We start from the raw sequence: 144,179 nt of genomic DNA, 5'->3' as shown, positions 1-144,179 counted from the left end.
TTCTTATGCAATCCACTAATGGATGTTCGCGATCACGTTTGACCATTTTTCTCTATCCCTTGCAGTATGTATTAGGTCTCCTATGTTTTTTAGTCCTGTCCATTGTTTGACATTACGGAGCCATGACATTTTCTTCCTGCCCACTCCCCTTCTTCCTTCGATCTTTCCTTCAATTAAGGTTTGCAGAAACTGATATCTTTCATTTCTAATTATGTGTCCCAGGTATGCCGTTTTTCTCTGTTTAATTGTGCACATCAGTTGTCGTTCTGTACCAATTCTTCTCAGGATTTCTTCATTTGTTATTCTTGCGGTCCAGGGAACTTTAAGGATTCGTCGATAGATCCACATCTCAAATGCCTCTAGCTTATTCATTGTGTTTATTTTTAAAGTCCATCCTTCCATGCCATATAGGAGCACCGACCATATATAGCATTTTGTGAATCTTAATCTTAGGTTTAGGTCAAAGTCAGAGTTCGTAAAGAGTTTCTGAATTTCATGAATGCACTTCTGGCTCTTTCTATCCGACATTTAATTTCCATATCCGACATCCAGTCTTCACATAGCCAGGTTCCCAGGTACTTAAACTTTCTTACGCGCTCTACATCTTGGTTGTTATATGCTAGTCTTGCTTTTGATGTTGACATAATTGACGGCTGATCTAGTTATAGAAATTTGAAATTGAAATTGAAATTAACACTGAATCAAATTATTGAAACATAGTACAATGAAAAAATTATAATTTATTTTAATAAACCTTCAAGTGAAAATGTTTATTGTATCGCTTGTGTGTATGTATGTAAGTTTATCCTATTGCTTAGGAAATCGGCAAAGAAAATAATTAGACCGTCTTAAAATATTAACGAACTTGTTTGTTAGGTAATCAAATTAGATCCCCAGAAATACAGCCATTATGTCCCACCTCTACTTGCGGTCTCTTCCTTGTTTATTGCGGGCCGCTGTCTATCCAACCTCCTTGACTACATGAGCACTCTTTCAGGCTAAATACATTACGGGGGTGTCGTACGGGCTATATTTTAAGGGAGCAGCAGACGGAGAAATGCGCGCCGACCTCGCTTCACGATATACACACTTACCGGGTGTTATGTGGTATGTAGTGTAGCCACTAATGAGGTTATTACTTGGAAATTGAAAGAGCAAGATGATTAAAATAAGATGGGAGAAAATCTGACAAAGATTAAGTTAAAGTTAGCTTTTGCCAGGTCGAGAAAGAGACTATTATTGCGAGTCTGGTTTTGTAGAAACACCTGTGACCGTTCGTCTAATTTTTTATCATACACAATATTTTTCGTTTTTTTTTCTATGCTACATTTTTCCTAAGAATATTTTTTTCGATAAAATGCTTACTTTTGAGAGATTTGTGAAAAACCACCTGAGAACGTGTTTTGTTTGTCGAAAAATAAACATTTTCAGTCACAAATAACTCGAAAGGTGATGATATAAAAAAAACTCTATAGAACAAAATTTGCTTAAAATTAGTCAGTTTATCCATTTCCGTATTTATTTTAAACACGGCTTTTTTCGCTACCTGGAGGGGGTGACTATCACCCCCCAAATAAAAGCAACCAACGGCACAAGTTCAACTTTGCATTGAAATGTAAGTAGTACCTAAATCCCAATTTTTTTGCAATTCGAAGTTGACCCTGAAAATTACACGGTATCGCCCTATTTCCCGTTCATTTACTGGGTTATAAGTTTTTATTTATTTACTAGCTTTATTTTAATTAAAAATACTTAATTTATTAGTCTTTATTGAATTACTTACACGCATTTATTATTTAATTTGTTAAATTTACTATTTATAATACTTTATAACACACACCAAAACATAATTTACCATTACCATTTATGTTTGACGTATATAATACGCGACATTCAGATAACGACTAAGTCCGGCTCATAAAAGTTCTCTTATTTGTATTACTCCTACTCTGTTCTAAAAATTGTAGATAATTCAGTTAGTCGTTCCACCCGCCCTCCGAAGAATCCGGAGAAGTTCTAGCTCCTTCTATTGCTACACAGGTACAAACTTCGAGAATGGAGTAGCGCCAATCCGCTACGTAATATTGGCCCCTCCTTAAGAGACAGTTCTTCCTGGAACCTGGTCGGAAATTATACTGGGTGCTGGCATTAGCAACTGGACTCTCTTCCACAACTCCCAGTTGTATAAAAGTGGCAATGGACGGTCTTCGTTCTGCACCAGTAACCATGCGAATTGCAACAGACTTCGGTATATTTAAAGAGTTCCTCCACCCTATTTCAGACAAACCTTCAATAACATTGGCGACATTCTAGCGTTGGCATGGTTAACTTTTGCACGTTGGAGTCCAACATGTGTTTGCTCAATTGAAATAATTACGGGGGTATCGTGTGGGCTATATTTTAAAGGAGCAGCAGACGGAGAAATGCGCGGCGACCTCGCTTCATGATACACACACCTACCGGGTGGTATGTGGCATGTAGTGTAGCCACTAATGAGGTTATTACTTGGAAATTGAAAGAGCAAGATGATTAAAATAAGATGGGAGGAAATCTGGCAAAGATTAAGTTAAAGTTAACTTTTGCCAGGTCGAGAAAAAGTCTATTATTGCGAGTCTGGTTTTGTAGAAACGCATGTGACCGTTCTCCTAATTTGGCCCATCTTGGCTCCTAATTTGTTCATTTATAATAGTATATTTTTAGAGAATGTTTATATAAAACGTATGTATATTTGTATATATTATATGTTGTCTATTATAATAAATTTTAATATTTTTTAGTTACCAGCGAACTAGAGATGCACCAAGTCAAACTATTTGATTTTATTCAACAAACTTGACTTGACTTGAAAACCAAACTTTTTTTGTAAAAAAGTTTGACTTGACTTGATTTCAATATCTTTAGGTTTGACTTGAAATCAAACTTCTTCAAACAGTTTGAAGTTTGAATATCGCAAAAAATTCATTAAACCTATCAAAAATATAATATTTTGTTGTTTCTTCATAAATTTTTCTTAAAGGGGGCGTTCAAGTATTACGAAACGTAATTTTTGAAGCTCTTACAACCTCTTTATCCCATCTGTATCTTTTCATCTTTTGTTGTGAAGAAAGGTCCAGATATTTATTGCAAACACGTGTTACTGTGCTTGATCTGGTTAATACAAACTTTAAGATTTTTCCACTTGAATACTATTGTCCTATTGTAACATGAGCGGAGCGTGAGGGGGCAATATAATACAATCCAGGGTTCTATGTAAAATATAAATGAAAGTTGAAAAGTTGGTAGATTGTGATTCCGTAGTTTTTTTATTTAAGTTAAAAAACAATGTTACTTGTCCTCTTTGAACTTGCTGTTCAACCCCCCCTCCCGTATAACGCGCCGTAACGTTTTACATGGTCCCCCTCCCCCTAACTTGCGTTACGTAATACTTGATTAAAACTATGATCCAAGGTAGATTAAATTACACTTGGTATGATAAAAAAACTATCCAACGAATTCTTTGTTTTAATCTAGTAACACTCAAACATAAAAAAGTTATATCGATAAAATGAAACTTGCCAGCAAGCAATTCTAACCATACAGGAATCATTTTCAAAAAATTTACTCTATTTTGATTATAATCGCCTCCTGTATCAAGATACTTTTATGTGGCACTCTTTCTATTATTAATTTTCTTATCTTAATTGGCAACTAACATGTCAATCTCGACAAAAAAGTATATTTACTAAATAAATTATTTTTCAAACTCTTTCAAACTAGTTTGACAAACAGTTTGAATTTTCAAACCTGTACGATTGACCAGTTTGACTTGACTTGAGTTATTTGTCAGAAGGATTGACTTGAGTTTGACTTGAAATTAAGTCAAACTCAAGTCAAGTTCAAACATTCAAGTCAAACTTATGCAACTCTACAGCGAACACCTAACCATCCAAAATCAAGTCGTCGAATTGACAGAAAAGTACATATATCTCGGTCATGAAAGCAGAATAAGCAAGGATAAATCAGACTTGGGAATTTCAACGACGAATAACACTTGCTTGGGCGGCGTATGGTACTTCTTTCTCATAAATGGCACAGTAAAATACATCACTTGAGAAAGACACTCTGCCGAAACAGCTTTAGTGACATTAATTTATAATACATTTTGTGAAAGTATAAGTATTGAAAACAAAAGTTGTTATATTATAGAAATATATTCTTTGTACAACTGCTGTCTTCTTTAGGAGTATACAGGGTGAGTCATGAGTAACTGTACATACTCCTACCTCGTATAGAGGCTCCTATGGGGAATAACAAATGACCATTAAAAAGTGTCTGCTCCCATTGTTTAATAATATACAGGGCGAGTTTCGCATTTTGACGGAAATTTTTATTCGTCATAATTTTTGAACGGTCAGATCGATGTGTCTCTTATTTTGGCCAATCGTTACACTATTACCACCTAATCAACTAATTTATTCAAACTAAAAAAAATCAGATCCGGCTTTAAAAAAATTAGTTCGTATTGGTCTTAGAAAAAATTTCACCCTGTATACGCTTTTTGAAAACTCTAATATGAATTTTACAAATTAGACAAATAGGCAATTAAAATGGCATATTTATTTTTTTCCGCACACGATTACTTAATTTTTTATAAAAAAATCAAATTTCACTATGAATTAAAAGTTTGGTAAAGTGAACCATAGATTTAAAAAAAATAACTTTTATTACAAAAATTATTTTTTTTTTGCACAAATAAATAATTTATCTTACCATCCAAACAACTGATTTATTCAAACTAGAGAAAAATCAGGTCCGGATTTAAAAAATTAATTCGTTTTGGTCTTAGAAAAAATTTCACCATGTATACGCTTTTTGAAAACTCTAACATGAATTTTACAAATAAGACAAATAGGCAATTAAGATGGCATATTTATTTTTTCCCCACACGATTACTTAATTTTTTATTAAAAAATCAAATTTGTCAAAATCGGAATTTTAACCTAAAAATGAAAAAAAAATGAACTCACTGTTTAACTCGCTACAACTCTGTTCCATTTTAATATTTTTTTTTCTGAAATATTTAGAGCACATACCTCTTACCATTGTGAAGACTATGAAAGTTGTTGTAGACTTTCAGTCTTCTTCTTGTAAAAGTTGCAAACTTGTAAATCGCAAAAATTAGGTGGAAAAATTTAAAATTTATCAATTTGATCACATCTATGTTAAACTATAGAGTCCAAAAGAAGTGTTATGGGAAGTTTTAGATCTAGACGTGTTATAGAAAAAAAAAATGGTAAAACTTTTAATTTTAAGAAAAACGTTGTTTTTGTAAATTAATTTTTGTAAAAAAAGTTAATTTTTTTAAACCTATGCAAAAACTTTGCCAAACTTTTTAGGCATAGTCAAATTTGATTTTTTTAATAAAAAAATAAGTAATCGTGTGGGGAAAAATAAATATGCCGTTTTAATTGCCTACTTGTCTTATTTGTAAAATTCATATTAGAGTTTTCAAAAAACGTATACAAGGTGAAATTTTTTTCTAAGACCCAAACAAACTAATTTTTAAAATCCGGGACTGATTTTTTTCTAGTTTGAATAAATCAGTTGATTGGGTGATAACATAAATTAAATATTTGTTCAAAAAAAAAATTAATTTTGGTAATAAAAGTTAATTTTGTTAAATCTATGGTTCACTTTACCAAACTTTTAATTCATAATCAAATTTGATTTTTTTATAAAAAATGAAGCAATCGTATGCGGAAAAAAATAAATATGTTATTTTTTTGCCTATTTGTCTAATTTGTAAAATTCATATTAGAGTTTTCAAGAAGCTTATACAGGGTGAAATTTTTTCTAAGACTCAAACGAACTAATTTTTTTAAAGCCGGACCTGATTTTTTTCTAGTTTGAATAAATCAGTTGATTAGGTGGCAATAGTGTAACGATTTACCAAAATAAGAGACACATCGATCTGACCGTTCAAAAATTATGACGAATACAAATTTCTGTCAAAATGCGAAACTCGCCCTGTATATTATTAAACAATGGGAGCAGACACTTTTTAATGGTCATTTGTTATTCCCCATAGGGCCTCAATACGAGGTAGGAGTATGTACAGTTCCTCATGACTCACCCTGTATTAGAGACATGAAAATATTAAATTATCCATACATACGAATACGGAGACATATTTCAGAACAATACATCAACAAAATGTGATTAAGCTAAACAGATTTGTCTCTTTTATTAACGGTTTCATGCTGGCATATAATCATATCTTCCGCTAGCGAAAATAAAAGCCCTAGTATCGGGAGATAATTCCATTGGAATCAATCAATTTATATCCAATGTGGAGGCAATTTGCCAACTAACAATAGCATACAACCGGAGAGAAAAAAGTCGAAAATCTGGGTCTTTATAATAATTTGAAAATGTTGGAATTGTCCTCGAATTTACCAATCTTGTCAGGTTTCTTCGAAATAAGAATTTTTCTCATAAATGGCATTTTCCTGTTACGCGTTGAATAAAAAATAAGCAGAACACTATAATTTTGAATCGGGCAAGACGCCATGGATGTGCAAAGGGGGTTTCTAGGCTGATGTTATGACTCCTAATTTCTGTGTTTCTATTTTTGCGTTCACGTTTTCTTGAAGGAAGATAATACTTTACGATACTCTCAAATACAGGGTGTCCCGGAAAATAGTGCGTTCCTTAAAGGTATAGGTAGAAGGCACCATGTAGAACAAAAACTCTTATAACATTTTTTTCTAAATGCAACCGTTTGACCAAAAATTAAAATGTTTTTTGGTAGGCAAATTTAAATCTGACAACTATGTGCGGTACGCAAATTTAAGCATAGACAGTCCCATGTAAATAAATAGATAGAAGATAGATAGTAAACAGATAGTTTTAAAGAATCCTGTTTATAGTGTCAATGCCGAAAATGTTTTCGAATAGTGAGTGTGTTACCTATTATGTTATTACCTATGAATGGTGTTTGTGAAAGGTTACTTGAAAGATCTATTCGGTATAATAATTATTTTCAAATAAGTACAACTTAGTTATTTCAGTTCACAAGTAAACAAATTACTGAGACATGATCTGGTGTATTTAAGTTCCACTGTAAACTATTAAAACTATGTAATTCAGTTAAAGCCCTCAGCAATACTCAGCATTCAACCCATTTAAACCTTACTAAATACATAATACTAGTTCAGTTACAAGATGTGTTTTTATGTTAAAAGATGTGTAATTCGTTTAAAATTATGCAATAGGTATTTCAATACATTTCAAAAGAAAATAATTTTAGTAACCAAATAGTAAATACATAAAGTATTACCTACTATTAGGTTGGATTATTTTAAATACGGTTAATCACAATCACAAACGAGTTCTTATTATGTTATTATTCCGTAGTGCGTACGATGTTGCCAGTTTATTAAAATTTCCAAACATTAAAATACAGGTATATGGAAAACAATGTTAACTTTTTTTTGGAAACGGTTAACTTTAGAAAAAAATGGTATAGGACTTTTTTGTTCCAAATTGTGTATTCTCTCCATACCTTAAAGGAACGCACTATTTTCCGGGACACCCTGTATATTGAACTATATTTACTAAAGTTCATATAAGTATGGCCTACTTTATTATAATTTAATGAAAATTTTAAACATAAAACTCAATATAAAACATAAAAACGTAACAAAAAAGTGTTTAATAGTCTCCGTTTCCTCCAGCTGCATTAATAACAGCCTGATACTCAGTGGCGTAGCGTGAGTGTCGGCTGCCCAGGGCGGAAGACAATTTTGCCGCCCCCTTATTTAGGTATTTTAATTTAATGTATACTATACATTACATACATTAAATATAGAGAATTTTTCGGCGAGAACAGTCATCATTATTTTGCATTATACAGGTTAGATTTTAAATAAAAAAGTTTATTCACGTTTTAAAATCACGTTTATTAATACAAAAATTCTTTTATTTGAACCAATTAGATACATAGGGCTTTTTATTCACAGTCATTTGTTTCGAGCTTCTGTCATGTGTCACATAATATTAATATATCTACGTCATACGTTATTGGTATATACCAATGATACAAACCAAAGACGTATGACGGAGATATATTAATATTATGTGACACATGACAGAAGCTCGAAACAAATGACAATCAATGAAAAACTCTATTGATATAACGTAGGTACCTATCACTTAAGATTAGGTACAGCTTGACGATCTATAATATTAAATAAAATCAATTTTTAATTAGAACTAGAACGATACTATGTTATATTTTTATTTTTATTGAAAATTTATATGAGTATTTGTTAGAGTTATAAACAACATTACGTCTTCAATTAAAAATTTATATCTACGTCTACTTTTTTAAGAGCAAAGTCTTTTATGCACCCTTAATGTCTATCGCATCACACACCTCTTGCTCAATAGACAAAATAGCCAAATTGAATCGTTTGTTCTTGAAAGGGGGTAAGCGCCATTTTTTACTTTTCGAGTTCTAGTAAAAAAGTCTTCTCTCTTTCTATATCCGCGTCATTTGGTGTTAAGTGCAGTTTCGCAGTATAAACTATATCCATGCAAGGCTTTAGTGTTAGCTTCTTTTCAAGACCAAATGACGCGGATATAGAAAGAGAGAAGGTTTTTTTACAATAACTCGAAAAGTAGAAAATGGCGCTTACCCCCTTTCAACAAAAACCATTCAATTAGGTTAGTCTTAGAGTACTCATTGTCGATCTGACATAATTTTTAATCAATTTCAATTTTGAAAAACTTTTCTGTTGGCATTGCTTATAGAAACTGTGAAAAATATTCGGAACATTATTAAAATATTGGGCAGAATATCTTTCATCGTGGATTTAACAACCAATTTAAATAATTCAAGTCAGTCTGCATTAATCAATTTATTTTCTTTGCGTGTAGCAGCAACGAAAGTCCTCAGTGGAAGTCTTTCCAGCTTGAAATCCTGCTCGTCAATTTTGTCAGATGCGTAGTCTAGAATCGATTACATTCGGTGTTATCTGGATCTAATAATATAGCTGGCGTTAGATAAGAAAATGTATCCTTTAAATTCTGTAGCTGTTGAAAACGTTCACGAATTTCTACAATAACTCTATCTAACGAAGAAAACAGCTTTTGTCTCAACTCATTTTCACAAGACAAGTTAGCTTCCCCAGTTCCGTCATCAACAATATGCTTTCTTGTTATGTGCCTGCGAGGTTTTATGGAAATTCCAAGTTCTTCACACATATTTTTTGCATAACCTACAGCGCCATTTACCCATTCTTCTTTTTTCTCTGCCAATATCATCTGCAAAGCATTTACCTTCTGAGCGCACAATCTTATGTCAAGTTCCCTTGTTTGTAAATATTTTTGTGCATCATTCACTTTATGTAGCACCGGTTGCCACAGGCCCAAAAAAGAAAGAAAGAAAAATGATTGCATCGAAACTAGTAAAGCACCTGAATCTGTCCTAGTGTTTAAGCTTTCACCTGCCTCTGTCAGTTTTTCCAAAGTGACGAGAATGCCATGTCACATTTACGGCATCGCCACTTTGCACTCCACAACGTGTCTTGAACCCTCTTTTGCCTGTAGCTGCTATCAGAACTTCCCAACGATGTGTCGATGAGGAAAAAAAAAGAATAGCAACGTTCTAAAGTGCCGAAACAGTTACTGAATTTACCTGAACTGAGGCAGCGTGTAAACAAATTAGGTTTAACGAATTATTTGAGCAGCTTTAGGGTTTATTTCTTGAGTTCTTTCAATCGGTCCGAATTTGTAGTTGCGATAAAAATATAAAATGGTTCAAATATTTACAAAATATTTTTATTATTTACTGTTAAATTTTGCCGCCTCCTAAAAAGTGCCGCCCGGAGCGGGCCGCCCCTGCCGCCCCCACTACGCTACGCCACTACTGATACTGCCTTGCCATGCTTAAAATTAAATTATCAATTTTGTTTTAAAGCAATGGGATCCATTCCTGTGTAAAATGATCTTGAAGACCTTGTTTAATATGAATGTTATGAAGATGGGAAGCAATCAGTTACTGAAGCATCTCCCCTTCATGGTCGATGTGATTAAGGTCTGTTGATTCAGCTGGCCACTGTAAAAGTATAATATACTCATTATGAAACAAATATCTTACTGTTGCTACAGTATGTGATCCTGTATTATCTTCCATATAACACAGATCATGACCTGCAGCAGTGGCAAATGTAAGGTTCTAAGATACAATCAATACAGTAAGGTCTCTTTTTATGCGGATTTTTTTATGCGATTTTGAAGTTATGCTGTTTGTATTTCATCCAAAAATTTCTATTATTAATAACTAGTATAATTAGTATTAACTATCCCCATCCAAATGTCATTACTCTGAGGGTTTGCAATTCGGGTATTCCCCTTGTTCCATGATGTAGCATGTAGCTATTACATCAATCTGAGTTTCGCATTGAAAGGTATAATCTGTAATTCTTTTGAAATTAAATTTAAATGTTTAAGTATTTAAGAGTTTAACGCTCGGTTTCATAATCAGTTAAAGTGGACTTTAAATTTTAAGTTGGTGCCTTTATCAATGCAATTCATATGGGTAAATGTCAACGTTAAAGTAAACTTTAGTTAATGTTCACTTTAAGTTGATTATGAAACCGGGCGTAAATGTTGCTGATTTCAAGTTGCAGTATAATAAACAGCACATTTTGATTTCTGGATTGAAACATTTAATTAAGTGTCATAAAGTTTTATGTTTTATTAGAAGAGATTTTTGCAATTTCAATATCGTTAGTTTGCGTTTTTAATTCCTTCTTTAAGATTTTATTTGGCCTAATGGAGAAAAAAACTTCAAAACACATACAATTTTTGGTGGACAAACGTCCACCATTTTATGTGATTTTAGAAAACTACGGAACGTATCCCTACTTTTTCAATGCAAGTAAAGTCTTTTTTATGCGATTTTTTTTATGCGCTTTTCTGTAGAACAGCGGTTCTCAAACTTTTTTAGTCGCGGCACCCTTGTAGGGCTAAAAATATTTCGAGGCACACCAACCCTTGAAGCGATTTGGGAAACGACAAAGAATGTAAAAAATACAATTCTGAGGCTCATTTGATTTCAATATAAACTTTATTTCAGATCAATAAAATATAGTACATTTGATATTCAAATATCCTTACTTAATGTGATGAATGAAACTGTTTCGATGATGTTTTCATTATATCCTTTCTAATTATGGGAATCTTTGTAAGGTTGGCCCTCAAATCCATTGATGCTTGAAGTTTGCTTCTGTATTTGTTTTTAATGCAAGCATATACGGAGAAAGAAGACTCACAGCGATAAGTCGATATGAAACACACAAGTTTTTCCACTGCAACCTTGCAAACATTATTTTCTGAATATACCTGCATCCAGAACTCTTCTTGGCTTCCTTCACGGTATTTGAGTTTTAAACTGCTATCTTCGCTGATCTCAAGTAGATTTTGAAAAACTTCATTTGTCATTCCGACATTTTTTGGGTCGCACGAAAACGGGTCCATCATCCAGCTATATAAGTCACCTAAAGTCAATGTCAGGAAAATAGTTTACACTACTTTCTTCCAAACTTTGCAAATGAGCAACAACAATTTCAAAGAAGTTCGTTTTAAGATTGATTTCATTTGTTATAACAAATTTCTGTAATCGAGAGAACTTTGTGAACACATGCTTTGAAAAATGTAACTTTTTTACGCAAGGCTTTGATTTTATCTTATTGTGCTCCTTCTTTGCCTTGAAGAGAAGTGGTGGTTTTATTTATTATTTCGAAGATGTCTGAAAGGTATCCCAATTTTAGTTGCTAATTGACATCTTTTAATTCTTGGATGAAAGACTCCTCTGTAAATGTGACAAAATGTCCCGAAAAATCCAAAATCCGTTATCAAAATACCTACCAAAGTTTTAAAAAATGGTGCGAAGGCAAGAATTTAAGAATCGAAGAAAATTCAATATTAATAAATAATTCGTTAGTTTTCTTTATTCTTTCAAAAAATAAATTAAAATTAAGAGATTTTTTAACTCGACGGTAAGTGAATTACTTACCGTCGAGTTGGAGTACTTACCGTCGAGTTGGATTACTTACCGTCGAGTTGCTAGTAAATGTCACCTACTGACGTAAAATCTGTCACGGTAAACAGTCAAAAATGATCAATCGCGCAAAAAAGTATTTAACAAACAAATTGAAAGTAGTTGTTTTAAAGTCAATAGCATACAAAATTTCAATGTAAAACGAATAGTGTTTAAATTGTTTTTATTTTTATTTTGTTTTTTGTGGTAGTCAGTGTTATCACCTCTGCTCCTTATGCAAACTTCAGTTTGCGTGGGCACGCTCCTAATCCAATTATCAACATTTTGTTGTGGTAGGTTGCTCCATCCTTTAAGAGCAGCTTGTACTAGCCGTGCGATGTTTTGTGGATTATCTCGGAGAGCTCTAATTTTTCTTTTAAGCATATCCCACAAATGTCCTATAGGATTAAGCTCGGGTGAGCAAGCAGGCCACTCCAAACAAGGGACACCATCTGCTTCAATGGTGTCTGTAGTCATTCTAATGGTATGTAAAGGTCCATTATCCTGCAATAAAATTAAAATTTTCTCCTGTTGCACCTCTTCAGAGCCTGACTACAGGTTATCAACATACCTGTGAGCAGTTAAAGTTAGTTGAATGAAAATTAAAGGAGTTTTTTTACGGATCAAAATTCCTCTCCAGAACATTACACTTCCCCTTGTATATTTGTGAACAGATCTGACAGTTTTCATTCTTGCTTGTCTTCCTCGACCTCTAAGTACACGATTTCATGGGTCATCTGATTTTACACAAATCCTGACTTTTTTTGAAAATAGCACATTTTGTCAATTCCCAATGTTCCAGTTTTGGTGGTGAAGGCACCAATTTAGGCGATCAATATTGTGATGCCTGATTAACTCGGGAACCCATAACTGTCTCCTGCTGTATAATTCTTGGTACTAACTCTTCTTCTTATCGTTTCAACTGAAACAGTTACACCTGTAGCTTCCAAAAGCTGCCTTTGGAGCTGCAGGTGAAAAATGGTTGGGTGTCTTCCAGTTGATTGGACAATTAAACGATCTTGGAGAGCCGTTATTACTTTTGCCGACTTTCCGTTGCTTTATTTTTGAGCTTTACTAGTTCCTGTTATCTAGCATCGGTTTTGGACAGAACGCCCTGTATTACGCCTAGCTCTACAGCTATGTCCCTCTGAAAACATTACTTTCTCCACAAGATCAATAATCTTTCTTCGTTGTAAGTTTTATAACCCCACATCAGGCATAGTTTCGTTTTTGGACGCAAAAGTTAGTTATTTATTTTCGTTCAATTCGCAACTCAAGCAAATAACCTATACCGTACCGAGCTGTACTATCCGAGTGTCTTATATATTTGTTTATTTTCAATAACAACCTTTATTCTCCGCAACAGTAACAAGTTTTTTCAAAAGAAATAAATATATATATAACACCGGTTTATAGCGTCCTGCGCCTTCCAGTTCCTATTCTCCAGCCGCGTCGATCTGTCCAATCTCCTGGTCGGAGATCTCTCTCAGACATGGCTTTCTGGATTCCACTTATCCAGGTTGTTTTCGGTCTGCCCCTTTTCCTTCTTTCCGGGGGTTGCTATTCCATTATTAGCTTTGGGAGTCGATGTTCCTCCATTCCTTGTACATGGCCATACCAACAAAGTTGTTTTTGTTGGACTTCTTCAATTATGTTTGTTTTTCTATTCATAACATCTCGTACCCGTTCATTCGTTATATGTGAGACTCTGGAGATGCAGGCCGATCTTCGCCGGAAGTCCATTTCCAGTGCAAGCAACTTCTGTTCTGTTCGCTTATTCAGTTGCCAGGTTTCACATCCATACAGTACCACGCTTTTAAAGATGCTATTATAAAGCTGTGTTTTCTTTTCTTTTGATATGGTTTTTGACCAAAGTAGCGAGTTCAAAGCTCCTATTACCTTCTTTCCTTTCATAATTCTTTCCTCTATTTCGAATTCTGTCCTTCCACTTTGTTGGATTCTCGTTCCAAGGTATACATAATCAGAGCTTGGCTCGATAACCATATCATCCTCTAGATGTAACTCACTTTTCTGTCCTCCTATACACATATATTTGGTTTTCTTCATATTAACGTATAGGCCCCATTTTTTGTATTCTCGAAACAGCCGGTTTGTCATAAATATTAGATCATCTTTATCCTGGGCAATCACCACCTGATCGTCAGCAAAATGCAGTGTGTATAATGTTGAGTCGTCGTTTAGCTGTATCCCCATTCCAGAACACGATTTGCGCCACTTATGCAAGACCTCATTTATATAGATTTTAAACAGTGTTGGCGATAAGCTGCATCCCTGTCGTAGTCCCTTATTCACCATGAAGCTATTGGATAATCTGCTGTTGATTTTTATGTTTGCTTGGATATTGTTATAGAATTGTTGCACTGCTTTTATTAAAGTTATATTAATAGGGGATTTTTCCAGGACTTGCCATAATTTACAAAGTGGTACGGTATCATATGCCTTAGTTAGATCAACGAATAGTAGATGTATTTCTCTGTCTCTGGCTACTTTTTTTTCATTGAGTTGGTTGAGCGTGAAAATGTGGTCGATACAGGATCTTCCTGTTCGGAATCCTGCTTGTTGTTCGATCTCTATAGGTGCATATTCATTTTCTATTTGAGCTTTTAAAGTTTTCCCATATAATCTGCTAAAGGTGCTGGTTACAGTAATACAGCGATAGTTCTTGCAGTCTTCCTTGTTACCCTTTTTGTGTATTGGGGTTATCCATCCTGTTTTCCAATTTTCTGGTATGTTTTCTCCATTTGTGTAGTTGTTGAAAATTAAGGTTATTAGTTTGATCAATTTTGCAGTTCCATTTTTTATAAGTTCCGCTGGTATTCCTTCTGGACCACATGCTTTTTTATTTTTTAGTGATTTAATCATTCTCTCAACGAATTCGTCATTTAATTCTACGACTTGACCATTTAAATTGTAGTGCTTTGGTGATGTATTTATGTATTCCTGTCTATTTTCTTGAAGTTCTTCTTTGTAGTGGGTTTTCCATTTTTTTAAATCAATCATTTGAAGGTTTGTATTATTTCTGTTTTCATTTCTTAGATTTCGAATGAACCTCCAAGCTTCTGAGGACTGCTTCCACCTAGATGGCATTCCACTTCCCTACATCTCTGTTCCCAGGTATTGTTCTCATTTTTTGTTAACATTTTTTTATATTTGATTAATTCTTGGCGGTATTGGGTTTTATCATATGCGTTTTGTGATTTTAACCATTTATGATATTTCTGTTGTTTTATTTGTTTCTGTTGTTCAAGTTCATTGCTCCAGACTATGCTGTTATTTTTCCTGGTATTTGTTATCTCCTCCATGCCTAATGCTTCACTGGCTGCTTCCTTAATCGCAAGTGTTATTTTGTCGTAAATTATATTGGTGCTACATGTCAGGTCAATTTGATCAAGTTTTTGATCCAGTCTGTTCTGGTATAGGAACCTGGTGCTGTCGTCATATAGCCCAGTTAGTTTGTATTTGGGTTCTTTGATTATTTCTACTCTTTCTTCTTTCGATGTTTCATTTATTGCATATTTGAAGAGGATTTTGATTCGAGATATTAGTAGGTAATGGTCAGATCCGCATTCTACACCTCTATATACTCTTGTGTCTTGGATTTTCCATTCTGATTTTTGTTTTATTATAATGTAGTCTATAATCGATCGTAGTTGTCTTGTCTCTTGATGCCAAGTGAACTTATGTATGTCCTTGTGGGGATAGAAGCCGTTTAAAATTTTTAGGTTAAATTGTTGGCATAGACTAATGAGCCTTTCTCCATTATCATTGGTTACTTCTTCCCCGTAGTTTCCTACAATTAGGTGGTCCTTCTGTCTTCCTGTTCTTGCATTCAGGTCGCCCATCATTAATATCTCCCGTTGATCTCCGATTTTAGAAATCGTGTCTTCAAGCTCTTGTTGGAATGCGTCTTTTTCGTTTATTATTGTATCTTCGGTAGGGGCATATATACCTATTACTGTGGTTCTGTGTCCATGGATGTTTAAGTTGACAGTCAGAATTCTCTCGTTTATTGCTTCCCAATTTGTTATTTTATTTTTATATCTCTTATCGATAAGGATTGATACTCCTTTGGCAGCTCTTTGATGTTTTTGTACGCCACTGAAGATGTGGATAAAATTATCAATTTCTTCTATACCTTTACCTTTTCTTTTTGTTTCAGTAAGAACGGATACTGATATCTTGTGTTGTCTCATTCCTTTGATTACGTCTTCAATTTTTCCTTTTAAGCCTTGGACGTTCCATGTACCATAATTCATTGTCCATTTTCGTTGCGGATGTCGTCGTGGTTTTTTCAGGTCCGGGTTCCGAGGCTGGGTTTTCGGATTTTTAGCAGTTCCTTTTTTACGAATGTAGAGTCGCTAGCCCTACGATCCAACCCCCAACATGGAGGGCCAGAGTTTAATTTTGAAGTTTGCTTTCTTCTAGATGGACTGTCTTCTCTACGACTCTAGAGCTCCATCTGCCCATGTGTATTTGATTTTATACCATCCCTAAAATCGGGGGTCGCCACTTCCGCCATACACACCGTACCGAAGATTTTCTTCTCCGCCGTGGATACCATTGTGGTCTTCATCCGTCACCCTGGACAAGGGACCCTAAGCAGGTACTAGTTTCCCGGGTCAGGAAACTCCTGGAATCTGCGGAAGGCAGGGATTGATTCGCTTTCCCTGGTAGGACTGTCCAAAGGAGTTCCTACCCGCTACCGGTAAGAAATAAATATTACTTGGTGATTTCTTATAAGTTTGGTTGTGTGTACTTCTAGTTTTTATCTAGCTTCCGGTTAAAAAGTTGTATTGTACGCCCAGGTGTGTAGTATATAGTATACAGTATACATTATACAAAATGTATATACACATCGACGTTCGTTTCACTTTATGTTTTGACTTAATTTGTTTGAAAATGAATCGTGACGCTTGTTGAAAAGTCGAACTCAAATATTTAGTTCCGGTTTTGATGTCCGGTTTTGATGAGTTAAAAGGTTTTTACCAGAAGTTTGGCAAAAATGATTCAAATATAATGGAATCATATATCAATCGACGCAAAGTTATACGGTGTGTTGAAATATAGACTTCCGTTTCTACTTCCTGTTACTTTGGGTGAAAACATTGGACTTACGAAGCCAACTTACTTGTTTTAAAGTAAAATGGTGGATTGTTCCCAACAAAATTGAAATATATTACGTTTTATAAACTGGACTGATATAAGAAGATGTATATTAAAATATATTCTTTAAATTAAGAAAAATACATTAAAATCATATTACACGTTAAAATTAAGTATATCTCATCAAAGCTTTAAATATCTATTGTTTCGGAATTAACTGATATTGGAGGAATATTATGCATACCTGGCAAATATATTTCGTGTCCAGTTTCCATAGAAACGGGTGTTCAGCAATAACTAGCGCGTCAGGATTCACCCGCCAATACCTCAATTAACTAAATTGACATATTGTTTACCAATAAAATTTGCCTGCGAATAATTAACTTACATAGACCAGTGCATCCGGGAAAACTCAATATATGTACATACAATATTTTACAGGGATTATAGATCATACACTAATTTCATATATTAATATATGTATTTACCGAATAATCTTATTATACTTATCCTGTATAATCCTAAAGAGATGTTTTCTCGTTGCATTTACTCAAATGATTGATTATTGTTGTTTTCATCCATTTTACAAAAATGTAAAAACATTGAATTATCCATGTAGGGCAGTCAATGAGGTTATTTGGCTCCGAATTCCACCTACTACATTGATTTACTTGATATTTTCACAATAAGTAGAGAATAGCTCAGGAAACAAAGTCTACCCTATTTCGATGTGTGCTTTTATCTTAGGGGTGGTTCCCACCCCTAAAATTTTTTTGTTAAAATAACCACGGAAGTGGCTAGAGAACCTAATTCTAAGCAAAAACTGTTCAATATTTTTTTTTTGAAAACTCGATAATTTTTGAGTTATTCGTGGTTGAAAATTGGCCGTTTTCATTGAAAAATGACACCTTTTCGGGCGGTTTTTTGCGAATACTTTAAAATCTATGTACCTAACGCAAAAAACTATACAAAACATTTTTTAACTGATAAAAAACAAAGAGATTCGTTACTTCGTATATAGTTATATTACAAAAAGAGATATGGTAGGTGAGAAGGGTTTGTTTTTTTGGTGCATGCTGAAGTACCGAAGTATTCTGACTTATCCATATTTATTACTAATTCTGCCTGTTGGTAATCTTCATTTAGCTTCCGTATTATATAGCTTAAGGCATCTAGATTTTGGGCTATAAAAACTTGGTCGTCCGCAAAGTATTATGTAAATAGGGAGTCGTTTCCCACTTTCAGTCCGATCGGTTTTACTGCTTTTGTCCACCTCTGTAAGGATTGGTCAAGGTATATTTTAAAGAGAGTGGGAGATAGACAACATCCTTGTCGGAGGCCTTTTGAAGTATTAAATGCCTCAGTGAAATTTTTGCCGTTTTTGATTTTGGTGTTAGCGATCTCGTTTAACATTTTAGCTGCTTGTATGAGTTTTCCATCGATACCGATGTCTTTCATTGACTTACATAGTTCTATTATGGAAACACTATCATAGGCTTTTTCTAGGTCGTTAAGAGCGACGTGGATTTCTCTGTATTCTTTTTTCTAGTGTTATTTTTAAAGTGCAGAGATTGTCTACCATTGAACGTCCCGCACGAAAGCCAGCTTGTTCTTCAGCTTGCTTTGCTTGAATTTCTTGTTCTATTTCATTTCTTAATATCCTGGAGTATAATCTTCCAATCGTGCTGATGACTGCGATTCTCCTATAGTTTTTAAGGTTATTTTTAGGCCCCCTCTTATGTATGGGAGTAATATGTGATGTTAGCCATTCATCTGGTACTTTTTCTCCATTCATAAATTTTTCGAAAAGTTTTTTAAACATAATATCCCATAGTTTGAGTGGTCCATATTTTATTAATTCTGGATTAGTTCCTTCAGCTCCGGCTGCTTTCCTAGATTTCATAGTTTTAATAGCTTCTTCAGCTTTGCTTTTATCTAGTTCTATTTCGTGTTCTCTCTGTAAATTATTCTCTTTTTCTTGCATTCTTGTTATGTATTGTGGTCGATTTTCTACTAATAATTTCTTAAAATGTTGTTCCCACTCGGTATCAGATATACTCTTAATTGTGTGTCCACCTTTATGTAATGTTCTGACATTCTTTATCATTTTTCCTGCTTCTGAACTCCTAGTTTCTGCTAATTCTTAATCTATGTCTTCACATTTTTTTATCCATGTTGCGTTTTTTCTTTTAATCACTTCTCTTTTTACTTCTCTATTTAGGTTCCTGTATTGTTGTTGAATTTCTGTTGTATGTTGTTTTCCTGATTTTGTAAACGTTGTAGATGAAATTGATTTTTCTTCTCTATCTTTTTCTCGATATCTTTATCTCACCAATTTGATTTCTTTCCGTTTTCTAGGTTTCCCAGTGCTTCTTGTGCTGCTTATTTTATGCATGTTTTTGTGTGGTTATATTCTTCTTCGATTGTTATTTTTTCTTGATTTAGTTTATGTTCCAGTCTGTTAAAGTACAGATATGGTGTACTTTCATGTTGTACTGAATATTGTACAGAATAAGTTGTACAGAATAACTGTTAATATTATATTTTTCTATTTCTGAATCATATGGATTCCATTTGTATTCTCTTTTTTCGGAGTTATTTTGTTTCGGTATAAATGGAATATAAATTTTACCGATTACTAAGCAGTTGTCTGATCCGCAATCAGCCCATCTGAAAGCTCTCACATCCTGGACGCTAAATTTTGCATTTTGTCTCGAGATTAGGTAGTCAATGATTGACTTAAGTCCACGTGTATGTTGGTACCAGGTAAATTTTGTTTATGTTGTATGTACCATACTTTATGTTCAAAGAATGTGTTGTATATTTTAAGTTCAAACTCCTCCGCATAAGTTAATCAACCGTATTCCATTGTCGTTAATTCTCTCTTCACCATATTTTCCCACCACATTGCTATAATCTTGTTTGCCTACTCTGGTATTTAAATCCCCTACTATAATCAATTTGTGCATATTTGGAACCTGTTCTATTTAACCTTTCAATATTTTCACAAGGAAAAAATTTCCTGTAGTTGGCTGTATACCATTTATTACAAAAAACCATGAAATCCTTTATAAAAGGTATATATGTTAAAATCCCTATACAGGGCTACATCATAAAACAAACAGAACTAGTTTTCAATCGGTTGACCGATCATCATCAGTGTTTCCTAAAATGTGTATAACCTGATAAAATGATGCAAAGTATTTAAAATTTTGACTATGATTTTAAGAAGTTATAGGTTATACTAACTTGAATCAAATATGCTAACCACAAAAGTAAGAATATTAGGGTAAAAACCCTTTAAAATTAATCCGTCATAGGAACATATAAAATTGATGTGACTTTACATATGGATGTACAAAATATCCAATGTTTCACGCTCGAGGTACCATTGAGCTAAATTTGACTTGTTCACATCATGGTTGTGTAGAAGCAAGTGACTTTGATAGCGGAAATCGTGAATGGTGACATGACAGAACTGCCCAAGTAGCGACCTGCAACCAATTTTGCCCTAATGGGACGTTAAATTTAAGGACAAAATTAGTTCACAATAAGCCTTAACCAAGGACAACGTCTGTTTTTCCTATGGACCAACGTTGCTGCTAATAAGTAATATAATCTGATGACCAACCGACATCGGGAATAACGACGTCAATTATTAGGATAAGGTTTGACGTTAAGCTGACGTCGGTCTTAACGTATCTGTAGTATAAGTGCAATTAAGTGGCATACATCAACGAGTACCCAACGTCGGAAATTACAACGTATTTTTTAGGATAGATGCCAACGTTCAGAGGACGTTGAAGTTTTATCAAGTATGGTAGACGTATTTTTCGGGAAGACGACAACGACAATCCAACGTTGAGAATAACAACGTTAATTATTAGGTTAAGGTTTAACGTTAAGCTGACGTCGGGTATAACCTCTATACTACAATGTAATTTACTGGAAGACATTTAACGACTGCTCAACGTCGGGGATTACAGAGTATTTATTAGTATCGAACCCAACGTTCAGGAGACGTCGGGTGTTTTCTCAGTAGGTATATGGTAGATTGCTGCGTGTACTTGCGGGAAGGTAAGAACGACAATACAACGTAGGTAATAACAACGTAGTACTTAAGTAAAGTTGTATACGTTAACCTGACGTCAAAGTTTTTTTATAAGATACCTGTAATTTACTAAAAAACGTCGACCAGATTAAGGCGTGTTCACGACGATGACCGGTCGTCGGGAGTCTGTCGTCAAGACCAGGTTGTTTGTGCTTACTTTAGGACGTATTAGGTATACCAATAGGTAAATTCGAGGTGTGCAAGGTAAAAATAGGTTATACTAAAGGTCGGCAGGGGGTGTCCTTGTCCAAATCAGTTAAAATGTAGTGCAATTTAGGTCGCGAGTCAAATCCGCCATTAATGAAAGATCGCCATGGTTCAGCCATTTTTTGAAACATAATGTTTGGCAATTTTTTTGCTAGATTTTAATGAATATTTGATTTTAATTAACGAATTTTGTTATAAATCAAGAATAATTTTGTATGGGTCTAGACATAGTAATATGTTTTTTTAATTACGATGGTTATTTCTATTTTTACCGTTTTGTTCGATTTAACGTGTAAATTTCTGAGGCGCTTTCAGTTTTTAGCAATTTTTATACCTAGTTTAACAGTACACTTCCTTGCGTTTGTAAATTTTCGACCGCATTATGCAATGAGGCAGATGATTAATAAAATAATTATACAAGTCACTTAGGTTATATTCTGAATAGAGTAGGAACCTACTAAAATAAGTATCAACAGGCCGTCATGCATCTTAGTTTCTGTTGATTTAATATCCTCCAAGATTATTAACCTATTTGGTAAAAATGAAGTGTGTCGGTCGTACTTCTGTGGTACCTAGAGAATTTTATACTATTACTTCACAAGACCAAAGTCCTAAAAACTAATGTAATTTGACGATAAAATATCTCGAGCTGAGAAGTCGAGAGGGGAACGTCGAGGCAACCCGTATTTCTATTCCCCACTTAGGTGCAAATAGCGGTTTTCTGACCGTCGTCGCAACGTCGCGTATTAACGTTGGGGCATTTAATCCAACGTTAAGACGTCGTAATATTACGTCCAATTTCTTCTTGGGGGGTGACAGTTCCACAAGAAGTTAAAATTTACCTGTTGGTTTTGTGATTGTAAAGTTTGTTAAATTATTAACAATAAAAACAATCGCTCCCACTATGGAAAATAATACTCTGTTAAAATGAAAATGAACTTGATGTAAAAGTTAGAATATTTGTAATGAAAGACATAGGCAAACCACATTACGCGTTGGAATGAAAACTTAATAAACGTTATCAAGCCCTCTTATGTCGACATCAGCATAGGAGCAATTTTATGTTGATATCAAGTTATCGATATTATTCAAATGGTTGGAAGTTGCCGTAGTATTTGGAAGTGCCATAAAAGATCACAATGGGATAGACACAGATGTAGAAATGTCTCAAAATCAGGGAGGGATGTATAAGACAAGCTCAGATTCATGCGACCATTTCCCAAGGTCCCTGCAGGCTACCCAATCAGAACTCTAAGGATTCGACAAAACAGACCGTCATATTATATAGTCAACCATAGGGGAGAGGGTTGAGTGTTAGAGGTTTATGAGATTATAATGGAAATGTGACATGAACGGGACCTAGAAAGAGTAGTGAGACTGTTAAATTTAGTTATAATGTGAGTAAATGGGGTGAAGATAGTCATAGAAAATTATGGATGAAAGTTTAGAGATGGAGATGTATTTGGGTGATGATAGAAGACGTTAGTTTTTATATATGTATCATTGGATAGATGATAATGGTTAATGGGTAGAGATGAATAAGAAAGAAAATCATTATGGATTGTGCCAAATCGACTGTAGATGTAACTGTAGGAAAGTGATGGGAGTAATAAACAGGTGGAAGTGATATTGTAATTAAGACGAAGTTAAGAAAAGAGTTGTCGATGAAGAGGGTGGAAGTCCCGGTTAAACGAAACATGGCGGTTTACACAATTTGGACTTTTTTGTTTTTCTTTAACTATTTCCAGGTCCTCATACAAGTCTCTCTTCTACACAACATCCCACAGAGAGACTTCTTAAAGTTGGACTTGTACGAGGACCTGAAAATAGTTAAAGAAAAACAAAAAAGTCCAAATTGTGTAAACCGCCATGTTTCGTTCAACCGGGCCTTCCACCCACTTCATCGACATTTTTTTTTTAACTTCTTCTTAATTACAATGTCACTTCCACCTCTTTATTACTCCCATCACTTTCCTAAAGTTACATCTACAGTCGATTTGGCACAATCCATAATGATTTTCTTTCTTATTCATCTGTACCCATTAACCATTATCATCAATCCAATGATACATATACAAACTAACATCTTCTATCATCACCCACATACATTTCCATCTCTAAACTTTCATTCATAATTTTCTATGACTATCTTCACCCCATCTATTCACATTATAACCAAATTTAACAGTCTCACTACTCTTTCTAGGTCCCGTTCATGTCACATTTCCATTATAATCTCATAAACCTCTAACACTCAACCCTCTCTCCTATGGTTGACTATATCATATGACGGTCTGTTTTGTCGAACCCTTAGAGTTCTGATTGGGTAGCCTGCAGGGACCTCGGGAAATGGTCGCATGAATCTGAGCTTGTCTTATACATCCCTCCCTGATTTTGAGACATTTCTACATCTGTGTCTCCCCCATTGTGATCTTTTATGGTACTTCCACATACTACGGAAACTTCCAACTATTCGAATAATATCGATAACTTGATATCAACATAAAATTGCTTTTCTAATCCCTAGATGTCCACATAAGAGGGCTTGATAACGTTTATTAAGTTTTGATTCCAACGCGTAATGTGGTTAGCCTATCTCTTTCATTAAAATATTCTAACTTTTACATCAAGTTCATTTTCATTTTAACAGAGTATTATTTACCAAAGTGGGAGCGACTGTTTTTATTGTTAATAATTTAACAAACTTTACAATCACAAAACCAACAGGTAAATTTTAACTTCCTGTGGAACTGTCATTTCTGTTAAGTCACCATTCAGGATTTCCGCTATCAAAGTCACTTGCTTCTACAGAGCCATGATGTGAACAAGTCAAATTTAGCTCAATGGTACCTCGAGCGTGAAACATTGGATAATTTGTACATCCATATCTAAATTCACATCAATTTTCTATGTTCCTATGACGGATTAATTTTAAAGGGTTTTACCCTAATATTCTTACTTTGGTGGTTAGCATGTTTGATTCAGGTGAGTATAACCTATAACTTTTTAAACTCATAGTCAAAATTTTAAATGCTTTGCATCATTTTATCAGGTTATACACATTTTAGAAAACACTGATGATGATCGGTCAACCGATTGAAAACTAGTTCTGTTTGCTTTATGATGTAGCCCTGTATAGGGATTTTAACAAATATATCTTTTATAAAGGATTTCATGGTTTTTTTTCTTTCAATATTTCTTCAAAATTGTCTTTTACTGCTATCTGGGTATCGTCATTGAGAGCATATACTCCTAGAATTGTATTCGTTCTTCCTCTAATTGAGATGGTCAGTTTTATTATTCTTTCGTTTATGGCGTCCCATGATTTTACCTAGTTTTTTTATCGTTTGTTAATCATTACTGATATCCCTGCTTTCGCTCTTTCACTTTTTGATACTCCCGTGTAGCAGTGTATATAGTTATTAAGATCTTCACAGGCGTTTCTCTTCTTCTTTGTTTCCGAGAGGATAATCAAGTCCAAGTTTCTCTTTTCTACTTCCATAAGAATTTCTCTTTGTTTATTTCTAATTCCTTGTATATTCCAAAACCAATATTCAATGTCCATTTTCGTTTCCGTGTTCATTTTGGTTAAAACAGTCCGGTTTCCGAAGCCAATTTCTGGGCGTTTTAGCTTTTGTTTATTTTTTACGGGTGTAGGGTTGCTGACCCTACGATCTAACCCTCCTCATTTTACCGGACTTGGGATCGGCAAGAATGACCGTCAGGCTACTCGATCCACCCAACAGTCATCCCATGTGTCGTTTTATTCAGGTCTTAAATAATTTGCAACACACATATTATTTTAGAAATTCCAGAAAAACACCAAAAAACAGTATCTAATCCAGGTGGCGTAGCGTTGGTTCTGATAAATAGAAATGTCTATACGAAGTGAAAGAATCTAATGAAAGAAAGAAAATTAGAAAGTTTTTCAAATCCTGGCCTATAAAAAAGGATATCGCGTAGTTTTGGTTTATCACCGAAATTCCTGATTATTACTGATTTGGGAAATAGACCACAAGTTGTAAATTATTTAAAACATGACGCTAATCGAAAGTCAAATTAACGAAAATAATTTGAACAGTACGGATATTGGAGACGGGCCGTTTGGAAATATATGTCCAATGCCAACCACCGTCACATATCGCGCACTGCGGAAATTTTAGATTATGTTGCAGTATAGTATATTATGCAACGAGCATTTAATGACGGTCATTATGATGCGAATATTATGATGGATATGATCACGAGCCGCGAATCGGCGAGTGTCGTATGGAAGACGAGCATCATAATGACAATTAAATGTAAGTTGTATACCAACATGATTTTTTCTATGATCATCCACAGCAAATAGAATATACCTATTCAAATTTATTTATTTTGTAACACAAAATTAAGTACCTATATGATTAAGGGCCGGTTTCACCAACAACAAATAAATAGGTGAATAGGTAGGCATTGATCGAATAAAATTTATTAGTTAATATTTGTAGTCCACAGTTAGTTATTCGTCGAATAAATTCTATAAACTGTACTCGTTGGCACAAGCGCCTTGCATTTATTTACCACTGTAAACATAACCTACAGTCCTAGTAATAATTGTATAATATTTGTTATTGTGTGATTTGTTTATTGTAAATGAACGGAAAACGTGAAAGGATAATTAATTATTATGTTCATATACACTCACCGGCACAAAATTCCGTCACCCAAAATTTTTGATTAAATTTGACAATCTATAACTTTATTATTTGTTCTCCGATTTTCAAGATTCTTGCATCAGTTTGTAGGTACATGTATTGATGTCGTTTTTTATGATTCCGGTAACAAATTTTTTTTGCTTAGATGGCATTATACGGGGTGAATGGAAGCGTTGTATTTTCTCTTAACTTTAAAAAATTCTGTGGACAAATTTTGAGGGCTGATTTTGTTTCATACTCCTTTTGTTTTATCCTGGAAGTATCACTAAGGTTTTGTTTTTCGAATTTTCCAAATATCACTTTTCTTGTAAGAGATGTAAATAAAAACACTGCTCCGAAGGATTTTTTAATTAAAAATATCAAACTCGCTAAAATTAACAAAACAAAACAAAATTAACAACAAATCCAAACAATTCAATAGCGCGTATGTCCACCTCTTGCAGCAATGACTGCTCGCAATTTGTTTGGCATCGATTAAAGATGTGTTATCCTTGCCTCGGGAATAGCCCGATATTCCTCTACTAGGGCCATAACTGTAACAACTTTTCTGGAGGCCTAGGACCTATTTTACAAAAAATTGTAGAGCTCTTACAAGAAAAGAGATATTCGGATAATTCAAAAAACAAAATTTTAGTGGTGCCTTCGGGATAATATGACAGGACTATGAAACAAAAGGAGGATTGTTCTGAAGAAGGCTTTGGCTCATAAAAAGCTGTAACGCCACTGATGATGATGATGAAACAAAACCAGCCCTTCCATTTTTCTACAGATTGTTTTAAAGTTAGGAGGAAATACTGCACTTCCATTCACCCCCGTATAGTGAGAACCGATACTAAAGAGATATTGAGAGTGGATAACTGGAGGAGAGCAGCCGTAGACATAGATATTTGAAGGCAGATGCTGTGAGTGACCAAGGCCCGACTTAGGCTTTAGCGCCATAGGAGGGAGAGAGTATATTTTATATCCGAAATAACCTTAGATCTGAAACTTACTTTTTTTAGTTAACTTGTATAACGACCTGTGAGAAAAGATAAAAGTGATAGGTAAAAACGATCTGAGTCAAATTTGGTTCGTTTTAAAAATTAAATATTTAAAACAATTTTTTACATCAATATCTTCTTGATGTTCCTATACGTGACGAATGTTGGCAATCATCATGGCAATCCTTATCTTATCTGCAGTTGATGTTCGTCTTCTTCCTGAACCTCGCTTTCCAGATGTTTTGTTGAACCAGATTCTGAGGTTCTTTAATCATAAGGTTCTTTAATCATGATATTCTTCCTGGACTTCGCTTACCAAATGTTTTTTTTTGGAAAATGAGTTGTGGGAGTTCATACCTAGATTCATTTAGCATAATGTGTCCGAAGTAGAGTAACTTCGAATTATTCCGAGATCTGATGGTGGTCAGTATCTCTCGGTTCTTCTTCATTCTTCTGAGGACCTCTTCATTTGTGACTCGGTCAGTCGACGGGATTTACCGATACAGCTACATCTCAAAATGCTTTAAATTTTATGTACATATCTTCGTTCAAGGTCCACGATTTAACACCATAAAAATACAGAAACATCTAAAACATCTATCAGAACAACACAATAAAAGTAAAAGTGGAAGATGAACTAACTGACCCAATTGAAGCCGACAATGGGCTAAGACAGGGGGATTCCTAGAGTCCTTTATTGTTCTACCTGATCATGGACGAAATAATAAAAAAAAGTAAGAACTAAAAAAGGAAAACAAATGGTAGAAAAAGAACTTAAAATAATCTGCTATGCGGACGATGCAATACTAATTTCTCAAAGTGAAGATGATTTACAACGTATGCTGCACCAATTCAACATAACCGCCAGAAAATTGAACATGTTAATTTCCTCAAAAAAGACAAAATGCATGGTTATAATAGCAGATCCAATAAGATGTAAATTGGAGCTGGAAGGTCAGATAATAGAACAAGTGATGGAGTTTAAATACCTAGGCATCACACTATCTAGCTACGGAAGGCTCGAAACAGAAGTGGAAGATCAAGTGAATAGAGTAAACAGAGCCGCAGGTTGCCTGAATGACACAATATGGAAAAATAAAAATATCGGAAAAGAAATGAAAGGCAGAATTTACAAAACAGTCATCAGACCAATAATGACATACGCTGCAGAAACACAACCTGACACAGAGAGGACAAAAAGATTGCTCGAAACAGCGGAGATGAAAACCCTTCGAAAAATCGATGGTAAGACTCTATGGGACAGAGCTAAAAGTACAGATATACGACGGAGAGGTAAGGTGGATAACAATAATAACTGGGTAAGAAACAGAAGAATAGAATGGAATGACCACATAAGCCGAATGACAACCAATAAGGTAGTCAGGACAGCAAGAGACGGTTCCCCAATAGGAAGACGATCAGTGTGAAGACCACGAAAACGATGGAACGACAACTTACTAGAGGCACATTGAAAAAACAGAGTCATGTCTATACAAGAAGAAGAAGAAGAAGAAGAAGAAGAAGAAGAAGAAGAAGAAGAAGAAGAAGAAGAAGAAGAAGAAGAAGAAGAAGAAGAAGAAGGAGAAGAAGAAGAAGAAGAAGAAGAAGAAGAAGAAGAAGAAGAAGAAAGGACAGAAAAGTTGTGGCTCTTGAAAACAGACCATCCGGTTGAAGATAATAATAATAATAATGTTTATTTACTTTCAAAATAACACAATGGAAATACACTTAACAGTTCAATACATATAAATAAACATAAATATAGATATAAATATAAATAATATGAGTAAAATATAAATAATATATGAATTTATCATGAATATACTGTACAAGTTATAAGCAAATAAATAAACACAAAAGAAATTCCCTGAAGGACCAAAGGTTGTGCACAGGGATTATTCACATTTATTTAGCTCTAATTAAGTGTTCACAATACTTTATGACATAGACCAATCAACAAAGTAAAAATAAAAACCCACAAAAAGTTTTGCTTGATTTGAATAATCATAATAATTACAAAAATATTGCATCCAGAGTTTCAGTTTCCTCATACTTAAGAAATCTGCTAAAAATTGTTTTGACAAAACTAAAAGAGTTTATTTTTCTGATATAGGTTTTATACATGTCTGGTAAACAATTAAATATTTTGGGTACGAAGTATCTATAATTATGTTTCCCAATAGATTTTTGTGCATTAGAAATTTTAACATAGTCTTGATGTTTCCTTCTAGTGTTATAAGAATGATCCAAGGATTTTAATGTATGTTTATTCTTGTATGTAAATAAAATTATGTTTAATTGATACAACTTTCTAATACTCAATACGCCGGGTTCTCGGTAAAGTAGTTCTGACGGGTATAGATTTGACTTATTTAGCATTATTTTCAGAAATCTCCGTTGCAGTATTTCAAGTTTCGTTAAATGCGAAGCATGTGTACCACCCCATGCCAAAATGGCATATCTAATACGAGAATTAATCAATGAATAATAAACAGTTTTTAAGTAAGACAAATTTAGAATATTGCTGAGATAACGAAATTTATATAATAACATTCTTAAAGTTCTGCACACCATATCTATGTGGACATCCCATCTTAAGTGGCAGTCAATATACACACCTAAATATTTTATGTTGTTTTTTCTACTTATTTTTATATGTGTATTATTATTTCTTATATCTAATTCCGTGAAAGCAGGTAAATTATTTTTATAAATTGAAAACGGTATGAAATAAGTTTTGTCAAAATTAACAGTAAGCAATCTTTCATTCAGCCGTTCTAGTACCCTAACAGTTTCTCTTTCTGCTAAAATTTTTAGTTCGTTCCAAGAATTACTGGTGTAGAGAATAACTGTATCGTCAGCAAAACAAATAATCTTGCCATTTACTTCCATTCCTGCCAAGGCATTTATATAAATAGTAAACAATAAGGGACCTAATATAGTACCCTGAGGTACACCATATTGTACGTTTTTTTCGGCGCTTAGTTTGTCATTTATTTTGACCAATTGTGTTCTATTATTTAAATAACTTTGTAATAGTATGTGAGGTGCACCTCTGATTCCAAGATCCTCCAAAGTTTCCAATAGCTGTTGATGACTGACAGTGTCAAATGCCTTGGCTAAATCCAGAAAAATAGCTAATGTAGGAGAACTTTTATCAAGCATTTTGTATAAATAATCAGTAACAGACGTAATCGCATCGGTAGTAGAATATCCCTTCCTAAAACCATATTGGTTTCCTGATAGCAGATTAAATTTTATGAGATATTTATTTAATCTCTCTGACAAGGCTTTTTCAAATATCTTAGCAAGGCTGGTAATAAGAGATATAGGCCGATAATTTTGTACCAAATTTTTGTCACCCTTTTTGAATATGGGTATAATTATTTATTAATACAGTTATAGGATCTACAATGATATTTGCAACTATCTTTAGTATATCTGCAGAAATGTTATCTATGCCAGGAGATTTATTAGGTTTTAGGGAATGAATAATATTATGGATTTCTGAGTTAGTTACAGGTTCCAAAAAGAATGTACGATTGCATGTAAATTTTGGAGAAACGGGAGATTAGTCCTGTCGCCTTTGTATTTTTTGGGTCATTTTAAGCAAAAAATATTCCTACAAGTTTTTTCGTAGAATGCATAGTTTTCGAGATAACCGCGGTTGAACTTTCAAAAAATCGAAAAATTGCAATTTTTGAACCAGAATAACTTTTGATTAAAAAAATAAAGTAGCAATTCTGCTAACCGCATTTGAAAGTTTAAGTCAAGTTATATCGGTTTTGATTATTTTCATTGCTAAAAATTAATTTTTTTATTGTTAAACTAATCTATAAACACATTGTGTTTCCCGTGCCTAATACATGCGTTTTAACGCATGCTACGTAGAAAATGCCTCGCTTGCACTTGTAGCTACTCTACCTACTCGTTCGATTTTAAATGAGAAATCATAGAAAACATCACTCACATACTAGGTGTTTATAGCTTTGTTTAACAATAAAGTAATAAATTTTTAGCAATGCAAATAATCAAAACCGATATAATTTGACTTAAACTTTCAAATGCGGTAAGCAGAATTGCTACTTTATTTTTTAATCAAAAGTTATTCGGGTTCAAAAATTACAATTTTTCGATTTTTTGAAAGTTCAACGGCGGTTATTTCGAAAACTATGCATTCTACGAAAAAACTTGTAGGAATATTTTTTGCTTAAAATGACCCAAAAAATTCAAAAAGATGTTTTGTTTTGCGAGGAATCGCTGTTATGTAATTCCTCAAGTTCTTATTCTATAACAATCTTATCGACATCCGGATCAACTGTTACCCAAAAAATTCGTATTCTGCGGGTCAAAATATATAAAAAAAACTTGGGTAAGTCCATCTGAATTAAGGAAGCCGTTGTACCCCCTCTGGCGACAGGACTAGATTGTTGTATTTTAATCTTTTCAGCGAGCTCATTTCCTACATTGGAAAAATATTCATTAAAAATATTGCTAATGTCAGATCTATCAGTAACTAACTCATTGTTTCTATTTAAGATACTTTTTATTTCATTTGATTTTGAATTATTATTATCTAACTTTTTGATTGTATTCCACAGACCTTTGGAACTATTTTCATATTTTTTTATTTCCGAGTGAAAGTACGTTTTTTTCGTTTCAATAATTAGTTTATTTAATTTATTTTTGTATACTGTATATTCCTTTTTAAATATTTGATTATCTGGATTATTTATATGTTTTCTGTAAAGTTCATTTTTTTATTAACTGATTTTATTAAACCGTCCGTCATCCAACTATTCCTTTTAACTTCACATCTTTTTTTCTTTACTTCCTTAGTATTTTTATTAATTACTGAAATGAGCGTATTGGTAATACTATCTACCATATCATTAACATTATCCGTATTTAAAACTTGCTCCCAATTCTGCAAACTGAGATCTCTTTTTATATTATCATAATTTATTATTTTGATGACATTCTTCTTAAAACCCATTTTATCAGTTATTAGAAGATCCAAAACAGCTGATAAAGTATTATTTACCATTTGCGAGTTGCTTTTTACAAAAATATGATCAATACAGCTATGAGAATCTCCTTGAATTCTAGTATTTTTATTTATCACAGATACAAAATTATGTTCACTTAGCATACTTAAATATTCAGAAGACTCAGGAGACATGTTTTTAATGTTAATGTTAATATCTCCCAAAAGTACATGGTATTTACAGGCAAAACTTTTAGTATTATTTAAATAATCATTCAGACAAACACAAAAGTCATTTTCATTAGTTGATGGTCTATAGATTACAGTTATTATTGAGATTTTATTATTTTGACCAATTACAGTTATCTCTAATGCTTTACATACAGAAACACTTACAATTCTAGAGGTATATCTTAAATTATTTCTTAAATATACGATGACACCGTCATTTTGATTTATGTCTACTTCATTATATAAGATATTGAAATTTTCCATATTAAATACTGATATATCAGGGATCACCCATGTTTCAGTCAGACATATACAATCAAAATCCAGTGTCATCTGATCTAGATTTCTATTTAGGCTTCTGATATTTTGATGCAAAATTGAAAAATTTTTATCATCAGTACCTTTATAAAAATCCTCGGTCAGCTGATTAAACGCTTCTAAATTTGTAGGTTTATGCGTAACTACAGGGATGTAGTCTATATCCCGTATATATGGATCCATCAAAGAAAATAGAAAATTTATTTATCGATGTTACTCGAACCAGCGCGGGATCTCGTGTTTCTATTTTGTAGGGGTGGTGGGACTTTTTGTGGCTTTGTTCTTTTGATTGGAGTGTTTGTTATGTTGTTCGATTTTATTAAATTGTCTAGTTCAGGCCGAGTTATTGTTTTGGGTTGTTTGTCGATTTGGTTTGAACACGGAGTTGCTGGATCACTACTACTTTGCTGAATGGAATTGCTTGAATTTTCTATTTCAAGTATTTCACTGGCTGTGTAGACAGAGTTGTTTACGTATAATTTATCACCTCTAATGTAACACTTGTTGTTTGGTGTCCTAACTTTGTTCATATATCTTCTTAAAATTGCTGTTGTTTCCCGTTGCTTTGTTGTCATATCGTGGGATATATGTATATTCGTTCCTTTAAGTTTGTTGCTGTTTTTTAGAATCGCGAATTTTGCTGGATATGAAACGAATTCTACTTTTACTGGAGCGTTATTATTTGTCCCCAAGGAATAAATATTATTTATTTTTTCTTCTTCAATTTTAATGTCTTAGAATGCCGAAAACCTTGTATAAAAAGATTTGGGAGTAATATCTGCTTTTTGTTGGTTTAATCCAAAAATTAAAATATTATTTTTTTTGTAGCTCTTTCCAAAGTTTCTACTTTTTCTCTTAACTCAGAGTTTTCTGCTTCTAAGCTTCGAATTTTCTCGTTTAATGATTCTATTTTCAACAGTACATTAACTTCTGATGCTTCTATAGCTCTTCTTAGCTCTTGTTTACTATTTTTAGTTTCCTCTAAGATTATATTCTCATTCTGTTTAGCCATTTTATGTGTGCATAAGTCAAAAATATAAATGTGGATTTAAAACTATTTTATTTGTTGGTTGTGGTGGAATTATTTAGGCTGTACGTAAATAAACAATGTTTTTTAAAATGGCTTTTACTCACCGCCTGTAGTTTAGTTACGATTTTGGCACATTAAGAGCAATTTAACAAGCACTAACGCTCACACTACTAAAACAGACACTTGTGAACACTATGCACTAGGTGAAGCTAATTTTTGTTGCACAAATCTGGTATTTGATGTTATTCTACAAGACAAAATCTAGAGCTGTTATCTATTCAACACATTCCACCAATGAATGATAGATGGATCTAGCTTTTCCAATGCGCGCTCTTATCTCTTGGTTGTTGGTCCATTCTTCATTTATTATGGAGGCGAGGTAGTTGTAGTGCCTCACGCTTGCTACAGGGGTTTGAATGCCGCATACTGTCGATACTATTTGGTTGATGCATACGGTCAATATAAAACATTTGAATTCAAAAATGAAAGAAAAACCTTGACTAATTATATAAATTCTTGAAATCTTCTAATAGTGCAGTCACTGAAGGTTTTCACCTCCGATTTCGTTGAACCATCATTGATTTTCATGAAAATTGGTGAGTAGTTAGAGGATACCTCAAGGAACATAGGTGATATGATGCCAACTTGCGCTTTTACCCTGGGGGTGGATGCCACGCCTTCTCAATGTTTGGAGCATCAATTTGAATGCTATCAACTTGTTCGGGAGCTCATTTGATACATACTTCTAAGTACTTTAACAAATGTTTAATAAGTTTATGTTATAAAATGTATAATTTTCCCATGATTTAAGCTTGAATACTTAGATTTGGGTACTAGCCGAAAGAAATATACATTCAGTTACCTATAACTCACTTTTAGTTAACATTAGAATATTTTTCAAGTAGAGTTTATTTCATTTTTTATTAGTTTCAATTTTGGTAATAATACCTTTCGTGTAAAAACTTGCAGTTTTTGAGTTATTTATTAAAAATCTGTTAAAAACATGGAGTTTTCTCACGAAAAATTAAAATTTTTGATCTATAATAACTCAAAAAGTTTTGATTTATTATAATAACTTTATATAACAAATTTTGCTTAGAGTTTGTCCCTCTATCAAATTATGGGGTTATTTTTAATATAATAATTTTTACCCCCTAGAAGGGGTGACATCCACCCCCAGGGTAAAAGCGCAAGTTGGCACCATGTCACCTTTGTTCCTTGAGATACCCTCTAACCACTCACCAATTTTAATACAATTAGATGGAGGTTCAAAGAAATCGGAGGTAATAGTTCCTATCCACCTTCAGTGACTGCACTATAATTATTATCTAAAAATATCTAAAATGTATCATTTTACGGATCTATTATACAGTGAGCACGTAAAGGTTGTAATAAATTAAGTTTTTCGTAAATGGGAGATTTTGGGAAAAGATCCCGTAACAAGTCGATTTTTATTTGGTTTTTTGGCATAGATATATCTTATGATATAATCTACGATTTTTTAAATAAGAATAGTAGTCGTGTGATAGCTCATTTATAAGTAGGGTTACCATAATTTATTAGGGCCAAATCCAGACAGGGTAGTCCAAGGGGTTGTAGAAAATGTAAAATGTGAATTTGACTGTGTTGCTATGCAACTAACATCGAAAATCTCTGCCAGTTTAAAATACATATCCACCTATGTTTTAACATACTTTAGACCTAAGGTTCTGCGCAGAATGAAATTTCCCACCGTTGGGCCTAGTATTTTCCATTTTTTAGTAAAGAAAAAAATCCGGACATTTCTCATATCCGGACGCCAAACCGGACATGTCTTTCAAATCCGGACTGTCCGGACGAAATCCGGACGTATGGTAACCCTATTTATAAGGCTATTCAATTCTCTTTTTTTTTTAATGGCTTGGATTTTATGTCAATCAGCCAGTCACAACATGACTACTATATCAATAAGAATACATATTTAAAGACCATAAGTCCATAAAATATCAATAACGAAGAAAAATTAGTTCAGTAACTGTTGAGACGTAATTTAAGTACTGAAATAAAAAGATGGTACTAAGCTAAGGTAATCTAATTATATCTTCCTTTCAATATTAGGTGTGTTCAAAAACGATCTACAAAAATTTAATAACAATAACAATAAAATAAGTATAATAATATAAGAATAATAATAAACAAGACGTTGAAGTCCTCAAAGTTCCATAGCAAGTTTTTTTCTTTGGTTTTATCTTCCGCGGCTCCCTACTCAAGTCGAAAGCTGCCTTGCTATATACTGTCCAAGATGCTCACCACATTTTCTCTATATACACACATATACATACATACACATGTACACACTTACACTTTTAATACTTGACACTACGAAACTATTATAGCAAAATAATAAATCACCGGCCGCAAGTAGCAGTTCCAAACGGTTCCATCTCCAGAACATTCTGGCGGAAGCACGATATTCGTGGAATCGGTGGAGAAAGACGTGCGGTATGTGGAAGGTCACACAATAGCTAGAGGTGACGAATCCTGGAATGATCGAGAATAACGTTATTTGCTATTTAAGTGGAGCGCGTTTTTAGTTGAGTTTAATTTAAGCTAGAGAAGCTAGAGTAGAAGTAGAGTAGAAGCTAGAGAGAGCTAGAGTAAAGAAACTTGTATAAACAAATTAATAAAGTCGTATATAAATACGAACGCTCGTTTGAATGTTACACTATTTTGGTACTTGACAGAAACATCACCAATGCATTATACATACTCTCTTATCCATTAGCTAAGATACTAAGGATATTAAACAGAGCTGTTATCTTAAGTCCATGTAGTCCTGTCGCCAGTGGGGGTACAACGGCCTCCTTAATTCAGATGGACTTACCCAAGTTTTTTTATGTATTTTGACCCGTAGAACAAGAATTTTTTGGGTAACAGTCGATCCGGATGTCGATAAGATTGTTATAAACAAAGAACTTGAGGAATCACATAACAGCGATTTTTCGCAAAACAGAACATTGTTTTGTATTTTTTGGGTCATTCTAAGCAAAAAATGTTTTTACAAGTTTTTTCGTAGGATGCATAGTTTTCGACGTAAACGCGGTTGAACTTTCAAAAAATCGAAAAATTGCAATTTTTGAACCCGAATAACTTTTCATTGAAAAATAAAATAGCAATTCTGCTGACCGCATTTGAAAGTTCAAGTCAAATTCTATCGGTTTTGATTACTTTCATTGCTCAAAATTAATTTTTTTATTGTTAAACAAAGCTATAAACACATAGTGATTGAATGATGTTTTCAATGCATTTCCCATTTGAAATCGAACGAGTGGGCGCCATACAGACAATTTCTACGAAGATAGTACATTAAAACGCATGCATTGGGCACGGGAAACACTATGTGTTTATGGCTTTGTTTAACAAATAAAAACTTAATTTTTAGCAATGCAAATAATCAAAACCGATAGAATTTGACTTGAACTTTCAAATGCAGTAAGCAGAATTGCTATTTTATTTTTTAATCAAAAGTTATTCGGGTTCAAAATTGCACTTTTTCGATTTTTTGAAAGTTCAACCGCGTTTATCTCTAAAACTATGCATCTTACGAAAAAACTTGTAGGACCATTTTTTGCTGATAATCACCCAAAAAATACAAAACAATGTTCTGTTTTGCGATAAATCGCTATTATGTAATTCCTCAAGTTCTTTGTTTATAACAATCTTATCGACATCCGGATCGACTGTTACCCAAAAAATTAGTGTTCTACGGGTCAAAATACATAAAAAAAAACTTGGGTAAGTCCATCTGAATTAAGGAGGCCGTTGTACCCCCCCTGGCGACAGAACTAATGTAGCTGCTGAAAAAAATCGATCTGTTTCATTCTTTTATTTTTGGCATTCAAAAAGAATATGATCTAAATCACCTGTTTTATCACAATTTGGACATCGATCATTTTCGAGAACACGAATTCAATTTTCTATTCAGTAATATAAACATTAACATAATTATTTGTACAGAGTGATCAAAAAAAAATTTTAATTAAATTAATTGAGACAATAAGAAGAATGTATGTAATTTATTTAATTAAGAATACATTTTACTGCTGTCAGCAAACAGAAAAAAATGTTTATTTCACAAAAATAAACATTGATTTTCGTTTAAATTAAATGTTTAAATGCCAAGAGGCATGTAGCTGGCAGTTTTAATATTAAATTTAAGCGAAAAACAATATTTACTTGTTAAATAAATATTTTTTCCATTTTCTAACAGCAGTAAAATATATTTTGAATTAAAAAAATTACATACGCTCTTCTTTTTGTCTCAATTAATTTAATTAAAATAAATTTTTTTGGACACCCCGTATAAATAATTATGTTTGTTTATATTACTGAATAGAGAATTGAATAGCCTTCCAAATGAGTTAGCACACGACCCCTACTATCATTTAAAAGAATTGTCGATTACGTCATCACTCCCAGATGGATGACGTCACTAGTATGATATATATGCCAAAATGTCAGAATTTAAAAATCGATCTGTTCCGGGATTTTTTTTCCAAAATCTCCCATTTACGAAAAAATGAATTTATTCCAACCTTTACGTGCTCACTGTATACTATTTTAGAGTACTATTTTACAGGGGCTATAATGAAACAGGGAGCCAGGGAGTAGGAGTACTAGGATGTTCTGAGCGTGGTGACTTTGCTGCCCAGGATATTCAGCATAATCTGTAGATGATGTTATTTCAAGTGTTTATTTTGTCGGCAGTGTTTTTAGTTATTTTTTGAACAACAGTATTCTGTCCAAGGTTATTCCTAAATAAAAAAAAAATCAATAAAATTAAACGATATTACGGGTATGGGTTAAAAGAAAGCATAGGCGTAACCAGGGGGCGGTTTTGGGGGTTAACCCCCCCTCCCCATTTGGATTGTACTTTAAGCTCTAAACGCTTAACACCATTACTATTCCATACCCTTCAGAGACCATAAAGTAGTTGTAACCTCCCTCCCCCCTTAGGATCATCCTGGTTACACCTCTGAAAGAAAGTAACATATTAAAATATACTTCAGGCTCAATATTTTCTTGCTTGTTATTCAAATGATCTTGGAAAGCTATGAAAGACTACTCAATGATACTATTTATATTTTATTAAAACATACGAAACAATATTTTACAAAATCGGTAAGCAGAAACAAATTTATAACAAATCAATGACTAGCATCATATTTATACAGTGCGGACGTTTGAGTTGGAATAAATTAAGTATCTCGAGAATGGGTGAATTTGGAGAAACACCCTGAGACAGGTCAATTTTTATTTTTAAATTATGACTTTTTGGCATATATATCATACTAGTGACGTCTTCCATCCGAGCGTGATGACGTAATCGATAATTTTTTTAAATGAGAATAGGGGTCGTATGATAGCTCATTTGAAAGGTTATATTAATTTTCTATTCAGTATTATAATTATTAACATAATTATTTATATAGGGTGGCCAAAAAATAATTTTTAAATTAAATAAACTGATGTAAAAAGAAGAATATACAGTCGAACCCGCTTATTAGAGTACCGGTTATAGGAATATCCCGGTTTATGTAATATAAATTCGAGGTCCCAAAACGTTTCCATTTACCCTTTAATAAATTTATCCGTTTATTGTAATATGGTTTAGTAACCTAATACCGCTTTTTCGAATAAATGTTTCAAGTCAACAAATAACTTTTTATGTACAATTTCCTTCTTCTTCTTCTTAAGGTGCCGAGACCGCTTGTCGATCGTTGGCTCTCATGTTGCGCAGCATATTAACAATCATTGTCTTATTTACAGCCGCACGAAATAGTTCAGTGCTAGTTTTCCCAAACCATTGGCGTAGGTTTTTAAGCCAAGAAGTTGTACGGCGGCCCACACTTCTTTTTCCCATTATTTTACCTTGCATGACAAGGTGAAGTATGTCATATTTTTCTGGGTGACGCATTATATGACCAAATTATTCCAATTTGCGCCTTTTAACCGTGTTCACTACTTCGCAACTTTTATTCAAACGTTGCAAAACCCTTTCGTTTGTGACTCTTTCTACCCAACTGATCTTCAGAATACGGCGGTAGACCCACATTTCAAATGCTTCTAGGTTTTTTTAAAAGCGATTCTGTCAGTGTCCATGCTTCAACCCCGTAAAGTAGTACTGGGAATATATAACATCGGACCATTCTTATGCGAAGTTCCAAATTTAGATCATGACTGCACAGGATTTTCTTAAATTTCATAAAACTTGTTCTTGCTTTGGCAATTCTACTTTTTATTTCTGTACTAGGGTTCCAGCTTTCATTAATATGAGTACCCAGATATACAAGATTACTTACTCGTTCAATTGAGTCATTACCGATTGTTACGTTATAGTTATTATTATTTACGGCCGCCTGTTTACTAATAACCATAAACTTTGTTTTTCTTGCGTTGAGTTTGAGTCCATATATCGCGCAGAATGCCACCATTCGATTTAATAACGCTTGAAGATGTTCAATTGATCCAGTCAGCAACAAGGTGTCATCTGCGTATCTGATATTGTTCATAAGCATACCATTAATGAGTATTCCCTCTTTTGCGTTTTCCAAGACTTCATTTAAGATTGTTTCAGCGTAAAGATTAAACAACATTGGTGACAATATACAGCCTTGTCGAACTCCGCGCTTGATTTTTACTTCTTCAGAGCACTGATTCGCAACCCTAATACATGCAGCCTGGCCCCAATACAAATTTGCGATTATTCTAATGTCCCTACCGTCCAGACCGGTAGTTTTGAGAATATGTAGCATTTTTTCATGGCGAACTTTATCAAAGGCCTTTTCAAAATCAATCGCGCACATGAAAACGTCATGATTTACATCTCTGCATCTTTGAATTAAAACTTGGGTTGCGAATAGTGCATCACGCGTTCCAAGGCCACAGCGAAAACCGAATTGAGTACTTGAGATTCTTTCCTCAATTTTTCTATATGTTCTTTGATGAATGATTCTAAGAAACGTTTTCAATACATGACTCATTAGGCTGATGGTGCGATAGTCGCTGCATTTTGTGGCTCTGTGTTTTTTTGGTAGTACAACAAATGAGGATTTAAGCCAATATTTAGGAATTTTTCCGCTTTCATAGATTAAGTTGAACAATTTCGTAAGTATCTTAATGCCCTCGACACCTAAAAGCTTTAGTGTTTCTACGTAAATCCCATCTGGTCCGATCGCCTTCCCGTTTTTTGCGTTCTTTATAGCGTATTGCACTTCTTCCTTAGTTATTGGAGGACCGCTTATGTCATTTAGCGTTTCTAGTTCGCTTCTTTCATCATCGAATAATTCCTTTATATATTCTGTCCATCGTATTAGTTGACCTTCGATATCTATTATAATTTTTCCGTTTTTATCTTCGATTAGTGGAGGATTACATTTTTTATTCAGTCCTGCAACTTCTTTCAGTTTTTTGTGCATATTGAATGCGTCATAGATACGCTCGTAGTTCTCAATTTCTTTACATTGTTGTTTATGCCACTCTGATTTAGCTGATCTTATTTTTCTTCGAATCATACTGTTTAGCTTTTTGTATTCTGTCAGATTAGCATTCTTATATTTTCTTCTTGCATCCATTACATTCAATATCTCTTCTGTCATCCACTGTTGCTTATTCCTACGCTGATTTTCCATTAGATGGTCTTCTTGGACTTTTTCCAATGTTTCTTTGCATGACTCCCATAATTGTTCTTCTGAATTTTTATTTCCCAATTTCTGAAACTGATCTTCTAATTTATCGGTTACTATTTCTTTCACTTCCGCATTTGAAAGTTTATCTTTGCTGATCCTAGGAGATATTTTGGGTTTTTTAATCTTTTTAAATTTAAGTAATATTTTAGCTGCTAGTAAGTTGTGGTTGGAGGGTACATCCGCTCCTGGATAGGTTTTGGAGGACAAGATAGCATTTCTATATCTTTTTGATATACAGATATAATCAATTTGATTTCTTACTATTCTTCCATAAGGGTCGATTTCTCATACCTGCGGTAATCTATGGTTCAGTTGAACCCGGTTCACTGGTGAACTACCGTTTTGTTTGAAATGCATTTCTCATTGCGCGTTCATGTCAGTGCACGTTGTACTGCTTTCGAGAAATGCCAATAGATGGCAAAAGGTAAAAAACTGTCGCCATTTTGAACTACCGTTTTTATGCTGTTTTTGAATAAAGTTAAATTTAAGTATTTATAGTCAAATAGTAATTTTAGTAATTATAAATAAATGTTATAATAACAAAAATAATGTTATCGTTTATCGTTAGGCTTAATATAATAAAATAGGATATATTTATATTATGACAGCGTTTCGTGTTAATACAACGCATGCGTAATCCATGAAATCATCTGAACTGGGTTCAGAAATCTTTGAACGGCCGAATTCCACCGTTCAAGCATCGTTCAAGTTTAAACTGCCATCGGTTGAACGTGAATTGAGAAAGACGATTTTGACTTTAAACTGACGTTCACTAAAAGTTCAGGTTAAACTGGAGTTGAACTCGATATGAGAAATCGGCCCTAAAGTGTCCATAGGAGATTTCCAGGTGTAAAGTCTGTAAAGTCAATTTCCTAGAAATTTTAAATTTGCCTGATCTAATGGTTTGTCGTTTCGTATATTATTACGGTTTCTCAGGTACCTACCTAATAAACACTTTATTACTGTGTTATGATGAGTAAACGCTTATCTCCCACAGAAAATTCAATCGTATGCCGACAAGGTCATAAAATAATTTCATTTGTTTACAAATTTCTATAGGTACATTGCCACACACTTGGATGTTTTTAGAAACAGCATTTTTCTATAAGATTATTTATTACCAATAGTTGATTGTTTGTTTGGGGGTCTTTTCTAAAACCCAATTCCAATTTATTAGGTCTGGATCCCGCGTATGAAAAAAAAGTTGATTAATAGCAAGCTGAAAATTTGTTAATAGGTTAAGGGTGTCTAGTCGGATAAACTTTGATATATGGGAACACTGGAACAGGGGCAGTTTTAATTGTAGAAGAGGTTAAAAATTTGGAATGGTCAGACCACGAAAACGGCACATTTATTTTGTCCGACAGAACAGACTTAAACTCTCCGAACAGAGATTAAACTCTCATGCAAAACTCAGACTGCTATTTATCACCTGTCATAATTCCTGTCATTTGACATGTTCTACATGTTCCACTCATTAAAACGCCCATTTGGTGATAAATAGCAGTCTGATTTTTGCATGAGAGTTCAATCTCTGTTCGGAGAGTTTAAGTCTGTTCTGTAGGAAAAATATATGTGCCGTTTTTGTGGTCTGACCGTTCCAAATTTTTAACCTGTTCCACAATTAAAACTTCCCCTGTTCCAGTGTTCCCATATATCAAAGTTTGTCCGACTAGACACCCTTAAGCTATTAACAAATTTTCAGCTTTCTATTAATCAACTTTTTTCATACGCGGGATCCTTATATATTGTCTAATCGTTTCGTAATGATTTTTGTAAATAAATTATAAATTTTTATTGATATAAATAGACCTAAAACCATATGCATATACATATTGACATAGTATGTACTATTATAACGTATATTTGGTAGGTACATTTATTTCACCATCCGCCAATGATCGGTTATTAGAATATCCCGCTTATAAGAATAATTTTTGCTTGGCACGAAGGCTATTCTAATAAGCGGGTTCGACTGTATTGTAATTTATTTAATTCATAATACAATTTAACTGCTGTCAGAAAACAGAAAAAATGTTTATTTGACAAATAAACATTGCTTTCCGCTTAAATCAAATGCTCAAACTGGTAAGAAGCAGATGGGGGTGATGAAGAAGCTTTAACATCACCTTTAGGAGGAAAGAATTGTTTATTTGTGAAATAAATATTTTTCTGCCAGCAGTAAAATGTATTTTGAATTAAATAAATTACAAAATATTCTTCTCTCTGCATCGATTTATTTAATTCAAAAATTATTTTTTTGGCCACCCTGTATAAATAATTGTGTGAATCATTATATTACTGGATAGAGAATTAAATAACCTTTCAAGTGAGCTATCACACGATTCCTAATCTCATTTAAAAAAATCATCGATTACGTCATCACGCCCAGATGGATGACGTCACTAGTATAATAGATATGCCAAAAAATCATAATTTAAAAATAAAAATCGACCTGTTTTGCGATTTCTCTTCAAAATTGCTCATTCTCGAGAAAATGAATATATTCCAACTCAAACGTCCTCACTGTATGTACCTACATAATTGTGACATAACAGTTTATAACAATATTTGTTACCTAAAAAATTTTCTAACTACTCACATATAAAGTCTGCAAACAAATCAATAATTTCTTTGTTTTATTTTATTAACCGGTAAGAGCAGGGTAGTCGAATTACAATATAATTAAAAGTGTATAACCAAAGTGGTCTCGCCAAAACTTTGGAATTTAAAAAAAAATTAAAAAAGCAAAATTTTACAAAATATATCGAATTAAAGGAATAAGTATTAAAAATGTGATCATCGTATTCTACGCAAAGGTATGTATATGTTATAGTCAAAGCCCGAATTTCAGGCACTCCTAGGTTTGACTAGGCAATCCTCAGGTCTGACTGACGATCTTAGTCAAAGCCCGAAATAAAGTTACTGTTTCGGCCTTTGACTAGTCAAACCTAGGAAAGACTAAGTTGGTCAGGCAAAGGTCGAAATTTAATTTTATGAAATCGGGGTTTGACTAGTCAAACCCCGATCAGCTATTAAAATGTCGTAATTTGTTAGATTAGGATTAATAAAACGTCATTTTTTAATTTTAATGTTTAATATTTTTTTATTATTGTAATTAAAATAAAAAATAGTGTTTATCTACTCTATGTCATATTATGTATAAGTTTTTAGTTTGTGAAAACTGACATTATAGATAGCAGTGCGTGAAGGGTTTAAAGTGTGCGTGAAGTAACAATGTATTTTAAATGGGATTTACTTTTTCGCACTGTTTTTGACACACTTTCATTAATCAAATATCCTTAACTTTCGCGTTGTCATCGCGATGACATAATGATCAATAAATTACAACAAAAATTTTGACATTTTTGTGGTTTGAAAGAAATTAGAATTTTTAAATGTCAAAGTTCTAAAAATTGTAGAATAGAAATGAATTCCAGTGACGAAGAGTTACAGTTTTTTTTATGTTTATCGTAGATAAAATATTGTATGAAACTGTGCGTGAAGTACTTTTTGCGAACTTACTCGATGTATAGCACTCGCTCCGTTGTCGCTCGTGCTCTAAACATCGCGTGCGTTCGCAAAAAGCATACATCACGAACTGTTTCATAAATAACTGTTATTCTCACATGTTGAGGCATTATGGCATTTTGAGTTGCACAATACGTTAGACATTTTACACTTTTGAAGGGCATTTCTTATTGCAGTAGCATTTTATAAAGCTTTGTCCTCCAAATTTAGAATCTTTTGTACTCATTTCTCTTAGATACAGCTTAATGTCTGGAACATCTTCGAAATTAAGAAAATTCTCTTTGCATTCTCTTATTTGATTTCTTGAATCAAGTTTTATTTTGTGTGATATTCAAAATATTTCGAGCATCTCCTTTCGCTCTTTCAAAGCTGGGGAAAGGTATTGTTACAGTTTTCCGATCGAATTTGGAAGAATTTTTTTCACTTAATTGTTTCATAGCAATAGCCTGGCCATGAAGACCTTTAGTCGCCTTTCCTATATTTATTTTAATCTTTTCTGTCTGTGTAAAAATACCTATCCCCAACTTTGATATTGCCAAAGGAGATGCTCTAAATATTTTGGGTATCATAACAGCTAAAACAATTGGCGGTGTTTATAGAGGTGGTACGAAATACGGAACCATAAACATTCTTTGTTCAAAAAATCAAATAAGAGAATGCAAAGAGAACTTTCTTAATTTCGAAGATGTTTCGAAGAAAATAACGTACAAAAGATTCTAAATTTGGAGGACATGGCTTTATAAAATGCTACTGCAATAAGAAATGCTCTTCAAAATTATGTAAGTGTAAAAAGGTTCTAATGTGTTGTGCAACTCTAAATGCCATATAGCCTCAACATGTGAAAATAAACATTATTTATTTTATTTAAATTACGAAAATATAAAAATAATAAACAGTAAAATTGAAAAATGACGTTTTATTAAACATAATCTAACAAATTACGACATTCTAATAGCTGATCGGGGTCTGACTAGTCAAACCCCGATTTCATAAAACTAAATTTCGACCTTTGCCTGACCAACTTAGTCTCTCCTAGGTTTGACTAGTCAAAGGCCGAAACCGTAATTTATTTCGGGCTTTGACTAAGACCGTCAGTCAGACCTGAGGATTGCCTAGTCAAACCTAGGAGTGCCTGAAATTCGGGCTTTGACTATAACACATATACTTAATTTCACAAAACTTTGTATATCGAGAAACAGCCGGTTTCAGCAGAGGAGAGAAAAATGAGTTATAACTAGTTAGAAGATGATATGGTTATCGAACCAAGCTCTGATTGGAACGATACCTTGGAACGAGACCTTGGAACGATAATCCAACAAAGTTAACAGAATTCGAAATAGAGAAAAGAATTATGAAACGGAAACGAAAGAAAGTAATAGGACCTTTGAACTCACTACTTTGGTCAAAAACCATATCAAAAGAAAATAAAACACAGCTAAATAATAGCATATTTAAAAGCGTGGTACTGTATGGATGTGTACTGGCGTGGTACTGGCAACTGAATAAGCAATAAATAGAAGTTGCTCACCCTGGAAATGGACTTCTGGCGAAGATCGGTCTGCTTCTTTAGAGTCTCACACATAAAGAATGAATGAGTTCGAGATATCATGAATAGGAAAACAAACATAATTGAAGAAATGCAGGAAAAAAACCTTTGTTGGTGTGGCAATGCAAAAAAATGTAGGTACCTATACATCGACTCCCAAAGCTGATAATGAATGGCAACCCCCGGAAAGAAGGAAAAGAGGCAGACCGAAAACTACCTATATAAGTAGAATTCAAAAAGCAAAGCCTGAGAGAGATCTTTGACCAGAAGATTGGACAGATCTGGAAGGTTATATACAGGGTGTTTCATTAATCATTGTCCATATAGTAACTGGAGAAACCTTTGCACAAAATACGAATATTTAAATTAAAAGACTTAAATAAAATGTGGTTCCTTACTGAGTTACAGGGTGTTTTATCTAAAAATTTAAAAACTATTTTGCTTAGCATTTTAAAACTATTCGACGTATCCTTTTCATACTTAGCAGGAAGTATAGGTAGGTACTGCACAAAATACTAAATTATGTTAAACAAACGTTTCTGGCTATCACTAGAGGCGTGCGACGGGGTAAAGTGACTGGTTGACCCTTTCCAAATTCTACGCCACTAACGGAATTGCTATTTTAGTCCAATATTTAAATTTTCCAATACATTCTATGAAAATAATGTACTATTCATTCGTAACGATAAAGTCATTAGTTTTCGAGATATTTGAAGTTTAAAATGCAACGGCACAGCTATTTTGGTTAATGTATTGTGTCTCTTTATTTTTAACTTTAAATATCTCGAAAACTAATGATTTTATCGGTACGAATGAAGAGTATGTTATTTACATAAAAATTATTGGAAAATCGAAAAATTGCACTAAAATAGTAATTCCGCCAGTGGCGTAGAACGTGGGAAGGGTTAACCATCCACTTCCCTCTGTCGTACGCCTCTGGTAGTAGCCAGAAAGGTTTATTTAACATATTTTAGTATGGTGTACAGTACCTACACCTCTTACCAAGTATGATAAGGATACGTCGAATACTTTTAAAGTACTGGATACAAATAGTTAATATTTATGTAATAGGTATGTTTGATATAGAATTTAAAAAATTCTATATTCTAAAAAATTCTGTACCCAGTACTTTAACAGTATTTCAAATATCCTTATCATACTTGTCAAAAAGTGTAGATACTGTACACCCTACTATTGGATGTTAAATAAACGTGTCTGGCTACTACCAGATGAGTACAGGGAAAAGTGAATGGTTGACCCTTTTCAAATTCGACTCCACTGATGGAATTGCTATTTTAGCGTAACTTTTAGATTCTCCAATACTTTCTATGTAAATAATATACTCTTCATGCATAACGATAAAATCATTATATTTCGAGATATTTGATGTTAAAAATGAAGGGGCACAATAAATAAACCAAAATAGCTGTGCCGTTGAATTTTCAACTTCAAATATCTCGAAAAGTAATGACTTTATGGTTACGAATGTAGAGTACATTATTTTCATATAAAGTATTGGAGAATCCAAATATTTTACTAAAATAGCAATTCCGCCAGTAGCGTATAATTTGGAAAGTGTCAACCATTCACTTTCCCCCGTCGTACGCCTCTAGTAAGAGCCAGAAACGTTTGTTTAACATAATTTAGTAGATTGTACACAGTACCTTACCTATACTTACTGCTAAGTATAAAAAGGATACGTCAAATAGTTTTAAAATGCTGAGCAAAAATAATTTTTAAATTTTTAGATAAAACACCCTGTAACTCAGTAAGGAACTACATTTTATTTAAGTGTTTTAGGTTAAATCTTCGTATTGTGCTAAGATTTCTCCAGTTACTATATGGACAATTATTAATGAAACACCCTGTATACAATTCAGAAAATAGAAGCATGTGGAAAATGTACGGTTTTGGCTTACTTCTCTAATGTTAATTACAGCTCCACCAAAAAAATTAATGAAGAGGCGCCAGAAGAATTTAAATTAATATAAAAAATTGTAATCTAGAAACCTCTCTGATATATTTGTTTACAGACTTTTTACAGACGAACATTTTTTGGTGTGTATCACTTCTACAATGCTAAAACTTCACACGAATCTATATTTGAGCCTTCCATGCGGCTAAAATCAGTAATAATGCCCATATTTGTACCGAACGCTGCTATGCATCCTTCGAAGTTATGTTGAAATATCTCATTGGTCTCCATCACCAAACCGGTCGTATTAGGAATCCCTCCAATGTAAAAGTTTCCAGTCGGGTAAAATTTTGCGTTTTTATCTACCTTTTTCTGGATTTGAAAAAGTTTTTCGTCAATTTTTAAGGTAAGCAGCTCAAGGTTGAGGTCTAGTTTATGCCAAAGACCATCAGAAAGTTGACTGTAGGCAGGAACTTCTAAAATATTTTGTTTGTTCTTTTCGAAGCCTATCCATACCTTTAAAAAACCATTTTCTAGGCCTATTCCAAGATTATTTCCTCCCTGAAAATTAAAAAAAAATCACACTATAATTATCAAGTCATTAGTGATAGATTATATTATAGAAACCAAATAAATGGCTCAAGAGCACAATTCGTTAAACCTTTTGTATATGTATCGGTATCCATACGATCTTATATATTTCGGTATGCCCTACCTCATCAGAGATCCGGGTATATTCGAATTCATAGCAAGAAAAATAAACGAATGTGTCTTGGAACTTCACACTTCAAGTGAATAGCTACAAAAGTGCCATCTACTCTGATGGCTATGAACGCAAACACAACTCAAATCAAGTCGGTTTCTATCTTTTGTGCTGTATGAAATGCTGCGTAACATTTAAATGCTCGTCAAAATGGATTCATACCAAACAAAATCACTACCTACATAATATAATATATTCGTACTAAGGACTATTAAAGAAAAAGCTTATAAATATAATGCCTTCAAATATCTGATCACAAAAATCAACCAAAAAGTTCCGTAAGTAGCGAAATTAATGCTAGTATTTCCTGTGAAATTCGTACATACTATGCTAATAAAAGATTGATGTCATCAAAATTATTAGACAAAATAACCAAAATGACTATCTACAGAACATTAATTAGACAGATTAATCATGACTCACGACATTCGAGAGAAAGAGAGTGAGAAAAGTATACGGCCAGGGTGTAAGAAGAAGATGGCACATAGAGAATCAGGTTAGAAGACAAGATTAATAAATTAAATGAAGGGTATCTACGACATTTTAAGATCTGTTAAAAGTCAAAGACTGTCATGGCTGGGACATATCCAGAGACATGAAGTTGAAAAACAACAAGAAAATGTTACAATGGAAGCCGATGATAGGAAGATGTTAGAAGATGTGGAAGAAGACCTGAAAACTATTAATATAAGACAATAAAGGAGAGTGCACAAGAGAGGTCTGAATGGAAGGATATAGCCAGACAGGTAAAGACTCATCCAGAGTTATGATGGCAAAAGAAGAATTTCTTAAAACAATTTTTGCTAAAAACTAACTAACGACTCACCTTTCTGTTCCAAAATAGAAGACCGTTGGGTTCCACCGTAGTAAAATTTAGAAATATACTCTTCACACCTTCTCTTAATTCTCTCTTCTTATCACCAACCTTGCTCATAATTAAGTAACTGTCCCCACTGAACTTGGGATTGTTAACAGCAATTTCAAATTCGCAAAAAGCACCCGTCCATCCCACCTGGCAGGTACATTTGTTGTTTAAGCACATTCCTCTGTTTCTGCAAGTTCTCTCATCACATAGCATAGTATTTTCACATGTGTCGCCAAAATACGGTGCTGGACATGAACAATGCGGCTTCATAAAGGAATCTAGCCAACAAGTTCCGCCATTTTTGCACGCTTCTCCACCACATGGGGTTCCATCACAATCAATAAGATTCCTGGACTCTTTAATGTTTTCTTTAGTTAGTGGTATCTCTTTGTCGTTAATAGATAGGTGACGGAGACAGCCTTTCAAATGATCAGGCAAACTAGAGCCAACGAATAAAGGTAGTCGCGACATATCTGGAAGGCCTCCCAAGTAAACGGTTTCTTTATCTAAATTTGTTGTATGGCTCAAGTCTAATATACCTGTGTTTATAATATTATCTACAGAGAGGTATACTTTTTTGCCGAAACGTCCGAACTGGATTTTGTGCCAAACGCCTTTGACAAGGAGTTTAGAACTTCGAATTACTAGACCGGAAGAGACAACTTTACTGCTACCTATAACATGAATATAAAAATATTATTTCAATAATTATATCAAATTTAACAACAACAAAAACACGGAAAGACAAGAAGATCAAAGAAAAAGGTTAGATTACTTAATAGTAGACTTAGTTAACCTAACATTTTCATTAATTCCATTAAAGAAAGTATAAAAACTACATTTTTTTAATTGGTATATTAGTATGATATAATTGATCCAAATAATGGCATAACCCAGATTTACAAAGTGAAAGTTATCCTCCAACACCAAATTGTTAAACTAAAAAGGGGTAGTTCCCTGGATTGGCTGTATACCTTATAGTTAAACAAACTGGAACATGAAGTAAAAACCACTTCTATGTAAAAGGTATATTTACTAAAAATTTTTAGAATCCCAATGGATTCAATAAAATGAGTTCATCAGAACGTTTTCAAACCTATCGGTCCATCATCAGTGATTTGAATACTTGCAAAATAGCCCCAGAACCAAACAATGGTTGTGATTATAAATAAATCTACATTATGTTGAAATAAATTTAAAATGGCTAAACGCCGATGTTAAAGGATTAAACCTCTGGGAACATGGTGAAACTCTACCCGAGGACCCAATCAACCATCTTCGGTCAAGGATGACTACTAAGTCTTACTTAGTAGTCATCCTTGACCGAAGATGGTTGATTGGGTCCTCGGGTAGAGTTTCACCATGTTCCCAGAGGTTTAATCCTTTAACATCGGCGTTTAGCCATTTTAAATTTATTTCAACATAATGTAGATTTATTTATAATCACAACCATTGTTTGGTTCTGGGGCTATTTTGCAAGTATTCAAATCACTGATGATGGACCGATAGGTTTGAAAACGTTCTGATGAACTCATTTTATTGAATCCATTGGGATTCTAAAAATTTTTAGTAAATATACCTTTTACATAGAAGTGGTTTTTACTTCATGTTCCAGTTTGACCAAATTGTTCTGTATGGTCCACATAATGTTCAGAAAAAAGTCACACCATTTTGAGCGTCGGGTTTGGGAGTAGAGGGGGGAGAAATCGGTAAATTCGTAGTTTTTTTAGGTTTTTCGTCAATATTTCTAAAACTATGCGGTTTAGCATGAACAACCTTCTATACAAAAATGGTCTACATTAAATTTGCAATAAAAAAGGTCCTATGCATAATCCTTCTAAAATGAACGGTTCAAAAGTTATGGAGGTAGTATATTATAATTGGTCCAAAAAGGCCTAACCCAGACATCTAAAGTAAAAAGTTTTTCTCCAACACCAAATTGTTCTATATGGTCCACATATTCTTCAGTAAAAAGTTACACCATTTTGAGCGTCCGGTTTGGGGGGAGATGGGGGAGAAGTCGGTAAATTAGTAGTTTTTTTACGTTTTTCGTCAATGTTTCTAAAACTATCCTTTAGCGTAAACAATGGTCTATACAAAAATGTTCTACATAAAATTTAAAACAAAAAAATTCCTATACATAATTATAATTGTTATAAAATCAACGGTTCCAGAGTTAAGGAGGGTGAAAAGTGGAGGTTTTCGATACTTTTTATATTATCTGGGCAATTGATGATGATTTTGGGTGGTGAGGATGACGTTTCTTCAAGGGCTTATCACTAACATATCATCGGCCACTGAAATAGCAATTTTTATGTACAAAACACAATCTTGTTAAAGAAAATTTCCATAAATTGCCCAAAGAATATAAAAAGTATCGAAAACCTCCACTTTTTACCCTCCGTAACTCTGGAACCGTTGATTTTATTATGTATAGGACCTTTTTTGCTTTAAATTTCACGTAGAACATTGTTTTTGCTAAAGCATAGTTTTAGAAATATTGACGAAAAACGTAAAAGAACTACTAATTTACCGACTTTTCCCATATCTCCCCCCAAACCGGACGCTCAAAATGGTGTAACTTTTTACTGAACAATATATGGACCATATAGAACAATTTGGTGTTGAAGGAGAACTTTTACTTTGGATGTCTGGGTTAGACCTTTTTTTGGACCAATTATACTATACTACCTCCGTAACTTTTGAACCGTTCATTTTAGAAGGATTATACATACGACCTTTTTAATTTCAAATTTAATGTAGAACATTTTTGTATAGAAGGTTATTCATGCTAAACCGCACAGTTTTAGAAATATTGACGAAAATCTACGAATTTACCGATTTCTCCCCCCTCTCCCCCCAAACCCGACGCTCCAAATGGTGTGACTTTTTTCTGAACATTATTATGTGGACCATATAGAACAATTTGGTGTTGGAGGATAACTTTCTTTTTGGATGTTTGGGTTTGGGTCTAGTTATACCATACTATATGTATTTAAATGTTTTAATAAAATTATCGAAAAGGATGTCAACTGTGATAAACACCAACAATACTAATTTATTAAAGCCTCGAAATTGTTATTCTAACAGTCATAGTCATAGCTATATAAATGTATTATTTTAACTTCGAAGATAATGTAACTGTAGCAATAACTCCGACGTTAGGTATAGGGAACATTACATTAAAAGTAATCAATATTTCTTAAGGACTTCAAAAGACAAAAAATATATAGGTTGATCCATTTGACATAAGAAAAGGTAATTAGATTTCCAGAAAAACGGAAGATCTGACAACAATGTAAATACCACCATAATATCGGCAGCATCACAGGATCCACATCAAAATTTATGAAAACCGCTCAAGCGTTTTCGGAGATAATTTCTAGACTCGGCGGTCACAAGCACTTAAGTCATTTTTTTATGAAAAATACATAATCTCGCAAACTAACCAAATTTGTGTAATACACCAACTGGAATAAACACCTAAGTCATATACCGCTTATATATCAAAGTATTTGATCGTGCTTTTTATAACTCTTTATTTTTATTTCATAAAGGTGGGTAATAAACACTTAACTCGACTTAAGTACTTTTACTCAGTCATACCAAATATAGCGAGTTCGATGTGAAACGGCGTTCTAAACCACTTATGTAGATATAGGTATTCATGCTCGTCAAATTTGTTTCTAAAATATTATATTGTTAGTGACATAAGTATTAAATACATGCAGAGTCAGTGTATTTCGTGATGATATTGATATCCACAGTCGGTTCTTCCTCTTTTGTTTATACAAGACACTTGAGTTTTGGGGTGAATCTTCGTTTTAAAACCATTTTCAATTATTAGTTCCGATAAAGTTGACGGCCTGATCTGGTGATAGTTTTATTAGTCTGAAATTTATTTCTGTTAAATAATGAAATGGATTTAAATAGTAAGTTTACAAGTCTTAGAGGTAGACAGATATTGGAGGTAGTTTCACAAACACTAGTTTCGGATACACCTGAACCTGGTATGTATTATTTTTGTTGACAATATTTTTTTCATCTATGGTAAGTAAATAGTGTGCAGTAAAAAAATTGAAAACTTCTAGATGTGTTCCATTGGTTTAGAAATGTTAAAGTAAAGGGAAAACGATGTACCTATAATTAAAAACCGTTTAAAGGATGAAGTTGATTTTGATTACAATAATATTAATTTAATTGGATTACGGACATTATTCTTAGAATTTACGTACCAAAGATCAGAGGGGTGCTTTTACGCTTCTACCAATTTCTATCATTTGAATGTATGACTTGCATTTAAATAAATGGTTGTGAAATGTTTTAAAAAATTCAGTAGATGATTTTATAAAGAAAAATATTATAAATCCTTTAAATCTACTATCAGATTTAAAAAAATGTATCTAACTATTGACTGGTGAATGCCCTTGTATTCTCAATATTTCTATACGGAGCAGAGACTTGGACTCTTCGCGCATGCGAGCGCCAAAAAATTGATGCCTTTGAGATGTGACTGGACAGCTCATAGGACAAACGTTTCCATTCTAAAGCAACTCAATATTAAAAAAGGCTGTTCACAATATGTCTGCAACGAATTCTGCAATTCTTTGGTCACGTGGTTCGAAGAGGTAACGACAGTTTGGAGAGATTAATTGTTTCTGGAAACGTTCCGGGGAGAAGATCAAGAGGACGATCACCAACTAGATGGTCTGACCAAATAAATCATTCAGCTGGAAACTCATTCTGCGAAGCTCGTAGAGCAGATGAAGATAGAGACCAATGGAGAAACATTGTTAGGAATATTGGAAGAAATCACGATCCTCATAAATGGGGAAACGACAGGAGAGAGAGAGAGAGAGAGAGAGAGAGAGAGAGAGAGAGAGAGAGAGAGAGAGATCTAACTATTAGAAAATCCCTGGTGCAAGCGTAAAGGACACATATTTTAATTTGTTTTTGATACCTACTTAATTGAGTTTTCGTTTCTTATAGTTAATCAGAAAGACTTAGTAGCAGAACCTGAGCCAAGTACATCGGGTATCCAGAAATCGTATATTCCAGAAAAAAACTTGAAATAAGTGATTACTCAAGTGACGATTCTTTTATTGACCCTATATTTGTACCTGAAAGTTCTAATGATGTCGTAGGGCATACACAATTGGAAGTTAATGACGTGCATAATCCTCCTGAGATTCTTTCTTCTTCCGATGATATTACACAACCAGTTACAGTTACAGAAAACAGAAAGAGAAAACGGGAAAGAAACACTAAATACGGCTATACAAGTTTATCATTCACATGACTGGATGCAACTGATTCGTACAAGCAGTAATAAATTTAAGGTTGTTGAAATGCAACAGGCTGATTTCTTTGATTTTGCTGCTTTGCTTAAAGGTCCTCTTATTATGCGAAAAAGAGATTGCGGTGGTAATAATTTTAAGTGGTTTGACGTTAAATGGCTTTCAGCAAAATGAGCCGTTCAAAACTATTTCTTTCAAAAGAACCAAAAGACAAACAAGAAATTTTATATTGCAGCCGATTACGGACCAACAGTTGGCAATAAGTGAAGAGAAAAAGCGAGATTTAATTTCTTTGCTAACTTTAATACCGGAATAGTTTCATCACTTTTACGAAAATCTAAAAATTGCTGCCGATGTTAGAGACGTAGATCCGGACTTGGACAGAGAGTGACTTATAATAATGTTTATTTAATAAATATTGATTTTGTATATTGAAGACTTAATAAAAATTGTTACTCATAGTACCTTTCTCGAATTGTAAGTATTTAGGTTCCCTAAATAGTATCTGCCTTAACCACTTAAGTCAAATTTTCCAGTTGAACATAATAACTTAAGTCAGTTATTTTATTGTTTAATGATAATGCATTAATATGGATAGCACAGTTGAAAGGCTCATAAATAATATCATGCAAATACATTATAAAAGATAATATGTGCCTTTAAACTTTTTCACCAGACACTTTAAACCTTCCCCTGTAAAATTTTTCTTATTTTCAATTTAAGACTTAAGTGTTTATTCCTTCCGGGTCTAGATTTAAGATGTTCCATACTTAAAGCTTGTTCGCTGTAATATTTAATGAAATGTCCTGAGACGGCCCTGCCTGCGTGCAAATATGGCTTATTAGCGACAGGATCATTTTTGAGTTAGTCCATTTGTTGTCTTCAAAGAGTTCACATGTCTCAGTAATAAAAATATAGGTATACATAATACAGTCCATTAATTAGCATTCATTTCGGAACAAATGTTGCGTGGGCAGCCTAACAAAGCTCACTCTGTATATCTGATAACTAGACCTAAATATTAGGAAAAAAAATATGGCACGGAATCAAGAAATTCATATGTTGTTCGTCGACTTTCGTAAAGTCTACGATAGCGTTCCACTGAAGAAGCTTTTGCAAGCAGTAGAAAGTACACATATTAATAATAATATACAGTGCTAGTCAAAAGTCCGTACCCCACCTCGTATCTTTTGAACGGTTATACCTATAATAGTGAAATTTGGAAGGAGGAAATAAACGAACGTAAGCTTCTTAACTAGTTATGACAGGTGACGTAATAGTGACAGATGACGTTACGGAGCCACTGTGACCAATAATTTTAACCCTTAACTGGTCCGGTACTGTATCAGTAGCGTAACTGGTCCGGCGTCGTCTGCGAAACTACTGTTTTCAAGAAAGCAAAACAACACTCAAAATTAATTTTTTTATTAAGAATAAATGCTACAAAAATACACTGATATATTTATATAAAAGCGAACGTATTAGATTTGGGCGTTATTTGGGTTAAGAAAAAAATATTAAAATAAAACTGAAATCCGTACAAATATTTGTAAAAAAGTACATGATTTGGTAAAGTAAATAAAAAAAAATATAAAAAACAACATGAAGAAAAAATGTATTGCTAGGATAAAAGTTGAAACTGCAAACTAAACAAAAAACTAGGTAAAACAAAATTCGATAAAAAATGTTTGTTTCCAGCATCAGTCAAACTTTACCAATTTTATATGCAATTTTTACATAGGTAGTGGTTTTGTTAATCCCAAAAAACAGGCTTTTTGCAACGCAAGCACAGGTATTTTGTCATCCTGCGCTTTCTACTCGGACATAAACTGCAATTTTTGCGTTTTTCTAAAATAAGAACAACCGTCTGATTGTCCTCTTGTTCTTTTTGAACAAGAAAAAAGTAACACAAACGGTCCGGCGTCGTCTGAGAAACTACCCTCGACCTAATTGTTGAGATAACTTTTTAGGAACTGAGAGAAACTTGTCTCAAATACACCCACTTGTCAATCTCCAATAGTTTAAGCATTAGATATAACGACTTGCCTGTGGGCGGTGCCAATTTGCAATAAAAAATAATTAAAAATATTGAATCGTCTGTCTGACGACGCCGGACCAGTTAAGGGTTAAATAGGACCTTACGGCAAGTGATACCTCGTTTGAAAGGTATTTAAAATATCTATTCAGTTATACTAATTTTTTTGGGTTTAGGTTGATTTTTATTTTGGTGAATAAATTAAATAAATATAATATTGTAGTTTCGAATTTAATTAATAAATATTGAAATGTCCGCCTATGGATTTCTTGTCAAAAAAGTTGACGTTTTTTAATTCTCTAGTAGTTTTTACGTCAACGTCAACCTGTTTGACAAGTAATCATAGGCGGAATTTTAAATTTTTATTAATTAAATGCGAAACTACGATTTTATATTTATTTCATTTATTCATCAAAATTAGCTTAAACTCAAACAAAATTAGTACGACTGAATAGGTATTTTCAATACCTTTCAAACGAGGTATCACTTGCCATAAGGTCCCATTTAAAATTATCGGTCACAGTGGCTCTTTAACGTCATCTGTCACTATTATGTCACCTGTCATGACTAGTTAAGAAGCTTACATCCGTTTATTTCCTCCCTCCAAATTTCACTATTATCGGTATAACCGTTCAAAAGATACGAGGGGGGTACGGACTTTTGACTAGCACTGTAGAATTAATAAAAGCTGTCAACCCCTAAAATCACGTTATACCGACCACGAACATCAACTTTCAGGTGAATGACCAATTTTGATCATTCTTTATGCTTTTGAGGTAGCTGAATCTGAATATAAAGCTTATTTTTATCTAAAATTGGTGGAACATGTTCAAAAATCAAATTTTGTGCAAAAATGAGAAAAATCAATTTAGATGATTTTTCAAATTTAACTCGCTGTATCTTTGGTTGCTGTAAATATTTCCTTTCGAAAATTTTACTGTATCATCTATGATGTATTTAGATAACAATGAGATTTGTCTGAGATGTTTAAACAAATTAGAAGAGGAGTTGTTAATTTTTAAACATTTTGTCGTCAGATTTCGTTAGTTCATGTTTACTTAAAAAAGTTGAGTGACAAACTTTTTAGATTATAATTTTAACCAACACAAGATTAAAACATGAGTCATGACGAAGTCAAAATATGCAATCGGAAAAAAGTTATGTGACTTTATAGAGGAGTGGCACTCCCCCAAAAAAATGCTTATTTCTCGAGATGTTGACCACGAGTGGTGAATGGCTAATTTTGGTCATACCTTATGTTTTTGATGGTGCTGAAAACGAAAATGAGGTTTATTTTGAATTTTAAGTGGGTAACATGGTCAAAATCGCAATTCTACCCTAACAATGAAAAAAAAATTAAATCATGTTTTTCTTAAAATTAAAAGTAGCACAACTTTTTTCGATAAAACATTTTGTTCTTTGTACTCTATATTTTAACATAAACTTGATTAAAAAGCTAAATTTCAAATTTTGCTACTCAACTTTTGCGATTAAACTTTGCAATTCAGGAATCTGCACCTTTTATTTAAAAAATTCATAACTTTTATTGTAATAAGACTGAAATATTGAAACAGGTACCATTGTTTTCAGAAAGGTAAGAAATATGTACTTTAAAAATTTCAGAAAAAAATATTAAAATGGAACAGAGTTGTAGTGAGTTAAACGCCAAAAAATCTTGATTTCTTTTTTTTTTATTATTTTTAGGGTAAAATTGCGATTTTGACAATGCTCCCTCACATAAATTTCAAAATAAACCTCATTTTCGGTTTCAGTACCATCAAAAACATAAAGTACGACCAAAATTAGCCATTCTCCACATCGTGGTTAGTATCTCTAGAAATAAGCGTTTTTTTGGGAAGAGTGTCACTCGTCTATAATGTCACATAACTTTTTTCCTATTGCATATTTTGACTTGAAATTTCCACAAAACTTCTTCATTCATGACTCATGTTTTAGTCTTGTGTTGGTTAAAATTATAATCTAAAAAGTTTGTCACTCAACTTTTTTAAGTAAACATGAAACTAACGAAATCTGACGACAAAATGTTTAAAAATTAACAACTCCTCTTCTAATTTGTTTGAACATCTCAGCTCATTGTTATCTAAATAGATCATAGATGATACAGTAAAATTTTCGAAAAGAAATATTTACAGCAATTAAAGATTCATCATTCAATAAAAATTCATCTAAATTGATGTTCCGCATTTTTGCATAAAATTTGATTTTTGAACATGTTGCACCAATTTTAGATAAAAATAAACTTCACATTCGTATTCAGCGACCTCGAAAAGATAAAGAATGACCAACATTTTCCTATCACCTATCATGGTCGCTTTTTCGATTTCTAAGCCTCAAATTAGGGGTGTGCCGCTCACCTACAACCCATAACAACATAACAAAATAAAAACAGGGCTCAAATAACAACAGGATCAAAACGATTAAAGGAAAATTGTTGCCTGTCCCCCACTTTATTTAAAATGTACCACTGTTCACAACAGTTGCTAACCACCGTTCAACATGTGAACAACTCAATTTGTGGTCAGATGGTACCCTGGGCATAATACATGTGATGTTTTGTGCATCCATGTTTAATTTCATAATAATTATAGTCAATGTTTCCTTGACTGATTAAGTTTAAAGGGTTTTTAGCCTAATATTTTCATTTTGTTGGTTAGCATGTCAGCATCTTGTCAGCAGATGATGATCTGTTATGGTCCTTCTCAGAGGCATTTTTCAATGCGTCACAAGTGACAGAAAAAAGGTAAGTCCGTGATAATACACATTTTTATAACAAAAAAATCCACAAGGAAAAAGTTTTCCTGTAGTTGGCTGTATACCATGTAATACAAAAAACAATAAAATCCTTTATAAAAGGTATATTTAAAATCCCTCGAAAGGGCTACATCAAAATCACAACATAACTAGTTTTCGACTGGTTTACCAGTCATCATCAGTGCTTACGTGCAATGTACATGCTAACCACCAAGATATTATTTAACAAAAATATGTGGGTCAAAGCCCAGTAAAAGTAGTCCGTCAAGGAAACATTGGTTTAAAATGCTACATTAAACGTGGATGTTTAAAATATTTTGCTAATCTGCCCCAGGTAACATCTGAGCTGTGGATTTGACTTGTTCACATGGTAAAAGTATGGGAGCAAGTCAGACAGCGAGACTTGCTGCCATACTTTTACCATGTGAACAAGTCAAATCCACAGCTCAGATGTTACCTGGGGCAGATTAGCAAAATATTTTAAACATCCACGCTTAATGTAACATTTTAAACCAATGTTTCCTTGACGGACTACTTTTACTGGGCTTTGACCCACATATTTTTGTTAAATAATATCTTGGTGGTTAGCATGTACATTGCACGTAAGCACTGATGATGACTGGTAAACCAGTCGAAAACTAGTGTTTTTGTGATTTTGATGTAGCCCTTTTGAGGGATTTTAAATATACCTTTTATAAAGGATTTTACTGTTTTTATTGCATTGTGTTTATTGCATTTATAAAATAGTATCTTCTTTGATTTGTATAGTCTTATGAATTGTACAGATTATAGTCGTATATAAAATTCGTAAATCATTTTTTGTTCGATTAAAGCGCCCTATCAACAACTAGAATAAATGTTATAAATGACTGTAATCACAGACGTACCTTTTTTTCTGTCACTTCCAACTTAATGCGTTAGAAAGAAATCTAAAAACTGTGACGCACTAAAAGATGCCTCTGAGAAAGAGATTATCAGATTGAAAACTAGTTCTGCTTGTGATGTAGCCATTTTTAGTGAATTTTAATAAATATACCTTTTATAAAGGATTTTACTTGTTTTTTGTAATATATGGTATACAGCCAGATACTGGAAAACCTTTTTCCTTCTGGATCTTTAAAAAGATGGAACCAAAAATTTAGAACAATGGGGAGACCACTCACCAACACTATGGTATATACACCCAACTTTGCAGACGATCAAGTAATAATGGCTCAGGTTTATAAAGATTTAAACTATATCGATGAGTATGGCCCGAAAATAATTGAAGAGATGATATATGGGGCCTAGAAGTGAATAAAAAGAAAACTGAACAGGTACACAGTACAAAAGTACAAAACAGTACAACAGTACAAAACTGAACAGACACATGATCATAAACGATAAAGCACTGCCAAGACTGCAAATATCTAGGTATCAATATTTCACACGATGGAACATTAGACAAAAGCCATAAGAGAAAGAAATACGTCAGGTAGAAAAGCCATCACAATGTTAAACAGTATTTTATGGGACCAATCCATCAGCAAAGAAAATAAAAAGAGATATATGAGACTAGAGTGAAAAGTATCACTCTATAAAGCTGTAAGGTATGGCCACTGAAAGAAAGAACACTGGCAACTCTAAGAGCAAAGGAAATGGATTTTTGGAGAAGAGCGGCGGGAAGATTTAGATCTAGAAGAGAAAGGATTAAAAACGAACGTATTAGAGAAATAATGGGAATCCAACGAACAATCACGGATGATTTAACAACAAAACAACTTATCTGGTTTGGACATATACAAAGAATTGATGAACAACTAATACCAAAGGAAATACTAAAATGGCAACCAGGAGGAAAGGGTAGACCGAGAAAAGGTTAGAGCGAAGAAGGACAAAGAGTCGAGAGAAAGAAACATAGAAGAGGACCTATGGAACAACCGGGCGAAGTTGCGATTGGAATTCGGAAAACAGCTGAGAACGTTAGAAACCGACATGTAGTAGTAATGAATTACGAAAATTATAATCACACTCAAAGTAGAAAGATGATGAACATATAATCTGTAATGAGCAGCTTAACTTACCACCTTAATTATTGAAAATAAAAAAATGTCTTCTTTTTCTTTTTGTATAGACATTACTCTGTCTGTCTTCCCAATGTGCCTTCAGTAAGTTGTCATTCCATATTTTTCGTGGTCTTCCCACTGATCGTCTTCCTATTTGGAAACCGTCTCTCGCCGTCCTTATTCTTTTTCTCATGATCATCTTTCAGTGCGTCACAGTTTTTCGATTTCTCTCTAACGCATTAAATTGTACGTGACAGAAAAAAAGGCACGTCTTTGAATACTTTGGTAATTATTCTAGTTCGGTGATTATTCTAGATGTCGATAGATGGCGCCATAATCAAAAAAGAATTATTTATTAAATAAAATAATAATATTATCAATATAATCTGTACAATTTATAAGACTATACAAATGAAAGAAAATACCATTTTATAAATGCAATAGAGACAATTGATTTGGTTTTATTCCAAATTGAAAATAAAATTTGACAACTGTCAGATTTAACAAAAATGTCACGTTAGAATAAATGTCATAAATGTGTATTATCACGGACTTACCTTTTTTTCTATAATTTGTGACGCACTGAAAAATGTTCATGAAAAGGAGAATACTACGCAATTTGTTGTCATTCGGCTTATGTGTTCGTTCCATTCTAGTCTTCTGCTTTTCACCCAGTTATTAATGTTGTCCACCATGCATCTCTTTCGTATATCTGCACTTCTAGCTCTATCCCACAGCATCTTACCATCGATTTTTCGCAATGTTTTCATCTCTGCTGTTTCTAGCATTCTTTTTGTCCTTTCTGTATCAGGTCGTGTTTCTGCCGCGTATGCCATTATTGGTCTGATGACTGTTTTGTAAATTCTGCCTTTCACTTCTTTTCCGATGTTTTTATTTCCCCATATTGTTTCATTCAGGCAACCTGCGGCTCTGTTTGCTTTATTCACCTGATCTTCCACTTCTGTTTCGAGCATTCCGTAGCTACATAGTGTGATGCCTAGATATTTAAACTCCATGACTTGTTCTAGTATTTGACCCTCCAGCTCTAATTTACACCTTATTAGATCTGCTGTTATAACCATGCATTCAGTCATTTTTTTTGGAAATTGACATGTTAAATTTTCTAGCGGTTATATTAAATCCGTGCAGCATACGTTGTAAATCATCTTCACTTTGAGAGATTAGTATTGCGTAGTCTGCATAGCAGATTATAAGTTGTTTTTCTCCCATTTGGTATCCTTTTTTTGTTCTTACTTTTTTTATTATTTCGTCCATGATCAGGTTGAACAACAGAGGACTCAGGGAATCTCCCTGTCTTATCCCATTACCAGCTTCAATTGGGTCAGTTAGTTCTTCATCTACTTTTGCTTTTATTGTGTTGTTCTGGTAGATATTTTCGATCGTTTTAATTATTCCTAGAGGTACCTCTCTTGCGTACAATAAATGGATAACATCCTTTAATTTGACCCTGTCAAATGCCTTCTTAAGGTCCACGAAACATAAGTATGCCGGTTTGTTGTATTCTAACGATTTTTCTTGAATTTGCCTCATTATAAATATAGCGTCGGTGCATGATCTTCCCGACCTAAAACCTTGTTGTTCTTCTGCTAATGTTATAATTTTATCCAGTTTGTTTGTTATCACTTTGGTCGTTAATTTTAGTGTTGTGTTTAATAAATTAATTCCTTTGTAATTCTCCGGGTCCGATTTTTCTCCCTTTTTGAAGAGAGGTATTAGGATGCTTGATCTCCATTCTTGTGGTATTCTGTTTTGTTCCATTATTTTTTGGATTAGTTTTAATAATTGTTTGGTCAGGTCTTGTTCTCCATACTTTAGGAGTTCATTAGATATTCTGTCCTCTTCTGGTGATTTTCTATTTTTTAATTTCCTTAATGCTTCCGTTACCTCTGCTTCTTCAATATTTATTTCTTCGTTTATTGTCACTACAGCTGTTGGTGGTTCGTTATCGTTAGCTTTAGCAAACAGAGATCGAAAATAGTCTGCCCAAGTTTCCTTCTGAATGTGTTTCGTTTTTATTAGTTCGTTCATCTCTTTTCTTTGTCCTCTGATCATTCTCCATATTTCCTTTTGTGTTCCGTAGAAGTCGTGTTCCATCTGTTTTGAGAAACTCTCCCAGTGTTCTCTTTTTATTTGTCTGACTGAAGTGTTTGTTTCGTTTCTAATTCTTTTATAATGGTTGTATGCCTGTTGTATTTGTTGTGTTCTGTATTGTAAAAAGGCTTTCTTCTTTTCTTCACATTTTATCTTACTCCACATTTTATCTATACTTCCTCTCGAAACCATGCGGTTTACTTTTTTGATATATTGGTAAAAAATATTTAGGCATAAAAAAATGTTTGGGCAAATAATAATAAAGATAACATACGTTGTATTTACCTGACTGTATTTTAAGTTCTAAGACGCCATTTTGGACGGACAAACAAATAAATCTTAGATCTTTCTTTCCCATATATAGGACAACACCATGATCCTTCAAAATCCTTATCTCAAATTCTATGTGAAATTTAGTGCCTTCGAGTTCAACTGGATTCAGAGTTATGAAGGATCTCACTCCAGTTAAACTCACATCTGTAATTTGTTCATCTAAAAGTAAAATAAATATTAAATTCATAATATTATATTCTACATTATTGTGTAATCAGTAATGTGGCCAGGTGGTCCATTCACTCACGGTAAAATATTGAAAAACCTCCGGATTTTAAAGGACCGCTTGGATTGAAATGAAATTTGGCATACTACACATAGATAACATGCCAAAGAAGAAAAGTAATATTGTGCCGATGTATGACCTAGGGGTGAGTATCACCCCTTCTCGGGGGTAAACTTACGTTCAAAATAAGTCCGGAAGTAAGTAAACTGACTAATTCTAAGCAACTTTTGTCCTTAAGAGTTTTTTTACTAAGTCAATACTTTTCGAGTTATTGGCAAGTAAATACGTTCATTTTTCAACAACAAAAAAACACGTTTTAGACGGTTTTTCAGAAATAACTCAAAAAATATGTATTTTATCGAAAAAAATATTCTTAGCAAAAATATAGGTAGATTATAAAAAAGTGAAAAAAAATGGTGTGTGTATGAAGTCGATAGAAGCAGTAGAAGAAAAGTTGTAGCTAATAAAAAGTAGGTTCTTATTTAAGGCGTGTAGAAGCCAAGGGATACAAGTGCATTTTTGGTAGTTTCGAGAAAATCAAGTTTGAAGCTTAACCTTTCCTAAATTCTACAGCTTATTTTTCAAAATAGTTAGTGACGGGCTGGTCTTTTTAACTTTAAAAACTTTTGTAAAATAGTACAATTATTCAGATTTAAAAAAGTTAGCATTTTATAAGACAGTTTAGAGTTTAGAATAAGAAACAGCACTTATACCCACTGTCTTCCAATGAAATACCTACTGGACTCTACTTGTATATTTATTCTTTTAAATATAATATTTTAACAAAACAAAGAATTCTTGTAAAAAAAAGTAAAAAATTGGCATATAAAATGAAAAAAGTAGGAAACACATTAAAAGTAAACTTAACTAGTCATCATCGCTTTCGAAGCAGCTGTCTGGTTAGTCGGTATGACTTATACAAAACTACTAATTACTAATATTAATTTTTTATTATTTTTATACCGACAAATTTTAGGTAGGTACCTAGATCATTACAAATCTGCTTTACTAGTTCACGAAGAGGGTATACTCACTTTTCTCGCAATATTGTCCAACTTTGCCGAAAGGGCAATCGCATTCGGCGTGTGAAAGTAAAGGAACACACCTTGAATTTTCTGCACACGTGGTATAATTACTATTACATAAATTATGCTTAGATGAACATAATGGTCCAAACCAATCATCTTGACATAGACACCTACAAAAAGACAAGCGTGTTATGTTATTTTATGACTTTTATGTTAATTATGTGGAACCACAAACGAAAAAGGGGAAGGCCACAAATGCGATGGTCAGATGACCTGAAGAAGCACGCTGGGTCAAGATGGATGCAAATTGCCCAAGATAGAGAGGCATGGAAGAAGGAAGAGGAGGCCTATATCCAAGGATGGATGTTTAGGGCTGATTAGATAGATAGATAGATGTTAATTATATATGAGAGGAATACTCAAAATATCATGGACCAGCAGAAACAGAAACAAAGAAGTTCTATGACACCAACGAACTGTACTAAATATCATTAAGAGACGTATACTAAAATATTTTGGACACGGGTACATAGAGGGTCCAAATACTAGTTCCTTCGGCTAATTGTCAACGGTAAAATTGAAGAAAAGGAATGAATAGGGCGAAAGAAACTCTCTGCTTAAAAAAATTGCAACAGTGAACAGAGATATGGCTTGTTGCAATCATTCTTCAGGACAAAGTACTTGGAAAGAGATGATCAGGGAGAAGAAGAATATCTTGGCCTCAAAACCTGAGAAAGGGGTTCAATAAGTCTACAAGCGGATTAATCCGAATAGCTGTAAGCAAAGTTAGGACAGCCATGCTGATCGCCAACATCCGAAACTGATAGGCACTGAAACAAGACTTTGGAAACCATTGAGTCTGACAACAGTCTCATCCTTTAAGAACGTTGGCGATCATCAAGGTCCATTTTAATCTGTCTGCAGCGGTTCTAAAGAACTATATTGTTGGTTTTCCACTCCACTTCTTTAAATTATTCAACGAGCACGTCGTGTACCTGGTCCTCGTTTTCCTTTCAATTTTCCTTGCATAACCGATAGCATCAACTCAAATTTTTCATTTCTTAGTACAGTGGAACCTCGACAACTCGAATTAATCGGGACCGCTGCCAATTCGGGTTATCGAAAATCCGGGTTAGCCGGAGAATATGGTAAAAATTAATAAAATACGGTATACTTACAGATTAACTCCGTTATAATTGAAATAACATGAAATATGTATATGCACAGTACCTACACATCTAAATTATTAAAAACACGCAAACACAAACCTAAGCAAACGGAAGCAAACAATACAAGACTGTACTACACACAATACAGTCACAATCGGAACGATGTTATGAACAGTGAAAACTAAGACCATTGTTTCAAAAAGAATTTTTTAGATAGTCTTTTAGTCTTTTTTAAACAATGCTAAGACAGTTTGAAATAAATAAAGGAATAACAGGTGCCTGTTAAAATTACACAAATACACATTATCTCTCAAATATTATATTACATACATATCCTTTGCAAGATAATTCGGATGGAATTCCCCAGATTAAGAGACTGGGACGATATCAAGCACAAAATAATCTGGGGAATTCCATCCGAATTATCTTGCAACGGATAGTACATTTTTATTGTTGAGAATTTGTCTGATGAAAATCGGTCCGGGTTAGCCGGACTTCCGGGTTATCGGCGGCCGACTTATCGGGGTTCCACTGTATATGACCAAATGGTCTGACTGTTATTTTCTTCAAAGCTGACAAGTCCGGCTGACAAAGCTGGTAAGTCTCAAAGTACAGAGAATACACAGCATCTTATTCTAGTTTTAATTTCTAGTCGCAGTTTTCTATTGTATAATTCTGCTTTCATCTTATTGAAAGCCCTTCTGACCAACCCAATGCGTCGTTTTATTTCAAGGATATGGTTCCATTGTTCATTCTCACATCCCAAGTAACTGTATCTGGGTACTTTCTCTAAAACTATTCTTTTAACGTAGATTGTTAGGTCTTCAATCTTGTTCTTACTGAAAATAATGATTTTTGTTCTTTTTTGTGTTCAGAGCCATTCCATATTAGTATGATACAATTGATCCAAAAGATGGCATAACCCAGACATCCAAAGTGAAAGTTATCCTCCAACACCAAATTGTTCTATCCGCTCCGAGCTTCGCTGGTATCGCCACCTACCTACAGGATTACTAGTATAACTTTTACCGGAAATTTTCTGAAAAGAAAAAAGTGTTGCATATACTCTGTGAGTTTCGCTGGTATGGCTGCTATCGCCATCTAACGGATGGCTAGTGTTCCTATTTCGGCCGGAATTTTAAAGAGGACGGTAGAAAAGCAAATAATAGTTGTTTCAAACTTATTATTTAATTTTTATCGTGTAATATTTAAAACGTAAAGAAGTAATTGGATTGTAATCGATAATTAATAGCAGTAAGTACAGAATTTATAATCCATTATGATTATTTTTAATATTTTGCTTATCGTTTTGACGTTTATGTTGACAACTAATATTAGAAAAAATTTATTCTGCAAAAAAGTATAATAATTTAATATAATTATAGTATAATACTTCTTAAATATTAACTTACGAATGACAGTTAACGGCATCCTACGTTTGCTGTGATTGGTCTTATCTTCACGCATTCAAATTTTGTTTCAGGATTTGATTGTAAAATTGAAACCGTCAAAATTCGAGAGTGTGCTAACTGATCCTTTAGCTCAAATTTTTCTACCGTTTTAAAATTAAAATTGTGTTTACTTACTTTTTTCTAATTGCATTAATCCATTTTTGTCGTTGAATCACCTTATGCTTAGCGACAGGAAAGTTGCAGAATACACAGTTACTATTGTAACCAGTATTTCGACACTCTTTAATACAACAACTTTCGTGAGACATTTAAAAGCTATAATATGCAACTCTTAATGCAGAAAGTCAAAAAGCCAATTTCCAGTAAAGGTTTACAAACTTGTCACTACTGGCGCTCGCGAATTTTTAATTATCCCCTCTACCTACGAGCTCACAGCGTATATGGTCCACATAATGTTCAGAGAAAAGTCACACCATTTTGAGCGACGGGTTTGGGGGAAAGAGGGGGAAGACATCGGTAAATTCGTAGTTTTTTAGGTTTTTCGTCAATATTTCTAAAATTATGCGGTTTAGCATGAACAACCTTCTATACAAAAATGTTCTACATTAAATTTGAAATAAAAAGGCCCTATTCATAATCCTTCCAAAATGAACGGTTCCAAAGTTACGGAGGTAGTATAGTGTATAGTATAATTGGTCCAAAAAAGGCTTAACCCAGACATATAAAGTAAAAGTTTTCCTTTTACACCAAATTGTTCTATATGGTCCACATATTGTTCAGTAAAAAGTTACACCATTTTGAGCGTCCGGTTTGGCGGGAGATGGGGGAGAAGTCGGTAAATTAGTAGCTTTTTTTACGTTTTTCGTCAATATTTCTAAAACTATGCTTTAACGTAAATAATGTTCTATACAAAAATGGTCTACATAAAATTAAAAACAAAAAATATCCTATACATAACTGTTATAAAATCAACGGTTCCAGAGTTACGGAGGGTGAAAAGTGGAGGTTTTCGATACTTTTTATATTTTTTGGGCAATTGATGATGATTTTGGGTGGCGTGGTTGACGTTTCTTCAAGGACTTATAACTAACATACAATCGGCCACTAAAATAGCAAATTATGTTAAAGAAAATTTCTTTCAGTAGTAATGATATTATAAATTGCTCAAAAAATATAAAAAGTATCGAAAACCTCCACTTTTCACCCTCCGTAACTCTGGAACCGTTGATTTTATAACAATTATGAATAAGACCTTTTTTGTCGTAAATTTTATGTAGAACATTTTTGAATAGAATGTTGTTTACGCTAATGCATACTTTTAGAAATATTGACGAAAAACGTAAAAACAACTACTAATTTACCGACTTCTCCCCCATCTACCCCCCAAACCGGATACTCAAAATGGTGTAACTTTTTACTGAACAATATATGTCGACCATATAGAATAATTTGGTGTTGGAGAAAAACTTTTACTTTGGATGTTTGTGTTAGCCCTTTTTTCGGACCAATTATAATATACTACCTCCGTAACTTTGGAACCGTTTATTTTAGAAGGATTATGCATAGGGCCTTTTTATTTCAAATTTAATGTAGAACATTTTTGTATAGAAGGTTGTTTATGATAAACCGCATAGTTTTAGAAATATTGACAAAAAACGTAAAAACCTACGAATTTACCGATTTCTCCCCCCTCTCCCCCCCAAACCCGATGCTCAAAATGGTGTGACTTTTTTCTGAACATTATGTGGACCATATAGAACAATTTGGTGTAGGAGGATGACTTTCAGTTTGGATGGCTGGGTTTGGATCTAGTTATACCATACTATACCTCTGCAGTATTGCGTAGTGCGATCAACCAAAATTTACAGCCCTTCTCTGCTGTCTGCAAGATATATTTTATAGTCTGCATACCTGAGATTATTCACTAGTGTTCCGTTAATTAATATGCCTTCATTTATGTCTTCTAGTGCCTCTTAAATATCTCTTCTGAGCACATATTAAAAAGTAAAGGGAACAGTGCACATCCTTGTGGTACTCCTCTTCTTATAGGTATCTCTTTAGATTTTTGTTGGTCTACTCGTACTATGGCTTTCTAATATTGGTATAAATTTGTAATGATTCTCACACCTTGGTCATCTATTTCTGTGTTCCGTAATTTTTGCAAGCCTTCTACGTCACAGTTGACATCTCGACACCGTACTATGAGTGTTTGTATAGTAAATAACGCCTCTCTAATGCCAAAGCCTTTTCTAAATCCCAGTTGTTTTCCTGTTATGCTATCGTCTAGTTTTTTTGTTGACACGTTCATGGATCACTCGCAAGAAGACTTTTAAAACATGCTTCGTCAAACTGATCGTCCTATATTCCTCACATTTCATACCGTTGGGTTTTTGGGATGAACTCAGATATTGGCCGTTCTTTCGAAATTTCCGCGGTACAGTAAATTTCGTTGAAGAATCCTACCAGTAGGTATATAAATGTGGTTCCCTGTTAGTGGTCTTAAAATTTCAGTAGGTAAGTTTTCCATCCGGTCCGTTCGCTTTATCAATTTTTATTTTAGTGATTTTTTAATTTCCCCTTTGGCACCTCTATCATTTCTACCTCTTGTTTAGCAAATGGCTCTTTTATATATTCTTTTTCTTTTGTCCATTATGATTCCAATACCTCTTGTTTTGTATATGCGATGGCGCAGCAGTCTAGAAGAAAAAAATATCTAGACTATAAAGTTTTGGCACTTTAAATTGTAGCACGCCTATGGATAACAAAGGCAAAAAAAATATGTAACATGACAAATTTAACAAAATCTAAAAATATCATTGGTGCTACTTAACTTTTTGATATACCTCGGTAGCTGCTAAGTCTTCAGAGACCTAGGGGTGTGGATTCTTAATAGATGTTAAATAAAATTGAAACTCAATTGCTCGGGGGGCGCCATAATTAAAAAAAGAAATTATCATGCCGGTTATTTGAAATATATGTCCGTAGGCTACTTTCATGTGTGATTACTTTTATAAGGACGATAGAGATTGGTAAATAAAATCTAATAATTAAACATAATTCTTACTTTATTGAAACAAATAAAAATTTAGCAAAGTTGTTATCAAAAAAAAATTAAGTTTCATCGATTCGCGAGAAAACGTAAGAGTTCAACAATAAAAAATAGCGCAAATACCTTGATGTGTTCTTTATCCATAGTCCATCCATGCGGCAGTTACGGTGTTAAACATTGTCCTGATGTTACGGCATATTTTTTTGTCACGCACATAGCGACACTCAATTTTACAGACAAAGTACAGGTATTAATTATATTAGAGATGAAATTCCATTGTTCGTTTATTGTATGCAACACTGGTATACTATATTATTATTATTGTTATTAATTAAACTTGATTGAAAGAAATGAAGAACTTTTCGACAAAAGAAAACTAAAAGATGTATTTAATCCATCACTAAAAACACAAAATACGGTCGAGAAGACCGTACACTTAAGCCTACTTCCGTTCTGGAACAAAAACTCAAAGAAACTGTACTAAATACAAACAACTAATTTGCTCCATTGAACTATTTTCAACAATTTTCTCCGTCAGCAAGGCAAATCCTGCTGACGGAAAGGCACCAACTTCTTATTCTAGCTCTCTCGAACTGATCGCTCTTCTCGACTACTTAGAACTGATCCCGAATCTACTTCAAACTCCTCCAACCTCAAAACTCACTCCATCTTCCCATTCTTCTATACTACTACCGGTTTTACCAATCAAAAAAATTCGCCAATTTCCACTCGTATCTCAAAACGAATAGAAAAGGTTAAGCAAACTTCAACCACGCCTTCAAAAGTAATAATTCATTCTTCGCCAAATAGGATTCATCTACCAAATTCTGATGATTTGTGTCTCAGCTCAATACATTCTCACGTTTTTCGCTGATCCAGCTTCTCGCACAGCTGGCCCATTAAGATACCAACAAGTATATTATATAAACAACTCAGAGCCTCTTATCTCACAACGGTATGCACTATGTAAACAAACCAACTCCAAAGCATCATATTTTGTCGCCAGAAATCAATTATAGAAGAATTTACGAGTCTCATCTCAGATAAAAGATATATCGATATTCATGGGAATCGAGGACGAATTACGCAATACTACAGATTCATAAGAAATGAAAAAGAATTACACATTTCCACGCAATAAACAAATACTATTTCTGAAACGGATTTACCTTACAGGGTGAAGCAACAGTATTAGGAATTCGAAAACGTTAATGCACTTTGCACCCGTTACAAAATTGAATAAACAATTTGCTATATTTCTATTAAAAATTTGTGAGATGACAGTGACTAATTAGTGACTCCACAAAAAACCTATCATATCGTTGTTATAGTAATTATTCTTACATAAAAGTACTTCCGTGATGTAAACAAGCACCACCATTTTGACAGCTTCGTTCATAACATTCGCTTGTGCCACACTGCCCGACTGCTCTTCCGAAAGCCTTCATTGAGCCCTGGAAAGGTATGATCACACTTCCAGATTTCATTTCCAAGTCATAAATACAACCTGAGAAGCCTGTATGTAACGGCAGATCATGCGGTAGAGTTGAAAAATTCTTTAGGTCGAAACCTCCTAAAATAAAGAAGTTGTATAAGGTAACACTTAGGTACCATAAAGAGTAACTTTACTGACTTGGTACATAAATAACTATTATTACATACAAAACGGGAACTTCATATGATAAATTACCTACATACAGTAGAGGCACTACATCTAATTGTACCAGGTTTCCCGGTGATCTTCCAGTAACGTTTCCTAAATGTTCTACATAGAGCCACGCTCTTCGACCTACATGGCCAAGTCGAACTAAGTAATCCTTAGAACCTGCTTTTATTGCTTGTGATGTAAAAATCCTTCTAGGACCTGAAATAAAATAAAAAAACAAATTTCTACATTCATTTTTTAGCATAATTTTGATAATTATAATTATCATGATGAAAGAATCTATAGTATGATGAAAACCGTCTGAAACCCAATCCCACAAAAACACAGCTGTGTGTGCTTTCCACATCAGAAATAAGCATACCCGAAGGCCGCTGGAGGTGGAATGACGTGGTCAGATGCTGGAACACACCGAGACGCCAAAATAGCTCGGCGTACGTCTGAATAACACTCTGTCTTATCGATACCACTGATAATATGTCCAGAAAAAGTAAGTGTTAGAAATAATATCATCCGTAAACTAACTATATGCATAAGACAATAATTCGTCCCACAATAACGTATGGAAGAGAGACATGGACTCTGAACCAGGGGAAACGACAAAATTACTGGTACTTGAAAGAAAGATACTGCGGATTATCTATGGGCCTTGCAGAGAAGAGACAACAAGAGAATGGAGAAGAAGACACAATGATGAACTCCAGACAGTATGTGGAGATGAAAACATAGTACGCTACATTAAAGCAAACCAAATAAGATAAGCGGGCCACGTGCTAAGATCGAGTGGCGAAATACTTCTGAACGCCACATTCTGGGAAAGGCCCGATGGTAAAAGGTCAGTTGGTCGCCCAAGAAAGAGATGTAAGGACGCAGTAACCAGTCATCTAAGCAAAATGGGAGTACGGCTATGGGAAGTAGCTGCTAAGGACCTAAAACAATGGAGGGAAATAGTAAACGCGACCAAGACTCACATAGAGTTGTAGAGCCAAATGATGATGATGATGTAAACTAACTAAGACATAAATGGGGAGCACAACCACACATTCTCCGCACTTCTGCCGTGTTGACACCTATCGAAGAGATCCACTTCATAGTTGGAATCGCTCCACCATTTATCAGAGACAGGCCATGTCATAGGTAGAATGAAAGAAGCAGGAGACGGATCAAAGACACTCCTTGTATGACCCCCAGACTCAGCTAAGTAGACTAAGATCTCGGAAAAGGTGTCTGAAAAAATCAAGATCCATCCCCGAAGCGTCAGATATGCGCCTAATACACCTATGGCAAGCGTCAGTTACCACAACTAATTTTGTCCCCTCAGAAAAAATGGCCACTGAACACAATTTACCGTATCTGGCATGGAAAGCGCTAAACAGTCTAAGAACCAGCGGTTTACGTTGTGCTAGTAACCAAAAAAAGGGGGTTACATGGAGGACGATACCTGCGACTGTGGCGCGGTTCAGAATAGTTACCATCTACTATCATGCACAGAGATGAGAGAGACCTAACTGGCCAACTATTGGAAGTACAGAATTTAAAGTTGCTGGTGTTACAGACATGTAAAGTAATTAAGTATGATGAAAGAATAAGGACTTAATTAGTAATCAAAGCACATAATACTTCAGCTTTGGAAATTTTGTGAGCGTCTCACTAGTGAGAGAGTCACTAATGTCACAGATCTAGGTGTAGGTTTTCAAAGAAAATTATCCTTCAATCTGCATGTAGATTTTATATGAAACAAGGCTATGAATCGGCTTGGTTTTAATAAGAAGCATACCAGAAATTCTAGTAAGATTGCATATCTAAAAACTATACTTTTCTCTTGTAGACTCTCAACTTGAAAATTCAACTGTGATCTGGTTTTCCTTTACTCAATCATGTATCGAAAAGTTAGAGTGAGTTCAAAGAAGATTTCTGATGTACCGTTCTTTTAAATATTGCGTAGACCATATTCTTATTCTGATATGATCAATTTCTTGAATCTTTCTTCTTTTTTTACTAGAAAAGTTCACTTTATTTTTAATCCTAGACGAAAAGAAGGTAAATACGTGGCCAGTGTCCTTTATTTGCTTTCTTCTATATTCGTCGTCTCTTGTACTTATATATTATAAAAGCCAGAGATACAGGATGCAGCCAGAAAGCAGTTTTTTAACGAAAAGTCTTGGATTTAAAATATTGTTTATTATTTTTATTTCAATCATTTTAATTGTTTAAATGCAGTTAACTTTTGTATCTAGGGCTTTTCATCTTCCTCGTTTTACGAGAGATGTCGCTGTTTTTGCGTCTCAAAGGTGGAATCGTTATAGGCAGGGTGTTGATATTATTTGGTTTAGAGTTGTGACTGCATAGCTCCACTGAAAACGCATAGATGCAGAAATAGCTATCTGGAGATGGTGGTCCAACTCTGAATCAAATAAAAACAACAACTGCCTTTACCTTTATTTTTAACCTTGATAGAAAAACTCAATCTCCTGAATTGTTCAGGTAACTTATTTTCATATTCCTGTCCATTCACTACGTCAGAATTCACTTTTCCATTTGCCTCATCGAAGTACCAATTATGTACTAATTATTACGAATGACTTATAAGGCAATAGGAAGAGTTAGTATTGCGTTGTGAGACAAAAAGATCCATAAATAGACCATTAAATCTAAAGAAAAGTGTATTCAACAGTTGTATTCTGACAGCTATGACCTATGGAAAGGGGACCATGATACTTACAGAGTTATCAGTCAATAGATTTAGAACAACACATCTCACAGTCTCAATTCAAAAAATTGGTCGTTTATTATTTCTAAATGATATGGCAACATTTTGAATTATATTACACAAGTCGCCCCGTGTATTTATATGTGTAAATTAAACCTTAAATTACATGTAAATCCACAATTTAGTGAATTAAAATCAAGCTTCGAGGTAACCACTGAAATTCACAACGTTGCTCAATCCAACGACGAGGAAAATTTTCATTTACATAGTCGCGTAGAGCCAGCGGAAATTGTGAAGCGATATTCTATAAACGTGGCCCTAAAGTGTTGTTTTGAACTGCAACTATGCCATATACACAGTGGCGTACTGAGCATGGTTCCGCGGGTTCCCTGGAACCAAGGCCCGGGCCGCAGGGGCCCGCCTAACGCGCTCTTTGCTTCACAAACACTTGTATTTTTATATTAGCAGGATCCATGAATAAGTTGTAAACTACAAAGTTGCAAAAATTCGGAAACCGAGATATTCAATGCAATTTTTATACGGTGGGTCATAAAAATAATCCCAAGATAATAGGCTCGATGCTCCTTTTGTTCATATTTATAGCACCCTCATCTTTCTGCCTCTACTTTTAGGTAATTCTTAATAACTGAAATTAAATTCTAAAATCTTTTTTAAGAAAACCTCGTCGTTTGGTTAAAGATATCAACCCCAACGTTATCCAAGGTTTTTTTATATCTTTTTATTTACCTAAGCGTTTGATCTACCTAGAGATTTGTATCTAATTATTTAATTTATTTATAACAAACGTATCATAATGCAATTTGAGAATCTATTATGTTGATATAAATTTAATTATACCGTAATTATATTACAGTTTTTAATTATGACTGGAGATTTAGATGTAGAAAATTTTTGAGTTTCATCAAAACGGCTGGCGTAAAGTTATAAGTCATGTCAGTTTGAAAGACGATAGGATTAATATTAATTTACTGTTTCAATAATCCATTCACTCACGGTAAAATATTGTAAAACCTCCACATTTTAAAGAACTGCTTGGATTGACAAGAAATTTGGCATACACATAGCTAACATGTCAAAGAAAAAAGTGATATTGTGCCGATGTGAGCTTTTGACCTGGGGTGACCCCTTCCCGGGGGTGAAAAAATAAGTCCGGAATTGGATGAACTAACTAATTCTAAGCAACTTTTTTCTATACTGTTTTTCACTGTCAGTACTTTTTGAGTTATTTGCGAGTGACAATGTTTATTTTTCAATAGTAAAACTACGTTTTCAGGCGGTTCTTCGCAAATAGCCCAAAAGTATTTAAAAAAAAAATATTAGCAAAAATATAGCTTATAAAAAAGCAAAAAAAAATGGTGTAATAAAGCCTGTAGGCCCAGTAGAAGCAAAGTTGTAGCTAATAAAAAGTGGGTTCTTACTCGTCAAATTCCAAATCAAATATTTCAACGTGAAAGAACCAAAAAATTAAGCACTTTCCGGTGAAAACTGATTTCAACTTTTTTTAAAGTACCTATGTAAAAAAACTTTAGTTTTGTTTTTTAAAAAAGATTCTAACATCAAAAATAATGTTGGTCCTATTTTTTTTGTTGGTAAAAAAATCGTGAAAATCACCCTTTAATTAGCATCAAAAATGAAATTAATCGTTACCGCTTCACAAAAACTTTTGATATATTTACAATGTGTATTTTTATTAGTCGGGCGGGCACGCATCCTAACTGAAACCAGGGTCCGCTGATCTATCGGTACGCCACTGCATATACACATACGTTACACTACACTAAAATAAAATTTCTGTATTGATATTTAGACGAAAAACTATAGTATCCATAAAATAAATAGAAGGGACCTCAAAAAAACCCGTATTAATGTAAAAAGAAGACAATGGAGTTTATAGGACAAGAATAAGTACTTCAGAGTTTCAATAACAAACCAATTCGGTGCAAAATTTACCATGGGCAACTATAGTTTAAGCCATCGAGCATTATAATCATAAAAACGTCGCAAAATTGCGCAATTAATTGCACAATATCTGCATAGAAAAGTTGCTGCAACTTGTTTCATCAAGAAGTTACAGCTAAAGAGAACCTGAGCTATTGTTCATGAAATTTTTTCTGCAATTTGGTTATATTTTTAGTAACTTTTACCGTTACACTGTGTTTGTTTCACGATTAGTTTACCGTGAATATACGATGGAACACACTGTTTGTGCTTTTACTTTTCTTTAAACAATTAAAAGTTTCTGATGACATTGACATTCTGTCATCCTCAATTTCAAAGTCACACTTTGCTTGATATAAAGACCACGCTTGATTGTTTACCAATCTTGTTCAGATACATAATTATAAGATTGTTCTTGAGACATCTGCGCTACGGCAGATAGCGGCTCCCACTGACCACCAGCGGTCAAGACTATCACCAGTGGTACAGCGAACGTTAAACAACGGCCAGAACCAACAAGAACAAAAACACGTTCTGAAGAGGTGTTAGATCACCTAAAATAGGACAAACCAGGATCCCAGTCCTAGACAAAAACAAAGCAGCGAGGAACCCACATTGGAGCTGAGCTCTGCACTGCTGCTTGCTGCGGCGGCTATAAAACTGTGACAAGATAAAACTAACGAAAAAACACGGCGTTGTTGGGTTGGATTGTGGCTAGCAAATAGCGATACCAGTAAAGGAAATTTAAACCTTTTAGAGGGTTTTAATAAACCGTCTTTAAATTTAACTTACGTAAGGATGGATAAAAATCACACCAGTGTCACACCAGACATTGAAAAACAAAACACTGCGATGTGGTACTTTTGAGAATTTCTTCTCTGTTAACTATCAAAGAAATTTATGTCTACTTCATGTCAGTTTCAGGGCCGTAACTACCATTGGGGCAACCGGGGCAGTGCCCCGGGGCCCCGGCTAAGGGGGGCCCCACAGAGGCCTCCTTTTGGTTGGTCGTGCATAGATTCTAACGAGGAAAATAATATGTAATTTAAAAGCCGATATCAACAAAATATTTTCAAATGACACAATTTTTAAAAAACAGCAACATAAAGTCTTAATTTTTCACTGAGAAAATTAGCCTTTTCGACTAAAATGCCATTGGAACAGAACAGGGACCCTGAGGCCTGAGCTAAGCTAGGACCCCGAGACCTTAACATAAAAATGTAAATTATTAGTTAGGAAATTAGTTCTTTCGGCGTAACAAAACCTAAAATGCCATTGGAAGAGGGGACCCGGGCTAAGCTGGGGCCCCCGACACCTTTCGTAAAGATATAAATTGTTGCTGAGGAAATTAGATATTTTGGCGAAATAAAAATAATTAAAATGCAACCGGAATAGGGGCCCCAGATCCCAGCCCAGCTACTTTGTCTTAACCAATTTTCCCAGACCACATCTTGGTATGTGAAAGGAACCACATGGTACCACATTTTGAAAAGAAGGGTAAGGGTAAGATAAAATGAGCACATTAGGATCAGTCCCACCACTACACTGACCAGCTTCACTGACTGTGTTTGGGTCACATTGCAGTTGCTTAAGGCATCTTAAGGTGCATTTACGTTTGCTTGGTAGTTCGCTTGGTTATTCGTTCGCTACAAAGTAAGACCATTTACATTGTAGCGTAAAAACGCATTCGTTGATGATCCGTCCACAATGTCAGATACAGATAGCGTTACCAGGTGTCCCGATTTGCGCGGGACGTCCCGATTTTCAGGGGTCTGGGGACGCGTACCGATTTGTACCTGATCGGTACACTAAATGTCCCGATTTTCACCCATGAAAACCAATTTCAGGAGGACTTGCAGTGAATTTTATAACTATGTTATAAAAACAAGGCCCTCCTAAAAGCGTCAAAATCGAATGAAAAATATAATTTTAATAAAAAATCAATAATTTACAATCTACGATTTTTCTTTCGTAATTTGGTCTATTATTATTGTGTAGGATTAAATACAGATTATAGAAACACCTTGTAGTCCAGTAAATGAACGGGAAATACGGCGATACCGTGCTATTTTCAGGATCAACTCCGAATTACATGAAAATTGGGACGGCTTGTGCCGTTGGTTGCTTTTACTCGGGAGGTGATAGTCACCCCTAGTTGGGGGGTGAAAAACCGCGCGTTTAAAATAAGTCCGGAGATGGATAAATTGACTAATTCTAAGTAACTTTAGTTCTATACAATATTAATAATACTTTTTGAGTTATTTACGATTGAAAATGTTTATTTTTCAACAAAAAAAATCACGTTTCAGGTGATTTTCACAAATAACTCAAAAAGTAAGTATTTGATCAAAAAAAAATATTCTTAGCCAAAATGTAGCATAATATGAAAAAATGAAAAAATTGTGAACTCGTAAAGTCTATAGACCAAGCAAAAGCAAAGTTGTAGCTCATGAAAAATACGTTCTTATTCGTCAAATTCCAAATCAAATATTTTAACGTGAAATAACCAAGAAATGAAGCACTTTTCGGGAAAAACCAATAATTAAAACTTTTTTAATAAAGTTTATTTTTATAGTTTAAAAAAGTTTCTAGCATCAAAACTAAGCGAGTTATGCTCAAAATCAAGTTGACTCCTTTTTTTGTAAAAAAATTGTGAAAATATCCCCCTACTTAGCACCCCAAATAAAATTAATCGTTATCGCTTTACAAACAATTTACTTTACTTATGTATTTTTTACATGATTGAAAGGGACTGAACGAGTCACTAATCACGAGTGTATGCAAAATATGAACAGCCATTGAACCAATTTTTGCACTAACAGAAAAACAAAATGAATCTATCATATTTAAAAAAGCAAAACCTACCTACTTTTTACTGCTTGAGATTTTTAGTATCCCTAATACTTTTTAATGTATAAGTTATTTTGAAAAAAGGCCATTTTCCAATATTTTAGAAATTTTTTTTACTATAAAACCAATTATTTTCGAAACTAAGCACTCCCAACCGGTAAACCTTACAGATCGTATAAACAATACACATATAAAGTAAATGGTAAAGCGGTAACGATTAATTTTATTTACGGTGTTAAATAGGGGGAGATTTTCACGATTTTTTTTTTACCAAAAAAAGAAGCCACCTTTATTTTGAGCGTAACTCGCTTAGTTTTAATGCTAGAGACTTTTATATAAAACAAAATTAAGGATTTTTTTAAACACTTGAAAAAATCATAATAGGTTTTGCCCGAAAATTGCTTAATTTTTTGGTTATTTCAAGTTGAAAAATTCGATTTGGAATTTGACGAATAAGAACGTATTTTTGATGAGCTACAATTTTACATTTAGTGGTTTTATAGACTTTCTGAACATAATTTTTTTTTGCTTTTTTAAAAGCTACATTTTTGCTAAGAATATTTTTTTCGATAAAATTACTCGAAAAGTATTGACTTAGTTTATATATTATATAGAACAAAAGCTTTTTAGAGTTAGTCAGTTGATCCATTTTGGGACTTACGCGCGTTTTTTTTAACCTTCCCCCCCGCCCCATATAATTATTGCAAGACATGCTGAAAAAAAAGAAAGAAGAGAGTGTGGTGTTCACATAGGAAGAAAATGCGTTTTCAAGGAGATAAATATCAAATATTTTTCCGGACCCTTCTTTTGCTCTGGGGGTAGGGGGCCCCCAGATTACGTTTGCCCCGGGGCCCCCAACATCGTAGTTACGGCCCTGGTCAGTTTATGCAATTGTGAGCACCGTGTAATCACTTTATTGTAGAAATTTAGTTGCAACTTATTGCACAAGTTCTTGCGCAAGAAATAGTGCAATTAACTGCGTAATTACTTGCATCGTGTAAAGTGGCTATTATAGTTTGAAAAGTATTTTCTTCTTGATGTGCCTATCCGTGACAGATGTGTTAAACCAGATTCTGAGGTTATTCAACCTTCTTCTTACTGGACCTCGTTTTCCAAATATTTTTCCCTGCAGGATGGCTTGTAGGAGGGCAGATCTGGATTCATTTCGCATAATGTCTTCAACTATTGTAACTTTCGAGATTTGATGGTAGGTAGTCAGTACCTCTTGGTTGTTCTTTATTCTTCTGAGGACCTCCTCATTTGTGACTGGATTAGTCCACGGGATTTTGAGTATTCTTCGATATATATTCTTCGTTTAACGTCCACTATTCAACATCCAAAAAAGGATAGAGATGACGTAGCAGCGCAGCATTCTTACTTTTATACCAAGAGAGAGGTTGTGACTCTTGAAGAAGGCCACCCTCCGGTTGAAAGTGGAACTAGCTTTTCCGATGAGCGCTCTTATCTCTTTGTTGTGCCGAGGTAGTTGTGGTAAGTCACCCTTTCTACAGGAGTTTGGTTGACATAGAGTTGACATTCTGCTATTTTTTTTTTGCTAATGATCATAAGCTTTGTCTTCTTTGCGTTTGTATTTAGCCCATATTGTTAACTGTAATACGGGATTATGTTCATAAGGACTTGTAGGTCTTCTAGGTTGTCCGCAAGTAGCTACTATGGTGACATCTGCATTTCTAATTAGATTCGATAAAAATTCTTTCAGAGCAGAGATTGAATATTATAGGGAGACAAAATACAGCCTTGCCTCACTCCATGTATGATTTTCACGAATTGTCATTTCATGAAAGGTTTCTGAGTATTTTCAAATCTTGGTTGTTAACTTCTGCTTTTTTTCCAAGTATCTATTCCTTATTAATTCTGAAACGTGAAAAGGTTGAGAGGCTCAGGGACTATTAAAGGTGATTTGGCAACGATCGTAACTGCCTCTTTCTCTTTGAGGGTGCTTCTCAAATATATATCTCTATTTAGCCACAGCCTAAATAAGATCTAGGTATATAGATCATAATATGTAACGATTAATTTTTTGGATTACCTCTCTCAAATACTCCCTACTTAACTTAGACCCAGCTTAATTATCTATGTTTCACTGGATAATAATGACTCACTAATAATAGCTCACTGGATAATAATGATTTCCAAAAACATTATGTTTTTGTTCCATTAAATTTAATAAAATATTATCTATTTACCTGATCCTAAATTCCAAGTTAGCATTATATAACCTCTTACAAAACTTACGGCCACGTGATCAGAATAGAAATCGTGATGGCCAGCTTGTCCTATAAATAGAAGCAAAGAGATTTGTTCCATTGTTGTAGGTGTAAATCTGAATTTAATTTCCATAGATCTTGATATTCCATCTGGGAACGGGTAAGCTACAAATGATGATAAACCATGGACAGATGATGAGAAGTAAGGTTGTATCACTTTTAAATCTAAAATGAAGAAGTTAATAACATTATTTTATTTTTATAGTTGGTTAACTATTGTCAAGTTTGGTATAAAATATTTACCATTTTCACAAAAATGACCATGTTTTCCATAAGGACAAAGACAGATATAGCCACTGTTTGTAAACGGTATACAAGTACCACCAAAAAAACATGGATTATCATCACAGATAGATATTTCACAAGATTTTCCCAAAAATCTACAAAAATTAACAATAAGTAACTGTATACAGTCCGTACAATATAGAAACCGTTACACGTTATTTTCTACGTTAGAGATCTGTCGACATTGGTGCCAAATTATAAAAAATTCTTGAATTCATTTTAAATCAAATATATCACATAATTATTGCGAAGTGGATTATACAACAAAAGAAATTAATATTCAATGTAGATAAATAAAAACCATTAGAAGTAGAAAACAAGAATTAAGTTAGATATAATCTTACGTTAAAATAAATAATAAACAACAATAAATATAATTAAACAAATACTTATAAGTTATAGTGGTAGGGGAGCCCAAGCGGGGATTTTTGCAGTTACTCGAGCGCGTCAGATTATCATATGGGGAGAAACCTGGTACCCTGTAGATGTACCTCTATCATATATTGGCTCTTAACACAGGGGAGTTCGTTAAGGAGGGCCCGAAAAAAAAAATCTATCCTTAAAAAAACTCGAAATTGTCAGATTAATATAAGGTGAGTTAAGTACATGCAAAAGAGTGCATATTTCAAAAATCTGACGATTTGAGCCGGGCGTAAGGAAATGGGTGAGTCCCAAAATTTCACAAGAAAAAAGCGAATATTTCGCGAAATGAATGACAGATCGAAAAACTAAAAAGTATGTGTTCAATATTTTTTAAAAATCTATCGAATTATTTCAAACAGGACTTCCCACGGAGAGGGGTGGGGGTAAATTTAATATTTTAAATACGAATCCCACGATATTTCGCGAAATGAACATCAGATCGAAAAACTGTAAAATATACTTATTCAATATTTTTAAAAAATCTATCGAATGGCACCAAACACGACCCCCACGGAGGTGGGGTGGGGGGTTACTTTAAAATCTTAAATTGGAACCGTCATTTTTTATTACAGATTTGGATTTCTTACGTAAAAATAAGTAACTTTTATTCGAAATATTTTTTCGAATTATGGATAGATGGCGTTATAATCGGAAAAAATGATTGTTGGAAATGGAAAATTAAATTAAAAAATGGCAAGCGCCCACTAAAATGGAAAACTTTACTTAACTTTTTTTGGTTTTAGGATCTACTCTTCACAACCCAATAGGTCCCCAAAGCGCTCGAGTGACTGCACATTTAGCATACTTTGCTCCCCTACCATAGTAAAGAATAAAAAGAAATCTGAAGTATCAACACCGCAACTGTCAAATAAATGTTACCAATTTATGCAAAAATGTCACCTTTGTTCGATCGCAGTTAGAATGTAATCCGAACAAGGGTGCATTATAAAAACGCTTTACATTCCACTTATACAAATTAAATTGAACAAGTTAAGGATGTTTCCTTAAATTTACATTAATAGAAATCTTCAAATAGTATTTCTACGCGTATATAATAAAATATGTCTAGTGGCTGTAATTCCAGTGTACTTAGCTAAACGATTCTTAAAAGGAACACACCTACGACTTAAATATTTCGTGTTGGTACCATGTGACGTCACGTGCTATGACGCGGATGACGTGCAACGGTATCTGTATTGTACGGACTGTAGATATAATAAAACATAAAAACCAGAAAAGTATAGGGATCATTTTTTTATATAATAAATTTACCTACTGAAAATAAATTTAGGACAGGGTCGTTTAAAATATATTGAATTATACCCTAATCGATAAACACAAAATTTTGTAAAATCCTCCCAAAAAATCAATCAAGGATACAATTTTGTTGAAAGTGTTTATTAATTAAATAAAAAGTTTACAATCCAAAAGTAACGATTTTGCAAAATGGTTGCGCGCGCACATAAAGTAATATGCCTCACCTTAATGCTAAATTAATCGGAAGATATATGCGAATATAATGTTTTACCATATTTTTTGTAATATTTATACAGGGTGATTGATTAGTGGGGTAAAGCTCAATAGCTCCGGTATAGTAATAGATAGCAATAAAAGTTAAAAACAAAAATTGTAGCCAACTTTAAGCTTCACATTATAAACATGTTCGATAACATCGTGGCAGACCAAACTTATGTTTTTTTAAATGGAACACCCTATATTTTATCTTATATTCGAAATTTTCTTAACTTCCCTATTAAAAATATATAAAGGTATGTTATGTTGTACAGGGTATTTACAAAGTTATAGCCAATTTTCAATAAAAATCGTAACAAGTTCAGTTCCCTGTATAAATCAAAATAAGCAAAACAGCAATGGTTTACTGATGCTATATTTTTCTATTTATTGTCAAAATTTTTAAAAATGATTGACATTGCTAATTTTCTTTATATGTAATACAGGGTGAGTCCAAACGCAAGTACATTATTTTCTCAGTAATTTTAAAGAGAACACCCTGTATTTTATATCACTATTGAAAAGTACCATTATTGTTCAATTTGCAATTTATATAAATTTTGCAATTAATTGTTTTTGTCTTTGGTTTTATATCATATTTACTGTATATTGACGATTTATCTAATTTTAGTAAATTGTAGTTGTTATTTGTTATTTGTTGTTGATATTATTTTCCTTTTGACTGTATGTAAGCTTTGTCCATAAAATTGTAAAAATTTTTAGTGACAATAAAGCATATTTCTACCTATTCTATTCTATTCCATTATACAGTGGAACCTCATCGTTAACTCGGATTAATCGGGACCGCGGCCGATCCGGGTTATTGAAAATCCGGGTTAGCCGGAGAAAATGGTAAAAATTAATAAAATTCAGTATACTTACAGATAAACTCTTGTTATAATTAAAATAACATGAAATGTATATGCACAGTACACATCTAAATTACGTATCAATTACGCCTTTATCAATTAGTTTCTTTTCCATTGTCACTACAACATTTTTACGTTTTGTTGCCATTACGTAGACCAAAAAACACGCAAACACAAAATATGAATAGATTTAAGAACGATTACAGAACGGAAGCGAACAATACGACTGTATCATACTACACACAATATTGTCTCTATCGCAACGATGTTATGTTATTTAATAACAGTGAAGACTAAGGCCATTGTTTGAAAAAGAATTTTTTAATAGTCTTTTTTTGACAATGTTAAGACAGTTTGAAATAAAAATAAATGATACTACAGGTGCCTGTTGTTTCGGATAACACGACAATGAAGTGCCATGAGTCATTTTTACTATCCTATATATATTATGTAGTTCAAATTACGCAAATACCAATTATCTCTCAAATATTATATTACATACATTTTTATTGATGAAATGTTTTTCTGATAAAAGTCGGTCTGGGTTAGCCGGACTTCCGGGTTATCGGGGGCCGACTTATCGGGGTTCCACTGTACTTTAATTTTTGTACAATATTTCCTATGTCTAAATTTATTAGTTTTCGAGATATTTTCATATTTCAATGGACCAGTTACGTGGCCACCCAGATCACGAAAATTTAATAAACTGGACTGATTTTTTTGGGGTTACGTTAAGAATGAAGATTATAAAATGCCTCCAATAACAAGGGATGAGATGAAAAATAGAATACAAAGTGTATTTCGAAGTGTTAATTTATAAATGCTTCGTAGTGTAAGTAACTCATTCACTCAACTCATTTTGTACCTTATATAATTAAATATGTAAAATTATTATTTTACTAAAAGTAGCTTTTATTTTTTTCAAAAATGTTGTATTTTGTGTTCATGTTTTTGTAAAATTTTTACTGATAAATTATTTTTCGTTCTGAATTTGTTACGTTGTTACATTTACATACCAAAGTAGTTTTTAATTCTCTTCACATAAGGTTTTATTCTGTCACTGTGTTTTTTTTGTAAAATTTATAACTATTAATTATTTTTCTTTCTTTATTTGTTACATTTACACACAAAATCAGTTTTTAATTTTTTCAAAAATGTTATATGCTGTGGTTGTGTTTCTTTTGTAAAATTTATTACTAATAAATTATTTTTCTTTCTTTATTTGCTACATTGTTACATTGATTACCGGATTGATAATCAGTAACCTTAAATTATCAGTTTTAAAAAGTTCAGTCATGGGTTACTGAAAATTTGGAAAGATTTAGATCCCTAATTAATAGTTTGCTCTGAAACATGAAAATATCTCGAAAACTAATAAATTTAGACATAGAAAATATTATACAAAAATTAAAGTACGGTAACGGTACTTTTCGATAGTGACATAAAATACAGTATGTTCCATTCAAAATTACTGAGAAAATAATGTACTTGCGTTTTGACTCACCCTATATTCGATATAAAGAAAATTAGCAATATCAACCATTCTTAAAAATTTTCACAAATAACAAAAAAATATGGCACTAAGAAGCCATTGCGTTGTGCTTAATTTTTTTATACAGGGAGCTGAACTTGTTACGATATTCATAGAAAATTTGTTATAACTTTGTAAATACCCTATATAACATAACAGAATTATATATTTTTGAAATGAGGAGGTTAGGAAGATTTCGAATATAAGATAAAATATAGGGTGTTCCATTTAAAAAAACATAAGTTTGGTCTCCCACGATGTTGTCGAACATCCTGTAACATTGTAATTAATTTTAAAATGTGAAGCTCAAAGTTGGCTACAATTTTTGTTACTAACTTTTATGGCTATCTCTTACCATAGCGGGTCTATTGAGCTTTACCCCACTAATCAATCACCCTGTATAATGCACTATGTATTTTAAAATTATAGTAATATTGTACTTTGATTTATATTTATTTTAGTTTAAAAAAAATTGGTGACGTCAGGAAGACGGATAAGTTAGGCTATTTTGTTATAAAAAGAATGTTGGAGCATACTTTTCTTAAGTAAAATTTTTAATTGCCTTGTGAAACCAGAAAATATTTTCCAATTTAAACCGAATTTATTTATTCAACTTTTATGAGGTATTGCCTTTCTCTTACGAAAGAAATTCGCATATTAATGTATTTTTTCTAATTTGCAGTTGTCGTGGGGGGGGGGGGCAGAAAATATTTTTTTATTTCAACGCAACTTTACTAAAATACTAAATAGTGTGTTAGGCAACTTTTGTGAGGTATTACATTTTCGTTTCAAAATAAAAATTTTTGTCGTCTATTAATATTTTTTCAAAATTTTTAATTGTCTTGGGGAGGCAAAAGATATTTTCCAATTTCGACTAGATTTTACCAAAATACTTAACAGTCGATTGGGAAACTTTTCCATCGCAAAAAGAAAATTTTTGCTTTTTTCGATGCACCCTATTATACATGCTACAAGAAAACAGTTTCGTAATCTAAATAAAATATCCTTGGCCTTTTCCGATAAATACATATTACTTCATATTATTTATATATTATTAAATATATATAAATGGTAATTAAATATTTGGTAATACAGTCGAACCCGCTTATTGGAATAGCCTTCGTGCCAAGCAAAAGTATTCTTATAACAGGGTTATTCTAATAACCGATCATTGGTGGCTAGTAGAAACGTTCCGGGACCGCAAATGTCTATTCCTTAAAGCGGGATATTCCTTTAACAGGTATTCTAATAAGCGGGTTTGACTGTAAATTAAATATATAAATGGTAATTTACCCATTGCGGCAATGGCACTGCCAGTTTTCTCCGACAGAACTGCAAGAAGCTCCATTTTTGCACGGGTTTGATAGGCAGGCTAAAGACGAACACTCTGTTATTTCATGGCCATCGTCTGCATCGTCATATATTTTTATTTTCTTTTTTCCAATCTACAACAATTTTCTACATTAGGCAGTGGCGGCTCGTCAGAGGAGGCAAGGGAGGCTCAGCCTCCCCATAAATTTTTTACACACTCTATACTGTTTTGTTTATCATGAATCGCGAAAACAACAATTACTCTCGCTATTATACAACGTGTAAATTCCATATTATCACTAATTATCCATACGTACGGAGCATTAGCATTAGAACGCATGATCGCGTCTCAGTTTTATTACATATTATTGTAGGCAGGACCCTGGGTTATCCCGAGATGCACGAACGGAGCCGAGAAGCCCAGCTTTCTCCGTTGCTAATGCTCCGTGCAGCGCAGAGGCGTTTAAGGAGACCCGGTCTCCTAACAGTGGCATCTACGGCGCCATCACACGCTGCCCGGAGATATACCAAGGGAGGCAGTGTAGCTTCTCAGCTCCGTTGGGTGGTTGGGTACGTCTCGGGACAACGAATTTTAGGGTCCTGACTAAAAATAATGAAAAATCTAAAAGTGCGAATTTTGTTATGAAATTTGGTATGTGGGGTTATAATAATATTTGGAACAACTTGCTCAAATAACTTTTTCCGATATCTCTAACTCAAAGCAAAATATCGGTAATTTATCGTGTTTTTGAATTCGCAGTAGGCCGCGTTTAGAATTAAAAAAATTCAGTTGAGTATCTTAAAAAATTTGAAGCTTCATTATGTATGGACTGCAAAACTTCAAATCTGTATTTATTTTGATATGCATAGGTATCTATTTACAAATAGATGGAATTGTTAACAAATAAACGACACAAACTTTGGTATTAAACTTTTACTATTAGACTAACTATTTTTAAAATGATGATATCATGAAATTATGAATTAGGATGATATTATGAAATGTAAATAAAAAATGGTCAAAAGATGGGGCCTTAAATTACATTTTTTGGCGCATTTTTTTGCATTTTGCTAGTGCAAATTTGTCTAGATATTTTACAGTTAGGTATAGCCTCCCCTATTGTAAAAATCACGAGCCGCCACTGACATTAGGTATATACCTACTCCTCTAAAATTAAGAGTTCTTCATAACATTCGAAGAAAATAATAATTAAGAAAAAATATGAGAAATGATAGAACTTATGTTCGTAATTATAAATAAAAAACTCAATACATAGATACTCACAAAAGTTCATTAAAATTAAAAGAATTGATTTATGAATGAAAACTGCTGAGTCAAGCGAATTAAGAATTAATTAGTATTAAATTGTATATTTGGCAACGTCGAAAATATAAAATTTTAAATCGCTGGTCTATCTAATATAGAGGGTGTCCCAAAAGTACCGGGACGGTCGAATATCTCGCGAAATATACATCGGATCAAAAAAAAAAGAAAAATACGTTTTCAATATTTTTCAAAAATCTATCGAATGACACCAAACACGACATACCTCTCCACACCCTAAAGGTGGGGTGGGGGGTAAATTTCAAATCTTAAATAGGAATCCATATTCTTTTATTGCAGATTCGGAATGCTTACGCAAAAATAAGTAAATTTTATTCGAGACATTTTTTCGAATTATGGATAGATTGCGCAGAGACGGTTTAATAACTCGAGAAATGCACTTCCAACTGAAAAATAAAAAAACACGTGTTTAATATTTTTCAAAAATCTATCGAATAAAACTAACCACGACCACCAACTCCATCCCATGGAGGTGGGGTGGGGGTAACTTTAAAATCTTAAATAGGACCCCCCATTTTTTATTGCAGATTTGAATACCTTATAAAAAAGTAACATTTATTCGAGACATTTTTTAGATTTGGTGATAGATGACGCTAAAAAATCCTATGAAAAACCCAAATCTGCAATAAAAAATGGGGGATCCTATTTAAGATCTTAAAGATACCCCCACCCCAACTCCATGGGATGGAAGCTAGGGTCGTGTTTAGTGTTATTCCATAGGTTTGTGAAAAATATAGGAATACCAGATAGTAAACACCTTTGTCTATCTCGGGTCTAGTATAACTAACGATGGTAACTGTGAAGCAGAAGTTCGGAGACGTATTGGTATGGCAAAAAATGCGATGAGTCGAATAACTAAAGTTTGGAAAGAGAGATCTATCTCTCAAAATATCAAGATGAGACTGGTGAATGCCCTTGTATTCTCAATATTTCTATACGGAGCAGAGACTTGGACTCTTCGCGCATGCGAGCGCCAAAAAATTGATGCCTTTGAGATGTGGTGCTGGAGAAGAATGCTACGCATACCTTGGATAGCTCATAGGACAAACATTTTCATTCTAAACCAACTCAATATTAAAAAAAGCTGTATACAATATGTCTGCAACGAATTCTGCAATTCTTTGGTCATGTGGTTCGCAGAGGTGACAACAGTTTAGAGAGATTAATTGTTTCTGGAAAAGTTTCAAGGAGAAGATCAAGAGGATGATCACCAACTAGATGGTCTGACCAAATAAAGCATTCAGCTGGAAACTCATTCTGCGAAGCTCTTAGAGCAACTGGAGATAGAGACCAATGGAGAAACATTGTTAGGAATATTGGAAGAAATCACGATCCTCAGTAATTGGGAAACGACAAGAGAGAGAGAGAGAGAGAGAGAGAGAGAGAGAGAGAGAGAGAGAGTTGTGAAAAATATTAAACACGCGTTTTTTTGTTTTTCATTTGGAAGTCTATTTCTCGAGATATTAGACCGATTCTATAATTTACCTGGGCCGGTTGTTCGAACGCTAATCAACAATGATCATTATTAAATGTTTAATTACTGTCACCAAAACTGTCAATGTCAACTTTGTTTGGGTTGCTGAAAACATAATTAATTACAATTATGAGATTTATTATTAATTATGTTAATAATTATTGTTATATTAATTGATTATAGTCTCAGAATTGTAATTAATTATGTTTTAACAATTGACATTGACACTAATTAATTATTTGATAATGATCATTGTTGATTAGCGTTCGAACAACCGGCCCTTAGTGTATCAGGATAAATCGTTTTTTCCGATTATAATGCCATCTGCTATGCGCAATTCGAAAAAATACCTCGAATAAAAGTTACTTATTTTTACGTAAAAAATCTAAATCTGCAATAAAAAATGGGAATTCCTATTTAAGATTTTAAAGTTACCCCCCACCCCACCTCCAGGGGTGCAGTGGGGGGGTCGTGTTTGTCATAATTCGATGGATTTTTGAAAATATTGAACACGTATTTTTCAGTTTTTCGATCGGATGTTCATTTCGCGAATTATTCGACCGTCCCGCTACATTGGGGACACCTTGTATAAACAATATTTTGTTACTATACGGGGTGTCGCAGATATCTTTATGTTTCCATACTTTACGCACGTACTGTATAAATTTTGTCAACATTTCTCACATTTCTTTATTTGCTCGCTTTCCATCTCTATTTTTTGTGGTTATAGCCCGATCAGGGAACACAGAATTTTACGAAAACCTCCAAAAAAATAAATGAAGGGTGCAAATTTGGGAATAGGTAGCTAAAATTGTCTATTATTATATAAGAAAAAGTTACAATTCTATATCCCCTCCATTTTACAAAAATTGGGAGATAGGTACGGGGTGAAAATTATTTTCTCGGCGATGAAAATATATACGTTCAAAATAAGTCCGAAATTGTATAAAATGACTAATTCTAAGTAACTTTTGTTCTATAGAGTTTTTTCACTAAGTTAATACTTTTCGAGTTATTTGGGAGTGAATTTGTCCATTTTTGACAAAAAAAAACATGTTTTTGGACGGTTTTTCGCAGATAACTCAAAAAGTAAGTATTTTAGCGAAAAAAATATTTTTAGCAAAAATATAGCTTATAAAAAACTGAAAAAATGGTGTATGCATGAGGTCTGTAGACCCAGTAGAAGCAGAGTTGTTGCTAATGAAACGTATGTTCTTCTTCGTCAAATTCCAAATCGAATATTTAAATTTGAAATAACCCAAAAACGGAGCTCTTTTCGTGAAAAATCCATTATAACTTTTTTAAATTATTTAAAAAAGGTTTATTTTTGTTTTTTAAAAAAACTTTTAACATTAAAAGTGAGTAAGTTACGCTCAAAATATTGCTGGTCTTTTTTATTTTTTGCTAAAAAAATCGCGAAAATCACCCCCTAATTAGCTTCCCAAATAAAATTAAACGTTACCGCTTCACAAGTTACTTTACTTATGTATTATTTATATTATCTATTTGTTTCATGTGTTCAAAGTGCTCATTTTTGAAAAAAATTGGATTTAAAATTAAACATTTTTTCTAATTCTGAAAAAAATGGATTTTTGTATGGAAATAACTTAAAAATTATTAGTAATACCAAAAATCTCAAAGAGTAATAAAATGTTCGTTTTGCTTTTCTGAATATTTTTAATTTTTTGTTTTCTTGTTAGACAAAAATTGGTTATGCTGTGGCTGTTCAAAATTTGCCAAAACTCGTGATTAGTTACTCGTTCTAGCAATTTTAACTACCTACAGCTTTTTCAAACTACAGCACTTAAAATTTATTTGTAATGCTAATTAGGGGGTGATTTTCACGATTTTTTTTACCAAAAAATAAAAGGGACCAACAATATTTTGAGCGTAACTCACTTACTTTTAATGTTAGAAGTTTAAAAAAAAAACAAAAATAAACCTTTTTTTAAACACTTTAAAAAAGTTCAAATGAATTTTCCCCGAAAAATGCTCCGTTTTTGGGTAATTTCACATTGAAATATTCGATTTGGAATTTGACAAAGAAGAACCTACTTTTCATTAGCTACAACTCTGCTTTTACTGGGTCTACAAACCTCATGCATACACCATTTTTTTTTTCAATTTTTTATGAGCTACAGTTTTGCTAAGAAAGTTTTTTTTTCAATAAAATACTTACTTTTTGAGTTATCTCCGAAAAACTGTCCAAAAACATGTTTTTTTTTTTTGTTAAAAATGAACATATTTACTCGCAAATAACTCGAAAAGTATTGACTTCTTAGCGAAAAAACTCTATAGAACAAAATTTGTTTAGAATTAGTCATTTTATCGAATTCCGGTCTTATTTTGAATGTATATTTTTCACCTTCGAGAGGGGTATTCCCCTCCATTTTTGTAAAATGGAGGGATGTAGAATTGTAAACTTTTTCTTATATAATAATAGACAATTTTAACTACCTATTTTTAAATTTTCATCTTTCTTTTATTTTTTTTGGGGTAAGATTGTTCTTTGATCGGGCTATTAGTTAGATGATATACATATTAAAAAATGTTAACATACTTTTAAATTCGTCATGCAACCAACAAAACCGTCCACAGGTATACCAACTTCTAAAGCCAAATAATGAGGAAGGCCACCGAGATGCAACCAAGCAGTGGGGCGAGGAAATTTATCTATTTTAGCTATTTGGTCCCCAGTCATAGACAAGCTGTCATTTACTTTAATTGATGCATTACAATGTTTGAAGTCCTTACTAAAATCCAACCTAAAAATATGATATCAAACAGTAAAAAGGTAAAAAACAAGAATATTTGTTTAAAATATTACCCAGCTTTGATGTTCATATTATATCCATTGTTAACAGGTACTTTAAGTTCACTGAGCAACATAGTTTGGTATCCACAAGAAAACTTAAATTTTAGGAATCCGTTTTCCATGTATAAGGCCATATGCGGAGAATCTACATTGGAGAAAAAGATGATACCATCATTTGCCATAGTTTTAGCTACAAATTCAACATCCAAATGGTAAGTCGAAACATGAAGTTTATGTGAAAGGTAAGAGTTTCCACCAAAAGCTGCTCTTTTGACACCAAGTTTCGATTCACAGAAAGCCCCTTCATAGTCAAAATTGCAAAGGCACTGAAATACATAATAATGTAAAAGTTAACTCTAAGAACCGAGACAGAAGAGTCACTCTGCAGCGCTACTAAGTGGATCCACAAAGTGGCTTAAACAGGCGATTTTGTAGCCCCAATGATTTTGTAATGGACACCACAGTGGCAAGGATCTTCGCCACTGTGGCGTTCATTACAAAATCATTGGCGCTACAAAATCGCCTGCTCAATGAATCCAGAGAGTAGCATTGCAGAGTGGTTCGTCTGTTTCTGCGCTTATAGAAATATATTTGTTACCTTATGTCTTCCCTCTATGTATATACATGTACCTCCATTTAAACATTTCGTTCTACTGTTTGTGCAGTCTATAATCACAGCTATAGTGGTTCCTTCCGCGGTTGTAGTTTCTAAAGTTGTAGAAATAGTAGTTGTATCGGTTTTTACATCTGGTTCTGTTGTAAAAAACGTTGAAACAAATGTAGTAGTTTCTTCAGAAAATGTTCTATTTCTTTCTCTCTCCATAACAGTCGTGCTCAGGGTAGTAGTGTCTTCAAAAAGGGTAGAAAAAGTTGTAAATTCTGTAGTCTCAAAAGTTGACAACATTGGCGCACTGCTAACTTCTACAGGGAAAGTACTTGGAAATTCTGAAGAAGTTGAGGACATGTTTGAATAAATAGTGGACGTGGAAGGCTCGAACTGAAAATCTGTGGAGTAAACTGAATATTCAGTAAAAGGTGAAGTAGTAACGGTGGTACTTTCAAGATCAGTGGAAGTGTTCTCTTCTGTAGTGGTAGTATCACTCGTACCAATAATTAATTCCGTAGTACTCATTATGGTGGTATCAATAGTACTACTCTCAATAGTATTTGGTTCTGTGGAACTAATTTTTTCAGTATAACTTTCTATAGTACTGCTGATAATGTTATCTGTAGTTATAGGTATAAATTCTGTTGTAGAAATACTTGTACTTAAGGTAATATCAAAAACTGTTGTGACAGAAGTTGGTTCGTTTGTACTAGTTATCGCAGTAGTACTAAGTGTCGTATTGGGAAAAACAGTGGTTAAAAAAGTTGATTCAGTATTAATAGTTGGCACTTCAGTTGTGGTACTAAAGGTAATACTTGTAGATATTGTCTGATTATCATAAATAGTTGTAGTAGTTATAGTAGTTACTGGACTGACGTAGCTGCAGTCTAGAATACCATTAGGCAGTATAAGGCATTCGCATAAGACGCCAGTTAGACCTGGAGGACAAGAACATGTGAAATTGTCTACACCATCAATACAGCTACCACCGTTCTTGCACCTAAAAAATTCTTAAATTGTAAACAAAAACACAGAATACATATATCTATTTAAATAAAAGAGTTTAAATATATTAACAAAATGTCCTTACTAATACAAGGCGGAGCTCTTAGCCCAACGCTGTTTATATTGTTTATGGACCAAATAATTAAAACATGCACAATAGAAAGCAGAAAATTAAATGTTGGACACAGATATCTACGTAGAGTAGAAATATCAAAAGGAGTGTTTGCAGACGACTTGGTGTTAATTGCAAGAAGTGAAAATTATTTACAACACAACACTGAAGTATGGAACAGAGTATTCATCGAAAATGGAATGGTAATAAACAAAAGCAAGACCAAAGTACAACAGATCGGTGAAGAGAGACAGGAGCTAAGAATAGAAATTGAAGGAACACAAATTGAACAAGTGAAAACTTTCTCTTATCTAGGTGTAATAATTGACCAGGCAGGCACTCAAGATGCTGAAGTAAACAATAGAATAGACAAAACAATAAAGCTGTACCATGCAATGAATAAAAAATTTATCAGTAGTAAAGAAATTTCAAGAGAAACAAAAATAAAAGTGTTCAAATCAATTTATAGACCAGTACTAACCTTCGGCAGCGAATCTTGGGTCTTAACAAACCGACAAAAAAGCAAGATCCAAGCCATAGAAATGAAGTTCCTGAGAAGAGTAAAAGGCGTCACTAAATTAGACCGACTACGGAAGGTAGACATAAGAAGCGAGTTAAAAATACCATCCACATTGGAGTATATAGAGCAAAGACAATTATGTTGGTGGGGACATCTATAACGAATGAAAGAAACTAGACCAGTTCGAAGAGTATGGGAAGCAAAAATATCACAAAATAGGAAAAGAGGAAGACCCAGACAAACATGGGATAAAGCAATAGGAGCCATTCTGTAAAAGAAAAGATCAAACTGGATAGATGCCAAAGCGATAGCACAAGACAGAAAAGAGTGGAAAAAATTTGTATATAGATAATTTATACTTTTGTACTAATTTTCTCATGTACTAATAGTATAAGAGCTGGGAGCGGATTTTGTGCGTGATAAGTAATATGGAAAAACTATACGGGGATCTGTTGAATTAGTGTGTACATGACTATCCCCAACGGCCGGAAACCAGAGTGGGGGACGAGGGTAGTTATAAGGGGTCAAAGTGGCGGTTTTTATTATTTTTTTTGTGACGCTCATGATCGAGATAGTACACCAAAATTTGGGAATGAGTAGGCCATGGCGTCACTAAGTAAAATCAGTAGGAGCGGAACGCTGCGTGGTCGACAAAGGGGTGGGGGTAGGGGTGAATATAAAAAATATAATGGATTTTTTTGCGAGGTTCGTGATTGAGATAGTGCACCAAAATTTGGGAATAAGTAGACCATGACATAAATAAGTAAAATCCCCAGATCCGGAAACCAGAGTGGGGGACGAGGGCAGTTATAAGGGGTGAAAGTCGCAGTTTTTATTATTTTTTTTCTGACGCTCATGATCGAGATAGTGCACCAAAATTTGGGAATAAGTAGGTCATGACGTAACTAACTAAAATCTCCAGGGGTGGAACGCTGCGTCGCATACAAAGGGGTGGGGCACGGGTAAATATAAAAAATATAAGGGATTTTTTGCGACGTCCGTGACTAAGATAGTGCACCAAAATTTGGGAATAAGTCAACCGTGACATAACTAAGTAAAATCCCCAGAGGCGGAAACCATAGTCGTGGACGAAGGGGTAAAATCGCGGTTTTTATTATTTTTTTGTGACGCTCATGATGGAGGTGCACCAAAATTTGGGAGTAAGTAGGTCATGAGGTAACTAAGTAAAATCTCCAGGGGCGGAACGCTCCTTGGGGTACAAAGGGGTGGTAGGCAGGGGTGAGTATAAAAATATAAGGGGTTCGATCGTGATCGAGATAGTGCACCAAAATTTGGGAATAAATAGATCATGACATTACTAAGTAAAATCTCCAGGGGCGGAACGCTGCGTGGGGACAAATGTGCTGCGTCACAAAAAAATAATACGAACTGCGACTTTGGCCCTTTAAAACTACCCTCATTCCCAACTCTGGTTTCCGGCCCTGGAGATTTTGCTTAGTTACGTCATGATCTACTTACTCCCAAATTTTGGTTCACTATCTCGATCACGAACGTCACAAAAAATCCCTTATAATTTTTATATTCACCCCTGCCTCCACCTCTTTGTCGGTCACGTAGCGTTCCACCCCTGGATATTTTACTTAGCTACGTCATAACCTACTTATTACAAAATTTTGGTGCACTATCTCTATCATGAGCGTCACAAAAAAAAAAATAAAAACCGCGACTTTGACTCCTTATAACTACACTCATCCCCCACTGTGGTTTCCGCCTCTGGGGATTTTACTTAGTTATGTCATGGTCTACTTATTGCAAAATTTTGGTGCATTATCTCAATCACGAACGTCGCAAAAAACCCCTGAATATATTTTTCATATTCACCCCTGCCCCTTTGTCGGCCACGCTGCGTTCCACCCCTGGAGATTTTACTTAGTTACGTCGTGACCTACTTATTTCCAAATTTTGGTGCACTATATCGATCATGAGCGCCACAAAAAAAAAATAATAAAAACCGCGATTTTGACCCCTTATAACTACCCTCGTCCCCCACTCTGGTTTCCGGTTCTCGGGATTTTACTTAGTTATGTCATGTTCTACTTATTCCCAAATTTTGGTGCACTATCTCATTCACGAACGTCGCAAAACACCTCTTATGTTTTTTTATATTCACCCCTGCCCCACCCCTTTGTCGGCCACGCTGCGTTCCACCCCTGGAGATTTTACTTACTTACGTCATGGCCTACTTATTCCCAAATTTTGGTGCACGAGCAAGTTTCGATCACGAGCGTCACAAAAAAAATAATAAAAACCGCGACTTTGACCCCTTATAACTACCCTCGTCCCCTACTCTGGTTTCCGGCCGTTAGGAAAAGTTATGTACACAACTAATTCAACATATCCCCATATAGTCTTTCTATATTACTTATCACGCACAAAATCCGCTTTTATCTCTCCGATTATAAGATTTTTCATCACGTTTAATTCTGTCCAATCAGGTTATTATTATACTGGGGATAATCTACTTACATTAAAATACCGAGAATAAATTTTAAGTATTTCATATTCTCATTTTGACAACTGTCACATTTAAGAAAATTAACCAAAATAAAGTTCTAATTCTGCATCTAATGCCAAATTTTCACGAAGGCAAATCGGCAATTTTAAGAGGTCGAAGTTTACTTCCGTAACACTATTTCATAAATAAAACTGTATTTATAAATAATTTTAACTAATATTTTATTGATACCTTCGTCTGAATATTTTCTTAACCTGCTGATGCTGTTCACTTTGACAAGTTGTAAAACATTGATTGTGATAAAAATGTCACTAAATGTTTATCTACAAATACTTGAATTTTGTATGTAAGTATTAGAAAGTAATCTGTCGAATCAATAAGGAAAATATGCTCCAGTTTGTTTCTCAAACTTGTTTCCATTCGGTAATAGTCTCTCGAGCCCTGGTTGCTCTCATGTCTATTGCCAGGCAACAAGTTTTCAAAAAACTGTCGCATTATTTTCTCACTCTCTTGTGATATTAATGTTGATAATATTATATAAGTAATACCTGGGACCAAGCTGACATTCATCATATTGATACTGACACAGATCTCCATGAAAATCAGGTACACAGTAACATACATGGTGGTCATTTTCGTAGATACACAACGCTCCATTTTTACATGGACTATCATCACATATCTGCATTACTTCTTCACAATTCCTGCCAGCAAATCCTATAAACGTAATTACTATCGTTATATTTTTACATCTAGAAAACTCAATACATAAAAAGTTGTACATATATTAAAAGCATTTTCTTCTGCAGATGGGGCATTTTCGCACAAAGTTATTGACTCAATTTTCCCAATAATGCACAATAATATTAGCTATTGACAGTTTAACCTTTTTCAAGATAGTGAATTATGTCTTTGCAACCCCAACATACAGTGGCAATACCCTTCCCAACCCACTCGAGTCACTCTTGGCCGCTTCAGAGCACTTTTTCCGTCTTTAGGTTACTACCGAGTATTCATTATATCCTCTGGTGTTTAGCAGTGGATACAAGTGTCATCAACGGTTAGGAACTCACACCAAAAGTCCATTTGCTTGATAACAGTCTAAGAGCTAGTGACCCTTCGACTAACGGTCTTCCTGTAAGGCTAGAAATTTGTATAGTGATAATTCATAGCACACCAAGGCTAAAAACAATGATCTGGCAGGCATCAGCCTTGCACGTGTATCTACCAGGTGAATCGAAAAGTGCATAGTTTAGGGGTAAAATAAACTTTCTCCTGTAAAGTTTAAATTTAAGTATGTGTTTGAGTAAGTCATTTAGAAGAAATCTGTACAATGACAGGCGATTATGAAGAGCATAAGACCTTGTCAAACGAGGGGAAAGATAAGGGGTTTTTCCTAAAATTAATTTTTTTGCATCGAACAAAGTTTTTTAGATTTTTTGAATCATTCCAAACAGAAAAGGTCTTTAGTAACTTTTCTCTTAGGTTAATAGTTTTTGACATATACGCGATTAAAAATTTAAAAATTGCGAAATCGGGCATTTTTAACCCTGAATCGGACATTTAACTGAAAATTTTAATGTTACCAAGGTAGGTAGATATTCTTTAAACATCGATTGATGAAATCCACAATTGATGCACAACCGGAATATCTTTTTGAATCGCGGAGTAATTTACAAAAGAAATTGAGAACAGCTGTTGACCGTTGTTCATTATGTTCAAGCGTGCTGACGCGAACCTGCTGCAAAGCGAGTCGAACATAGGGATATTCAACACTATCTCCCTACCTTCGACTCGCTTGGGTCAACAGCTGTTCTCATCTTTTGTAAATTACTCCGCGATTCAAAAACATATTCCAGTATGCATCACTTTACGATTTGACAGACAAAAAAAATTGAAAATAAAAGTTGGCAATACTAACAGCGTTTTTCTCAAAACTTATTTTTTCGAAGCCTGTAGACATTGTAACTCAAAAACTACTTGACCAACTCACCTGGAATTTTGTACATATTTTCTTTAGACATTTCATGAGGTAATACTGTCGAGATATTTTTTGTTTTATGCTTATATTTTGTTTAACAATAACAAATATGTTGATTTTCACCCTATTTTCTGTAAAAAATTTCGTTGTTTTGATTTCTGAGTGCTACTAAAAAGTCAAATATCATTAAAACTCAAAGAAACTTGACAGTGTTACCTCGAGAAACTCATAACCTAATAAAATATTTTTGAATTTTTTCTCTACCATGATCTAATTATAAATTCTGATGTCCACCGCAAAATTCATTGTTTTTTTGAGATGTCTTTAAAAAATTTGTCACCGTTGGCTTATTTTTCAATATTTTTTCTTGAATTTTTTTTTGAATATTCTTTGAATTATACTTAATATGCTTATTTAATTTAAAAATAAAATTATTCTCTCATAATTTCAAAAAAAATTCACAAAAATGTGCTTAAAATGTTGATTTCAACCCCTACGGCCCCCCCTTAAGGAAAGCTATGACACGATTCTGATAGGCAACCCATTCTGGTCGTGTTTGCCTATGTATGAAATTTAATTAAAAAAATGTTTCATCCGGCAATCAGATGGGTACATCTCGATCTCCTATTCGGATCCCTTACTAACAGAGATCCTGTCCAAAACGACTTAAAATGAAATATTTAATTGTTAAATTTCTTTCCTTTTCTGTGTATAACTGTTTTATACTTACCAAACAAACAAGCACATGAGTAGTCGGCTAACAGGTCTATGCAGATAGCGCCATTCTGACAAGGGGCTGAGAGGCATTCGTCTATTTCCCAGTCACAAAGAAAACCTCCCCAACCTACAATAAGGGTAACCAAATTGACAAGATGAATATCAATTTAGGACTTTATGTAAAAGGTAAGACGTAAAAGGGCCAATGCAAATTTTTCTTTTCAACATGCTTTGTTGGTCCAGTGAGTGCTATAGGGAGAACAAAATTTAGTGGAATGTCTTTCCGCTGTATAAAGAAATTCTTTAGTTTATATATTATAGCTTATGGTATAAAATATTATCAGCTTAAACACCAATAATGGAAAATAAGAATAAAAAAATGCTAAATTAAATACAAAATTAAACATATTTTTGGATGCATGGACGTCAAGACTAGGTCAAAAAAAATCATTATTAAGCCTGGAGGAGGTACAACTAAGGAAAACAATTAAATTTAAATAAACAAAAATAAATATAATATATAAAATAAAAAAGTCAAACTATGTTTTTAAAACATTCGAAACGTTAACATCTGAAGTAATCACATTATAGAGAAACATAGTGAATTTTTTTACAAAACAGTTTAAATTTACTTAGACTAGGCTAGATTATAGTAGTTTGGTACCATAGAGCACCATAGACATATTATACCTAGATTGCGCACTGCAATCTAAAACTATGCGACCAGTGCGACCGAGAAAAATGACTGTAGGTAGTAGGTATAGGCATCTCTTTCTAATCGGCGGGGTTTATCGACCATGTGTATTTCCCACTGCTGCCGATTTGAAAAACTCCGCCGGTTAGAAAGAGATGCCTATACCTAATACAGTCATTTTTCTCCGTCGCACTGGTCGCTTAGTACATATTAGATTACAGCGCACAGTCTAGGTCATCATCATTCTCTTTGCGGGGTCGGCTTCCCTAATTGCATTTCTCTACACAATTCTATCTTGAGTCATATCAATGTTAATTCCCTTTACCAACATGTCCTGCGTTATCGTCTCCCCCCCAGGTCTTCTTTGGTCTTCCTCTCCTACTCCTTCCAGGAATCTGCACTTTAGCTATTCGTCGTATTGGGTGATTAACGTCTCGACGTTGAACATGACCAAACCATCTTAACCTATGCTCTCTCATTTCGGACTGGGACGTTTCGCCGTCGCCGTTTCGCCGTCGCCATTTCGCCGTCGCCGTTTCGCCGTTGAGCCACTTCGCCGTCGCCCGTTTCGGCGTCGAGCCAGTTCGCCGTCGGCCGTTTAACCGTCGCCATCCCGGCATTGGTTAAGTTTACGAGAACGTGATAACATACTAGCCTTTTTTTATACTAAATGTCAGGGACATACTTCAGTACAAATCAGTCAGTACAAATTAAGGACAATAAACAAGAGTATAATTAGAATACATCATTAAATAGATAAATATGACTATTATCAGATTCCCGGAAATAAACAATATTGAGAAAATTGATTTCAATTTCAATTGTTTTTACTGTATGAAAAATAAAAAACTTTATTTTGCAAAAGTGATAGTATATAATCGTTCGAAAACCATTCAAAACTTATATACAAGTAATGATCATCCCGAAATTATAAGTACGAATGCTAACAACGAAATGGCGACGGCGAAATGGCTCGACGGCGAAACGGCGACGGCGAAATGGCGACGGCGAAACGGCGACGGCGAAATGTCCTAGACTCCTCTCATTTTGGCATCAATTGGTGCCACACCTAGACTTCCCCTAATATACTCATTTCTAATTTTATCCTTCTTTGTCACTCCACTCATCCATCTAAGCATTCTCATTTCCTCCACATTCATTCGTTGTTCCTCTTTCTTTTTCACTGCCCAACATTCAGTTCCGTAGATCATAGCCGGTCTTATGGTTGTTTTATAGAATTTTCCCTTCAGCTTCATTGGCATTTTTCTGTCACACAACACACCACTCGCTTCTTTCCACTTCATCCATCCAGCCCTAATCCTACTGCAAGCATCTCCACCTATTTCTCCATTACTCTGTAATACCGATCATAGGTACTTAAACTATTGCTTTTCACAATCATTTCACCATCTAAAGATACTATTTTATTTGTAGTAACTCCATCTTTAAATGAAAATTCGAAATACTCTGTTTTTTTCCTGCTAAGTTTTAAACCTTTTTCCTCCAGAGCTTGTCTCCACTCGGCCAGTTTTTGTTCTAAGTCTGTTTCAACATTTCCTATTAACACTACATCATCAGCATACATTAGGCACCATGGAATGCTAACCTGTAGTTTCGCTGTGATCTGGTCCAAAACTAATGAGAATAAATAAGGACTAAGCACCGAGCATTGGTGTAATCCTACTTTCACCTGAAATTTATCAGTCTCTCCCACACCTGTCCTAGCACTAGTCGTTACTCCCTCATACATATCTCTCACAATCTTTACATATTCTCTCGAGGAACTCTATCATATGCTTTTTCAAGATCAATGAATAGTATATGAACCTTGGTCTCTTTATTCCTGTATTTTTCCATCAGTTGCCTTACAATGAAAATTGGATCTGTTGTTGATCTGCCCTGCATAAAGCCAAATTGATTATCGGATATTTCGGTTTCTTCACGTATCCGTCTATCAATTACTCTCTCCCATATTTTCATGGTGTGGCTAAGCAGTTTTATAGCCCTGTAGTTTGTACATTGTTGTACGTCTCCCTTGTTTTTGTAGACAGGTACTAATATACTGCTTCTCCATTGGTCTGGCATTTGTCCAACTTCCATAATTCTATTAAATAGACCTGCTAGCCAACTTATTCCTGTCTCTCCCAATGCTCCCCATACTTCCCCAGGAATGTCATCTGGTCCGACTACTTTTCCTTTCTTTATTTTTGAAGCGCTTGGACCACTTCCTCCTTTGTCATTCTGGTAACCATTGCTGTTACTGTCTCCGTTAACTCCACAGGCTGTCTGTCAAATTCTTCAATTTAATAAACTGTAAAAATATTTCCTTCATCTATTTTTGAGATCCTTTTCGTGAATTAGTATTTTATTATTTTCATCTCGGATACATCTAATCTGATTAAAATCTCTTGTTTTCTTTGCTCTCTGTTTGGCTATTTTATATATCTTTGCTTCGCCTTCTATGGTATCAAGTTCATCGTATAGGTTTGAGTACGCTTCCGCTTTAGCTTTTGCTACTGCTACTTTCGCTTCCTTTTTGACGACCATATAGTTTTGAAGATCTATGTCCAATCTGGTTTCTTGCCACTTTTTATATAATTTCCCCTTCTCTTTTATTTTTCCTTGTACTTCATTTGACCACCACCAAGTCTCTTTAGCCTCAAACTTCTTTCCTGACGTTTTCCCAAGTATTTCAATAGCCGTCTCTCTAATAATATTGGCCATATTTCTCCAAATTGTGTTAGGGCTTCCTTTCATCTTCCAATACATTTTTTCTACTATTCTTTCCCTGAATAGACCTTCTTTCCGTTTTTTAGCATCCACCACTTGATTTTTTGTGGTCCTCTCCGATATTTTTGTTTAGTTTCGCTTTTTACTTTGATGTCCAGAACAAGCAGCTTATGTTGTTGGCTTACTGTCTCACTAACTATATTACTTTGCAGTCCTTGCATTCACGTATGTCTTCTTTCCTTATCATAAAGTAGTCTATTTGGAATTGATGTAGTCCACTTTTGTAGGTAATAAGTTGAGTTTTGCGCACAGTCTAGGTATTATATGTCTATGTAGAGCACTTACAGACAAACGGACGTTTTACTTATAGAAAAGTATAAGGTTTAAAACAGACGAACCACTCTGCAGCGCTACTCTGTGGATCCACAAAGTAGCTTCCAATGATTAGCCGTAATTTCTTATAGCCTAGTCGGGATAGCATTTGACCATGCATTAGAAGCTGCCCCAAATTTTATTTTTCTAATCTTTAGGGAGGGTCAATATTAGTATAAATTTAAAATCTCGACTGAATTCCACCGTTGCGTTAGCCGCCATCTTGATTTTAAACGAGAACCGTTTTTGCTCAATATCTCCGCCATTTTAAATTTTTTGACAAAAAGTGTAGAAACTGAAATTGTTGAAAATACGATTTTCTATAATTTCAGATATTATAATTTTTTTCGTGAGGTCGATATTTTCCGAGTTATGAGGGCAAAATAGTGACAGTTGTAGCATAATTATTGAATTATTGAATTATCTCGTTTATTATTAGTTTTACAACAAATATATACCTATACAAAAATGAAGAGAATTAAATTTTGTACAATTGTGGTGCCATACATTTTTTTGATAAAATCAATATTTAAGGTAGTACGTATGTGGTAAAGGTGCGAGCGTAAGACCTGATTGATTTTGTAGCAATTGTTTTTGTTCAATATCTCCGCCATTTTCAACTTTTCGACAAAAAGTGTAAGAACTGAAATTGTTGCAATTACGATTTACTACAATTTTTCGAGAGAACCAGTGGCGGGTCTACAAGAGGGGGAAATGGGAAAATTTCCCCCAACAGGGTCCAAATTTAAAAAAAAATTGTTGAAACATCACGATATATTAGCTGACATAAAACTTAAAATATCGAAAGACAAATTCAACCAATAAAACCCGCTAGTTAATAAAATTAAGTGAACTTAATGTATATAATGTCTTTTTATGTCTTTTATATATTTAGTTTGGTTGATGTTTCATTGGAAGTTTCAAAAATTGTATAAAATATAATTCTCTTTATTTTTGTTTATATACAGTTATGTCGTAAAGTTAATAATAAATGAGACAATTCAATAATTATGCTTCCCCTCCGCTTCCATTATTTCCCCCTTAACTCGGAGAATATTGATCGTATAAAAAAATTGTGCCAAAGAAATTGTAGGAAATTGCATTTCCAACAATTTTCTTTCCCACCATTTATGTCGAAAAGTTGAAAATGGCGGAGATATTAAGCAACAACAGTTCTCATTTAAAATCAATATGGCGGCTAATGCAACCGAGGAATTCAGTCGAGATTTTAAATTTACACTACTATTGATCTCTCCTAAAGGATAGAATTATAAAATTTGGGGCAGCTCGGAAACAAAATTCAATTCAATAATTATGCTCCCCTCACCACTTTTTACTATCATGTAACTCGGAAAATATCAACCGCATGAAAAAAAATTGTTAAAAAGAAATTGTAGGAAATTATATTTTGAACAATTTTAGTTGAAAATGGCGTAGATATTGAACAAAAACAATTGCTATAAAATCAATCCGGTCTTAGCGAACGGCTCCACGGGCGAGAAATTGACGCTAGCAGTAGCCGTAAAACGAACTTAAGGTTCCACGGAACGGAATAGGAATAGCCGAACGGAACCGACTACGCACAAGTCCTGTAGTCGGTACAGTTCGGCTATTCCTATTCCGTTCCGCGGAACCTTAAGTTCGTTTTACAGCTACTGCTAGCGTCAATTTCTCGCCCGTGGAGCCGTAGCCTTACGCTCGCGCCATTACCGCATACGTACTACCTTAAATATTAATTTTAGCAAAAAATGTATGGCACCAAAATTGTGTAGAATTTAATTCTCTTCATTTTTGTATGGGTACGTACATATTTGTTGTAAAACTAATAATAAACGAGATAATTCAAAAATTCAATAATTATGCTCCAACTCTCACTATTTTCCCCTCATAACTCGGAAAATATCGACCGCACGAAAAAAATTATAATAAATGAAATTATAGAAAATCGCATTTTCAACAATTTCAGTTTTTACACTTTTTGTCAAAAAATTGAAAATGGCGGAGATATTGAGCAAAAACGGTTCTCGTTTAAAATCAAGATGGCGGCTAACGCAACGGTGAAATTCAGTCGAGATTTTAAATTTATACTAATATTGACCCTCCCTAAAGATTAGAAAAATAAAATTTGGGGCAGCTCCTAATGCAAGGTTAGGCCTGTTATTCGTCTAACCCGACTGGACTATTATGTAAATTAAACGTGCCATTCCACACGAGCGACAGTGGCTGGCCACTGTCGCAGATCCTCGCCACTGTGGCGTCCATTAAAAAATCATTGGGGCTACAAAATCGCCTGTTTCAGCCACTTTGCGGATCGACAGAGTAGCGCTGCAGAGTTGTCGTATGTCTTAAACCTAACAAGTACAATGAACCGCTTCATTTTGCATTTGTGGATTACATCAAAATATTCGATTCCATAGAACTCTGAGCCATATTAGAAGGAAAAAAAAGTCTACAATAGGAAAATGGGTAGAAATGCATAACTGAAATCCAAAAGTGAATCAATTTGCCAAAATCAGTAAGTATATTAAGGGCCCGATTTTATTATTCACAAGGTATTCCGACACTAATTTTATGCAAATAGATTAGTCAGAAGGTTTTTGGGGTTACTGAAAACGATGAATACGCTATCAGAACCGACCTCTGAAAACCGAAAACCCTCTTAAATCCAGAAGATGAGGTGCATATCAGTGACCCTGGGCACTAAGTGCTCAGAGGGTCGGTTCTGATGTCATATTCGTGTTCAGCAGCCCCAAAAACGTCCCACGTAATCTGTTCTATCAATTTAGTGCCGATGTGCCTTGGAAGTAACCCTGAGCGCCAGGTGCTTCGGAGGTCGGTTCTAATTACGTATTTGTGTTCAGTGACCCCAAAAACCCCCTGAATAACAAAAGCTGGTCCTTAATGTACTGATTTTGACATGTTTATATACTTTTGGATGAATAGTACACTTTTAAATAGCAGTAGGAATGCATTTCCACCAATTTTTATATTGTAGACTATTTTTTCCTGACGTCATCCTGAACACAATGAAAAAAGTTGCAAGCCTCTAGGTGTTGTATGTAAAAATCGATTTATTTAGGTATTTTAGTGATAAATGCCCTGATCTACATAGATTAGCAATTCTTAGTATTAATATTATTAAACGGAAATAAAAGGAAATAAAACAGTTATATTTATTATTTACCCGTTTGACATTTGCAAGTAAAAGTCTCGCCCGGGCCCTCCTCGCAAATGCCTCCATTTGCACATCTGGTTTCGTTGGTAGCATTGCAAACGGCTATGTCAACTTCACAGTGTACTCCTGAGTAACCAGGAAGACATCTGCAGGTATATCCATTTTGTGCGTCTAAACAGGTACCATTGTTTTGGCAAGGATTACTGTCGCATTCGTTGATGTCTTCTTCGCAATGAGTACCTTTAAATTTCAATATGATACAGAATATACAATGAATATGCAGTATACAATGAATGGGAGATTTTGGAAATAAATCCCGAAAGAGGTCAATTTTTATTTTTAAATTATGATTTTTTGGCATATATATCATACTAGTGACGTCATCCATCTGGGCGTAATGACATAATCGATGATTTTTTTAATAGAGAATATTGGTCGCGCACTTGCTCATTTGAAAGGTTTTTTTTTTTCAATAAATTTCCGTCGTCAAGTATTACGTCAGATGCCCTTCGTTGCTACGGAAAAATAAACATTCAGTGACACGAAAATGATTAATGACAATTAGTATTTTACAACTTGTCAAAGAGAACACCATTAATACGTTTAGCAAGTATGCAGGTGAAGATTGAAGATATCAATACAATATTAATTAAAATGATCTACAAAAACAGTTTTATTCATGAAATAATCGTACCGAATTACACTTGAGCTCTTAAAAATTAGTGATTTGTTTTGCCCTCGTGACACTTTGACATAATTTCACTCCCCCTCGGGTCGTGAAATTTGTCAAAACTGTCAAAGTGTCACTCGGGATATAAATCGATAATTTTAGAGCTCTCCTGTAATTACTACTGTTAATTCTTGCTTTTTCTTATGTATTTTACTCCAATACTAAAATGAAAATATATCCATAAAAGCCCATGGGGCCTAGTTTTTTATAATTCTATATAATTTATAAGAATTATAATTTATGTTAAAATACACATTTTTTATGTTGTATGATAGCAGTCAATTGCATTTTGAATAAAATAAACTATATCTATAGGGACATACCTCCTGTTCAATTTCAATTATTAATTAAATTAAAAAATATATATATTTTTGATACCCTGTATAAATAATTATGTTTAATTTATTATTTATACTAATGTTTATATTGTTGAATTTTTTATTACGGTGCCTTATATAATGGCGTTGGCCATTACATTTGCCCATTTAATCTTATTTGCAGCAGTCCTGTATAGTTCTATGGAGGTCATATTCGTCCATTGTCGTAGGTTTTTAAGCCAAGAGTGGTGTCTTCTTCCTAGTCGCTTTTGCTATTGATTTTGCCTTCGATTCTCTCTCTTCAATCCTGACCCCCCGGAGGGAGTGTGGTGGTCGACGTGATGTCGTGTATTGTCCGTCTCCAAAGATCTCTGTCTCTGGTAATTTCTTTTAACTCATGCATAGGTCTTTTGCATATTCCTGTAATTTGATCGATCCATCTTGTTGGAGATCTTCCTCGTGATCTTCGGCCTTCCACCTTTCCTTGTATAATGAGCCTTTTCATGTTTTCTGTGTTTGCTCTCATAACATGTCCAAAGTATTTTAATTGTTGGAGATGTACTTTACTGGAAAGTCGTTGGCTAACTTTTAGCTCTCTTAAAATTGAATTATTTGTTCTATAGTCGGTCCAAGGAATTCGTAGCATTCGTCTCCAACAGAACATTTCAGTGGCGTCTATCTTTCTTCTTTCCGAATTTCTCAGGGTCCAAGATTCACATCCGTAGGTCAGTATTGGGAATATTAAGCAGTTGATCAACCTCATCTTTAACGCTCTTGAAATTTGACAGTCCTTCCATATTGTGGTCATTTTTGCTGTGGCGACTTTTGCTAGATCACATCTAAGTTTTATTTCTTCCTGTAGTGACCCTGTGTTTGTGATTAATGATCCCAGTTATAAGTATGAGCTCACAACCTCAAACCGATCAATTGTGGTTATGTGTGGATGATTGTTATGTATTCTATCCACTATCATGATCTTTGTCTTTGATATGTTTAATTGCAGACCAAATATTTGACTTTCGTTTTCAACCAGTCGTATAAGATCAATCAGCTCTGCTTGACTATTTGCAAGAAGGGCTGTGTCATCTGCGAAACGTAGGTTGTTTATTTTATGACCATTTATTGAGATGCCTTTTTCCCATCTTTCAAGTGCTCTTCTCATAATATGCTCTCCATATATATTGAATAATTGTGGGGATAGTATACATCCCTGTCTGACACCCCGTTCTGGATGAAATTCGTTTGAAAGTGTGTCAAGCACTTTAACTGATCCAGTAGTGTGTTCGTATAGTTCAGTTATAAGCGAAATAAGGTGTTGGGGTACGCCTACTTCTTTTAGTATTCGCCATAAGTGTCTCCACTTGACCCTGTCGAACGCCTTACGATAATCTATAAAGCATTATGTACAGTGGAATATTGAATTCCCTAGATTTTTCGATTATCTGTCTGATATTCAATAGGTGTTCTCGAGTACCTCTACCTTTGGTAAATCCAGTTTGCTCTTGTGGAATTTCTCTTTGAATGAATGTTTTTAGGCTCTCATTGATTATATGTATAGTATTTTTACTACAAAAACGTTATTACGTAGGTCAAAATTTTTGACGTAAGAGAACTGTCAAAACATTAGAATGTGACTTTTCATTATTGCCGTGTTTATAATAAACATAGCAATAATGAAAAGTCACATTCTAATGTTTTGACAGTTCTCTTACGTCAAAAATTTTGACCTACGTAATAACGTTTTTGTAGTAAAAATACTATAGCATTATTTTACTGGCATGTGATATAAGAGAAATAGTTCTATAATTGTCGCATTTATGGAAGCTGCCTTTTTTATGAATTGTCGTTATTGTAGATTTTGTCCAGTATTCAGGCCATTGTTTAGAATGCCATATTTGGTTACAGAGTAGATGAAGTCATTTTACGCCAGTTTCTTCTGTGGCTTTAAGCATTTCGGCCTTCGATTATAAGTTACTTAAAGCAGTTCATACTTTTGATTTCTTACAATGTGACCAAAATTGTTTGTTTCCGTTCTCTTATTATAAGTAGTATAAGCTCTCTTTCCTTATTCAGCCTCCGCAACACTTCCGCATTTGTCGTATGGCTCATGTAGGATATTCTGAGCATTTTACGGTAACACCAGAGTTTAAATGCTTGGAATCATTTTTGTGTTGCTTCTGTCATTGTCCAGGCTACAACACCACAGAGCAAGGTGGAGAAAACATAGCACTGAAGTATTCTAGTTCTCAATGAGATACCCAGCTGGTGGTTACATAGAACTTTTTGCATTTTGTAAAATACTGTACATGCCTTTTACAGACGTGTTCTTATCTTTAGTGAGTGGTCCAAAGTTGCATCAAGGTTAATTCCAAGGTACGTTATTCTTGTTAATCTTTTCAGATCTGTTCCATCGACATTGACCTTCACCCTTCTGTTTTGGTGCTTGCTCATGACCATCGTTTTTGTCTTCTTTGTATTTAATTTCATTCCAAATTCTCTACAGGCTGACGTTACTCGGTCCATAAGGAGTAGCAGTGCTTCAGCATTATCTGCCAGAATGACCGTGTGATCACCGTATCGCAGGTTATTTATACATTGCCTGTTTATAATTATACCATCTTTATTGTTGACTACAGAATTGAATACCCTTTCAAGTGAGCTAGCAGACGACCCCTATTCTCATTTTCCATAGATGGAAAACGTCACTAGTATGATATAATATATATTATGCCAAAAAATCAGAATTTAAAAATAAAAATCGACCTGTTTCGGGATTTGTCCAACAAGAAGATCCAAAATCGCCCTCACTGTATATTATGTTGTATACTTTTCATTTTTTTTATATCGATCAAGTTGTTTTGATTGTTTGTGAATTATTATAATGTAAATAAAGTTTTCCTAACTACAGTTGAGTCCGCGAGTCTTTACCCGTGCGTCATTAATAGGGCTTTTCATTCACAGTCATTTGTTTCGAGCTTCTGTCATGTGTCACATAATATTAATATATCTACGTCATACGTTATTGATATAACCAATGATACAAACCAAAGACGTATGACGTAGATATATTAATGTTATGTGACACATAACAGAAGCTCGAAACAAATGACAATCGATGAAAAACCCTATACCTGGCGAGATAAAACACATACTTTTTATCTAGCATCATTCTCTTCCACGCATGAAACTCATGGCAAACAAGCTGACGTTTGTTATTAAGTAAAAACACATGTTATTTTTATGAACCATCTAGACTCAGTGCATTGAAAAGAGATAGGTACAAAAAAAGACGATTCGGTATGTTTTCATATTTTAAGCACAATTTGTTTGACGTTTCTGCTTTGTTTACTTTTGTGGCTGTCTGTCAGTTTAATTTTTTGCGGTTTTTGTCGAATTTTTGCGTTTTGAAGTTTCTTTATATTACACAAACAGTTGTTTTCACAACTAATTTTATAATTGGACTTTGAAATTTTAAGGTAAATAATTATATTTTGGCAATTAATATTTAAAACATACAAAGCTAACGTCATTCACACAGTAAAGAGATGATTGTGTTTAGATTTCCGTCAAAGTGAATAAAATAACAAAAATAAAATATGTTATTGAATTTTTTTATAAATTGTTTATTTATTTATTAATCAATAATAATAAAAAATTTATTAAGCTACTTCAAATGTAGCTGTAATTCTGCACAAAAATTTTGAAGCAAAACTTACATTTGACATTCTATATTTGATAACGTCAAATTTTATAATAAAACCCGTAATCGGTACAGTAGCCACTTTCTGTCAGTTGTTGTTGCGTGAAATAGATTTCCGACTTATTTCGTACCTATGCTTTAAATGATGACGCACGGGTAAAGACTCGCGGACTCAACTGTAAATAAATTTTATATGTGATAACAGCATAAATAGTCCAGAAAGCCACTGCGCATCCGCTAGGAAAAATATTCTAATTCGGATTTTTTGCACAATCTTACTCAAAAAGGACTCCTTTTAACAAATTTGCATGTTGCCAGGACCGAAAGGTGGTCAAAAATTTTTTAAACGTTTTTTTTTTGTTTTTTTCCTAAAATTATTTTTTTGCATGGAAAAAAGTTTTTTTAGGTCTTTTGGGTCATTCCAAACAGAAAAGGTCTTTAGTGACTTTTCTCTAAAAATGATAGTTTTTGACATATAAGCGATTAAAAATTGAAAAATTGCGAAATCGGCCATTTTTAACCCTCAAAAACTATGTGAAAAACTGAAAATTTGAATGTTGCCAAGGTAGGTAGATATTCTTTAAACATCGATTGATGAAATCCCGAAGAGTTTTTTGCAATACAATATTCAAAACTCCTTTGTTTTTTAATTGCTAATCAAGCGTGCGCGACACTATTTTCCACCGACAGTATGGTGCAAATGAAAGGAATAAATTCGTTATTTCGTAAACCGGCAACTTTAAAAAAAAATCCTGAAACAGGTCGATTTTTATTTTTAAGTTATGATATTGTGGCATATATGGTATACTAGTGACGTCACCCGTCTGGGCGTGATGACGTAATCTATGATTTTTTTAAATGAGAATAGGGGTAGTGTGGTAGCTCATTTGAAAGGTTCTTCAATTCTCTATTCAGTAATATAAAATTTACATAATTGTTTATACAAGGTGTCCTTCTACTTCTTTTTTTGTCAAATAATTTAATTTAATAAAAAAATTTTGGACACCCTGTATAAATAATTATGTAAATGTTTATATTACTGAATAGAAAATTGAAGAACCTTTCAAATGAGCTAGCACACGACCCCTATTCTCATTAAAAAAAATCATCGATTACGTCATCACGTCCAGATGGATGACGTCACTAGTATAACATATATGCCACAATATCATAACTTAAAAATAAAAATCGACCTGTTTCAGGATTTTTCCTTAAAGTCGCCGGTTTACGAAATAACGAATTTATTCCTTTCATTTGCACCATACTGTCGGTGGAAAATAGTGTCGCGCACGCTTGATTAGCAATTAAAAAACAAAGGAGTTTTGAATATTGTATTGCAAAAAAGTCTTCGGGATTTCATTAATCGATGTTTAAAGAATATCTACCTACCTTGGAAACATTCAAATTTTCAGTTTTTCACATAGTTTTTGAGGGTTAAAAATGGCCGATTTCGCAATTTTTCAATTTTTAATCGCTTATATGTCAAAAACTATAATTTTTAGAGAAAAGTCACTAAAGACCTTTTCTGTTTGGAATGATCCAAAAAACCTAAAAAACTTTTTTCCATGCAAAAAAAATAATTTTAGGAAAAAAAAAACGTTTAAAAAATTTTTGACCACCTTTTGGTCCTGGCAACATGCAAATTTGTTAAAAGGAGTCCTTTTTGAGTAAGATTGTGCAAAAAATCCGAATTAGAATATTTTTCCTAGCGGATGCGCAGTGGCTTTCTGGGCTAAAAAAGGCGTATAAGAACTTGAATGCAATATTCTGTTTTAAAATAACTTGCGACATCTCGTAGCCAAAAGTAAAAGGTATGTAGAAAGTGTAAACTTAAATATAAGTTTCTTCTGTTTTGCATTGTGAAAACTACATTTTCTTCAGTTTTATATAGGCCACCAATATTTCAATATTTAATTTGGAAATTAAAACCTTAGATAAAATAACTTTTTATAAATAAATAAACCTTTCATAAATATATTGAAGTTGTAAGTACTTTTCATTAAAAGATACCCAATGGAATAATACATAATACATGACTATACAATATACATGAATATACAGAATGTAAGTACATTCATATAATATTTTTTGAATCTTGAGAAAACGTGTATACAGGGTGTCCAGAAACTCCCCGGATAAACGAAGACCCGAGATTCCTCAGATAATTTTAAGACAATTTAACGCAATTTATCTACTTCAAAAATCTAAGCGTGTGCTCACTACGGAGACCAAAGGATGGTATCCTAGCCTAGAGCATAATATCCTACTCTTTATATTCGTGAGTTCTGACATTCAAAATAATGCATTTATTTTACATACCTATCGATAATATAGTTTCGATCGCCAGGTAAAATAAATACATTATTTTAAATTCGAGAATTCACGAATATCAAGAGTACGATACCATGCTCTATGCTCTACAGGCCCTACTAGACCATGTGAGAACTGTGAGCGTAACATACGGACTGAACCTTAATATTAAGAAAACTAAATTCATGGTTGTCAGCCGTGTAAATTTAGATCCCGGGGCACTAATGGCAGATAGCGAAGAGATCCAGAGAGTCGACAGATTCACTTACCTCGGAACTACCCTCAACTCACAATGGGACCACGCTCAAGAGATTAGATCCAGAATTGAAATGGCACGGTCTACATTTATCAAGCTGAGATCCTTGCTGTGCTGCAGTGATCTCAGTTTGGGAACAAAGATGCGGATAGTGATGTGCTACGTTCTTCCGGTGCTACTGTATGGAGTTGAAGCCTGGACACTGACGCAAGCCACTGAAAAGCGGATTGAAGCCTTCGAGATGTGGATCTACAGGAGGATACTAAAAATATCTTATGTGGACCATGTCACCAACATTGAGGTCCTACAGCGCATGACAAAAGAAAGAGAAGTGCTTAATTTAGTAAAACAACGTAAGCTTGAGTACCTTGGCCACGTGATGCGGAACGAAGAAAAATATCGTGTTCTTCAACTAGTCAGGAAGGCAAAGTATTTGGCAGGAGAGGACCGGGACGCCGTCGTATCTCGTGGTTGAAAAACCTCCGACAATGGTTTGGGATAACCTCCGCGGAGCTGTTTCGCAGAGCAGTCAACAAAACAACGATAGCCTTGATGATCGCCAACATCCGGACTGGATAAGGCACTGAAGAAGAAGAATGCTAGGATACCATCCTTTGGTCTCCGTAGTGAGCAAACCCTAAGAGAGCTACAGCTCTTTGAAGATGGCGCTTCTTTTTTGTATTTAACGTTCAACAATTTTTGACACTGGATTATTACATTGTGAAGTAGGTATTATAGTACCAAAAAGTACTAGGTACTCTTGCTTTAAGTCGGCAAAATGTTAGTTATAAGTCGGTTATGTTATAAATCCAATAAGATGTAAATTGGAGCTGGAGGGTCAAATAATATAACAAGTCATGGAGTTTAAATATCCATCACACTATCTAGCTATGGAAAGCTCGACACAGAAGTGAAATATCAAGTGATTATGTAGAAAAGGCGAATAAATGAAAAAATCGGAAAAGAAATGAAAGACAGAATTTACAAAACAGTCATCAGACCAATTTCAACGCTTGGAATAGTATTCCTGATTCTTGTGACCAGCTGAAAATTGAAAAACTCACATTTGCTGTTCTTTTCCTTTTCGGTTCTACACATCATCATTAAAAAAAATGGGATTTTGCGCCAAAAATGTTGTAAAAATACAGTGTTTTACGAAATAAAACCCTACAAAATGAAATAAAATAAATTTTTACGATGATTAAGAAACGAATATAATATTGCCCAAAAACGAGAAAACGCGTTTTAATTTTTTGGGGGGTTATGAATGGGGCTAGGGTAGAAGTTCAAACATTTCTTTTAATTTTTTTAAATTTAAAAAAAAAATTAAACCCCTACCCCTTTAGTTTTAAAACACGTGGTTTTTTTATTTTTGGAATATCGCAGGGAGCTTTATTCACTATCTTAACAGACTAGACCCTTTAGTTTTTAAAAGTTTGCTGACCAAGCAGATTTGGCTCCCTTTTTTATTTTAAAATTGTTGTAATGTTCATATTTGGCTCTTTGGCTAAAAAGTTTGCCGACAATTGGTCTAAGCACAAGTGACAAAAAATATTAAATATTAACTAAACAACGTTGCTAGTAAGTACTTGTTTAGAAATATAAATTCCAATCAAACGAAAGAAAAGGATGGAATTTTCGATTGTATGCTCTCTAAAATCCTGGCCCGGTGAACGGAAAAACAAAAAGGCTAACGCAGCAGTTATATTGTAATCTGAGGCATAGACTGGAATGCGCTAATGTCTGATCGGCCTATGGAGGAGCAGATACGGCAAGGACTTATGGCTAATGGATACTCCTCCGTAGGTCCCTACCAGAAGGGTGATGTATGTTTTTGCTTTTTATATGTTTATAGATGGAAAATTAACTAATTTTATACAAAGCTTTCTATATTTAATTGTACAGAAACTATCAACACAAAAATTCAGTACTTACCAGAATATCCAGCTGGACAGGAGCAATTAAACATAGCGATTCCGTCGATACACACCCCACCATTTTTGCATGGAGATGACCAACATTCGTTCCAGTTTGTTTGGCACTGTATGCCAGTATAACCATCGATGCAGTAACAGAAGTATGTGGAGTTTAGATCATCTAAACAAACACCATGCACGCATGGGTTACTCAAGCAAGCAAATCCGTTATGCACACCGGGGAAGTCCAATACAAAGACGGATAGCATAAACAGCCATTTCTGGCTACGGATTTGGTACATGTTGCATTATTGGCTTTTCCCTGTAAAACATTTACTATTATATACCTTTACTTTGATATTACGGGGATCGGAGCAAAATGCAAAATTGTGACGCATGTCAAAATTTTCAATGTGTTTTAAATGTACTCATTTTTTCGAATCCTGAAAAAACTAATAAGTATTTTTGAAAAATTTAAACGCAGAATGAAAGACTATATTACCGAGGGCCGAAAAGTCCCTTAGAATAAATAAAAAAAAAAGACTAACTTTTCACTCTAATGGCATATAAAACAACATAATGCTATTCTACATCCCACCAGAATGAAAACAATGGGAACCTTCTCTGGTTACACCTCCGAGGCTTCTACAATTTGCAAGCCATACGGATGCTGAGACTAAGGAAGATGAGGGAATTCTACAATTTGCAATTCACGTCCCATCTGCTCAGCGCGGTAAAGTTCCAACGAGAATAGTTCCCTTCGTACTCCAATCAGAGTAAATGTAAATCAAAAATGAATAACCATTTTCAATTTCGTTGCAAAACGAAAACACAGCCGAACCATATTCTAGTCCAATCAGAGAGTGACGCAAGCACCTCTACCGGTTTCGAAACTTATTAGTCTCTCATCAGGAGGCACATATGCTGCTCTCCCTGATCCAACCAAAACAAAACCCCGGCATGCAGTCCCGTATTTTCGTTTTGCAACGAAATTGAAAATGGTTATTCATTTTTGATTTACATTTACTCTGATTGGAGTACGAAGGGAACTATTCTCGTTGGAACTTTACCGCGCTGAGCAGATGGAACGTGAATTGCAAATTGTAGAATTCCCTCATCTTCCTTAGTCTCAGCATCCGTATGGCTTGCAAATTGTAGAAGCCTCGGAGGTGTAACCAGAGAAGGTTCCCATTGTTTTCATTCTGGTGGGATGTAGAATAGCATTATGTTGTTTTATATGCTATTAGAGTGAAAACTTAGTCTTTTTGCTAGCAGTTGCCGCTAGGGCATCTATGCCATTTCGTTCGTTGCAATCCGGGATTGCATGCCGGGGTTTTGTTTTGGTTGGATCAGGGAGAGCAGCATATGTGCCTCCTGATGAGGATTAATAAGTTTCGAAACCGGTAGAGGTGCCTGCTGCACTCTCTGATTGGACTAGAATATGGTTCGGCTGTATTTTCGTTTTGCAGCGAAATTGAAAATGGTTATTCATTTTTAATAAATAAAAAGTTTCTTTTGAATGAAATATTTGCAATTAAAAATCACACTAAATTTTCTCTTTTATTTTCACCCCTGTACTTATTAAAATAAACATTATAAATGTTTTCAGGGACTTTCGGCCCTCGGTAATAATGTAGTCTTTCATTCTGCGTTTAAATTTTTCAAAAATATTTATTAGATTTCTCGGGATTCGAAAAAAATGAATACATTTAAAACACATTGAAAATTTTGCATTTTGCTCCGTTCTCCTTAAAGTTTGGATACGGCGATACAATGGACAGGATCTTTCCCGCAGAAATGTGAATATTCTACTGTCGGGATCGATTGTGCGTATTGGTAACAATGCGAGAGACCAGCTGACAAGAACATTACCTCCGCTGTAAAATTGTTTACTTTTTACAGAATATGTTTACTTTTTGAAATCATTGATTTAACTTTTAATAATAAAAAGAATATAATCTAAGGTTTTTCTGTAACATCGTTTCATGTTTTTGTATATAATATAGGGTGTTCCAAAAGTAGCGGAACGGTCGAATATTTCGCGAAATGAACATCAGATCGAAAAAAGGAAAAATGCGTGTTCAATAATTTTCAAAAATCTATCGAATGACACTAAATACGACCCCCACTCCAGCCCTAGAAGAAGGATGGGGGTAACTTTAAAATCTTAAATGGTTTTTAATGCAGATTTAGATTCCTTACGTAAAAGCGGTGGTAAAAATAAGGAAATTTTATTCGAGACATTTTTTCGAATTGCGAATAGATTGTCCTATAATCGAAAAAAAAACATTTATTGTGATACCAAAATGAAAAACCAAAAAATACTTATTTAGTATTTTCAAAAATCTACCGAATAACACCAAACAACATGGACCCCCCCCCCCCCCCCCCCCGCCCCCTGGAGGTTTTCACGTCGATGGAAAGAGACTAAATCATCTATGACATTGTTCTTATAACAGACGACTTAGGAGAAGCCAGAGTTATGCCGCAACAACTCAGTGGCGGATCCAGGGGAGGACGATGGGGGCGATCGGCCCCCCTCTCATACCAAGTTATATATAAAGATTATAAAAATAGGCATTTATTCATTTATTTTTCATAGAAATTTAGCCAATTGGCCCCCCTCTTGACAATGCTGGCTCCTGCTGGATCCGCCACTGCAACAACTACAGCAACTAGCACAGAAAGTCGGTTTAAAGATAAACTATGGAAAAACAAAAACGATGACCAATCTCGTCCCCAATGAGCCAATAGAAATCGAGACATCGCCCATGGAACTTGTGGAAAGACATGAGTAATTGGGATACCAGAAGATTAACTCGAGATAACCAATAAACAATGAATTATTCAGAAGAATAAGTTTGGTTTGGGCTGCATTCAGAAACATGAGAGATATGTTTAAAAAATGTCCCAATCCTCACATACGGAGCAGAAACCTTAACTCTCACAGAAACATCCGCAGAAAGATTGAGATAAATAAAAGATTGAGAAAAGTAAAATAGAGAGTTTCTTTGTTATTAAAGATATCAGAGAAATTAAAAAAATAAACTATTCACAAAATATGAGACTACAACAAAATATCGAGGTATACTCACCTTTGTGCCTTTTTCTCCCTACAAGCTGTCTCAAACTTTTGTTTCGGTTAAAACACATGTTAAATTACAAAACCGTCTATTTTTTTATTTCTAAAGATATCAGGGACATTCAAAAAACAAAATATTTACAAAACATAAGACTACAATACGATTTCGATATATACTCCTGTACGCGCCACTCACCCCCAATTTTAATTTGAGTCAGAGCGCATCGTGGATGCGTGCGACCATCACCCCGACTGAGGGGAAAGACAGTACTCATTCGTCTTCAGGGTAGTAAAATACATACAATATTGTCACTATATCAATAAATACATTAGCATTTATAGTGTTTTTCAATAGTTATTCAGTAAATACAGAACACTTCAAGCGTCAGCTACAATTTTGGTCCTTCGTAATAAACCAGATCTACAGTTCAATTAATAATAATAAGATTAATTCTTTTAAAAGCATTGTGTTTCGTGGAAGTGACGCCAAGCCAAGCCGAAAAAGCGCGCGCTCTAGACCCAGTCATCCAACGATTCATCATTCATGAGAGGAGCGCTGCATTGTAGGATTCTTCGATTCTTCAACTGGCCGATCGCAACGACCACATCGAGGCGAGAACAGACAAAGATTTTCAAGTCAGGTACCTATTATATAAATATTCAGAGCTAATATAATCCTTATTTACCGTTTTCCTATACCATTTTTCAATTATTCAATGAAAGCAATTTAAAGACATTTTAACATGTTTTAATTTTAATTCAATTACATATTTCATTTTATTTATCTTACGCTATACTTATCTATTAAATAATAATATTACATATATTATTAAATATAATATTTATTATATTATAAAAATAATTACACAATATCATTATATCGCATATTTATATAGTACAGTCATATTTAGTATTCGGTTTTATTTTAGTTAAATTCTATTTGCACTTTTAAATAAATCTTGTTGTTTTTGTTTTGTTAATAAATAAAATGGAACATTTAAAAACATTACGTGTCAAGCGAGGTAGCTTAGAAGCGCGACTAGCAAATTTTCAGATATACGTTGAAAAATGCATGACACAAATCGATTCAATAGACGATAGAGTCTTAAAAAACAGACTTTCAGATATTGAAAGTCTATTCGCGGAATTTTCGGAGCTTCAGGTAGGCATTGAATGCTCGGTGAAAGAAGAAGACTTACAAGGCGAGTATGACAAGCGCAAGGCATTTGAAAACGACTTTTATTCAATTATTTCAAAAGCGCAAGGTCTTGTCAAGGAAAATAGTACAGATAATGTAGGTTCAGCTTCGGTTTCCAATCCAGAAAATAGCAGATTCCCTAGCTCATCAGAAGTACGATTACCGGCCCTAAATCTGCCAATATATTCAGGAGAGGCAGGTGAATGGCTCCAGTTTCGCGATAGCTTTGATAGCTCGATAAATAGCAACCTTTCCATTAGCAATGTACAGAAATTTCACTATCTAAAGAGAGCTTTGAAGGGTGAAGCATTTGAAGTTATCGCCAATATCCAGGTCACACATGACAATTTTCCGATAGCTTGGGATTTATTGTGTGACCAATATACTGACAAGAGGGCATTGTTGCATGTACATACCAAGGCCTTATTCGATATCCATCCTGTAAAAAAGGAATCTTCAAAGAGTTTAAGCCACTTGGTAGATCATGTGAGGATGCACTTAAGGTCTTTAAAGTGACTAGGACAGCCTACAGAATCATGGGATACTTTAATTATATATTTGGTATTCACTAAACTTGATCCAGTGACAATTAGAGAATGGGAACTAAAGGATTTCATGAATGATACTCCTAAGTTGGAAGCTTTTCTCACATTTTTGAAACAAAAGTCAAAAATGCTCAAAAGAATGGAGGAAAAACCTACAGAGGCAAATTCAAGCCAAAACGTAAAGGGACAAACTTCTAAACCACCAGCAGAGTCTAGTAATAAATCTAATTCTCATGTTCACAGAAGTTATCATATCTCAAATCGTACTTGTGCATCATGCGATGCTCCAAATCATAAAATTTATACATGTACAAAGTTTCTAAGGTTTTCTGTGCCTGAACGAACCGATTTAGTCAAAAAATCCAATTTGTGCATTAACTGTCTAAATCGGGGGCATCAAGTAAACAATTGTAACTTTGGTCATTGCAAAAACTGTACTGTTAAGCATCATTCTCTGTTGCACGTTTCCGAACCTTCTACATCTAACACCAATACGCAACAGTCTCTATTTACATTTAATTTAAGTTCAAAACAGGTAATTCTATCCACTCTCTTGTTAGAGGTAGTTGATTCAAAGGGAAATCGTCATGATTGCAGAGCACTTTTAGATCCAGGGAGCCAGTCTAATTTCATTAGTTCACATTTATGCCATAAACTTGCACTACCAAGAAAGCCTACAAATATTACGATTTCAGGGGCATTCAAGGTGGAATTCAAAATTCAGGCTGTTTGTCAAATTCAAATTTTGTCTAAAAACACTCCATTTACTGCTCCTTTAGTCTGTTTGGTAGCTCCAGAAATATGCGATGTTGTACCCGAAGCTCCTATTGATCCAGTATCTCTTTCGATACCTACATGTCATAAATTAGCAGATCCTGATTTTCACATTCCCAAACAAATTGATCTTCTCATAGGTGCTGAGTTGTTTTGGGAAACATTATGCATAGGACAGATTCGTCTTAAACCTTCAGGTCCGTTTCTTCATAAAACTAAGTTTGGTTGGATAGTTTCAAAGCCCATCTTTCAGACCGATCCAGTTCTTCTCCAAGTTATTCACAAAACTTAAACATACAAAGTCAGCTTGCTCGCTTTTGGGAAATAGAGGAGTGTTCTGACTTAATTCAGTCTCCAGAAGAGAAATCTTGTGAAGATATGTTTACTTTTACACACTACAGAGACAACGAAGGTCGATTCGTGGTCTCAATACCCTTGAAAGAACCTATTTCTAGACTAGGTGACTCAAGATCTATTGCACTTAAAAGGTTTCATGATCTAGAACGTAAACTTCAGCGGAATGCACAGCTTCGAGAGTTATACACTTCATTCATGAGAGAGTATAAAGAGTTAGGGCATATGTCCAAGGTAGACCCGTCGAATAATACAACACAGTTCTTTTTGCCACATCATGGCGTATTAAAGGCAGATTCACTTACAACCAAATTACGGGTTTTATTCGATGGTTCTTGTTCTTCATCTTCAGGCTGGTCCTTAAATGATATACAAATGGTAGGACCAACCATTCAAAATGATCTCTTTCACATCTTACTTCGTTTCAGGCAACATACGTATGTCGTTTCAGCTGATATATGCAAAATGTATCGGCAAGTTTCAATTCATCCTCCACAAAGAAATCTTCAACAAATTCTGTGGAGAGAAAAACCTTCAGATTCTCTTTTGGAATTTCAATTAAATACGGTTACGTATGGCACATCTTGGAACCTTTACGATTCCTAGACATATAAGATGTAACAACCCTGTTGTAACTGAAATCCACACTTTTTGCGATGCAAGTGAGAAGGCTTATGGTGCCTGCGCATACATTCGCGCAATTGACATTCAAGGCAATGTTAAACATATCCTCTTCTTCACTAAAAACATTTGTTGCAAACAGGATATCTGAAATTCAGAGCAAAACTTCATGTGAAAATTGGTACCACGTCAATTCATCTTCGAACCCTGCAGATCTATTGTCACGATGTGTCACTCCAACTTCATTATTTGCATCTTCTTTATGGTGGCATGGTCCAGACTGGCTTTCTCTTCCCTCAGTGAATTGGCCCATTGCTTCCGTTTTCAAGGAAACGGAACTTCCTGAAATAAAAACCCCTCAAGTGCTACAAACTACAATAAGAGGTACTGCAATAATAGATATTGAACGATTTTCAAATTTCTCAAGACTTCATCGCTCTATGGCATTTGGTTTACGTTTTATTCATAACCTCAAACCAAGTAACGATAAGTGCCATGGGCCATTGAGCAGTGAAGAACTGTCAAATGCGTTGAACATTCTTTCAAAGATAATTCAAGCTGAATATTTCAGTTCAGAAATAAAATTGTTGAGAGAATCATGCCCAATAAAAAAGGGTACTCTTAAGTTTCTTTCGCCGTTTTTGGACGACATGGGTATTTTGCGAGTTGGAGGTAGACTCAAACATGCCTCATGGTCATTCGAAAACGCCATCCTATTCTACTTGCCAAAGATTCGCATTTTAAAAAATTACTTTTCATTGATGAACATAAAAGGCTTCTTCATTCAGGTCCCAACCATTTACTTTCTTCTGTTAGGGACAGGTTTTGGCCCATTTCCGGCCGCAACATTGCTCGCAAAACAGTGCATAGTTGCATAACATGTTTCAGGGCAAAACCCTCTTTTCAAACCCCTATAATGGGTGATCTTCCCAAGGAGCGGGTTACTCAAACGTTTCCCTTCCATTCAACTGGCGTGGATTACGCTGGGCCCTTTCTCCTAAAGGATAGGAAGGGTCGGGGGTGCAAGGCGTTTAAGGCTTGGGTTTGCCTCTTTATATGCCTTACAACCAAGGCTATTCATCTGGAGATAGCCACAAGTCTTACTTCCGAAGCATTCGTTGCCTGCCTCAAGCGCTTTATAGCTAGAAGAGGCCGGCCCTTGCAATTATTTTCGGATAATGGCACTAATTTTACAGGAGCCAAGAGTGAGTTGGATGCAATTTCAAATTTTTTACTCAATAATAACTCATTCTGCGCTAACGATCAAATAGTTTGGAAATTCATTCCGGCAAATTCTCCACATTTCGGGGGAATTTGGGAGGCGGGCGTAAAATCAATGAAAGTGCATTTACGCCGAACAATGAAAAACAACATACTCACTTTTGAGGAATTTCAAACACTTTTAATTCAAGTAGAGTCAGTATTAAATTCCCGACCACTCTCACCTCTTAGCTCCAATCCCAATGATTTAAATCCCATTACACCAGCTCATTTTATCATCGGCAGACCATTTACTGCATTGCCTGAACCAGACGTGACGGAAGTATCTACAAACCGATTGTCTCGTTATCAACATCTTCAGATGATGCACCAGCACCTATGGCATCGCTGGTCCAAAGAATACATGGGAGAGTTGCAGAAATGGTTTTCTGACCCTTCACCTAACATACAAATGGGACAATTAGTTTTAATCAAGGACATGCGGTTTCCACCTCTGTGTTGGCCATTGGGCCGTGTGACTGCCATTCATCCAGGACAAGATGGTGTGACTCGCGTAGTGTCAGTGAAAACAGCTCGCGGCGAATACAAACGCGCGGTTAAGAACATTTCACCACTACCGAACATTTAAGCTTTACTTATATTGAAGACTTTTCGTTATTTTCACTACCGAACATTTAAGTTTTCACTTATATTGAACACTTTGCGTTATTCTCATAACCATTTTTTTTATCTCATTTATGTATTTTATCTTATTTATATGTATTTCCTTCATTCATTTGTATACTTTATATATGTTGTATATGTACTTGCATAATTTGTGTTGACATATTTGAAATGTATTTCAAGGCGGGGGGCATGTACGCGCCACTCACCCCCAATTTTAATTTGAGTCAGAGCGCATCGTGGATGCGTGCGACCATCACCCTTACTGAGGGGAAAGACAGTACTCATTCGTCTTCAGGGTAGTACACTACATACAATTTTGTCACTATAGCAATAAATACATTAGCATTTATAGTGTTTTTCAATAGTTATTCAGTAAATACAGAACACTTCAAGCGTCGGCTACAACTCCCATTTGTACCTCGTTCTCCCTACAGGGCGTCTCAAACTTAACATAAGAAAAACATGTTTCTTTTCTTCCACCCAAAAAAAGTTTGAGTAAACCTTTGCATAACTGTGTAAATACTAAAGAAAAGTCTAAAATAATAAAAAAATAGCGGAATCCGTTAATCTGTTCACGAAAAAATCTACTATAAAAATTCAGCAGAATTTTCTATGTCCCTAACTTTTGACGAGCAGTTTACAACTAACAATTTTCGTTTCTCGGTTTAATGTCGTGTTTTCTTACTAATCCCCTCAAGATCCTGCCAATGTTTTGTTAATATATTACATTCAAATCTATCCCTCTACCAACCCTCTCTTTAGCAAAGTGTAGAGAAAAAGTATGATATTGAATACTACTACTATGTTCTTCCCTTATATGTACCGGAAAGTAAGTGTAAGTATATATTGTATATTGTACTTGACATACTTTTGTTACCTTTACATATAAATGCGTGCATGTATGTGAGTGTGAGGGTTACACACCATACGCACGTACATGTGGGTATTTATGTGTATGCATATGCATAAATATATGTATGTATGTACTTTGATATTGGCTTGATCATTAACTTTTGATTTAAACCAGATCACTTAACTAACTCTGGCTTTTTTTTGTTTGTAGCATTTAATTTTACTTTAACGGGGACCTGAAGATGCTGTGCAAAGTGGAGACAGCGAAACCGGTCGTCAGTTGTAAAATAAATTGTTTGTGAGAATGTCTCTCTTTTCTTTACTACACAAACAAGATTGTATTTGTTTTGTTCAGTTCAAATACATCCAATGCGTATAATAAAATGTAAATATAAATAGAGAAAACATTGCTTATGGGATTTATTCTTTTCGATAGGGCTACCTTCTTTAAAATCAGAAACAAATAATTCAAAGATGACGTCCCTCGCTTTTCCTTTGAATGCCCTATAAATATGCCCTCGGGTTCTTGTATCACATATATCCGGTCTGTTTTGCACTTCAATCAAAAACCGTTCCGAATCGAAATTCATTTTAGGTGCTCACCCTATAAATTCTCGTAAACATCTGCGGCAGCTACAAAAGTGATCCGTCTGAATGGCGTTTGCCACTAGCAGTGAGGCTCGGCGACTGTGGCTGGCCACAGTCGCTCGTCTTGGGTGCGACGTCCACTTTACATAAGAACCCACGGTAAGTGCCGGCGCAAATTGATCCTAAGCGAACACAACCTGGCACCGGCGAGGTGCGTAGAGAGTTCTGCGCATCCTAATATCAGTGAATACAGTGCCAGGTCTAGCATGCAAACGTTTGTCATCGGCGTACAGTTTTCTGGTGTCGTGGGACGCGTGACTCAATTCTCAGTTGCGGTTTTGTTTTCGAGATGGACGTAGAAAAGCTAATAGAACTCGTTCGGGATTACTATTATTATAAACAACACTGATTGTGATTGGATTGTCGTTGCAAAAACTGCTTACCTATTACATATATTTATATATTGTCTACATATTTTATTTTTAAGCATGAACAAGCCCGGTATGATGACACATTTTATTTGAGGGTTGTGCGATATTCACAGATATGCTTAACGGTTTTTAATGATAATGTTGTGTAGATTTAAGAAATGAATGATATTTACAAAATTTTTATACCTATAGAAAAGGGATTACGCCATCATTTGTGACATTGTATTTCTAGGTCTGGATCCCGCGTACCAACAAAAAGTTGATTAATAGCAAGCTAAAAATTTGTTAATAGCTTAACGGTGTCTCGTCAGACAAACTTTGATGTACGGGAACACTGAAACAGGGGAAGTTTTAATTGTGGAACAGGTTAAAAATTTGGAACGTCAGACTACAAAAACGTTCCATATATTTTGCCGGACATACCTTCCAATTGATTTGTTACCATTTCATTAAACTCTCATGGAAAAATTAGACTGGTGTTTATCACTAACTGGGCATTTTAATGAGTGAAACAGGAAGAACATGTCAAATAACAGGAATCATGTTGGTTAGTAATAGCAGTCTGATTTTTTAATGAGAGTTTAATGATAGGGTAACAAATCGATTGGTTGTTCTGTCCGACAAAATACATGGGACGTTTTCGTAATGTGACGTTCCAAATTTTTAAACTGTTTTAATATTAAACCTTCCCCTGTTCCAGTGTTCCTGTACATCAAAGTTTGTCCGAATAGACACCGTTAAGCTACTAACAAATTTTCAGTTTGCCGGATCCAGGTCTATAAAGTATGTTTTGCTTTTAAAATAAAAGGTGTCCTTCATTTTGTGTAGGTTCATTTAATAAAAATAAAAGTTAAGTTTCTGTAATACTTAAGAGGCGGCATTTCGAAGACTTGCATCATATTGAAAAGATGTACCGCACGGCTCTGTAGTTAGTGTGGCTTTTGCCAATAAATCAAAGTTATGCGTTTACAAGAGCATATTATTTGAAAAATAAGGAGTACCATAATGTGTCATAATTATAATCTCCTTTATACAGATCAAAAAATTGTTTAGTATGTATTTCTAAATCCACACAATCATTGGAAAATGATTAATGGTAGAAAATATATATTAATGACACTGTTATCGACAAAGTCGATCAATTTTAAGGCTATGGGTACATAATTCGCAAATATTTTACGTGTATCCCTACTTTTTCTGTCTTTACACGGCAAATTACGTGTAGTAAAATTTACACTGGTGTGGATATGTAAACATTACTAGAATGTCATTCTACTTGAAAATGTCATAATTAATTTAAAGAGATGGCTTTTGAATGTTCTTGGATAACTGTTATTTTTATAATTGCAAATTATTAATTCAGTTAATAAATGTGATAATTTTTTCACTAACTATGTTTTCAGTGATTGTAATAATTTATTTGTACAACAAAAACTAATAATCAATCGAGAAAAGAGGAAAAGTGTTAAAGTGATTTTTTAATAATATGTTGTTATTTTGGAACGCTTACAATTTTGAACATCTCTAACAACAAAATACTTGGATCACAGGATATATCTGATGTATTCTCTGCTTGGATCTTCCACAAATAATACACAATAAATAACTTTTTATTAAGTTCACGTCTTAATTATTTATCAAATACACTATATCAATAATATTTAATCAATTTCTCAAAATATTCCCGATGCAATGTCAAATATTTAAAATTGTCACTGATTGTCAGTGTCTGACTGACAATATATGCTGACAATATTATATTCGGTTGAGTGCGTTGTAAGACAAAGACAGATTTGGAAAATATTACCACGGCATTGTGTTCATTTTTTTCAAATCCTGAAAAAACCAATAAATATTTTTGAAAAATTTAAACGCAGAATGAAAGACTAAATTATTATCGAGGGCCGAAAGTCCCTTAGAATAAATAAAAAGTTTATTTTGAATGAGATATTTGAAATTAAAAATCACACTAAATTTTCTCTTTGTTTTTTCACCCCTGTAACTTATTAAAATAAACATTATAGAAGTTCTTAGGGACTTTCGGCCCTCGCTAATAACGTAATCTTTCATTATGCGTTTAAATTTTTCAAAAATACTTATTAGTTTTCTCAGGATTTGAAAAAAATGAATCCCCATTTGAATAGCATTGCAGCCGAAAATACGTACCGATCCTCTTAAACTTGTCATCATATATTTATTAGACTTTTGTTTATCGTTAAAAATTAAATGATGGTTGTGAATTGTATTTTTTGTGTTATTTAATATTTTATCAAAAACATAATCAGCCAAAATCTTATTTAAAACATGCGAACCGTTTTTGCAATCACAATCAGTGCAGTGTTTAACTTATGCTTGTTATTATAAAGGTATGTCGAAATAGAATACTCAGTGTAAGATATCTTTTTATGCACCCGCTTATGATCAAATTCGATATTTTCGAAAATCATACCGGTACGACTACTAGGGACGTGTAAGATATTTTTAAAACGTTACTAGTTACATGTACGGAACTACCGTTTTTTAGTTGCCTACTCAATTCAGTACAAGGATCAGATACATCAGTATTTTGTAATCAGTATTTGTACTCAGTACCTACCACTGAGAACCGGTATCAATAGTAACCGTTACACGTTTGCACTTATTTTGCCCGTCTCTATTCGTTACGGCAACAGCCGACGGTCGGGTTAGCTTGTGTTTAATATGCGGCACGCTAGAAAAATAACTGCACAGGTCACCCGTCCCACCGGCGCAGGTTGTGACTCTCTTAGGTTCAATATGCGCCGGGACTAAATCATCGGAAGCTGCTTTGTGGATCCACACAGTAGCGCTGCAGAGTGGCCCGTCTGGTTTGGGCCTTAGAGTAAGAAACGAGGAACGTATCGAAATTGTAGACCAACCGGAGTGGAAGATATTATCGAACCCATTACATGGCAAAAAAATGACCTCTAGATAGGCTAGAGGGCTATACTGCAAGAATGAAAGAGACAGATGGACAAAAAAATTGCTTGAGTGGATACAGTGCCGGATTAACCATTAGGCAAAGTAGGCAGTTGCCTAGGAGCCTCGGCCCCAAAGTGGGCCTCGCAGGGCCCAAAACGAAAAAAAATTAGATATAAATAAAAACTATAAATCATATTATGTTGAAAAATTCAAATATCGCGTAATACCATAAAAGTGATGGTGGACGTATAAAACTACATTACAATCAAGGGCGGATCCAGGGAGGGGCCCCCATGGCCCCCTCCGAGAATTTAAAAAATGGAAGTTTAAATATTTGTAGTTTTAAACACATACTTATATATGCACAAAACAGGGGATACAGCTGTCTTCTGAACTATAATTGAACAAAAGCAGTAACGGAAGCTTCAAGAATGACAGGATGTTTTGTAAATCAAACTGTTGATAATTTTACAAAGTGACATTTGTTAAAACGACTTTGGCAGCCATCAATCGTATCAATTTTATCAAATTTAGCGTTACTTGGGTCACCAGCACTTAGAACAAAGGAGTTGGTTGGTACTTTCGCACATTAGAAAACGAATTGTTTTGCAAGTATTGCGTTTTATTTTTCTAACAAAAAATATGGTTTCAATAAAGGGATGACAAAAAGCCTTGTCACGAAGCTTTTCTCAACATTTTTCGCCAAACTCATGGGCAAAGACGGAACCATACAGAACCATGAAGTTATTGCAACCCGCAAAAGTCAGACATGAACCAGATAGACTCTCAAAGGTCTAGACAGATACAAGAAAATAGAGAAAAACTACGACCAATAGTAGAGTCTATAGTGTTTTTAGGTCGACAAATTATTCCTCTAAGAGGCTATCGTAATGATGGCCTTCTGCTTCTGGAAGAAGCTGCTGGACCTAGCAATGAGTGAATTGTTAAGGTTTTAAATAGCATTAGGACATAAGACTCTTAAACAACATCTATCCACAGCATCTTCCCTAGCAACATACATTAGTAGCACCAATCAAAGTCAATTGATAACATGTTGTGGTGAATAAATGATTGAATAAATAATGAATCAGGTTCAAAGTGCAAATGTTTACCCTATCATATTTGACGAAACGGCCGACGTATCCTACGTGGAACAGCTTTTTCTAAATTTGAGATACATACACAAGAATAACATTCCTGAAGTTTGTCAAGTTTATTGACGATTATGAGAAGATAAAAATAGTTAGTGAAAATCAAGAATGAGTGTAGGAATCGGTACTGACTTTAATAATACTTTAAAAACGATAAGTTTTGAATGTCTTTATGGCACTCAATAGTTTGTGAAAAGTGCCTTAAAACTCACCATTGTAACCCAAATTTTTAAAAATTATCACCAGATCCCCCGGGTCACCCTCCCAAAAAAAGTGCATGGACCCACCCGAAAATCGGTCCTGGATCCGCCCTTGATTACAATACATACTTTTGTTCACATAGAAAGTATATGTTGGGAGAATAAATCGCTAATGAATGCCCTTTGGTAAAAGGAACAGTACTACAGACGGAAATAAGAAAAAAAGATTCGAGAGTGGAGCAGAAAAACATAAGAAAAAGCAGGAGAAAGATAAGATCCTTAAGCAAGGTCTAAAGCAGAAGCAAAACTTATTTGAGTTTAAACTGAGCTTCACACGGAAATCCATAGCTAGTGAAGCTGCAACCAATGAAAATGCAGATGATGAAATAGAAATAACTGCGGGAAAGATAGCTTCCGTAACTGAAGTAGATGAAAAAACATGTACAACGACAGTTCTATTCCAGTTCAAGAAGTTAGAACCAGAAACCAGTAAAGAACCAGAAACCGAAACTAAGTTAGAAATTGAAGTTAAAGATCAATTGGGTCCTAAATTCGGAAAACGACATAGGATTTTGGAATACAATAATTAAAGAAGTAAGGAAATTTTAAATTGGGAAAGCTCTTCAGAATGTAAAAACCTTGATGAAAGTATTTCAGCATCAAAAAGAAATTTTGAAGGCATTCATCTCCTTCAAATAGACAGGGCCCCCGCTACCATATATGCAAAGTGTGCAATGCACACGGGCGCCATCCTTTAGGGGCGCCAAAACCCGGGGTCAAAAATTTCAAAAAAGCAAAGAAACAGAAAAACAAAAATTAATTTTAAAATAAAAGTTGAGAAATTAAATATAATTCAGTTTAAATACACACGACATTTTATTAGTATATCATCCAGTTACTTCCGATTCCCATTTGCGAGAACATGTCAGAAGTCAGGCATATTAATGTATTTTGTTATGCTTTTATTCTGTTTGTTTCATTTTGATATTTTAGCCTACTAATAATAGTCCATTTAATCACGGTTTTTGTTGTAAATTTTAAAGAACCGCTTATATTGACATAAAATTTACAACACACATAGCTAACAAAGAAAAGAAGTGATACCTACTGTGCCTATGTGTGCTTTTACTCTGGTGGTAAAAGGGGTATTCTCAGGGGAATACGCCCTGAGAATACCTGGGGGTATTCTCGGGGGTAAGAAAACATTCGTTCAAAATAAGTCCGGAATTGGATAAACTGACTAATTCTAAGCAACTTTTGTTGTATAGAGATTTTCACCAAGTCAATTCTTTTCGAGTTATTTGCGAGTGATTATGTTCATTTTTCAACTAAAAAACCCAATTTTTAGACGGTTTTTCGCAATTAAAAACTAATTATTCTATCGAAAAAATACTCTTAGCAAAAATATAGCTTACAAGAAAGTGAAAAAATAATTTATATATGAAGTCTGCCAAACCCAGTAGTAAGCAGATTTGTAGCTAATGAAAAGTAGGTTCTTATTCGTCAAATTCCAAATCAAATATTTTAACGTGAAATAACCAAAAAATTAAGCACTTTTCGGGAAAAACTCATTACAACTTCTTTAAAATGTTTAAGAAAAGCTTTATTTATATGATCTGTAAGTTTCATTGATTTAAAGTGCTCATTTTTAAAAAAAATTGGTAGTGTAATTTTTTTTCAATCTTAAAAACATTCCTTTTTCCAAATAACTCTAAAAATTAATTAGTGATACCAAAAATCTCAAGTAGTAAAAAATGTAGATTTTGCTTTTCTGAATATTTTGGATGTTTTGTTTTCCTGTAAGACAAAAATTGGAAGATATGGCTGTTCAAATTTTGCATACACTCATTTGATTTTTTGGTTATTTTACATTGAAATATTTGATTTGTAATTTGGCGAATAAGAACCTCCTTTTCATCAGATACAACTCTGCTTCTACTGGGTCTGCACACTTCATATATCGGTACTTACACCATTTTTTTTTTCACTTTTTTATAAGCTATATTTTTTTGATAAAATACTTTTTGAGTTATTTGCGAAAATCCCTCTAAAAACTTGTTCTTCTTCTGGTGAAAAATGAACATAAGTACAGTTGAGTCCGCGAGTCTTTACCCGTGCGTCATCATTTAAAGCATAAGAAATAAGTCGGAAATCTATTTCACGCAACAACAACTGACAGAAAGTGGCTACTGTTCCGATTACGGGTTTTATTATAAAATTTGACGTTATCAAATATATAGAATGTCAAATGTAAGTTTTGCTTCAAAATTTTTGTGCAGAATTACAGCTACATTTGAAGTAGCTTAATAAATTCTTTTAATATTATTGATTAATAAATAAATAAACAATTTATAAAAAAATTCAATAACATATTTTATTTTTGTTATTTTATTCACTTTGACGGAAATCTAAACACAATCATTTCTTTACTGTGTGAATGACGTTAGCTTTGTATGTTTTAAATATTAATTGAAAAAATATAATTATTTACCTTAAAATTTCAAAGCCCAATATAAAATTAGTTGTGAAAACAACTGTTTGTGTAATATAAAGAAACTTCAAAACGCAAAAATTCGACAAAAACCGCAAAAAATTCAACTGACTGACAGCCACAAAAGTAAACAAAGCAGAAATGTCAAACAAATTGTGCTTAAAATATGAAAACATACCGAATCGTCTTTTTTTGTACCTATCTCTTTTCAATGCACTGAGTCTAGATGGTTCATACAAATAACACGTGTTATTACTTAAGAGGATCGGAACGTATTTTCGGCTGCAATGCTATTCAAATGGGGATTCATTTTTTTCAAATCCTGAGAAAACTAATAAGTATTTTGGAAAAATTTAAACGCAGAATGAAAGATTACGTTATTAGCAAGGGCCGAAAGTCCCTGAGAACTTCTACAATGTTTATTTTAATCAGTTACAGGGGTGAAAAAACTAAGAGAAAATTTAGTGTGATTTTTAAATTCAAATATCTCATTCAAAATAAACTTTTTATTTATTCTAAGGGACTTTCGGCCCTCGGTAATAATTTAGTCTTTCATTCTGCGTTTAAATTTTTCAAAAATATTTATTGGTTTTTTCAGGATTTGAAAAAAATGAACACAATGCCGTGGTAATGTTTCCCAAATCTGTCTTTGTCTTACAACGCACTCAACCGAATATAATATTGTCAGCATATATTGTCAGTCAGACACTGACAATCAGTGACAATTTTAAATATTTGACATTGCATCGGGAATATTTTGAGAAATTGATTAAATATTATTGATATATAGTGTATTTGATAAATAATTGATTTAAGACGTGAACTTAATAAAAAGTTATTTATTGTGTATTATTTGTGAAAGATCCAAGCAGAGAATACATCAGATATATCCTGTGATCCAAGTATTTTGTTGTTAGAGATGTTCAAAATTGTAAGCGTTCCAAAATAACAACATATTATTAAAAAATCACTTTAACACTTTTCCTCTTTTCTCGATTGATTATTAGTTTTTGTTGTACAAATAAATTATTACAGTCACTGAAAACATAGTTAGTGAAAAAATTATCACATTTATTAACTGAATTAATAATTTGCAATTATAAAAATAACAGTTATCCAAGAACATTCAAAAGCCATCTCTTTAAATTAATTATGACATTTTCAAGTAGAATGACATTCTAGTAATGTTTACATATCCACACCAGTGTGAATTTTACTACACGTAATTTGCCGTGTAAAGACAGAAAAAGTAGGGATACACGTAAAATATTTGCGAATTATGTACCCATAGCCTTAATAACAAACGGCAGCTGGTTTATCATGAGTTTCATGCGTGGAAGAGAATGATGCTAGTAAAAAAGTATGTGTTTTATCTCACCAGGTATAAATGACGCACGGGTAAAGACTCGCGGACTCAACTGTAGATTTACTCGCAAATAACTTTAAAACTATTGAAAAGTATTGGCAGAGAAAAATCTTTATAGAAGAAAAGTTATTTAAAATTAGTCATTTTATCCAATTCTGGACTTTTTTAAACGTATGTTTTTTCACCCCCGAGAAGGGGTGAAACTCACATTCTAAAGTTCAGTTTTCTGGTTTATTTCAAGTAGCTAACTACCTTCAAAAAATAAATAAAAAACATGATCCAAAATGCCTTAAGGGCGCCAAAATTCTTTTTTGCACACAGGCGCCAGTACCCCTTACGGGGGCCCTGCAAATAGAATATCGTATTTTGGGTTTGTTCAGTCCGTGTACAACTATTTTTCAGCCTCTACTCACTGCTGGGAAGTTACGATCAAATGCTTAAATGAAACTCCACTAAGCGATCTCATTCGCCACGATCTAGTTCTTAAAAGGACAAGCAGCACATAATGGACTGCAAGGGCACATGCAACAAGACCTTTGTCTAAATATTACAACGCTTTCAAATCTGCTCGTCATACTTTTGCTGAAGACACAAATTATAAAGCTGAAACAGTTCATGAGGTTTATATAAGTGTTTGTTGAAAGTTTTATATATTATATAAGTGTTTGTTGAAAGAAATGTCAAAATAAGAAAATTCATAATGAATGAGTTTTGGGCAACAATTTAAGAACGCATCAACGCTGTCAGTGAATAATTACAGAGATTTAGAGAGACTAAATTAAACTTCAAACTGCAGTTCAGCTTCTAAATTCATTTTTGGAGTTCTTAAAATTCCAAAGAGATAATTTTGCTTACTACGAGCAGAAGACCTCCGATCTAAAATACTCTAAATATTCCGACGCGAGTAAACGAAAACGAGCAAAAAAACTGCATTTCGATGATGCTAATTCCAATGAAGTTTTTCTACAGGGTGGACAAAAGTTAAAGGTTAAAACGTACCTATCTACCAATGTTGGATAAGCTAATTACTGAGCTGAATCATCGGTTTACAGTGTACGGGTCAGTGAACTCAGTATTTTTTGGTCTTTGATGTGTTTTTACAAAATTGAGTAATACTCAAATAAAGGAGTGTGCTTCAAAACTAAATAAAAACTATCCTAGATCCAGCTTCAAGACTTGCAGAGAAAACAATTTATTCCTGCTTCACAGTCATTTTGGGTTATTTCGCAATAGGCGAGGCGAACGGACATTTTCAAAAATGAAAATTATTAAAAACGGAGAAAGCCTAGGTTTCTTAAGGGGCCTCATAACTTGGGTTGCCTAGGGTCCTTCCCACATAACAATGATGTTCGTATCATGTTCTAAGCATATACTACCAACATTCGTCGGAGTATATTCTTTTTAGTACAAGCATAGCATGTACCTTAAAAAACATTCTAAATTTCATGTTCTTTGCATATACTTTAAAGTATATTCTCGTATTGAATATACTGAGTACATTCGTGTATAGTAACTCGGAATATTCGTAAAAGTTTATTCTTAGAATATACCTTTATCGAATATTCTTAGCACATACTTATAAGTACATTCTTAACACATACTTATAAGTAGATACTTTTAAAATATCTTGAAAATAATAGGTAGGTATGTATAGGAAGTATAATATTAGCCTTATAGATTATCAACTTCGTTATATTTTAGAATAATTAATAAAATTTATGTATGTAGGTAGTATTGGACGAATTTTATTTCAAAATTGTTGTATGGTAAAAAAGGTTTAAACATTAATTGTATTAACGTTTATTATTAAAAATTCGTTTTCATAATTGAAATAACTTTACCATTTCGAGTTTATCACGAGTATTTTTACATCGTTGGAATTTGAATTTAGGTACATTCAATTCAATACGGGAGGCTGTGATACGGGCCATTCCAGAACCAAAGCATGCCAAAACCCACAACCAAAGGCTTTGGTGTTGCCAACAATCGAGTAAGCTTTTTCCGTCAACCTTAAAAATTCCCACTTTTATATAAAAAAAAAATTCCCTCCTGTTTACAAAATCTGAGAAGATATGTTTAATTATTTTCAAATATTTTGATTTTTTTTAATATTTAATAATTTGGACTGGAACAAAAATTCCCTTTTGAGTTAACTTTTCCCTTTATAACCTTTTATGTTAAAAATTCCCGCAAAAAGTGAAATTTCCCTCCGTTTGGCAACACTCACCGGTGCACCGATATGTTGTTGTTCCACTTCCACAATACATATCCCCCTAACCCCGTCTTGTCTTATTCTGACCATTTCTTACCTGAATGGATCAGGGTAGGAAACAACGGTAAAATATGAAATCGAAAATATGTATTTATGCAGTGTGGCAGTGTTAAGGATGAAGACGAATGATAATAAAGTACTAGTATACCCTATTCCACGAACATACGCCTGTTTTGGATTACTTCGACAACGAATATTTTACTGTGCAAAATAGGAAGAACGAAAGTAAATTGCAAATTACATTGTTGTTTATTGGAATAATTATTAGCGCCATTTACTTTCGTACTTCTTATATTGCACAGTAAAATATTCGTTGTCGAAGTAATCCAAAACAGGCGTATGTTCGTGGAATGGCCCTAATAATCTATTTTGGTAACTCAATATTATTTAATAAATACATATAAGTAAGTACATATAAGTATATAAATTTTAGTTACTCATACATAGTTTAGTTTAGGTAAATATAAAAAAGATGTGCGGTAGTACGTTCTAAGTATATAAATAGAAGGTTTATAGCACGTCCTTGGAATGTTCTAAAAAGTATATTCTTAGTATATACTGAAAAGAACTGCGGTAGTACATTCTAAGTATATACATAGAACGTTTAAGTGCTGTAATGTAGTATATACTCAGTATGTGCTCTGCACATTCGCAATGGTAATTACGCATATTCTTAGTATATACTTTTTCTGAAAAGTATGTTCTATGAATCTACTAAGAACATGAAATTGTTATGTGGGTTAAGATTCTTAATCCGGGACTGAGTGGATAGCACGGGAAGACAAGCGATGCCGGGGAAGACCCAAAACGCGATGGACCGACGATCACAAAATAATTGTGACCAATTAAGTAGATGGCAGACGCGCAGAACAGAAGTAGATGGTAATATCTGGAGGAGGATTATGTTCAACAATGGTCAAACCAGGGCTGTGATCTCACACTGTAATAAAAATGAAAATTAAAAAAGAAATCATCTTCATTTATTTCTAAAATGATCTGTTCTCTGAGTCTAAGGATTTTCTCTATTAAAACTTACCAGATAATAAAAAAGACTTCCACTACTCTAGATTACAATGTATTGTTTCAAAAACTACTACAAACTACCAAACAAACGAAGCTACAAGTATTGTACCTATACAAACAAAAAGTGCTGACGTAGTATCGCATGTTTCGCAAAATAATTAAAACAATAAAATAAAACTCAATAAACTGAAACCAGAAGTAAATAATCTAGTGGATTACCACAGTCATCTCTAAGTATTGATTTTAGTGAACCGAATTTCCAGGAAATTTCCATAAAGGAAATTTACTCAAAAACCTTTTTTTCTTTTTTACGCAAATCTATTATAAGACCGTTGATAATTGTGCAATTTTCTTTTAGAATTTACCTTTAAAAATAATTTTTCAGTGTCACCGCAACTTTCGTCACCACTAACCCCGATTTTTCCAACCCTATAAAAAGACCAACAATACCACAAAGTAACCATGGCAATAGGTAAACAAACATTATGTGGACGAAACTAGTACGAAAGTTATTTGACCGCAACACCTTGTGATTGGAACTATCAAATTTGGCGGTGTTGCCGGTTGCTCAATTTGATTGTTTGTTTAGGGAATAAATAATAAAGTCACTGAACCCTTTGCGTTGAGTAATCAATTTTTGCAGAACTATAGTAAAATAGAAAGTAAATTTATGAAAACAGTAAAATATAGATACTAAAACTTATAGAAAATGTATTTATCAATAAAAATGAAATAAATTAGAATAAAAAGATTAAAATCTCGAATGTTGATTTGTCTGAATGAGATAACAGATTGCTGATCTTAACTACTGTTAGACTGATACGTTGTGAATCTGATTTCTCAGATTGGGACGTTAAAGAAATACATGATTTAGATCTCCCGTACATTCATTAGTACAAGGACAAAAGGGAGTCTCATATGCTTCCATTCATCATCGTCATCATTAGCTCTAGAATCCATAGTAGGTCTTGGCCTGTTCTCAGGGCCCCCGCTACCATATGTGCAAAGTGTGCAATGCACACGGGCGCCATCCTTTAGGGGCGCCAAAACCCGGGGTCAAAAATTGCAAAAAAAAAGCAAAGAAACAAAAAACAAAAATTAATTTTAAAATAAAAATTGAGAAATTAAATCGGATTCAGTTTAACCACACACTAAATTTGATTAGTATATCATCCAGTTACTGCCGATTCCCATTTGCGAGTACATGTCAGAAGTCAGGCATTTTAATTTATTTTGTTATGCTTTTATTCTGTTTGTTTCATTTTGATATTTAGCGTACTAATAATAGTCCATTTACTCACGGTTTTTGTTGTAAATTTTAAAGAACCGCTTGGATTGACATACAATTTGTCATACACATAGCTTACAAGAAAAGAAGTGATACCTACTGTGCCGATGTGTGCTTTTACTCTGGGGGTAAAAGGGGTATTCTCAGGGGAATACGCCCGAGAATACCTGGGGGTATTCTCTGGGGTGAGAAAACATTCGTTCAAAATAAGTTCGGAATTGGATAAACTGACTAATTCTAAGCAACTTTTGTTATATAGAGATTTTCACTAAGTCAATTCTTTTCGAGTTATTTGCGAGTGAGTATGTTCATTTTTCAACAAAAAAAAACCCGTTTTTAGACGGTTTTTCGCAATTAAAAATTAATTCATTTATCGAAAAATACTCTTAGCAAAAATATAGCTTACAAGAAAGTGAAAAAAATAATTTATATATGAAGTCTGCAAAACCCAGTAGAAAGCAGAGTTGTAGCTAATGAAAAGTAGGTTCTTGTTCGTCAAATTCCAAATGGAATATTTCAACGTAAAATAACCAAAAATTAAGCATCTTGAAAAAATTTCTTTTTCCAAATAACTTTAAAATTAATTAGTGATACCAAAAATCTCAAGCAGTAAAAAAATGTACATTATGCTTTTCTGAATATTTTGAATGTTTTGTTTTCCTGTAAGATAAAAATTGGAAGATATGGTTCCATATCAAATCCCTGTTCAAATTTTGCATACACTCATGATTAGTGACTCGTTCAGCCCTTTCGCCCTTTTAAATACAGCATTTTCAAAAATAAGCACTTTGAACCGATGAAACTTCAGATCATATAAACAATACATAAGTAAAGTAACTTGTGGTGAAGCGGTAACGATTAATTTAATTTTGATGCTAATTAGGGGGTGGTTTACATGATTTTTTTTACCCAAAAAAGGGACCAACATTATTTTTAACGTACTTACTTTTGATGTTAAAAAATATAGCTTCTTTTAAACACTTTAAAAAAGTTGTAATGAGTTTTCCCTGATAAGTTTACGTTGAAACTTACGTAGGTAGTTTACGATATTTGATTTGTAATTTGACGAATAAGAACCTCCTTTTATCAGGTACAACTCTGCTTCTACTGAGTCTGCAGACTTGATATATAGGTACTTACACCATTTTTTTTCACTTTTTATAAGCTATATTTTTTTGATAAAATACTTACTTTTTGAGTTATTTGCGAAAATCCGTCTAAAAACTTGTTTTTTTTTTGTTGAAAAATGAACATAAATTTACTCGCAAATAACTATTGAAAACGAAACTAAACGAAAACTATTGAAAAGTACTGACAGAGAAAAATCTTTATAGAAGAAAAGTTATTTAAAATTAGTCATTTTATCCAATTCCGGACTTTTTTGAACGTATGTTTTTTCACCCCCGAGAAGGGGTGAAACACATTCTAAAGTTCAGTTTTCTGGTTTATTTCAAGCACCTACCTACCTTCAAAAAATAAATAAAAAACATAATGCAAAATGCCTTAAGGGGCGCCAAAATCCTTTTTTGCACACAGGCGCCAATACCCATTACGGGGGCCCTGCCTGTTCTAGTATCAGCTTCCATTCCTTCCTATCCTGCACCATGGATTTCCAACTTCGTACTCTTCATACTCGTAAAAGTCGGCTTCCACCTGGTGCTTAAATCGTGCTCTGGGCCTGTCTCTTCTTCTTTTCTCCGGTTTTTGATTATAAATATGTGTTTCGACGGCCCAATCTCGTTCATTCTCCCTAAGTGGCCTATTTTTATCTTTATAGATGGGGGTTCCGGAATCTTCAAAAGAAATCTCAGTCCAGGACGCCGCCAGAGTGACCTTGTGCTCCGAAACCGGAATGGCCGCTGTACGGCCAGCATCACTTCCGAAGTCCTACCTTCATTTATCCACAGACTGTCAGTAAGGAGGCTCCTCCCTTTTCCCTATTTCCCTTTTTTTTGGTCCTAGAATTTATTTTTTTTTTCTTTTTTGAGAAAACTTGTTCCATGGAGCGCGTGGAAGACGCCCATTGCTCCTAGAACGGCATAACCCCAGATGAGCCTTTTACCCTTCACAATCTGTTGTTCTAGATTCAAATGGTTAATAAATATAAACGGAAGACCACGCAGGGTCAATGGACCGAGGAAGATATGGAGCTCGCAATTGACAAAGTACCTAAGACGAGCAATTCAAAAGCTTCAAAACTGTACAATACATATTCCATTGTATACGCTCCACCGTCACATAAAGAAAGGATCAGCAAAAAAAGTTGGGCCGCTTACCATCAGTGTTCAGTCCAGACCAGAAATGGAACACAAAATTAGAAACTATGCCAAAGAAATTGATTCCAAGTTTTATGACTTCACACATTTACAATGGAAAAATGATGTAATTCTATAAAATACAATTTCTTACAAAACCCAACCAGCATAAAAAACATGGACGAGTCTGGTGTGAAAACATGCTCTTCTAAAAGGCTCATTAATTTAAGCAAAAGGAAAGAATAATAAATTCTGCTTCCTCCAGCATTCATTTTCGGAAATAGGACGAAAGTAGGAAAGATAGAATGTTGGATTCTGGACCCTGGACCGCTTGATGCAGTGATTCTAGGTGGATCAATGCAGACATCTTTATTGAATACTTAGCTGAAGTTCTTTATTAAAATAATTGTTCAACCATCCAAACAGCACCTTGTAATTTTAATTTTGGATAACCACAGTTCGCATTTAAATTTGAAATTCTCTCCAGAGAAAATGGCTTTATCATGCTTCTATTCCACCACATACCACGCATAAATTTCAACCACTCGATGTGACGGTGTTCAGATCGTTTAAGGGGCATTTAAAATTGCAGAATGCACTTTTTAGAAGAATT

General features: G+C 34.1%; 2 protein-coding genes across 2 annotated transcripts; one reads left to right on the top strand and one right to left on the bottom strand.

The window, feature by feature from the left end:
• Window positions 1-48,402: 48,402 nt before the first annotated feature.
• On the bottom strand, window positions 48,403-118,565 carry LOC114327465 (protein eyes shut). The gene is made up of 16 exons (XM_050649217.1): window positions 118,268-118,565; window positions 109,029-109,259; window positions 102,062-102,175; window positions 99,906-100,067; window positions 95,229-96,247; window positions 94,643-94,956; window positions 94,376-94,580; window positions 88,979-89,130; window positions 83,309-83,445; window positions 82,985-83,230; window positions 73,286-73,459; window positions 72,940-73,168; window positions 65,972-66,135; window positions 64,664-64,870; window positions 50,079-50,791; window positions 48,403-49,050 (listed from the first exon to the last, which is right to left on the bottom strand). Exons 1-16 carry the CDS (start codon window positions 118,548-118,550, stop codon window positions 48,646-48,648), a joined length of 4,755 nt encoding a protein of 1,584 aa, XP_050505174.1. The 5' UTR covers window positions 118,551-118,565; the 3' UTR covers window positions 48,403-48,645.
• A 3,753-nt stretch (window positions 118,566-122,318) lies between these two features.
• On the top strand, window positions 122,319-124,139 carry LOC126883572 (uncharacterized). Its single transcript, XM_050649215.1, has 2 exons — window positions 122,319-122,727; window positions 123,112-124,139. Exons 1-2 carry the CDS (start codon window positions 122,319-122,321, stop codon window positions 124,137-124,139), a joined length of 1,437 nt encoding a protein of 478 aa, XP_050505172.1.
• Window positions 124,140-144,179: the final 20,040 nt, after the last annotated feature.

The sequence above is a fragment of the Diabrotica virgifera genome, chromosome 4 (assembly GCF_917563875.1).
Source record: "Diabrotica virgifera virgifera chromosome 4, PGI_DIABVI_V3a".
In the NCBI taxonomy this organism is placed as follows: Eukaryota; Metazoa; Arthropoda; class Insecta; order Coleoptera; family Chrysomelidae; genus Diabrotica; species Diabrotica virgifera.
Note: the sequence above shows the minus strand (reverse complement) of the source record. Positions and strands in the feature narration are given on the sequence as shown.

Bases quoted from the DNA above. Each gene is read 5' to 3' on its own strand.
- LOC126883572 (XM_050649215.1), top strand. From the start codon at position 122,319: ATGGAACATTTAAAAACATTACGTGTCAAGCGAGGTAGCTTAGAAGCG. The intron at 122,728-123,111 runs GTGAATGGCTCC...AACTTGATCCAG, and splicing joins AATATATTCAGGAGAGGCAG to TGACAATTAGAGAATGGGAA.
- LOC114327465 (XM_050649217.1), bottom strand. From the start codon at position 118,550: ATGTACCAAATCCGTAGCCAGAAATGGCTGTTTATGCTATCCGTCTTT. The intron at 89,131-94,375 runs GTATGTTAACAT...AAATTGTTGTAG, and splicing joins GTTGCATGACGAATTTAAAA to ATTGGAAAAAAGAAAATAAA. The intron at 83,231-83,308 runs GTAAATATTTTA...TCTTCATTTTAG, and splicing joins TGGTCATTTTTGTGAAAATG to ATTTAAAAGTGATACAACCT.